This window comes from Phyllobates terribilis, unplaced genomic scaffold (assembly GCF_046119375.1).
Source record: "Phyllobates terribilis strain yellow unplaced genomic scaffold, ASM4611937v1 Scaffold_11__3_contigs__length_659146591, whole genome shotgun sequence".
Lineage (NCBI taxonomy): Eukaryota > Metazoa > Chordata > Amphibia > Anura > Dendrobatidae > Phyllobates > Phyllobates terribilis.
Window position 1 is genome coordinate 597830942 of NW_027362771.1, and position 134217 is coordinate 597965158.

General features: G+C 51.8%; 2 protein-coding genes across 4 annotated transcripts; one reads left to right on the forward strand and one right to left on the reverse strand.

Moving 5' to 3' along the window:
- Nucleotides 1-3493: 3493 nt before the first annotated feature.
- Nucleotides 3494-105373, forward strand: TRAPPC14 (trafficking protein particle complex subunit 14). Of its 2 annotated transcripts, none has more exons than XM_073654437.1 (11): nucleotides 3494-3667; nucleotides 79625-79720; nucleotides 80204-80333; nucleotides 86818-86904; nucleotides 86984-87104; nucleotides 87212-87359; nucleotides 87445-87527; nucleotides 88210-88379; nucleotides 88459-88613; nucleotides 89780-89976; nucleotides 103672-105373. In XM_073654437.1, exons 1-11 carry the CDS (start codon nucleotides 3578-3580, stop codon nucleotides 103823-103825), a joined length of 1431 nt encoding a protein of 476 aa, XP_073510538.1. In that variant the 5' UTR covers nucleotides 3494-3577; the 3' UTR covers nucleotides 103826-105373. The 2 variants fall into 2 exon arrangements, with proteins under 2 accessions (XP_073510538.1, XP_073510537.1); XM_073654436.1 differs by lacking the exon at nucleotides 3494-3667 and adding an exon at nucleotides 78512-78970.
- Nucleotides 105374-125202: 19829 nt separating this feature from the next.
- On the reverse strand, nucleotides 125203-128798 carry LAMTOR4 (late endosomal/lysosomal adaptor, MAPK and MTOR activator 4). Of its 2 annotated transcripts, none has more exons than XM_073650980.1 (4): nucleotides 128650-128798; nucleotides 128372-128452; nucleotides 127540-127654; nucleotides 125203-125438 (listed from the first exon to the last, which is right to left on the reverse strand). In XM_073650980.1, the coding sequence occupies exons 1-4, from the start codon at nucleotides 128650-128652 to the stop codon at nucleotides 125341-125343; spliced, it is 297 nt and encodes a 98-aa protein (XP_073507081.1). In that variant the 5' UTR covers nucleotides 128653-128798; the 3' UTR covers nucleotides 125203-125340. The 2 variants fall into 2 exon arrangements, with proteins under 2 accessions (XP_073507081.1, XP_073507080.1); XM_073650979.1 differs by having other exon boundaries at nucleotides 128632-128750.
- Nucleotides 128799-134217: the final 5419 nt, after the last annotated feature.

The following is a 134217-nucleotide window of genomic DNA, read 5'->3' on the forward strand; positions in this document are numbered from 1 at the left end:
GCCTTTTTGGGGTTATCAGCCGAGTCTTTAAAAAAATTCCAGACTCTGGAAGACCTACCGCTTGTACTGGCAACGTCCCTTGTGTTGGTGTTACGGAGAACTGTTGCCTGCCTTCTGTGTGCGGCCACCACGCTGCTTCTTCCTGCCTGTTGGGGTACTCTGCCTCCCTCACCCTGTGTGCTGCTGGCCTCGCTCTGCATGTCCTCCTGCCACGTTGGGTCAGTTACTAGATCATCCACCACCTCCTCCTCTTCCACTTGCGCACCACGATCCTCCTCACTTCCTGGCAATTGTGTCTCGTCATCGTCCACCTTTTGTGACAAATTGCCACCGTCGACTTCCTGTGGCCGTGGCTGTTCAAATATTTGGGCATCGCTACATGGGATCTCCTCTTCCACCACTTCAAGCGGGGGCACAAATCTGGAAGTAGACCAGTAAACAGCTCTTCAGAGTGTCCAAGTGTGGGATCAGTTGCTGTCTGACGACACTCGGCATGGTGGGAGGAAGGAGCATCAGGGTGAGGAGGAGTATGCGGTCGAGACTCACGGCTACTAAGAGTTGACCGTGTGGAAGACAGACCGGAGGTGGTGGTGCCCAGATAACTGGAAGCATTATCTGCTATCCAATTAATAACCTGTTCACACTGATCAGTTTGCAATACTGGTGTTGTTCTGTGCTTCCCTAGTAATTTGGTCAAGAAGTGGGAGCGAGAAGATGTGGCTGTTGGTTGTGGCACATTTTCACCTTGGCCACGGCCCCGACCTCTGCACGCACCATCACCAGAACGTCCAGTTCCATGTCCCTTGCCACGCGCCTTGCCCATTGTAAAGGAAGTAAAATAGCTTACACTCGCACTATCAATGGAAAAAGGGTAATAAAGAGTAGATTAGAACCGTGGAAGAGGAAAACCACAGTTCTATTTCTCTGGCCTACACCCGACTCTTTTAAACAATCTGAACAATAAGGGAGAAACTATTACTGTTTTTCTTTACGGAAAAAATACCAAAAGCTGAATAATAGAGATTTTTTACCTTAGAATGGCAAAACCACAGTTATTGTTACTGGGGTATACCAGACAATTTGAAATAGATATATTTGCAGCTGAACAGTGAGCGACACACTCAAACTGTTTTTTTGTTAGGTAAAAATGGCCCAAAAGTGGATAATACAGAGGTTTGAACCGTGGAACTGCAAAACCACACTTCTATTTCTCTGGCCTACACCAGACTATTTTCAACAAATATATTTGTGTCTGAACAATCAGGGATACACTATTAAATTATTTTTTTTATGGCAAAAAATGCCAAAAGCAGGATAATAGAGATTTTTTACCGTGGAACGGCAAAACCACAGTTATAACTTACTGGTGTATACCAGACTCTTTTAAACAGATATATTGGTGTCTGAACAATCAGGAGACACTATTACTCTTTTTCTTTACGGAAAAAATACCAAAAGCTGGATAATAGAGATTTTTTTACCGTGGGACGGCAAAATCACAGTTATAATTTACTGGTGTATACCAGACTCTTTTAAACAGATATATTTGTGTCTGAACAATCAGGAGACACTATTACTGTTTTGCTTTACGGCAATAAATGCCAAAAGCAGGATAATACAGAGATTTGACCCGTGGAACTGCAAAACCACAGTTCTATTTCTCGGGCCTACACCAGACTATTTTAAACAGATATATTGGTGTCTGAACAATCAGGAAACACTATTACTGTTTTTCTTTACGGAAAAAATACCAAAAGCTGGATAATAGAGATTTTTTACCATGGAATGGCAAAACCACAGTTATAATTTACTGGTGTATACCAGACTTTTTTAAATAGATATATTTGCCGCTGAACAGTGAGTGACACACTCAAACTGTTTTTTTTAAGGTAAAAATGGCCCAAAAGTGGATAATACAGAGGTTTGAACCGTGAAACTGCAAAACCACACTTCTATTTCTGTGGCCTACACCAGACTCTTTTTAAAAAAGTATATTTGTGTCTGAACTGTCACAGACACACTTTTTTTTTTGGGGGGGGGGGGGGAGGGACACCAAAAGGTTAATAAGACGGGTATTTGTACAGTGTGAAGGAGGAAAAAAAAAAAAAAGAGGATTTAGATGAAAAAAAAAGGATTTTTCCTGGCCCCCAAGACCTGGAGCTAAGTCTAGCAATTTGACCAACAGGAGCACACAGGACTGTAATGCAGCGTTTGCTGGTATAACCACTGCGTCTCCTATACAGCCTGCCTGCCTGCCTGCCTGATATCTGGGATGGATATTAGTCCTGAGAAGGACTGTTTGTTTGATCTGGCAGCCTTTACAGACCCTACACTAACTATTTTGCAGGATATATCTCTCCCTGAATCAGCAGCGCTGTCCCTACACTGTCTGATCCGGAGCGACTGTGTCCAAGATGGCGGCGCCCAGTTTTAAATAGTCGAGGTGACGCTGTGCGGCCAGCCAATCACTGTAATGCCCACAACCAACATGGCTGCCGCATTACAGTGACTGGCTGGCAATCCCTGCATGTTCATTGGCTCTGTAAAGAGTAGTGAGATGCTCGGGTGAGTACGGAGCAGTGTCGAGCATGCTCGCTCAACACTAAAAAAGACACATATGAATGTTTTTCTCAATATCTGACATGAAATCAGAATAAACCTTTTCCGTTTTAGGTCAGTTAGGATTACCATCATTTTTATTATTTGCCAAATGTCAGAATAATGAGAGAGAGAGAATGTTTTAAGGCATTTTTATTACTTACTGCAAAGTTAGAAGTTTCCATACATTTCATTAGTATTTGGTCCCATTGCCCTTAAACTGAAGGACTTGGGTCACACGTTTGGGATCTCCTTCCACAAGCTTCTCACAATAGTTGGTGGAATTTGGGCCGATTCCTCCTGACTGAACTGCTGTAACTGATCCAGGTTTGTAGGTCGCCTTTCTCACAGCCTTTTCAGCTTTTCACCTGAACGTGCGGATTACGTGTATTTTTTATGCGTTTCCGCTGTGGTTTTATGGAATTCCGCACATAAAACGCGGCGTACCGGCAAGAGAAATTGCCATGCTGCGGATATGAAAGGCGCACCGCAGGCACGGGAACGTCGTCTAAAGGCGATAGTTTTCCCAATCGATTAAAGGTTAATGCACTTGATAACGTCTTGGCAATCCAGCTAATCTGCATTTTTTACTTAGCAGTTAACGCTACTTTTCAAATAAGTGCAAAACTTCAATACCACATACGAAGAAGAAAGCCGCCTTTTTTTAGACAACCCCTTTAAGACGGACATCTCTGCTACAAACCAAGAAAAATACTTGTAGCATTGAATATAAAGGTTGAATGATTTCTCCCATGTGGAGACATCAGGGACTGTCAGAGCGAGGCCATAAATGTCGGAGGATTCTTCACAGAGCGCGGCTGGGCCGCTTCCAGCTCTTTTCTCCGCAGAAGCTAAATATAACTTCCAGAAACACTGAGGTAGCGAGTTTGGATCTTTGTTCGCATACTTGAGGTTTGGGGGCAGCTGAGCCGACATTTCTCCACACGCCAATAGTAACGCACAGAGGGACGCTCCTGAAATGATCCGAAATGTCCCCGCTCAGCAGAAAGCGGCACGTCTGAGGTGTTATATAGAAAGAAGGGCGCAACAGGCCCTCGAGAACAAAGCGGTAAGTCCTCGACCTCAGCTATCGGGTCAGAGAGCGCCTCCATACACAGGGACTGACAGAGGAGAGCGCCCCCATACACAGGGACTGACAGAGGAGAGCGCCCCCATACCCAGGGACTGACAGAGAGTGCCACCATACCCAGGGACTGACAGAGCAGAGCGCCCCTATACACAGAAACTGACAGAGAGTCCCCCATACACAGGGACTGACAGAGGAGAGCGCCCCCATACACAGGAACTGACAGAGAGTGCCCCCATACCCAGGGACTGACAGAGCAGAGCGCCCCTATACACAGAAACTGACAGAGAGTCCCCCATACACAGGGACTGACAGAGGAGAGCGCCCCCATACACAGGAACTGACAGAGAGTGCCCCCATACCCAGGGACTGACAGAGCAGAGCGCCCCTATACACAGAAACTGACAGAGAGTCCCCCATACACAGGGACTGACAGAGGAGAGCGCCCCCATACACAGGGACTGACAGAGGAGAGCGCCCCCATACAGAGGGACTGACGGAGAGCGCCCCCATACACAGGGACTGACAGAGAGTGCCCCCATACACAGGGACTGACAGAGCAGAGCGCCCCCATACACAGAAACTGACAGAGAGTCCCCCATACACAGGGACTGACAGAGGAGAGCGCCCCCATACACAGGGACTGACAGAGGAGAGCGCCTCCATACACAGGGACTGACAGAGGAGAGCGCCCCCATACACAGGGACTGACAGAGAGCGCCCCCATACCCAGGGACTGACAGAGCAGAGCACCCCTATACACAGAAACTGACAGAGAGTCCCCCATACACAGGGACTGACAGAGGAGAGCGCCCCCATACACAGGGACTGACAGAGGAGAGCGCCTCCATACACAGGGACTGACAGAGGAGAGCGCCCCCATACACAGGGACTGACAGAGGAGAGCGCCCCCATACACAGGGACTGACAGAGGAGAGCGCCCCCATACACAGGGACTGACAGAGAGTGCCCCCATACCCAGGGACTGACAGAGCAGAGCGCCCCTATACACAGAAACTGACAGAGAGTCCCCCATACACAGGGACTGACAGAGGAGAGCGCCCCCATACACAGGGACTGACAGAGGAGAGCGCCCCCATACACAGGGACTGACGGAGAGCGCCCCCATACACAGGGACTGACAGAGAGTGCCCCCATACACAGGGACTGACAGAGCAGAGCGCCCCCATACACAGAAACTGACAGAGAGTCCCCCATACACAGGGACTGACAGAGGAGAGCGCCCCCATACCCAGGGACTGACAGAGGAGAGCGCCCCCATACACAGGGACTGACAGAGAGTGCCCCCCATACCCAGGGACTGACAGAGGAGAGCGCCCCTATACACAGGGACTGACAGAGAGTGCCCCCATACCCAGGGACTGACAGAGCAGAGCGCCCCTATACACAGAAACTGACAGAGAGTCCCCCATACACAGGGACTGACAGAGGAGAGCGCCCCCATACACAGGGACTGACAGAGGAGAGCGCCCCCATACAGAGGGACTGACGGAGAGCGCCCCCATACACAGGGACTGACAGAGAGTGCCCCCATACACAGGGACTGACAGAGCAGAGCGCCCCCATACACAGAAACTGACAGAGAGTCCCCCATACACAGGGACTGACAGAGGAGAGCGCCCCCATACACAGGGACTGACAGAGGAAAGCACCCCCATACACAGGGACTGACAGAGGAGAGCGCCCCCATACACAGGGACTGACAGAGAGTGCCCCCATACCCAGGGACTGACAGAGCAGAGCGCCCCTATACACAGAAACTGACAGAGGAGAGCGCCCCCATACACAGGGACTGACAGAGGAGAGCGCCCCCATACACAGGGACTGACGGAGAGCGCCCCCATACACAGGGACTGACAGAGAGTGCCCCCATACACAGGGACTGACAGAGAGTGCCCCCATACACAGGGACTGACAGAGGAGAGCGCCCCCATACACAGAAACTGACAGAGAGTCCCCCATACACAGGGACTGACAGAGGAGAGCGCCCCCATACCCAGGGACTGACAGAGGAGAGCGCCCCCATACACAGGGACTGACAGAGAGTGCCCCCCATACCCAGGGACTGACAGAGGAGAGCGCCCCCATACACAGGGACTGACAGAGAGTGCCCCCATACCCAGGGACTGACAGAGGAGAGCGCCCCCATACACAGGGACTGACAGAGAGTGCCCCCATACCCAGGGACTGACAGAGCAGAGTGCCCCTATACACAGAAACTGACAGAGAGTCCCCCATACACAGGGACTGACAGAGGAGAGCGCCCCCATACACAGGGACTGACAGAGGAGAGTGCCCCCATACACAGGAACTGACAGAGAGCGCCCCCATACACAGGGTCAGCCAGAGAGCGCCCCCATACACAGGGACTGACAGAGAGTGCCCCCATACACAGAGACTGACAGTGGAGAGCGCCCCCATACACAGGTACTAAAAGACGAGCGCGCCCCCATACACAGGGACTGACAGAGAGTGCCCCCATACACAGGGACTGACAGAGGAGAGCGCCCCTATACACAGAAACTGACAGAGAGTCCCCCATACACAGGGACTGACAGAGGAGAGCGCCCCCATACACAGGGACTGACAGAGGAGAGCGCCCCCATACCCAGGGACTGACAGAGGAGAGCGCCCCCATACGCAGGGACTGACGGAGAGCGCCCCCATACACAGGGACTGACAGAGAGTGCCCCCATACACAGGGACTGATAGAGGAGAGCGCCCCCATACACAGGTACTAAAAGACGAGCGCGCCCCCATACACAGGGACTGACAGAGAGTGCCCCATACACAGGGACTGACAGAGAGTGCCCCCATACACAGGTACTGACAGAGAGTGCCCCCATACACAGGTACTGACAGAGAGTGCCCCCATACACAGGGACTAACAGAGGAGAGCGCCCCCATACACAGGGACTGACAGAGGAGAGCGCCCCCATACACAGGGACTGACAGAGCAGAGCGCCCCCATACACAGCAACTGACAGAGAGTCCCCCATACACAGGGACTGACAGAGGAGAGCGCCCCCATACCCAGGGACTGACAGAGGAGAGCGCCCCCATACATAGGGACTGACAGAGAGTGCCCCCATACCCAGGGACTGACAGAGGAGAGCGCCCCCATACACAGGGACTGGCAGAGAGTGCCCCCATACCCAGGGACTGACAGAGCAGAGTGCCCCTATACACAGAAACTGACAGAGAGTCCCCCATACACAGGGACTGACAGAGGAGAGCGCCCCCATACACAGGGACTGACAGAGGAGAGTGCCCCCATACACAGGAACTGACAGAGAGCGCCCCCATACACAGGGTCAGCCAGAGAGCGCCCCCATACACAGGGACTGACAGAGAGTCCCCCATACACAGGGACTGACAGAGGAGAGCGCCCCCATACACAGGGACTGACAGAGGAGAGCGCCCCCATACCCAGGGACTGACAGAGGAGAGCGCCCCCATACGCAGGGACTGACGGAGAGCGCCCCCATACACAGGGACTGACAGAGAGTGCCCCCATACACAGGGACTGACAGAGGAGAGCGCCCCCATACACAGGTACTAAAAGACGAGCGCGCCCCCATACACAGGGACTGACAGAGAGTGCCCCATCCATACACAGCAACTGACAGAGAGTCCCCCATACACAGGGACTGACAGAGGAGAGCGCCCCCATACCCAGGGACTGACAGAGGAGAGCGCCCCCATACACAGGGACTGACAGAGAGTGCCCACATACCCAGGGACTGACAGAGGAGAGCGCCCCCATACACAGGGACTGACAGAGAGTGCCCCCATACCCAGGGACTGACAGAGGAGAGCGCCCCCATACACAGGGACTGACAGAGAGTGCCCCCATACCCAGGGACTGACAGAGCAGAGTGCCCCTATACACAGAAACTGACAGAGAGTCCCCCATACACAGGGACTGACAGAGGAGAGCGCCCCCATACACAGGGACTGACAGAGGAGAGTGCCCCCATACACAGGAACTGACAGAGAGCGCCCCCATACACAGGGTCAGCCAGAGAGCGCCCCCATACACAGGGACTGACAGAGAGTGCCCCCATACACAGGGACTGACAGAGGAGAGCGCCCCTATACACAGAAACTGACAGAGAGTCCCCCATACACAGGGACTGACAGAGGAGAGCGCCCCCATACACAGGGACTGACAGAGGAGAGCGCCCCCATACCCAGGGACTGACAGAGGAGAGCGCCCCCATACGCAGGGACTGACGGAGAGCGCCCCCATACACAGGGACTGACAGAGAGTGCCCCCATACACAGGGACTGACAGAGGAGAGCGCCTCCATACACAGGTACTAAAAGACGAGCGCGCCCCCATACACAGGGACTGACAGAGAGTGCCCCATACACAGGGACTGACAGAGAGTGCCACCATACACAGGTACTGACAGAGAGTGCCCCCATACACAGGTACTGACAGAGAGTGCCCCCATACACAGGGACTGACAGAGGAGAGCGCCCCCATACACAGGGACTGACAGAGGAGAGCGCCCCCATACACAGGGACTGACAGAGAGTGCCCCATACACAGGGACTGACAAAGAGTGCCCCCATACACAGGGACTGACAGAGAGTGCCCCCATACACAGGGACTGACAGAGGAGAGCGCCCAAATACACAGGGACTGACAGAGGAGCGCGCCCCCATACCCAGGGACTGACAGAGGAGAACGCCTCCATACACAGGGACTGACAGAGGAGAGCGCCCCCATACACAGGGACTGACAGAGAGTGCCCCATACACAGGGACTGACAGAGAGCGCCCCCATACACAGGGACTGACAGACGAGCGCGCCCCCATACCCAGGGACTGACAGAGGAGAGCGCCCCCATACACAGGGACTGACAGACGAGCGCGCCCCCATACCCAGGGACTGACAGAGGAGAACGCCTCCATACACAGGGACTGACAGAGAGCGCCCCCATACACAGGTACTGACAGAGAGTGCCCCCATACACAGGGAGTGACAGAGGAGAGCGCCCCCATACACAGGGACTGACAGAGGAGAGCGCCCCCATACCCAGGAACTGACAGAGGAGAACGCCTCCATACACAGGGACTGACAGACGAGCGCGCCCCCATACCCAGGGACTGACAGAGGAGAGCGCCCCCATACACAGGGACTGACAGAGGAGAGCGCCCCCATACCCAGGGACTGACAGAGGAGAGCGCCCCCATACACAGGGACTGACAGAGGAGAGCGCCTCCATACACAGGGACTGACAGAGGAGAGTGCCCCTCCCATACACAGGGACTGACAGAGAGTGCCCCCATACCCAGGGACTGACAGAGGAGAGCGCCCCCATACACAGGGACTGACAGAGAGTGCCCCCATACCCAGGGACTGACAGAGCGAGTGCCCCTATACACAGAAACTGACAGAGAGTCCCCCATACACAGGGACTGACAGAGAGTGCCCCCATACACAGGTACTGACAGAGAGTGCCCCCATACACAGGGACTGACAGAGGAGAGCGCCCCTATACACAGAAACTGACAGGGAGTCCCCCATACACAGGGACTGACAGAGGAGAGCGCCCCCATACACAGGGACTGACAGAGGAGAGCGCCCCCATACCCAGGGACTGACAGAGGAGAGCGCCCCCATACGCAGGGACTGACGGAGAGCGCCCCCATACACAGGGACTGACAGAGAGTGCCCCCATACACAGGGACTGATAGAGGAGAGCGCCCCCATACACAGGTACTAAAAGACGAGCGCGCCCCCATACACAGGGACTGACAGAGAGTGCCCCATACACAGGGACTGACAGAGAGTGCCCCCATACACAGGTACTGACAGAGAGTGCCCCCATACACAGGGACTAACAGAGGAGAGCGCCCCCATACACAGGGACTGACAGAGGAGAGCGCCCCCATACACAGGGACTGACAGAGCAGAGCGCCCCCATACACAGCAACTGACAGAGAGTCCCCCATACACAGGGACTGACAGAGGAGAGCGCCCCCATACCCAGGGACTGACAGAGGAGAGCGCCCCCATACATAGGGACTGACAGAGAGTGCCCCCATACCCAGGGACTGACAGAGGAGAGCGCCCCCATACACAGGGACTGACAGAGAGTGCCCCCATACCCAGGGACTGACAGAGCAGAGTGCCCCTATACACAGAAACTGACAGAGAGTCCCCCATACACAGGGACTGACAGAGGAGAGCGCCCCCATACACAGGGACTGACAGAGGAGAGTGCCCCCATACACAGGAACTGACAGAGAGCGCCCCCATACACAGGGTCAGCCAGAGAGCGCCCCCATACCCAGGGACTGACAGAGAGTCCCCCATACACAGGGACTGACAGAGGAGAGCGCCCCCATACACAGGGACTGACAGAGGAGAGCGCCCCCATACCCAGGGACTGACAGAGGAGAGCGCCCCCATACGCAGGGACTGACGGAGAGCGCCCCCATACACAGGGACTGACAGAGAGTGCCCCCATACACAGGGACTGACAGAGGAGAGCGCCCCCATACACAGGTACTAAAAGACGAGCGCGCCCCCATACACAGGGACTGACAGAGAGTGCCCCATACACAGGGACTGACAGAGAGTGCCCCCATACACAGGTACTGACAGAGAGTGCCCCCATACACAGGTACTGACAGAGAGTGCCCCCATACACAGGGAGTGACAGAGGAGAGCGCCCCCATACACAGGGACTGACAGAGAGTGCCCCCATACACAGGGACTGACAGAGCAGAGCGCCCCCATACACAGCAACTGACAGAGAGTCCCCCATACACAGGGACTGACAGAGGAGAGCGCCCCCATACCCAGGGACTGACAGAGGAGAGCGCCCCCATACACAGGGACTGACAGAGAGTGCCCACATACCCAGGGACTGACAGAGGAGAGCGCCCCCATACACAGGGACTGACAGAGAGTGCCCCCATACCCAGGGACTGACAGAGGAGAGCGCCCCCATACACAGGGACTGACAGAGAGTGCCCCCATACCCAGGGACTGACAGAGCAGAGTGCCCCTATACACAGAAACTGACAGAGAGTCCCCCATACACAGGGACTGACAGAGGAGAACGCCTCCATACACAGGGACTGACAGAGGAGAGCGCCCCCATACACAGGGACTGACAGAGAGTGCCCCATACACAGGGACTGACAGAGAGCGCCCCCATACACAGGGACTGACAGACGAGCGCGCCCCCATACCCAGGGACTGACAGAGGAGAGCGCCCCCATACACAGGGACTGACAGACGAGCGCGCCCCCATACCCAGGGACTGACAGAGGAGAACGCCTCCATACACAGGGACTGACAGAGAGCGCCCCCATACACAGGTACTGACAGAGAGTGCCCCCATACACAGGGAGTGACAGAGGAGAGCGCCCCCATACACAGGGACTGACAGAGGAGAGCGCCCCCATACCCAGGAACTGACAGAGGAGAACGCCTCCATACACAGGGACTGACAGACGAGCGCGCCCCCATACCCAGGGACTGACAGAGGAGAGCGCCCCCATACACAGGGACTGACAGAGGAGAGCGCCCCCATACCCAGGGACTGACAGAGGAGAGCGCCCCCATACACAGGGACTGACAGAGGAGAGCGCCTCCATACACAGGGACTGACAGAGGAGAGTGCCCCTCCCATACACAGGGACTGACAGAGAGTGCCCCCATACCCAGGGACTGACAGAGGAGAGCGCCCCCATACACAGGGACTGACAGAGAGTGCCCCCATACCCAGGGACTGACAGAGCGAGTGCCCCTATACACAGAAACTGACAGAGAGTCCCCCATACACAGGGACTGACAGAGAGTGCCCCCATACACAGGTACTGACAGAGAGTGCCCCCATACACAGGGACTGACAGAGGAGAGCGCCCCTATACACAGAAACTGACAGGGAGTCCCCCATACACAGGGACTGACAGAGGAGAGCGCCCCCATACACAGGGACTGACAGAGGAGAGCGCCCCCATACCCAGGGACTGACAGAGGAGAGCGCCCCCATACGCAGGGACTGACGGAGAGCGCCCCCATACACAGGGACTGACAGAGAGTGCCCCCATACACAGGGACTGATAGAGGAGAGCGCCCCCATACACAGGTACTAAAAGACGAGCGCGCCCCCATACACAGGGACTGACAGAGAGTGCCCCATACACAGGGACTGACAGAGAGTGCCCCCATACACAGGTACTGACAGAGAGTGCCCCCATACACAGGGACTAACAGAGGAGAGCGCCCCCATACACAGGGACTGACAGAGGAGAGCGCCCCCATACACAGGGACTGACAGAGCAGAGCGCCCCCATACACAGCAACTGACAGAGAGTCCCCCATACACAGGGACTGACAGAGGAGAGCGCCCCCATACCCAGGGACTGACAGAGGAGAGCGCCCCCATACATAGGGACTGACAGAGAGTGCCCCCATACCCAGGGACTGACAGAGGAGAGCGCCCCCATACACAGGGACTGACAGAGAGTGCCCCCATACCCAGGGACTGACAGAGCAGAGTGCCCCTATACACAGAAACTGACAGAGAGTCCCCCATACACAGGGACTGACAGAGGAGAGCGCCCCCATACACAGGGACTGACAGAGGAGAGTGCCCCCATACACAGGAACTGACAGAGAGCGCCCCCATACACAGGGTCAGCCAGAGAGCGCCCCCATACCCAGGGACTGACAGAGAGTCCCCCATACACAGGGACTGACAGAGGAGAGCGCCCCCATACACAGGGACTGACAGAGGAGAGCGCCCCCATACCCAGGGACTGACAGAGGAGAGCGCCCCCATACGCAGGGACTGACGGAGAGCGCCCCCATACACAGGGACTGACAGAGAGTGCCCCCATACACAGGGACTGACAGAGGAGAGCGCCCCCATACACAGGTACTAAAAGACGAGCGCGCCCCCATACACAGGGACTGACAGAGAGTGCCCCATACACAGGGACTGACAGAGAGTGCCCCCATACACAGGTACTGACAGAGAGTGCCCCCATACACAGGTACTGACAGAGAGTGCCCCCATACACAGGGAGTGACAGAGGAGAGCGCCCCCATACACAGGGACTGACAGAGAGTGCCCCCATACACAGGGACTGACAGAGCAGAGCGCCCCCATACACAGCAACTGACAGAGAGTCCCCCATACACAGGGACTGACAGAGGAGAGCGCCCCCATACCCAGGGACTGACAGAGGAGAGCGCCCCCATACACAGGGACTGACAGAGAGTGCCCACATACCCAGGGACTGACAGAGGAGAGCGCCCCCATACACAGGGACTGACAGAGAGTGCCCCCATACCCAGGGACTGACAGAGGAGAGCGCCCCCATACACAGGGACTGACAGAGAGTGCCCCCATACCCAGGGACTGACAGAGCAGAGTGCCCCTATACACAGAAACTGACAGAGAGTCCCCCATACACAGGGACTGACAGAGGAGAGCGCCCCCATACACAGGGACTGACAGAGGAGAGTGCCCCCATACACAGGAACTGACAGAGAGCGCCCCCATACACAGGGTCAGCCAGAGAGCGCCCCCATACACAGGGACTGACAGAGAGTGCCCCCATACACAGGGACTGACAGAGGAGAGCGCCCCTATACACAGAAACTGACAGAGAGTCCCCCATACACAGGGACTGACAGAGGAGAGCGCCCCCATACACAGGGACTGACAGAGGAGAGCGCCCCCATACCCAGGGACTGACAGAGGAGAGCGCCCCCATACGCAGGGACTGACGGAGAGCGCCCCCATACACAGGGACTGACAGAGAGTGCCCCCATACACAGGGACTGACAGAGGAGAGCGCCTCCATACACAGGTACTAAAAGACGAGCGCGCCCCCATACACAGGGACTGACAGAGAGTGCCCCATACACAGGGACTGACAGAGAGTGCCACCATACACAGGTACTGACAGAGAGTGCCCCCATACACAGGTACTGACAGAGAGTGTCCCCATACACAGGGACTGACAGAGGAGAGCGCCCCCATACACAGGGACTGACAGAGGAGAGACCCCCATACACAGGGACTGACAGAGAGTGCCCCATACACAGGGACTGACAGAGAGTGCCCCCATACACAGGGACTGACAGAGAGTGCCCCCATACACAGGGACTGACAGAGGAGAGCGCCCAAATACACAGGGACTGACAGAGGAGCGCGCCCCCATACCCAGGGACTGACAGAGGAGAACGCCTCCATACACAGGGACTGACAGAGGAGAGCGCCCCCATACACAGGGACTGACAGAGAGTGCCCCATACACAGGGACTGACAGAGAGCGCCCCCATACACAGGGACTGACAGACGAGCGCGCCCCCATACCCAGGGACTGACAGAGGAGAGCGCCCCCATACACAGGGACTGACAGACGAGCGCGCCCCCATACCCAGGGACTGACAGAGGAGAGCGCCCCCATACACAGGGACTGACAGAGGAGAGCGCCCCCATACCCAGGGACTGACAGAGGAGAACGCCTCCATACACAGGGACTGACAGACGAGCGCGCCCCCATACCCAGGGACTGACAGAGGAGAGCGCCCCCATACACAGGGACTGACAGAGGAGAGCGCCCCCATACCCAGGGACTGACAGAGGAGAGCGCCCCCATACACAGGGACTGACAGAGGAGAGCGCCTCCATACACAGGGACTGACAGAGGAGAGCGCCCCCCCCATACACAGGGACTGACAGAGAGTGCCCCCATACCCAGGGACTGACAGAGGAGAGCGCCCCCATACACAGGGACTGACAGAGAGTGCCCCCATACCCAGGGACTGACAGAGCGAGTGCCCCTATACACAGAAACTGACAGAGAGTCCCCCATACACAGGGACTGACAGAGAGTGCCCCCATACACAGGGACTGACAGAGGAGAGCGCCCCCATACACAGGGACTGACAGAGGAGAGCGCCCCCATACACAGGGACTGACAGAGAGTGCCCCATACACAGGGACTGACAGAGAGTGCCCCCATACACAGGGACTGACAGACGAGCGCGCCCCCATACCCAGGGACTGACAGAGGAGAGCGCCCCCATACACAGGGGACGGACAGAGGAGAGCGCTCCCATACACAGGGACTGACAGACGAGCGCGCCCCCATACCCAGGGACTGACAGAGGAGAGCGCCCCCATACACAGGGACTGACAGAGGAGAGCGCCCCCATACACAGGGACTGACAGAGGAGAACGCCTCCATACACAGGGACTGACAGAGGAGAACGCCTCCATACACAGGGACTGACAGACGAGCGCGCCCCCATACCCAGGGACTGACAGAGGAGAGCGCCCCCATACACAGGGACTGACAGAGGAGAGCGCCCCCATACCCAGGGACTGACAGAGGAGAGCGCCCCCATACACAGGGACTGACAGAGGAGAGCGCCTCCATACACAGGGACTGACAGAGGAGAGAACCCCCATACACAGGGACTGACAGACGAGCGCGCCCCCATACCCAGGGACTGACAGAGGAGAGCGCCCACATACACAGGGACTGACAGAGGAGAGCGCCCCCTTACACAGGGACTGACAGAGGAGAGTGCCCCCATACCCAGGGACTGACAGAGGAGAGCGCCCCCATACACAAGGACTGACAGAGAGTGCCCCCATACACAGGGACTGACAGAGGAGAGCGCCCCCATACACAGGGACTGAGAGAGAGTGCCCCCATACACAGGGACTGACAGAGGAGAGCGCCCCCATACACAGGTACTGACAGAGGAGAGCGCCTCCATACACAGAGACTGACAGAGGAGAGCGCCCCCATACACAGGGACTGACAGAGAGTGCCCCCATACACAGGGACTGACAGAGGAGAGTGCCCCCATACACAGGGACTGAGAGAGAGTGCCCCCATACACAGGGACTGACAGAGAGCGCCTCCATACACAGGGACTTACAGAGGAGAGCGCCCCCATACACAGGTACTGACAGAGGAGAGCGCCTCCATACACAGGGACTGACAGAGGAGAGCGCCCCCATACACAGGGACTGACAGAGGAGAACGCCCCCATACACAGGGACTGACAGAGAGCCCCCATACACAGGGACTGACAGAGAGCGCCCCCATACACAGGGACTGACAGAGGAAAGTGCCCCCATACACAGGGACTGACAGAGAGTGCTCCCATACACAGGGACTGACAGAGGAGAGCGCCCCCATACACAGGGACTGACAGAAAGCGCCCCCATACACAGGGACTGACAGAGGAGAGCGCCCCCATACACAGGGACTGAGAGAGAGTGCCCCCATACACAGGGACTGACAGAGGAGAGCGCCCCCATACACAGGTACTGACAGAGGAGAGCGCCTCCATACAGAGACTGACAGAGGAGAGCGCCCCCATACACAGGGACAAAGAGTGCCCCCATACACAGGGACTGACAGAGGAGAGTGCCCCCATACACAGGGACTGAGAGAGAGTGCCCCCATACACAGGGACTGACAGAGAGCGCCTCCATACACAGGGACTTACAGAGGAGAGCGCCCCCATACACAGGTACTGACAGAGGAGAGCGCCTCCATACACAGGGACTGACAGAGGAGAGCGCCCCCATACACAGGGACTGACAGAGGAGAGCGCCCCCATACACAGGGACTGACAGAGGAGAGCGCCCCCATACACAGGGACTGACAGAGAGCCCCCATACACAGGGACTGACAGAGAGCGCCCCCATACACAGGGACTGACAGAGGAAAGTGCCCCCATACACAGGGACTGACAGAGAGTGCTCCCATACACAGGGACTGACAGAGGAGAGCGCCCCCATACACAGGGACTGACAGAAAGCGCCCCCATACACAGGGACTGACAGAGGAGAGCGCCCCCATACACAGGGACTGACAGAGGAGAGCGCCCCCATACACAGGGACTGACAGAGAGTGCCCCCATACACAGGGACTGACAGAGGAGAGCGCCCCCATACACATGGACTGACAGAGATTGACCCCATACAAAGGGAATGACAGAGGAGAGCACCCCCATACACTGGGACTGACAGAAGAGAGCGCCCCCATACACAGAGACTGACAGAGTGCCCCCATACACAGGGACTGACAGAGGAGAGCGCCCCCATACACAGGGAATGACAGAGGAGAGCGCCTCCATACACAGGGACTGACAGAGGAGAGCGCCCCCATACACAGGGACTGACAGAGGAGAGCGTCCCCATAAACAGAGACTGACAGAGGAGAGCACCCCCATACACAGGGACTGACAGAGGAGAGCGCCCCCATACACAGGGACTGACAGAGACCGCCCCCATACACAGGGACTGACAGAGGAAAGCGCCCCCATACACAGGAACTGATAGAGAGTGCCCCATACATAGTGACTGACAGAGGAGAGCGCCCCCATACACAGGGACTGACAGAGGAGAGGGCCTCCATACACAGGGACTGACAGAGGAGAGCGCCCCCTTACACAGGGACCGACAGAAGAGAGCGCCCCCATACACAGGGTCCGACAGAAGAGAGCGCCCCCATACACAGGGACTGACAGAGGAGAGCGCCCCCATACACAGGGACTGACAGAGAGTGCCCCCATTAACAGGGACTGACAGAGGAGAGCGCCTCCATACACAGGGACTGACAGAGGAGAGCGCCCCCATACACAGGGACTAACAGAGAGTGCGCCCATACACAGGGACTGACAGAGGAGAGCGCCTCCATACACAGGGACTGACAGAGAAGAGCTCCCCCATACACAGGGACTAACAGAGAGTGCGCCCATACACAGGGACTGACAGAGGAGAGCGCCTCCATACACAGGGACTGACAGAGAGTGCCCCCATACACAGGGACTGACAGAGCAGAGCGCCCCCATACACAGAAACTGACAGAGAGTCCCCCATACACAGGGACTGACAGAGGAGAGCGCCCCCATACACAGGGACTGACAGAGGAGAGCGCCTCCATACACAGGGACTGACAGAGGAGAGCGCCCCCATACACAGGGACTGACAGAGGAGAGCGCCCCCATACACAGGGACTGACAGAGGAGAGCGCCCCCATACACAGGGACTGACAGAGAGTGCCCCCATACCCAGGGACTGACAGAGCAGAGCGCCCCCATGCACAGAAACTGACAGAGAGTCCCCCATACCCAGGGACTGACAGAGCAGAGCGCCCCCATACACAGAAACTGACAGAGAGTCCCCCATACACAGGGACTGACAGAGGAGAGCGCCCCCATACACAGAGACTGACAGAGGAGAGCGCCCCCATACAGAGGGACTGACGGAGAGCGCCCCCATACACAGGGACTGACAGAGAGTGCCCCCATACACAGGGACTGACAGAGCAGAGCGCCCCCATACACAGAAACTGACAGAGAGTCCCCCATACACAGGGACTGACAGAGGAGAGCGTCCCCATACACAGGGACTGACAGAGGAGAGCGCCTCCATACACAGGGACTGACAGAGGAGAGCGCCCCCATACACAGGGACTGACAGAGAGTGCCCCCATACCCAGGGACTGACAGAGCAGAGCGCCCCTATACACAGAAACTGACAGAGAGTCCCCCATACACAGGGACTGACAGAGGAGAGCGCCCCCATACACAGGGACTGACAGAGGAGAGCGCCTCCATACACAGGGACTGACAGAGGAGAGAGCCCCCATACACAGGGACTGACAGAGGAGAGCGCCCCCATACACAGGGACTGACAGAGGAGAGCGCCCCCATACACAGGGACTGACAGAGAGTGCCCCCATACCCAGGGACTGACAGAGCAGAGCGCCCCTATACACAGAAACTGACAGAGAGTCCCCCATACACAGGGACTGACAGAGGAGAGGGCCCCCATACACAGGGACTGACAGAGGAGAGCGCCCCCATACACAGGGACTGACGGAGAGCGCCCCCATACACAGGGACTGACAGAGAGTGCCCCCATACACAGGGACTGACAGAGCAGAGCGCCCCCATACACAGAAACTGACAGAGAGTCCCCCATACACAGGGACTGACAGAGGAGAGCGCCCTCATACCCAGGGACTGACAGAGGAGAGCGCCCCCATACACAGGGACTGACAGAGAGTGCCCCCCATACCCAGGGACTGACAGAGGAGAGCGCCCCTATACACAGGGACTGACAGAGAGTGCCCCCATACCCAGGGACTGACAGAGCAGAGCGCCCGTATACACAGAAACTGACAGAGAGTCCCCCATACACAGGGACTGACAGAGGAGAGCGCCCCCATACACAGGGACTGACAGAGGAGAGCGCCCCCATACAGAGGGACTGACGGAGAGCGCCCCCATACACAGGGACTGACAGAGAGTGCCCCCATACACAGGGACTGACAGAGCAGAGCGCCCCCATACACAGAAACTGACAGAGAGTCCCCCATACACAGGGACTGACAGAGGAGAGCGCCCCCATACACAGGGACTGACAGAGGAGAGCACCCCCATACACAGGGACTGACAGAGGAGAGAGCCCCCATACACAGGGACTGACAGAGAGTGCCCCCCATACCCAGGGACTGACAGAGGAGAGCGCCCCTATACACAGGGACTGACAGAGAGTGCCCCCATACCCAGGGACTGACAGAGCAGAGCGCCCCTATACACAGAAACTGACAGAGAGTCCCCCATACACAGGGACTGACAGAGGAGAGCGCCCCCATACACAGGGACTGACAGAGGAGAGCGCCCCCATACAGAGGGACTGACGGAGAGCGCCCCCATACACAGGGACTGACAGAGAGTGCCCCCATACACAGGGACTGACAGAGCAGAGCGCCCCCATACACAGAAACTGACAGAGAGTCCCCCATACACAGGGACTGACAGAGGAGAGTGCCCCCATTCACAGGGACTGACAGAGGAGAGCACCCCCATACACAGGGACTGACAGAGGAGAGCGCCCCCATACACAGGGACTGACAGAGAGTGCCCCCATACCCAGGGACTGACAGAGCAGAGCGCCCCTATACACAGAAACTGACAGAGAGTCCCCCATACACAGGGACTGACAGAGGAAAGCGCCCCCATACACAGGGACTGACAGAGGAGAGCGCCCCCATACACAGGGACTGACGGAGAGCGCCCCCATACACAGGGACTGACAGAGAGTGCCCCCATACACAGGGACTGACAGAGGAGAGCGCCCCCATACACAGAAACTGACAGAGAGTCCCCCATACACAGGGACTGACAGAGGAGAGCGCCCCCATACCCAGGGACTGACAGAGGAGAGCGCCCCCATACACAGGGACTGACAGAGAGTGCCCCCCATACCCAGGGACTGACAGAGGAGAGCGCCCCCATACACAGGGACTGACAGAGAGTGCCCCCATACCCAGGGACTGACAGAGGAGAGCGCCCCCATACACAGGGACTGACAGAGAGTGCCCCCATACCCAGGGACTGACAGAGCAGAGTGCCCCTATACACAGAAACTGACAGAGAGTCCCCCATACACAGGGACTGACAGAGGAGAGCGCCCCCATACACAGGGACTGACAGAGGAGAGTGCCCCCATACACAGGAACTGACAGAGAGCGCCCCCATACACAGGGTCAGCCAGAGAGCGCCCCCATACACAGGGACTGACAGAGAGTGCCCCCATACACAGAGACTGACAGTGGAGAGCGCCCCCATACACAGGGACTGACAGAGCAGAGCGCCCCCATACACAGCAACTGACAGAGAGTCGCCCATACACAGGGACTGACAGAGGAGAGCGCCCCCATACACAGGGACTGACAGAGAGTGCCCCCATACCCAGGGACTGACAGAGGAGAGCGCCCCCATACACAGGGACTGACAGAGAGTGCCCCCATACCCAGGGACTGACAGAGGAGAGCGCCCCCATACACAGGGACTGACAGAGAGTGCCCCCATACCCAGGGACTGACAGAGCAGAGTGCCCCTATACACAGAAACTGACAGAGAGTCCCCCATACACAGGGACTGACAGAGGAGAGCGCCCCCATACACAGGGACTGACAGAGAGTGCCCCCATACACAGGGACTGACAGAGGAGAGCGCCCCTATACACAGAAACTGACAGAGAGTCCCCCATACACAGGGACTGACAGAGGAGAGCGCCCCCATACACAGGGACTGACAGAGGAGAGCGCCCCCATACCCAGGGACTGACAGAGGAGAGCGCCCCCATACGCAGGGACTGACGGAGAGCGCCCCCATACACAGGGACTGACAGAGAGTGCCCCCATACACAGGGACTGATAGAGGAGAGCGCCCCCATACACAGGTACTAAAAGACGAGCGCGCCCCCATACACAGGGACTGACAGAGAGTGCCCCATACACAGGGACTGACAGAGAGTGCCCCCATACACAGGTACTGACAGAGAGTGCCCCCATACACAGGTACTGACAGAGAGTGCCCCCATACACAGGGACTAACAGAGGAGAGCGCCCCCATACACAGGGACTGACAGAGGAGAGCGCCCCCATACACAGGGACTGACAGAGCAGAGCGCCCCCATACACAGCAACTGACAGAGAGTCCCCCATACACAGGGACTGACAGAGGAGAGCGCCCCCATACCCAGGGACTGACAGAGGAGAGCGCCCCCATACACAGGGACTGACAGAGAGTGCCCCCATACCCAGGGACTGACAGAGGAGAGCGCCCCCATACACAGGGACTGACAGAGAGTGCCCCCATACCCAGGGACTGACAGAGGAGAGCGCCCCCATACACAGGGACTGACAGAGAGTGCCCCCATACCCAGGGACTGACAGAGCAGAGTGCCCCTATACACAGAAACTGACAGAGAGTCCCCCATACACAGGGACTGACAGAGGAGAGCGCCCCCATACACAGGGACTGACAGAGGAGAGTGCCCCCATACACAGGAACTGACAGAGAGCGCCCCCATACACAGGGTCAGCCAGAGAGCGCCCCCATATACAGGGACTGACAGAGAGTCCCCCATACACAGGGACTGACAGAGGAGAGCGCCCCCATACACAGGGACTGACAGAGGAGAGCGCCCCCATACCCAGGGACTGACAGAGGAGAGCGCCCCCATACGCAGGGACTGACGGAGAGCGCCCCCATACACAGGGACTAACAGAGAGTGCCCCCATACACAGGGACTGACAGAGGAGAGCGCCCCCATACACAGGTACTAAAAGACGAGCGCGCCCCCATACACAGGGACTGACAGAGAGTGCCCCATACACAGGGACTGACAGAGAGTGCCCCCATACACAGGTACTGACAGAGAGTGCCCCCATACACAGGTACTGACAGAGAGTGCCCCCATACACAGGGACTGACAGAGGAGAGCGCCCCCATACACAGGGAGTGACAGAGGAGAGCGCCCCCATACACAGGGACTGACAGAGAGTGCCCCCCTACACAGGGACTGACAGAGCAGAGCGCCCCCATACACAGCAACTGACAGAGAGTCCCCCATACACAGGGACTGACAGAGGAGAGCGCCCCCATACCCAGGGACTGACAGAGGAGAGCGCCCCCATACACAGGGACTGACAGAGAGTGCCCACATACCCAAGGACTGACAGAGGAGAGCGCCCCCATACACAGGGACTGACAGAGAGTGCCCCCATAACCAGGGACTGACAGAGGAGAGCGCCCCCATACACAGGGACTGACAGAGAGTGCCCCCATACCCAGGGACTGACAGAGCAGAGTGCCCCTATACACAGAAACTGACAGAGAGTCCCCCATACACAGGGACTGACAGAGGAGAGCGCCCCCATACACAGGGACTGACAGAGGAGAGTGCCCCCATACACAGGAACTGACAGAGAGCGCCCCCATACACAGGGTCAGCCAGAGAGCGCCCCCATACACAGGGACTGACAGAGAGTGCCCCCATACACAGGGACTGACAGAGGAGAGCGCCCCTATACACAGAAACTGACAGAGAGTCCCCCATACACAGGGACTGACAGAGGAGAGCGCCCCCATACACAGGGACTGACAGAGGAGAGCGCCCCCATACCCAGGGACTGACAGAGGAGAGCGCCCCCATACGCAGGGACTGACGGAGAGCGCCCCCATACACAGGGACTGACAGAGAGTGCCCCCATACACAGGGACTGACAGAGGAGAGCGCCCCCATACACAGGTACTAAAAGACGAGCGCGCCCCCATACACAGGGACTGACAGAGAGTGCCCCATACACAGGGACTGACAGAGAGTGCCCCCATACACAGGTACTGACAGAGAGTGCCCCCATACACAGGTACTGACAGAGAGTGCCCCCATACACAGGGACTGACAGAGGAGAGCGCCCCCATACACAGGGACTGACAGAGGAGAGCGCCCCCATACACAGGGACTGACAGAGAGTGCCCCATACACAGGGACCGACAGAGAGTGCCCCCATACACAGGGACTGACAGAGAGTGCCCCCATACACAGGGACTGACAGAGGAGAGCGCCGAAATACACAGGGACTGACAGAGGAGCGCGCCCCCATACACAGGGACTGACAGACGAGCGCGCCCCCATACACAGGGACTGACAGAGGAGAGCGCCACCATACACAGGGACTGACAGAGAGTGCCCCATACACAGGGACTGACAGAGAGCGCCCCCATACACAGGGACTGACAGACGAGCGCGCCCCCATACCCAGGGACTGACAGAGAGCGCCCCCATACACAGGGACTGACAGACGAGCGCGCCCCCATACCCAGGGACTGACAGAGGAGAGCGCCCCCATACACAGGGACTGACAGAGGAGAGCGCCCCCATACCCAGGGACTGACAGAGGAGAACGCCTCCATACACAGGGACTGACAGACGAGCGCGCCCCCATACCCAGGGACTGACAGAGGAGAGCGCCCCCATACACAGGGACTGACAGAGGAGAGCGCCCCCATACCCAGGGACTGACAGAGGAGAGCGCCCCCATACACAGGGACTGACAGAGGAGAGCGCCTCCATACACAGGGACTGACAGAGGAGAGCGCCCCCCCCATACACAGGGACTGACAGAGAGTGCCCCCATACCCAGGGACTGACAGAGGAGAGCGCCCCCATACACAGGGACTGACAGAGAGTGCCCCCATACCCAGGGACTGACAGAGCGAGTGCCCCTATACACAGAAACTGACATAGAGTCCCCCATACACAGGGACTGACAGAGAGTGCCCCCATACACAGGTACTGACAGAGAGTGCCCCCATACACATGGACTGACAGAGGAGAGCGCCCCCATACACAGGGACTGACAGAGGAGAGCGCCCCCATACACAGGGACCGACAGAGAGTGCCCCATACACAGGGACTGACAAAGAGTGCCCCCATACACAGGGACTGACAGACGAGCGCGCCCCCATACCCAGGGACTGACAGAGGAGAGCGCCCCCATACACAGGGGACGGACAGAGGAGAGCGCTCCCATACACTGGGACTGACAGACGAGCGCGCCCCCATACCCAGGGACTGACAGAGGAGAGCGCCCCCATACACAGGGACTGACAGAGGAGAGCGCCCCCATACCCAGGGACTGACAGAGGAGAGCGCCCCCATACACAGGGACTGACAGAGGAGAGCGCCTCCATACACAGGGACTGACAGAGGAGAGAGCCCCCATACACAGGGACTGACAGACGAGCGCGCCCCCATACCCAGGGACTGACAGAGGAGAGCGCCCACATACACAGGGACTGACAGAGGAGAGCGCCCCCTTACACAGGGACTGACAGAGGAGAGTGCCCCCATACCAGGGACTGACAGAGGAGAGCGCCCCCATACACAAGGACTGACAGAGAGTGCCCCCATACACAGGGACTGACAGAGGAGAGCGCCCCCATACACAGGGACTGAGAGAGAGTGCCCCCATACACAGGGACTGACAGAGGAGAGCGCCCCCATACACAGGTACTGACAGAGGAGAGCGCCTCCATACACAGAGACTGACAGAGGAGAGCGCCCCCATACACAGGGACTGACAGAGAGTGCCCCCATACACAGGGACTGACAGAGGAGAGTGCCCCCATACACAGGGACTGAGAGAGAGTGCCCCCATACACAGGGACTGACAGAGAGCGCCTCCATACACAGGGACTTACAGAGGAGAGCGCCCCCATACACAGGTACTGACAGAGGAGAGCGCCTCCATACACAGGGACTGACAGAGGAGAGCACCCCCATACACAGGGATTGACAGATGAGAGCGCCCCCATACACAGGGACTGACAGAGAGCCCCCATACACAGGGACTGACAGAGAGCGCCCCCATACACAGGGACTGACAGAGGAAAGTGCCCCCATACACAGGGACTGACAGAGAGTGCTCCCATACACAGGGACTGACAGAGGAGAGCGCCCCCATACACAGGGACTGACAGAAAGCGCCCCCATACACAGGGACTGACAGAGGAGAGCGCCCCCATACACAGGGACTGAGAGAGAGTGCCCCCATACACAGGGACTGACAGAGGAGAGCGCCACCATACACAGGTACTGACAGAGGAGAGCGCCTCCATACAGAGACTGACAGAGGAGAGCGCCCCCATACACAGGGACTGACAGAGAGTGCCCCCATACACAGGGACTGACAGAGAGTGCCCCCATACACAGGGACTGACAGAGGAGAGTGCCCCCATACACAGGGACTGAGAGAGAGTGACCCCATACACAGGGACTGACAGAGAGCGCCTCCATACACAGTGACTTACAGAGGAGAGCGCCCCCATACACAGGTACTGACAGAGGAGAGCGCCTCCATACACAGGGACTGACAGAGGAGAGCGCCCCCATACACAGGGACTGACAGAGGAGAGCGCCCCCATACACAGGGACTGACAGAGGAGAGCGCCCCCATACACAGGGACTGACAGAGAGCCCCCATACACAGGGACTGACAGAGAGCGCCCCCATACACAGGGACTGACAGAGGAAAGTGCCCCCATACACAGGGACTGACAGAGAGTGCTCCCATACACAGGGACTGACAGAGGAGAGCGCCCCCATACACAGGGACTGACAGAAAGCGCCCCCATACACAGGGACTGACAGAGGAGAGCGCCCCCATACACAGGGACTGACAGAGGAGAGCGCCCCCATACACAGGGACTGACAGAGAGTGCCCCCATACACAGGGACTGACAGAGGAGAGCGCCCCCATACACATGGACTGACAGAGAGTGCCCCCATACACAGGGACTGACAGAGGAGAGCGCCCCCATACACATGGACTGACAGAGATTGCCCCCATACAAAGGGACTGACAGAGGAGAGCGCCCCCATACACAGGGACTGACAGAAGAGAGCGCCCCCATACACAGGGACTGACAGAGTGCCCCCATACACAGGGACTGACAGAGGAGAGCGCCCCCATACACAGGGAATGACAGAGGAGAGCGCCTCCATACACAGGGACTGACAGAGGAGAGCGCCCCCATACACAGGGACTGACAGAGGAGAGCGCCCCCATAAACAGAGACTGACAGAGGAGAGCACCCCCATACACAGGGACTGACAGAGGAGAGCGCCCCCATACACAGGGACTGACAGAGACCGCCCCCATACACAGGGACTGACAGAGGAAAGCGCCCCCATACACAGGAACTGATAGAGAGTGCCCCCATACATAGTGACTGACAGAGGAGAGCGCCCCCATACACAGGGACTGACAGAGGAGAGGGCCTCCATACACAGGGACTGACAGAGGAGAGCGCCCCCTTACACAGGGACCGACAGAAGAGAGCGCCCCCATACACAGGGACTGACAGAGAGTGTCCCCATTAACAGGGACTGACAGAGGAGAGCGCCTCCATACACAGGGACTGACAGAGGAGAGCGCCCCCATACACAGGGACTAACAGAGAGTGCGCCCATACACAGGGACTGACAGAGGAGAGCGCCTCCATACACAGGGACTGACAGAGAAGAGCTCCCCCATACACAGGGACTAACAGAGAGTGCGCCCCCATACACAGGGACTGACAGAGGAGAGCGCCTCCATACACAGGGACTGACAGAGGAGAGCGCCCCCCCCATACACAGGGACTGACAGAGAGTGCCCCCATACCCAGGGACTGACAGAGGAGAGCGCCCCCATACACAGGGACTGACAGAGAGTGCCCCCATACCCAGGGACTGACAGAGCGAGTGCCCCTATACACAGAAACTGACATAGAGTCCCCCATACACAGGGACTGACAGAGAGTGCCCCCATACACAGGTACTGACAGAGAGTGCCCCCATACACATGGACTGACAGAGGAGAGCGCCCCCATACACAGGGACTGACAGAGGAGAGCGCCCCCATACACAGGGACCGACAGAGAGTGCCCCATACACAGGGACTGACAAAGAGTGCCCCCATACACAGGGACTGACAGACGAGCGCGCCCCCATACCCAGGGACTGACAGAGGAGAGCGCCCCCATACACAGGGGACGGACAGAGGAGAGCGCTCCCATACACTGGGACTGACAGACGAGCGCGCCCCCATACCCAGGGACTGACAGAGGAGAGCGCCCCCACACACAGGGACTGACAGAGGAGAGCGCCCCCATACACAGGGACTGACAGAGGAGAACGCCTCCATACACAGGGACTGACAGAGGAGAACGCCTCCATACACAGGGACTGACAGACGAGCGCGCCCCCATACCCAGGGACTGACAGAGGAGAGCGCCCCCATACACAGGGACTGACAGAGGAGAGCGCCCCCATACCCAGGGACTGACAGAGGAGAGCGCCCCCATACACAGGGACTGACAGAGGAGAGCGCCTCCATACACAGGGACTGACAGAGGAGAGAGCCCCCATACACAGGGACTGACAGACGAGCGCGCCCCCATACCCAGGGACTGACAGAGGAGAGCGCCCACATACACAGGGACTGACAGAGGAGAGCGCCCCCTTACACAGGGACTGACAGAGGAGAGTGCCCCCATACCAGGGACTGACAGAGGAGAGCGCCCCCATACACAAGGACTGACAGAGAGTGCCCCCATACACAGGGACTGACAGAGGAGAGCGCCCCCATACACAGGGACTGAGAGAGAGTGCCCCCATACACAGGGACTGACAGAGGAGAGCGCCCCCATACACAGGTACTGACAGAGGAGAGCGCCTCCATACACAGAGACTGACAGAGGAGAGCGCCCCCATACACAGGGACTGACAGAGAGTGCCCCCATACACAGGGACTGACAGAGGAGAGTGCCCCCATACACAGGGACTGAGAGAGAGTGCCCCCATACACAGGGACTGACAGAGAGCGCCTCCATACACAGGGACTTACAGAGGAGAGCGCCCCCATACACAGGTACTGACAGAGGAGAGCGCCTCCATACACAGGGACTGACAGAGGAGAGCGCCCGCATACACAGGGATTGACAGATGAGAGCGCCCCCATACACAGGGACTGACAGAGAGCCCCCATACACAGGGACTGACAGAGAGCGCCCCCATACACAGGGACTGACAGAGGAAAGTGCCCCCATACACAGGGACTGACAGAGAGTGCTCCCATACACAGGGACTGACAGAGGAGAGCGCCCCCATACACAGGGACTGACAGAAAGCGCCCCCATACACAGGGACTGACAGAGGAGAGCGCCCCCATACACAGGGACTGAGAGAGAGTGCCCCCATACACAGGGACTGACAGAGGAGAGCGCCACCATACACAGGTACTGACAGAGGAGAGCGCCTCCATACAGAGACTGACAGAGGAGAGCGCCCCCATACACAGGGACTGACAGAGAGTGCCCCCATACACAGGGACTGACAGAGAGTGCCCCCATACACAGGGACTGACAGAGGAGAGTGCCCCCATACACAGGGACTGAGAGAGAGTGACCCCATACACAGGGACTGACAGAGAGCGCCTCCATACACAGTGACTTACAGAGGAGAGCGCCCCCATACACAGGTACTGACAGAGGAGAGCGCCTCCATACACAGGGACTGACAGAGGAGAGCGCCCCCATACACAGGGACTGACAGAGGAGAGCGCCCCCATACACAGGGACTGACAGAGGAGAGCGCCCCCATACACAGGGACTGACAGAGAGCCCCCATACACAGGGACTGACAGAGAGCGCCCCCATACACAGGGACTGACAGAGGAAAGTGCCCCCATACACAGGGACTGACAGAGAGTGCTCCCATACACAGGGACTGACAGAGGAGAGCGCCCCCATACACAGGGACTGACAGAAAGCGCCCCCATACACAGGGACTGACAGAGGAGAGCGCCCCCATACACAGGGACTGACAGAGGAGAGCGCCCCCATACACAGGGACTGACAGAGAGTGCCCCCATACACAGGGACTGACAGAGGAGAGCGCCCCCATACACATGGACTGACAGAGAGTGCCCCCATACACAGGGACTGACAGAGGAGAGCGCCCCCATACACATGGACTGACAGAGATTGCCCCCATACAAAGGGACTGACAGAGGAGAGCGCCCCCATACACAGGGACTGACAGAAGAGAGCGCCCCCATACACAGGGACTGACAGAGTGCCCCCATACACAGGGACTGACAGAGGAGAGCGCCCCCATAAACAGGGAATGACAGAGGAGAGCGCCTCCATACACAGGGACTGACAGAGGAGAGCGCCCCCATACACAGGGACTGACAGAGGAGAGCGCCCCCATAAACAGAGACTGACAGAGGAGAGCACCCCCATACACAGGGACTGACAGAGGAGAGCGCCCCCATACACAGGGACTGACAGAGACCGCCCCCATACACAGGGACTGACAGAGGAAAGCGCCCCCATACACAGGAACTGATAGAGAGTGCCCCCATACATAGTGACTGACAGAGGAGAGCGCCCCCATACACAGGGACTGACAGAGGAGAGGGCCTCCATACACAGGGACTGACAGAGGAGAGCGCCCCCTTACACAGGGACCGACAGAAGAGAGCGCCCCCATACACAGGGACTGACAGAGAGTGTCCCCATTAACAGGGACTGACAGAGGAGAGCGCCTCCATACACAGGGACTGACAGAGGAGAGCGCCCCCATACACAGGGACTAACAGAGAGTGCGCCCATACACAGGGACTGACAGAGGAGAGCGCCTCCATACACAGGGACTGACAGAGAAGAGCTCCCCCATACACAGGGACTAACAGAGAGTGCGCCCATACACAGGGACTGACAGAGGAGAGCGCCTCCATACACAGGGACTGACAGAGAAGAGCACCCCCATACACAGGGACTAACAGAGAGTGCCCCCATTAACAGGGACTGACAGAGGAGAGCGCCTCCATACACAGGGACTGACAGAGGAGAGTGCCCTCATACACAGGGACTGACAGAGGAGAGCACCCCCATACACAGAGACTGACAGAGGAGAGCACCTCCATACACAGGGACTGACAGAGGAGAGCGCCCCCATACACATGGACTGACAGAGGAGAGCGCCTCCATACACAGGTACTGACAGAGGAGAGCGCCCCCATACACAGGGACTAACAGAGAGTGTGCCCATACACAGGGACTGACAGAGGAGAGTGCCCTCATACACAGGTACTGACAGAGGAGAGCACCCCCATACACAGAGACTGACAGAGGAGAGCGCCTCCATACACAGGGACTGACAGAGGAGAGCGCCCCCATACACAGGGACTAACAGAGAGTGCGCCCATACACAGGGACTGACAGAGGAGAGTGCCCTCATACACAGGGACTGACAGAGGAGAGCACCCCCATACACAGAGACTGACAGAGGAGAGCGCCTCCATACACAGGGACTGACAGAGGAGAGCACCCCCATACACATTGACTGACAGAGGAGAGCGCCTCCATACACAGGGACTGACAGAGGAGAGCGCCCCCATACACGGGGACTGACAGAGAGTGCCCCCATACACAGTGACTGACAGAGAGTGCCCCCATACACAGTGACTGACAGAGGAGAGCGCCCCCATACACAGGGACTGACAGAGGAGAGCGAATCCATACACAGGGACTGACAGAGGAGAGCGCCCCCATACACAGGGACTCACAGAGAGTGCCCCCATAAAAAGGGACTGACAGAGGAGAGCGAATCCATACACAGGGACTGACAGAGGAGAGCGCCCCCATACACAGGGACTGACAGAGAGTGTCCCCATAAACAGGGACTGACAAAGGAGAGCGCCCCCATACACAGGGATTGACAGAGGAAAGCGCCTCCATACACAGGGACTGACAGAGGAGAGTGCCCCCATACACAGGGACTTACAGAGGAGAGCGCCCCCATACACAGAGACTGACAGAGGAGAGCACCCCCATACACAAGAACTGACAGAGGAGAGAGCCCCCATACACAGGGACTGACAGAGGAGAGCGCGCCCATACACAGTTACTGACAGAGGAGAGCGCCCCCATACACAGGGACTGACAGAGAGTGCCCCCATACACAGGGACTGACAGAGGAGAGTGCCCCCATACACAGGGACTGAGAGAGAGTGCCCCCATACACAGGGACTGACAGAGAGCGCCTCCATACACAGGGACTTACAGAGGAGAGCGCCCCCATACACAGGTACTGACAGAGGAGAGCGCCTCCATACACAGGGACTGACAGAGGAGAGCGCCCCCATACACAGGGATTGACAGATGAGAGCGCCCCCATACACAGGGACTGACAGAGAGCCCCCATACACAGGGACTGACAGAGAGCGCCCCCATACACAGGGACTGACAGAGGAAAGTGCCCCCATACACAGGGACTGACAGAGAGTGCTCCCATACACAGGGACTGACAGAGGAGAGCGCCCCCATACACAGGGACTGACAGAAAGCGCCCCCATACACAGGGACTGACAGAGGAGAGCGCCCCCATACACAGGGACTGAGAGAGAGTGCCCCCATACACAGGGACTGACAGAGGAGAGCGCCACCATACACAGGTACTGACAGAGGAGAGCGCCTCCATACAGAGACTGACAGAGGAGAGCGCCCCCATACACAGGGACTGACAGAGAGTGCCCCCATACACAGGGACTGACAGAGAGTGCCCCCATACACAGGGACTGACAGAGGAGAGTGCCCCCATACACAGGGACTGAGAGAGAGTGACCCCATACACAGGGACTGACAGAGAGCGCCTCCATACACAGTGACTTACAGAGGAGAGCGCCCCCATACACAGGTACTGACAGAGGAGAGCGCCTCCATACACAGGGACTGACAGAGGAGAGCGCCCCCATACACAGGGACTGACAGAGGAGAGCGCCCCCATACACAGGGACTGACAGAGGAGAGCGCCCCCATACACAGGGACTGACAGAGAGCCCCCATACACAGGGACTGACAGAGAGCGCCCCCATACACAGGGACTGACAGAGGAAAGTGCCCCCATACACAGGGACTGACAGAGAGTGCTCCCATACACAGGGACTGACAGAGGAGAGCGCCCCCATACACAGGGACTGACAGAAAGCGCCCCCATACACAGGGACTGACAGAGGAGAGCGCCCCCATACACAGGGACTGACAGAGGAGAGCGCCCCCATACACAGGGACTGACAGAGAGTGCCCCCATACACAGGGACTGACAGAGGAGAGCGCCCCCATACACATGGACTGACAGAGAGTGCCCCCATACACAGGGACTGACAGAGGAGAGCGCCCCCATACACATGGACTGACAGAGATTGCCCCCATACAAAGGGACTGACAGAGGAGAGCGCCCCCATACACAGGGACTGACAGAAGAGAGCGCCCCCATACACAGGGACTGACAGAGTGCCCCCATACACAGGGACTGACAGAGGAGAGCGCCCCCATACACAGGGAATGACAGAGGAGAGCGCCTCCATACACAGGGACTGACAGAGGAGAGCGCCCCCATACACAGGGACTGACAGAGGAGAGCGCCCCCATAAACAGAGACTGACAGAGGAGAGCACCCCCATACACAGGGACTGACAGAGGAGAGCGCCCCCATACACAGGGACTGACAGAGACCGCCCCCATACACAGGGACTGACAGAGGAAAGCGCCCCCATACACAGGAACTGATAGAGAGTGCCCCCATACATAGTGACTGACAGAGGAGAGCGCCCCCATACACAGGGACTGACAGAGGAGAGGGCCTCCATACACAGGGACTGACAGAGGAGAGCGCCCCCTTACACAGGGACCGACAGAAGAGAGCGCCCCCATACACAGGGACTGACAGAGAGTGTCCCCATTAACAGGGACTGACAGAGGAGAGCGCCTCCATACACAGGGACTGACAGAGGAGAGCGCCCCCATACACAGGGACTAACAGAGAGTGCGCCCATACACAGGGACTGACAGAGGAGAGCGCCTCCATACACAGGGACTGACAGAGAAGAGCTCCCCCATACACAGGGACTAACAGAGAGTGCGCCCATACACAGGGACTGACAGAGGAGAGCGCCTCCATACACAGGGACTGACAGAGAAGAGCACCCCCATACACAGGGACTAACAGAGAGTGCCCCCATTAACAGGGACTGACAGAGGAGAGCGCCTCCATACACAGGGACTGACAGAGGAGAGTGCCCTCATACACAGGGACTGACAGAGGAGAGCACCCCCATACACAGAGACTGACAGAGGAGAGCACCTCCATACACAGGGACTGACAGAGGAGAGCGCCCCCATACACATGGACTGACAGAGGAGAGCGCCTCCATACACAGGTACTGACAGAGGAGAGCGCCCCCATACACAGGGACTAACAGAGAGTGTGCCCATACACAGGGACTGACAGAGGAGAGTGCCCTCATACACAGGTACTGACAGAGGAGAGCACCCCCATACACAGAGACTGACAGAGGAGAGCGCCTCCATACACAGGGACTGACAGAGGAGAGCGCCCCCATACACAGGGACTAACAGAGAGTGCGCCCATACACAGGGACTGACAGAGGAGAGTGCCCTCATACACAGGGACTGACAGAGGAGAGCACCCCCATACACAGAGACTGACAGAGGAGAGCGCCTCCATACACAGGGACTGACAGAGGAGAGCACCCCCATACACATTGACTGACAGAGGAGAGCGCCTCCATACACAGGGACTGACAGAGGAGAGCGCCCCCATACACGGGGACTGACAGAGAGTGCCCCCATACACAGTGACTGACAGAGAGTGCCCCCATACACAGTGACTGACAGAGGAGAGCGCCCCCATACACAGGGACTGACAGAGGAGAGCGAATCCATACACAGGGACTGACAGAGGAGAGCGCCCCCATACACAGGGACTCACAGAGAGTGCCCCCATAAACAGGGACTGACAGAGGAGAGCGAATCCATACACAGGGACTGACAGAGGAGAGCGCCCCCATACACAGGGACTGACAGAGAGTGTCCCCATAAACAGGGACTGACAAAGGAGAGCGCCCCCATACACAGGGATTGACAGAGGAAAGCGCCTCCATACACAGGGACTGACAGAGGAGAGTGCCCCCATACACAGGGACTTACAGAGGAGAGCGCCCCCATACACAGAGACTGACAGAGGAGAGCACCCCCATACACAAGAACTGACAGAGGAGAGAGCCCCCATACACAGGGACTGACAGAGGAGAGCGCGCCCATACACAGTTACTGACAGAGGAGAGCGCCCCCATACACAGGGACTGACAGAGATTGCCCCCATACACAGGGACTGACAGAGGAGAGCGCCTCCATACACAGGGACTGACAGAGAAGAGCTCCCCCATACACAGGGACTGACAAAGAGTGCCCCCATACACAGGTACTGACAGAGTATAGCGCCCCCATACACAGGGACTGAGAGAGAGTGCCCCCATACACAGGGACTGACAGAGGAGAGCGCCCCCATACACAGGGGTGACAGAGAGTGCCCCCATACACAGGGACTGACAGAGGAGAGCGCCCCCATACACAGGGACTGAGAGAAGAAAGCGCCCTCATACACAGGGACTGACAGAGGAGAGCGCCCCCATACACAGGGACTGACAGAGGAGAGCGCTACCATACACAGCGACTGACAGAGGAGAGCACCCCCATACACAGGGACTTACAGAGGAGAGCGCCTCCAAACACAGAGACTGACAGTGGAGAGCGCCTCCATACACAGCGACTGACAGAGAATGCCCCCATACACAGGGACTGACAGAGAGTGCCCCCATACACAGGGACTGACAGAGGAGAGAGCCCCCATACACAGGGACTGACAGAGGAGAGCGCCTCCATACACAGGGACTGACAGAGGAGAGCGCCCCCATACACAGGGACTGAGAGAGAGTGCCCCGATACACAGGGACTGACAGAGGAGAGCGCCCCCATTAACAGGGACTGACAGAGGAGAGCGCCTCCATACACAGGGACTGACAGAGAAGAGCTCCCCCATACACAGGGACTGACAAAGAGTGCCCCCATACACAGGTACTGACAGAGTAGAGCGCCTCCATACACAGGGACTGACAGAGGAGAGCGCCCCCATACACAGGGACTGAGAGAGAGTGCCCCGATACACAGGGACTGACAGAGGAGAGCGCCCCCATTAACAGGGACTGACAGAGGAGAGCGCCTCCATACACAGGGACTGACAGAGGAGAGCGCCTCCATACACAGGGACTGACAGAGGAGAGCTCCCCCATACACAGGGGTGACAGAGAGTGCCCCCATACACAGGGACTGACAGAGGAGAGCGCCCCCATACACAGGGACTGAGAGAAGAAAGCGCCCCCATACACAAGGACTGACAGAGGAGAGCGCCCCCATACACAGGGACTGACAGAGGAGAGTGCCCCCATACACAGGGACTGACAGAGGAGAGCGCCCCCATACACAGGGACTGACAGAGGAGAGCGCCTCCATACACAGGGACTGACAGAGGAGAGCGCCTCCATACACAGGGACTGACAGAGGAGAGCGCCCCCATACACAGGGACTGAGAGAGAGTGCCCCGATACACAGGGACTGACAGAGGAGAGCGCCCCCATACACAGGGACTGACAGAGGAGAGCGCCCCCATACACAGGGACTGAGAGAAGAAAGCGCCCCCATACACAGGGACTGACAGAGGAGAGCGTCCCCATACACAGGGACTGACAGAGGAGAGCGCTACCATACACAGCGACTGACAGAGGAGAGCACCCCCATACACAGGGACTGACAGAGGAGAGCGCCTCCATACACAGAGACTGACAGTGGAGAGCGCCTCCATACACAGCGACTGACAGAGAATGCCCCCATACACAGGGACTGACAGAGAGTTCCCCCATACACAGGGACTGACAGAGGAGAGCGCCCCCATACACAGGGACTGACAGAGGAGAGCGCCTCCATACACAGGGACTGACAGAGGAGAGCGCCCCCATACACAGGGACTGAGAGAGAGTGCCCCGATACACAGGGACTGACAGAGGAGAGCGCCCCCATACACAGGGACTGACAGAGGAGAGCACCCCCATTCACAGAGACTGTCAGAGGAAAGCACCTCCATACACAGGGACTGACAGAGGAGAGCACCTCCATACACAGGGACTGACAGAGGAGAGCGCCCCCATACACAGGGACTGACAGAGAGTGCCACCATACACAGGGACTGACAGAGAGTGCCACCATACACAGGGACTGACAAAGGAAAGCGCCCCCATACCCAGGGACTGACAGAGGAGAGCGCCCCCAAACACAGGGACTGACAGAGGAGAGCGCCCCCATACACAGGGACTGACAGAGAGCGCCCCCATACACAGAGACCGACAGAAGAGAGCGCCCCCATACACAGGGACCGACAGAAGAGAGCGCCCCCATACACAGGGACTGACAAGAGAGCGCCCACATATACAGGGTCTGACAGAGGAGAGCGCCCCCATACACAGGGACTGACAGTAGAGCACCCTCATACACAGGGACTGAGAGAGGAGAGCGCCCCCATACACAGGGACTGACAGAGGAGAGCGCCCCCATACACAGGAACTGACAGAGAGCGCCCCCATACACAGGGTCAGCCAGAGAGCGCCCCCATACACAGGGACCGACAGAAGAGAGCGCCCCCATACACAGGGACTGACAGAGAGCGCTCCCATACACAGGGACTGACAGAGAGCGCCCCCATACACACGGACCGACAGAAGAGAGAGCCCCCATACACAGGGAATGACAGAGGAGAGTGCCCCCATATACAGGGACTGACAGAGGAGAGGTCCCCCATACACAGGGACTGACATGAGAGCACCCCCATACTCAGGGACTGACAGAGGAGAGCGCCCCCATACACAGGGAGTGACAGAGGAGAGTGCCCCCATACACAGGGACTGACAGTGGAGAGCGCCCACATACACAGGGACTGACATAGGAGAGTGCCCCCATACAGGGACTGACAGAGGAGAGTTCCCCTGTGACAACACAGCTTCTAATCTTAATCAGCCAGACGTCTAGATTTGTTAACCCAAGAGAAATACCCTATTGTGTTTGTGTTGACTTGTGAATGGATGTCTATTTCTGTGGCTGGTCAAGAAGGACAGACCAGTATTTGTACAACCTTGATTGTAGTCTCCTCTTGGTTGTGAAACAATGATATTTGTTACTATGCTAATTGCATATTATACTAAAGCCAGCTAGATGTTGATTTAAAGAGCCCCCCTGCTATGCCAACTATGAGACCTCAGTAAGCCCTGCACCTTTACCTCTGACCCGTGACTGATGACCTTAGCCACATATGAAATATAAAAAAAAAAGTTTTCTCTCCTGCTGCAAGGAGACTTTACAAGGAGAGTAGCTTGAAAGCATGGCTTTAACCTAAGAGACACAGATTTGGATTCTACATGATTCCAGCCTAAGGGTATATGGCCCGGACTGGAAAGCTACGGCTCTGCTCCATTGACCATCCGAGAGCCCATTGATACATTTGGGGAGACCAGGTTGGGATGATGAAGTCACCTGGCCTCATGTATATGTTTGGGGTTGCCAGGTGGGACCCTCCGGTCGACTGGAACCCATGGAGTCATTCGGAGAAGTTCATCTGGCCCCATGGAAACTGTCAGAGAGGCCAGGGTGGGACCCTCGAGTCGCCTAGCCTTGTACCTCAATGGACTGTCAGCTTCCTAATCTTGCCGCTACCTTCTCCCTGTGGGGGCCCGCCAAAAGCGGAGAGGGGGGCACTGGTTGAGGTAGTTGGCCCTGGAAGTTCCAAATTCACAGCTGTTCTATTCCCAGGTGGGCCAGGGGAAGGGTGAGACTGTGTAATGTTGTACCATCTTGGGTATTTGCTGGAACTGTTCTATGTTTATTGTCCGTTAGTGGTTCAATAAAGTATTGCCACACTGTTTTACCCTGTGTTGTCTGAGTAGTATTGCGCCCACGGAAGACCGTCTGACAGAGAGCGCCCTCATATACAGGGACCGGCAGAGAGCGCCCCCATACACAGGGACCGATAGAGAGCGCCCCCATACACAGGGACCGACAGAGAGTGCCCCCATACACGGACCGACAGAGAGCCCCTCCTACAAAGGGATCGACAGAGAGCGCCCCCATACACAGGGACCGACAGAGAGCGCCCCCATACACAGGGAACTACACAGAGCTCCCCCATACACAGGGACCGACAGAGAGCGCCCCCATACACAGGGACCGACAGAGAGCGCCCCGATACACAGCATCAGACAGAGAGTGCTGTCATACACAGGGACTGACAGACTGCCTCCATACACAGGGACTGACAGAGAGCACCTCCATACACAGGATCTGACAGAGAGTGCTCTCATACACAGGGACTGACAGGGAGTGTTCTCATACACAGGGTCAGACAAAGAGCGCCTCCATACAGAGGGTCAGACAGAGAGCGCCTCCATACAAAGGGTCAGACAGAGAGCGCCCCGATACACAGGGACTGACAGAGGAGAGCGCCCCGATACACAGGGACTGACAGAGGAGAGCGCCCACATACACAGGGACTGACAGAGGAGAGCGCCCCCATACAGGGACTGACAGAGGAGAGCGCCCCTGTGACAGCACAGCTTCTAATCTTAATCAGCCAGACGTCTAGATTTGTTAACCCAAGAGAAATACCCTATTGTGTTTGTGTTGACTTGTGAATGTATGTGTATTTCTGTGGCTGGTCAAGAAGGACAGACCAGTATTTGTATAACCCTGAATGTTGTATCCTCTTGGTTCTGAAACAATGATATTTGTTACTATGCTAATTGCATACTATAAAGCCAGCTAGATGTTGATTTAAAGAGCCCCCCTGCTATGCCAACTATGAGACCTGAGTAAGCCCTGCACCTTTACCTCTGACCCGTGACTGATGACCTTAGCCACATATGTAAATATAAAAAAAAGGTTTTCTCTCCTGCTGCAAAGAGACTTTACAAGGAGAGTAGTTTGGAAGCATGGCTTTAACCTAAGAGACACAGATTTGGATTCTACATGATTCCAGCCTAAGGGTATATGGCCCGGACTGGAAAGCTACGGCTCTGCTCCATTGACCCTCAATGGAGTGTCAACCTCCTAATCTTGCCGCTACCTTCTCCCTGTGGGAGCCCGCCAAAAGAGGAGAGGGGGGGGGGCACTGGTTGAGGTAGTTGGCCTTGGAAGTCCCAAATTCGCAGCTGTTCTATTCCCAGGTGGGCCAAGGGAAGGGTGAGACTGTGCAATTTTGCACCATCTTGGGTATTTGCTGGGACTGTTCTATGTTTATTGTCCGCTTTGTGGTTCAATAAAGTATTGCCATGCTGTATTACCCTCACCCAGTGTTGTCTGAGTAGTATTGCGCCCACGGAAGACCATCTGACAGGGAGCGCCCCCATACACAGGGACCGACAGAGAGCGCCCCCATACACAGGGACCGATAGAGAGCGCCCCCATACACAGGGACGAAAAGAGAGTGCCCCAAAACACGGACCGACAGAGAGCGCCCCCATACACAGGGACAGACAGAGAGCGCCCCCACTCGCAGGGACCGACAGAGAACACCCCATACACAGGGACCGACAGAGAGCGCCCCCATACACAGGATCTGACAGAGAGAGCTCTCATACACAGGGTCAGACAGAGAGTGCTCTCATACACAGGGTCAGACAGAGAGTGCTCTCATACACAGGGACTGACAGAGAGTGCTCTCATATACAGGGACTCACAGAGAGTGCTCTCATACACAGGGTCAGACAGAGAGTGCTCTCATACACAGGGTCAGATAGAGAGTGCTCTCATACACAGGGTCAGACAGAGAGCGCCTCCATACAAAGGGTCAGACAGAGCGCTTCCATACAAAGGGACAGACAGAGAGCGCCCAGATACACAGGGACTGACAGAGAGCGCCGGGATACACAGGGACTGACAGAGAGCGCCCCGATACACAGGGACTGACAGAGAGCGCCCCGATGCACAGGGTCAGACAGAGAGTGCTCTCATACACAGGGTCAGACAGAGAGCGCCCCGATACACAGGGACTGACAGAGAGCACCCCGATGCACAGGGTCTGACAGAGAGTGCCCCGATGCACAGGGTCTGACAGAGAGCACTCTCATGCACAGTGTCTGACAAAGAGCGCTCTCATGCACAGGGTCTGACAGAGAGCGCTCTCATGCACAGGGTCTGACAGAGAGTGCCCCGATCCACAGGGTCTGACAGAGAGTGCCCCGATCCACAGGGTCTGACAGAGAGCACTCTCATGCACAGTGTCTGACAGAGAGCGCTCTCATGCACAGGGTCTGACAGAGAGCGCTCTCATGCACAGGGTCTGACAGAGAGCGCTCTCATGCACAGGGTCTGACAGAGAGCGCTCTCATGCACAGGGTCTGACAGAGAGCGCTCTCATGCACAGGGTCTGACAGAGAGCGCTCTCATGCACAGGGTCTGACAGAGAGCGCTCTCATGTACAGGGTCTGACAGAGAGCGCTCTTATGCACAGGGTCTGACAGAGAGCGCTCTTATGCACAGGGTCTGACAGAGCGCTCTCATGCATATGGTCTGACAGAGAGTGCTCTCATGCACAGGGTCTGACATAGAGTGCTCTCATGCACAGGGTCTGACAGAGAGCGCCCCCCATACACAGGGTCAGGAAGACATACGTAGCTTCAGGCCCCGTCACGAGCACATTAGCTGCTGTATGGAAACATAAATTAAAAACCTGTGGGTTGTACATTTTCCAGAAGCAGAGAAGCCTGCGTGCCAGACGGGTGACGGGTCAGGATGGGCGCGGCATTGGCATGTGATATAAAGCATGCAGAAACATTGCAGTGAAGCACAAGGCCTGCCAGCTCCGCATGTCAGCATGATATGTAACCAGGGTCGGAGTAGGGCACCGTCACCAACCAGAGGGAATCATTATAATGGCCTATCCTACTGATACACACAGAGCGGCACCAGGTACAGGGACTGACAGGAAGTACCCACATATACAATGCCCACAGATAATAGGGCCCCAGTGTTGTGCGCTTCAAAAATGGGCCCAAAAAGACCGGAACCAAACCAGCAAAAGCGCAGCCACAGACTCACTTGGCACAAGCTGCCCAGCAAGGCGAGACCTTGAGGGGGACTTTGGCAGAGCCTTTCCCAGGCCCACTGTCTCTGGACAGCTGGCAGCACGTGATGCGGCTGGTGCCCAGTCTAGGACCAGGTGAGTACCTCTGCAGGAACCCCAGAGAGCAGAACCAAAAGAGAAAATGAGAAAACCCTGCTGTAATAGCAAAACCTAATGCTAACACCAAAAACCACCAAGCACATGGGAAACTGCAATAAACAGCAAAAGACTGAGCAGGGAGCAGGATTATATAGTTCGCCTAATGATCAGGTGCTGACTACCTCCCAATCATCCCCAGACATCCACTCCCTGCTAGCTTCAACAGCAGGCTGGACAAAATTTCACCATTGCTTATTGTCAAACAAAACAGCATCCTGCGTTGCTTGGTAATCAGGAAAGACAGCGTCCCATCTTCCCTGGGCAGAGAAATCACTGAGGAACACTGCGTCATGTTCCTCACACATCTCACAACACCAGAACGCGACGCTCCACAAGATTGGGACAATTTCCCTACACATGGGGTAACTCCATCTCCAGGTCAGGACAATAAAGCGCTTGTGACCGGAGTAGCGCCGTACCGGACCAGCTCCATTACCAGGTGGGAGCACAACACCACGATTCGTAACAGTACCCCTCTCCCTAGGAGAGACCTCCGGCTCTCACCACTCACCATGTCGAGAAACCTCTTATGGAACTCAGCGATGAGACGATTGGCATGAATATTACCTTTCGAGACCCAAGACCTCTCCTCAGGACCATACACCTTCCAATGAATCAAATACTGAATAGAATTCCGAACTCTATGAGAGTCCACAATACTTTCTATCTCATATTCTTCAGTATTATCAACCAGTATAGGAGGAGGAGGAGCCTGGGTCACAAGCGGAGTAACCACCTTCTTTAAAAATGTCTTGTGAAAAACATTGGGGACCCGCATAGAGGAAGACAGACCTACCCAAAAAGCCACTTTATTGACAACCTCGATAATGGGAAAAGGTCCTATAAACCTTGGTGTGAGATTGGAAGATGGTACCTTAATCTTGAGATTACGGACACCCAAACTCTGTCCCCCACTCTGAGATTGCAACCTTGTTGACAATGCTTATCCGCAAGCCTCTTCATACTCTCCCCTGCTTTCTTGAGATGGATACGGCCTCCCCCCCGCAAACCTTCAGGAGTCGGTGGATAGTAGCAGAGACCGCCAAAAGGACATCATCCTCTCCCTCAAAACAAGGGGACCTAGGATGCAATCCTAGATTACAAAAGAAGGGAGACATCTCCAAACCCTTGTGGTGTCTGTTGTTTAGGGCGAACTCTGCCAAGGCTAAATATGATCCCCAATCATGAGTATGGGCGCAAAAACATCTTAGATAGTACTCAAGACACTGGTTACATAGTTACATAGTTTATAAGGCCGAAAAAAGACAAGCGTCCATCGAGTTCAGCCTATTTCTTGTGCACTGCAGCTATTCCGCAGCGTTGATCCAGGGGAAGGCAACAAAAAACCATGCGGTATAGGCCAATTTACATCATTGAGGAAAAATTCACTTCCCGACACCAATCTGGCAGTCAGATTAAATCCCTGGATTAATTAACTATCACTAAGCATAAGATGTAATTTTATTGTTCTCAAGAAAGGCGTCCAGGCCTCTCTTGAACTCATTAAGTGAGTTGGTTGGTTCGCTCCGTTTGCCCAATAGTTTGAGGCTGGTAAGCAGATGAAAAATAGAGTTCCGACCCAAGGCATTTACAGAAAGGCCTCCTGGAAACAAACTGGGACCCATGATCGGAGACAATATTCATGGGAACCCCATGCAATCTTACCACCTGAACAATAAATAAATCTACCAAGTCCTGCACACTGAAAATCGGTCCACAAAAACCCACACAGTAGTAATAACATTGGAGTCAGAGAGATTCTTAATGAAGCCCATTGAAATGTGAAACCAATGACGTACAGGAATGGGCAAAGGGAGAAGTTTCCCTGCCAGGGCGAACCAAGGGACCTTGTTCCTGGCACAGATCTTGCATGCCTTAACATAAGTTTAAACATCCTTACCCAAGGACGGCCACCAATACTTTCTGCTCATCAGGTGACATGTCCCCTTAATGCCTCTCTGAGTAAGCCCAACCGTAACTGCACCGGAACAAATAACTTATCATGAGGTGTGCTCTTGGATGGAGCCATCCCCTGAGCCTTAACTACCTTCCAAGCTAAATTGACAGAAGAGACTACAATGCTCTTTGGAAGAATGAAATCAGGCTCCATAATCTCAGACGCACTAGGACAAAGACTCCGAGAGAGGGCATCTGCTCGAACATTCTTGGTCCCAGGGAGGTAAGAGATCAAAAAATTAAATCTGGCAAAAACAAGGCCCATCGGGCTTGTCTCAAGTCCAGCCTATTAGCATTCTCTAAGAAAACCAGATTGTTATGGTCTGTAAGCACTGTGAATGGGTGCTTAGCTCCTACAAGGAGATGCCTCCACTCCTCCAGATCTAACTTTACGACAAGAAGTTTACGATTGTTGAAGTCACAATTGAGCTCTGGAGGAGAGAATTTCCGAGAAAAAAATGCACAATGTGTTATGATCTGCAAAATGTACTAAGGAAAGATAGGGGAAAGCTGTCCCTACAGTAAGACTAAGCTGAATCCCTACGATGTAGCGGGCTGCCTGTTCCTAGCGAACAGACCCGCCTTAGTCCTCGGCTAGTCTGAACGAAGACCTATAGCATAAGGGAAGGGGTCCCTAAAGAACTAAGGACTAGAACAAAAATGGGACACCTCTTAAACAGAGAAGTTGTTGCAGAACACAAACAGACAAAAAGGTACTAGAGGTCCCAGAAGGACCAAGCGAACTGACAGAGATAGGCACCGAAGCACCTGGCTAGAAAAACAGTCAACAACACTGAAGTCCATCACAGCCAGAAGGGCGAAGCTGGAATATAAAGGCAGGTGGTCACGTGACTGCAAAACACAAGATGGAAAAAACAAACAGGAGGGTTCTAACACAATGCCTCAAATGCGTTAGAGTAGTGGAACCCTGGGAGAGCACCGCTCCCACCCCTACCTCAGAGGCATCTACTTCCACCACAAAAGGCCTACTGACATCAGATTGGACCAAAACTGGAGCGGAGGAAAAGGCTTTTTTAAGTGTATTAAAGGCCTCAATGCCTGTCACGTAGGTTGTGGGAAAGACTTAGTGCAACACAGAGGGAAGAGGGAAAGGAAGCCCAGACACTAGGGTAAGGGGGGGAGAGGAAACCTCATAGTCTGGTCTAGTGTCACCCTGTCTCAACTAACATCCCTATATTGGCTCTTCACCAATCGCCACACGCGTGCCTTGCCCTGCCTTTCACTGGCGAATGGCTAAGGCTAGGGAAGGGAGGAGATGAGCACTAGTCCATCTCCACTAAACTCTATAGACAACAAGGGTAGACAAACAGGGGGGATTGCTTAGCTTTAGACGACTCCAGACAAACACGCACACGGCCTCAAGCTCCAGAGAGGACAAAGTACTGCTCTTGTTAAAGCCTCACAAGTAGTAATGAATATCGCTGGCACCTCCCTCTCAGACACACCAGGTATTTAATCACTCAGGCCAGGGAGCTAATTAGCCAGAGGGATGTAGCCGCTGGGTCCTAGAGACAGCCAGCCTCTAAGAAGATATCTGTAATGTCAAACGTAGAGATTTCCTGCAACCAACTGCAGGGCGACCTTCTATCACCTCTGACACACCCATGACAATGGCCTCCAGTCCCCAATTAAACACATCTGCCCCCTTATGGGTAAGATCGGTGAGGGGTTTCATCACCTTCGAAAAACCCTTAATAAACCTCCGGTAATAGTTGGCAAAACCATAAAAAAACGCTGCAATCCCTTGAGATTAAAGGGCTGTGCCCACTCAAACACCAGCCTCTCCTTCTGTGGGTTCACCCGAAACCCTGTGGGGGACAGAATGAGTCCCAGGTACCCCAACTCCTGCACTTCGAAAGCAAATTTTTCTTTTTTGTCATAAAGAAAATGGTCCTCCAACCTTTTCAGGATGGTGCGCACATGGTCCCTATGTGCAGTCAGGTCCCTGAAGAAGACGAGGATATCATCAATGTAAACAATACCACAAATACCCAATAAATCACGGACAATATTATTTACAAGCGTTTGAAACACCGCTGGAGCATTTCAAAGTCCAAAGAGAATGACACAATACTCATAATGACCCTCGGGGGTATTGAAGGCCATTTTCCACTCATCCCCCTCCTTAATGCGAACAAGATTATAAGCCCCCGAAGATCCAGCTTAGTAAACCAGTTGCCCCCACCAGTTAGTTAAAGAGATCAGGGATGAATGGAGGAGGGTACTGATTAGGTATAGTTCTGCGATTGAGCTCACAATGGTCAGTACACGGTCTCAACCCGAAATCCTTTTTGGCCACAAAAAAAAAAAACCTGCTCCAACCGGGAATTTAGAAGGGCGGATGAACCCATTTTTCAAACTTTCCTGAATATTTTCCCTCATGATTTGCTTCTCGGGTTCAGACAGGTTAAAAGTTCTGCCCTTAGGTAATTTTGCCCTCTCAATGAGCTGGCTGGAACAGTCATACGTTCTATGTGGAGGTAATTTCTGGGAGGCCTCTTAGGAGAACACCTGTGGAAACTCTGCCACATACCACGGGACCTGGGAGGTGGAACCTATTACCTCTAGGAGGCTTGATAATACAAAGAGATTGGCAGTTGGAGGACCACTTAACAATATCCCCCCTTTGCCAGTCAATAATAGGGTTATGAGTGCAAAGCTAAGGGAGACCCAACACCACAGCAGTAGGAAGATCCTGTAAAATAAAAAAACATGATTCTTCCTTATGCAGACAACCTGTGGTGATGGATACTGGTTCAGTGGTGCGATACCCAATGCTCTGGGCAAGGAGAGAATTATCAAGAGAAGATAATGTTATAGAAGCATCCAGGGAGATAAGTGGAATCTCCAACTCCTTGGCCACGGCAGCATTTAAAAAAATTATCTCAGCTCCGCAATCAACAAAGCATAACCCTTCACACTCTTACCGCTAAACTTGATAACAATGGGTAAAAGCAATTTCTTTGCTAGGGGTACCTGAGCGCCTAACTGGGGATCCCCAAACCCAGCCGTGAACATTCACAAACCAGATGGCACGAGGAACCGCATAAAAGACACTGACGCCATCTTTGCTGCCATGACTCTCGAGAGGTACCTACTCCATCAAGCTACATGAGTTCTCCCTCAGCCTTAGGATCGGCAGAGGGTTTGGATGAACTCCGCCTGAGGGACAATTTTTCCTGACATCTCTTCCGTTTTCTCTGATCAAGTGGCACAGCTAAAGTCATTGCGGCCTTCAATGACCAGGGAGGAGAGTGGGGCACTAGCATATCTTTAATATGTTCATTAAGCCCAGACAGTAAAGTACTATAAAGAGCGGTATCGTTCCACCCAGTCTCTATTGCCCACTTACGAACCTGGGAGCAGTAGTCATTCTATGGGAATGACCCCCGCTGTGGAACTGGGGTTAGAACTTGCCTGTGTCGGGGGAACCCTCTGAGCCAAGGTCTGACTATGCTGGTTCACAGTGCCCGCCAAATCCTGGGACATTCCCGCAAGACCCTGTATCTGGTCAGTTAGCTGCTTGACTGGATCCATTTTATATATATATATATATATATATATATATATATATATATATATATATATATATACACAGTACAGACCAAAAGTTTGGACACACCTTCTCATTTAACGATTTTTCTGTATTTTCATGACTTTGAAAATTGTACATTCACACTGAAGACATCAAAACTATGAATTAACACATTTAGCTTGGCATTATCATCCCTCCCGAATTTAACCCCTAGGATCTTAATATGGGTGGAGGCTTTAGCAAACTGTGGCAGATCAAAGCCGGGATCAGTGTCTAACGTCCACAGAGCTTGACTCTTCTCAAGGTTGACCAGAAACCCGGAGGCCTCTGAGTATCTTCTGATGGCCGCAGATAACATCCGCACCTCTTGAGGATTGGAGATCACCAACATCACATCATCGACATAGGCAACAACATTCAGAGGCAGACAGTGAGGGACCGGCACCCCCTGAAAATCACACTCCTGCAGTGACCTCAGAAACGGGTCTATGGCGAAAACATACCGGAGCAGACTCAGTGAGAAGCCCTTTCTCACCCCCGCACCAACTCCAAAAGTGTCACCCTGCCAACCATTAATCAGAGGAAAGCTCACCGCCTCACTGTACCATGTCTTTAGCCAATCCACAAATTGTCCCGGAATACCGTACTTTGACAAAGTGGCCCACAGATAGTCATGATCAACCCTGTTAAAGGCTTTAGCCTGGTCCAGACTGACAACATATCTCCCACACCGCAGAGCTTTACATCTCTCAAACATCTCCCGTATCGAGATGACTGCTCCAGAAAAGTTCCGCCCTATTACTGTGCCCAACTGAGAGCCTGCCAACAGTGCCAGGGACAAACAAACTAACCTAGAAAAGAGGATCTTTGCCAGAATCTTCCTGTCTACATTCAAGAGGGCAATCGGCCTCCAGTTCTTGATGTTGCTCGGCTCTTAACTCTTAGACAGCAGAATTAACGAGGACACTCTCATGGATGGAGGCATCAGGTGATTTTCTAGACAATTCCTATACACATCCACGAGGATTGGAGCCAGGAGGTCTCTGAATTCCTTATAAAATTCTGCTGTTATACCATCTGGACCTGGTGCCTTCTTCAGATATAATTTATCAATAGCCGCCTTAACTTCCTCCACCGTTAATTCTGCTGTCAAATGAGAAAAGTCCAGATCATTAGTATCAGGCACTGGAGTTGCCTCCAAGAATTGAGCCATCTTATCTTTATCCAAAACTTTCCTCTGAAACAAGTCAGCATAGTAAGATCTCACCACCCCCAGGATACCCTCCCGTGAATCCTGCAATACACCCTGGGAGTCAGTGAGACCTGGGACCATTTATTTTGTCACCCTCTCCCTGCAATTCTCAAAGGGATCAGGTGCCCCTAAGGACCCATAATCCCGTTCAAGAACCAGGGAGGTATACCTGCTGTACTGATACTGCCTTATCTCAGATTTCAGCCGGTCGATCTTCACTTTGTCATCCCCGCCTGCCGAATACAGTGACTCCAATTCTTTACGCAGCTTTAGGTACCGGCTGTACTTATTCTTCCCTTTATTAACTGACAGTCACTTTAAGAGGGATTTGATATCCTCCTTGACGTCCTCCCACCAGTCGGCCATGTTGTCATAAAAATCAACCCTGTCTAGATGGACCTGAATAAGGGAGTGGACACGACTCTGGACATAGGCATCATCTACGAGACTGGAATTAAGCTTCCACAACCCTCTACCAATGTCTGGGCGGTTAGAGGTCCCCAGACAGAAGCACAAGGCGAGGTGATCAGAGTAAGGGACGACCTTCTCATTCAGGGCGCTGACAGCCTCAGTAGGACTCACAAAAAACAAAATCTATCCTACTGCTCCTGTTGGAACAAGAATACGTGAATTTTGGCTGACGACCTCCCTGTGTGAAAACGTCAGTCAGTCCTGCCTGCATTATTATGTTATGTAGGACCTTGCCGTCCCAGGTCACTGTCCTACCTGAGGAGCTGTCACCTGAGGTCAGTATGGCATTAAAGTCTCCCGCCATCACCACCGGAAGAGAAGTGAAGAGGAAAGGCTTGACGTCATTAAACATCTGGATCCTGTCAGTCACCGTCTGTGGCCCATAGATGTTAATAAGCCGGAGTCGCCTACCATGGATAGTGACTTCCAGGACCAGACACCTTCCCATGACCACTTCTGTCATCCTATGTACAGTCACATCATGGGTGTTAAACAGGACTGCAACCCCGGCGTAAGGCTCCACAGCCAGTGACCAGAAAGATGGACCGGACCGCCATTCCCTCTCAGCCTCTCTCATAAGCCCCAGAGATGTCAGTCGTGTCTCCTGCAGGAAGATGACATCTGTGTCCAGGTATCTGAGATGTTCATACACTGCGTGTCTCGTCCTCCTCACCTTAATACTATTCACGCTACTTAATGTCAGTGTTAATGAGAACCCCGCCATCACAACACAATATAGAAGGAGCAGAGTAACAGCCATCATCATGAATCAGAGATGTTCTGTCCACCACCGGTGTCCATGTCAGACTCTACCTGAGGGCCCACAGATAAGGGCTTCCGCTTTGGCGGGGGATGGTCCTCTGTATCCCTGTCACACTCAGCATCAACTTTCCTCAACTCTTTCTCATAGTCATCATCATTATACTCAGATAAAACTCCATATTTGTTGGATACGACCATCACATCTGCAGAACTCTGGACCTTCTTACTACCACTCTGACCAGAGTCATATTCTGCCTCAGGTTTACGGAAGGACGTGTTCTTTTTCTTCCTTTTATTATGATTAACACTCCAGTCATCAGATACAGACATTGATGCTGAAGGGGGGGCTACCTGAGGCACGACCTCCATGTTCCCCTCTGCACCCTCTGACCCCCGCTGCTCTGGTGTTACATGGTTGGACTCCTGGCGGGCACCTGAGCTGTTCAGTATCTCTGCTGAAGTTAAATCCTCCTCCTTCTGCACCCCTGCCGCCACCTCCTGAGCTTCTGCCCCTGCCACCACCTCCTCATCAGGGAAGCCTTTGCAGATATTGTGCCAGGCATCTAGACAGTCCCTGTGAGGGTGGCCCATCTTACCACAGAGGTTGCACCTAACGTCCCGGCAGTCTGCAGCGACATGGCCGATTACCCCACACAGGCTGCACTTTACTACAGTACAGGCATTAGCCAGATGACCTGTTTTACCACATTTAAAACACTTTCTGGGCTGCCCGGGATAGTAACATGCCCCCTTCTCCCTCCCAATGAAGAAGGAGTTGGGTAGGTGGCCGTGATGTTATTATACTGCCGCAGCTTCACCAGGACTTTCCACCCCGTTGTCCAGATACCATCCTCATCTCTGATCTTGGTGCCACACCTGGATGTCCTGTAGGGGAACGGCCTCATTCCAGAAGGTGATATTCACAGTGACGGTATCTGGCCTGGAAATGGGAACCAACATAAACTTATTCCAGCCCTCAGTGTCTCTGAACTTGGGGTAATTTGCCCAGAATCTATCCAGGTCAGGCATGAGCTTAAAGCTGACATCATAGCCCTGCCTGTCCTGCAGATTAGATACCGCCAGGATTTCATTCAGCACAAACCCCATCTGGCGGCATAGTAGCTCTCTCACATACCTGCATTGTGGTAGATCCTCCTTGGCTCCTAAGTACTTAAAACGCACTACATTTATGCGCCTACCTGTCTGGCCCGTATGCCCTGCTCCGGAGGTGAAGGACGGAGCGCAGCGGCTCCAGGCATTCCTGGGGGGCACCTGCCGGGTCACATTGAGCTGGCTGACAGGGATAGGGTCTGCAGCAGGGGGGGCTGTCACACCTTGTGCACTAGATGGTAAAGGGGGACAATCACCCTTATCATGAACAACATTATTATCATCAGACAGCACAACGTCCATCATAGACTGTGAATCCCCTCCAGCCCCCGACCCCATGGGCACAGCATCATTATCGCCAGTCTGTGCCTCAGCCTCATCAGCACAGTCTCACATTCAATGTCCTGCTCCTGTGTGGGGCACTCTGGGACTTGTGGTGCCTCCGCTGGAATCTGAGGTGTACACTCCCGTTCACACTTAGCTGCATGCTGTTCCTGCTGCTGCAGTGTATTTCCGACCTGGAAACAGAAGCGGGGAGCCTGTAACGCCGGTCGTGCCTGCAGCTGGGGGGGCTCGTCCTGTGCAGTCTCTGACTTCACATCAGGGGTTCTGGACTGAGCAGCACAGTCCTGCTTATAGGAGGCGAACCGTTCCCGGTTTGCGTAGGTCTCCTTCAGGGGCCCCATGCTTTCCAGCACACTGTCCATGTCCTGCACCACACTCGCCAGCTCTACACCAAGTGAGTTCAGTTTCATGTCACAAACAGCGTTACTCTCAGGGTTAGTTGCTTTTAGGTTATAGATAAAGTCTATCTGCATCTGCAGCAGTTGTTTCTGCTGCTGCAACTCACCCATCTTTCTGACCAGTCCAGGTATCTCATCCGCCAGCTGCAGCTCGGGTGCACGCAGCGTCTCCACAGGGCCAGGGACTCTGAATACTGACTTGACACTTGCCTCCACCACAGATGTTTTTGTGGCTACCTTGCTGGATTCAGGCACTGCGGCAAGTTTACCGCTGACACCAGACTGCGACCTCGTGCAACCTGAATTCGCCATGCGGGACACCACATGCTGCTGTTGGAGATTTTCCTGGAGGGTTTGTTTCTCCAGAGACGTCCGTCTCTGTCTGCGGACTGGAGAGCTGAGGTGCACACCTGATGGTGATGGCGGCTGAGCTGCCGGCTGGGGCTGTGCACTGACTGGAGAGCTGAGCTGCACACCTGATGGTGATGGAGGCTGAGCTGCCGGTTGGGGCTGTGCACTGACTGGAGAGCTGAGCTGCACACCTGATGGTGATGCAGGCTCAGCTGCCGGCTGGGGCTGTGCACTGACTGGAGAGCTGAGCTGCACACCTTATGGTGATGGAGGCTGAGCTGCCGGCTGGGGCTGTGCACTGACTGGAGAGCTGAGCTGTACACCTGATGGTGATGGCGGCTGAGCTGCCGGCTGGGGCTGTGAACTGACTGGACTTCCACTGGGTGAATTACAAAGCTTCACAGTTTGCTGCGTTTCTTTACTCACTTCTGGCTTCTTTGCTGCACTTGGAGCTGGTTTTCCTCCCAAAACTTTACACAAAGATTTTTTTTCTTCTTCTTTCTTGTTGGAGCTGTGTGCTGCAGTCACAGGTCTCACAGTGACTCTGGGTGTATTATTCCCATTGGAAGTAACCTTGTCCCAGTGTAGGCTGAGAAGCCTGGGCCTTGCCTGGGGAGCTTCCACGCCCATGGGGGCCCCACCCTGGGCTTCCTCCAGACAAGAGGAGAACTACAAAACACAACCTCACAGCTTGGGGGCAGTATTATAGTAGTTATATTCTTGCACATAGGGGGCAGTATTATAGTAGTTATATTCTTGTACATAGGGGGCTGTATTATAGCAGTTATATGCTTGTACATAGGGGCAGTATTATAGTAGTTATATTCTTGTACATAGGGGGCTGTATTATAATAGTTATATTCTTGGACATAGGAGTAGTATGATAGTAGTTATATTCTTGTATATAGGAGCAGTATTATAGTAGTTATATTCTTGTACATAGGAGCAGTATTATAGTAGTTATATTCTTGTACATAGGGGCAGTATTATAGTAGTTATATTCTTGTACATAGGGGGCAGTATTATAGTAGTTATATTCTTGTACATAGGAGCAGTATTATAGTAGTTATATTCTTGTACATAGGGGTAGTATTATAGTAGTTATATTCTTGTACATAGGGAGCAGTATTATAGTAGTTATATTCTTGTACACAGGAGCAGTATTATAGTAGTTCTATTCTTGTACATAGGGGGCAGTATTATAGTAGTTATATTCTTGTATATAGGAGCAGTATTATAGTAGTTATATTCTTGTACATAGGGGTAGTATTATAGTAGTTATATTCTTGTACATAGGGGCAGTATTATAGTAGTTATATTCTTGTATATAGGAGCAGTATTATAGTAGTTATATTCTTGTACATAGGGGTAGTATTATAGTAGTTATATTCTTGTACATAGGGGCAGTATTATAGCAGTTATATGCTTGTACATAGGGGCAGTATTATAGTAGTTATATTATTGCACATAGGAGCAGTATTATAGTAGTTATATTCTTGTACATAGGAGCAGTATTATAGTAGTATATTCTTGAACATAGGAGCAGTATTATAGTAGTTATATTCTTGCACATAGGGGGCAGTATTATAGTAGTTATATTCTTGTACATAGGGGCAGTATTATAGTAGTTATATTCTTGTACATAGGGAGCCGTATTATAGTAGTTATATTCTTGCACATAGGAGCAACATTATAGTAGTTATATTCTTGTATATAGGGGGCAGTATTATAGTAGTTATATTCTTGTACATAGGAGCAGTATTATAGTAGTTATATTCTTGTACATAGGAGCAGTATTATAGTAGTTATATTATTGTACATAGGAGCAGTATTATAGTAGTTATAATCTAGTACATAGGGGCAGTATTATAGTAGTTATATTCTTGTACATAGGAGCAGTATTATAGTAGTTATATTCTTGTACATAGGAGCAGTATTATAGTAGTTATATTCTTGTACATAGGGGGCTGTATTATAGCAGTTATATGCTTGTACATAGGAGCAGTATTATAGTAGTTATATTCTTGTACATAGGAGCAGTATTATAGTAGTTATATTCTTGTACATAGGGGGCTGTATTATAATAGTTATATTCTTGGACATAGGAGTAGTATGATAGTAGTTATATTCTTGTATATAGGAGCAGTATTATAGTAGTTATATTCTTGTACATAGGGAGCAGTATTATAGTAGATATATTTTTGTACATAGGGGCAGTATTATAGTAGTTATATTCTTGTTGTAGCATCGGCGTCTCTGCCTCCTGCCAGGCAGAGACGCTGTCCCTCTCACCTCCCCGCTCCGAGCGCGGCGTCCTCCTGCGCTCCTCTTCCTGCAGCGGCCGGCGCGCGTTCTTCCCCGGGCACTGTGCTTAGGGAGCTCACTTAAAGGGGCCGATAGCCGGAGGACCTCCCATATTTAAGGCACCTCCTCCAAAATGGAGGGGCCCGAGCAAAGTTGTTGCACAGTTACTTATCTCTGCTTCAGCCCTCAGATTCCGCTGCTAGCCTGACTCCTCGTCCTGCCTGCCAGCCTGTTATCTGCCCGTTACCTGCCGAGCCTGCCAGCCCGCTCACCTGGAGAGCTCACCTGTTACCTGCCTGGCCTGTCAGCCCGCTCACCTGGGAGCACCCGCCTGTTACCTGCTGTGTCCGTCAGCCCGCTCACCTGGGAGCACTCGTCTGTTACCTGCTAGCCTACCTGGAGGCTCTGCCGTCACTTGCTGTGACCACCTGCCTGGTAAACCTAGAGACTACTACTTGCTCTGCTGTCACGTACCGTGACCACCTGTCAGCTAACCAGAGACTTCTGCCAGCTTGCTGTGTCCATCCGTCATACCGGTCAGTCCCAGCCATCTGACCCGTGGGAGCCACCTGCTCTCTTACAAGGTCGTCCCCAGAGTAGCACCTGGTCCCTCTGCCCGGATCCTCCCTGGTCACGGAGTCGTTAGCCGCCGTCCGACCAGGGTCGGTTCAGGTTGATACTTAGCCACGCCCCTCTGGGTCCCTCCTTGCACCGCGGCACAGAGGTTCCACCACCCGGACCCGTAACAGTTTGCTCGGGCCATGGAAGCCGGTGGCACCCAACCTCCCTCGCTCTCTGACCTATACCACGAAGTCTCCCGTCAGAGATCCCAACAGGAATCCATCCTGAACCACCTGCGGAATGTCAACTCCCGCCTGGACACACTGACTGCTCCACCAGGACCCGCTTCTAGTTGCACGACTCGCACCCCGGCAGCTCCGCTGCCCACCAATCCCATGGTATCTGGCCCCGGTCCCCGGCTTTCTGCACCGCCTCGTTTTGGCGGAGACCCCGCCTGGGCTCGAGGTTTCATAAACCAGTGCACCCTGCACTTTGAACTCTTGGCACATCAGTTTATCTCCGACCGGGCCAAAGTGGCATTCATCATGTCCCATCTCACTGGGGAGGCACTGGCTTGGCTAAATCCCCTGTGGGAGAGAGGGGATCCCCTGGTGTCCGACCTGTCGTCTTTCCTCACTGCTTTCCGGAAAGTCTTCGATGAACCGGGGCGTAAGACGTCATCAGCCTCCTCTCTGCTACGTCTCCGCCAAGGGAGTCTCACCGTGGGCCAATATGCCATACGGTTCCGCACCCTCGCTTCTGAGCTATTCTGGGATAACGAGGCCCTGGTGTCCGTCTTCTGGGAGGGCCTTTCCGGTTGGATTAAAGACGAGCTCACCGGTCGGGACATTCCTACCACCCTGGATGACCTGGTGTCGCTGGCTACCCGGATTTACATCCGGTTTCAAGAGCGCACCAAGGAGACCACCCGTGAGAGAAGGTTTCCCCGCCTTGCTCCTACTTTCCAGAGACCTGTCTCCTCATCTGTCTCTCCCCGGGCGCACTCACCCGAGCCCATGCAGATCGACCAGACCAAGATGGTCAAATCTCGCCAAGAGTCACGCCGAGCCGAGGGGAGCTGTTTCTATTGTGGCAGTAAGGAGCACCTGATCCGTTCCAGCCCGGAGAGGCCGGGAAACTCCAGTGTCTAGGACCGCTCGGAGAGGTCGCCCTAGACAAAAGTGAGCCCTCTCCATCCTTGACTTTGTCTGTCTCTATCTCCTGGGGAGAGAACCGTCATTTTGAACTCACCCACCTGGATTCTGGAGCTGCTGGAAACCTCATTTCCCAGTCCCTGGTTGAGAAATACCGTATTCCCACCAAGTCTCAGGCTGAACCATTGTCAGTTGCCTCCGTGGATGGAAGACTCCTTCCGGTGACCATCCTGCTCATCACGGAACCCATAACCCTGCAGGTGGGAATGCTGCACTCTGAGAAAATCTCCTTCCATGTGCTATCCGGACTCTCTCACTCCCTATTGCTAGGCCAACCTTGGCTCCAGACACATGAACCCGTGCTGAACTGGCAATCCGGTGAAGTACTCCGGTGGGGGCCGGACTGCCACAAGACCAACCTGGTTCCGGTTCGTCCGGTTCGTCCACCACCTACCCCAGCTAATTTACCCGGTCTTCCGGCTCCATATTGGCCCTATGCTGACGTCTTCGGTAAAAAGGAAGCAGAGACATTGCCACCTCATAGGCCATATGATTGCCCGATCGACCTGGTACCTGGCGCCACTCCACCCCGTGGCCGTATTTACCCGTTGTCTGCGGCCGAAACCCGGGCCATGTCTGATTACATTGAAGAGAATCTGGCTAGGGGATTCATCCGGAAGTCTACCTCCCTGGCTGGAGCCGGATTCTTCTTTGTCAAAAAAAAGGATGGCTTGCTACACCCCTGTATTGACTATAGAGGACTCAATCAGATCACGGTAAAGAATAAATACCCCCTGCCACTCATCTCCGAGTTGTTTGACCGCCTTAAAGGCGCCAGGATCTTTTCCAAGCTGGATCTACGTGGAGCATATAACCTGGTTCGTATCCGGCAAGGAGACGAGTGGAAGACGGCATTCAATACCCGGGACGGTCACTATGAGTACTGTGTGATGCCCTTCGGTCTCTGCAATGCTCCCGCCGTCTTCCAAGAACTGGTCAACGACATCTTCCGTGATCTTCTTTACTCCTGCGTGGTGGTATACCTGGACGACATCTTGGTCTTCTCTCCGGATCTTCCCACACACCGGAGGGATGTTCGTCAGGTCCTGCTTAGGCTCAGGCAGAACCACCTCTGTGCTAAATACAAGAAGTGCCTCTTCGAACAGACCTCTCTTCCATTCCTGGGCTATGTTATCTCCCAGACAGGCTTGCGAATGGATCCCGAGAAACTCTCTGCTGTCCTAAAGTGGCCCCGTCCGGAAAGGTTGAAGGCGATTCAGCAATTCCTGGCTTCGCCAATTATTATCGTCTCTTCATTCCACACTTCTCGTCCCGGACGGCTCCCATATCTGCGCTCACCCGTAAGGGGGCAAATCCCAAGGTATGGTTGCCCGAAGCCGAGGAGGCCTTCCTTTCCTTAAAACAAGCCTTCTCCTCTGCCCCAGTACTGCACCGTCAGGACTGCAATAAACAATTCTACCTGGAGGTTGATGCTTCCTCCTCCGGAGCCGGAGCGGTGCTCACCCAAAAATCTTCTTCCGGGAGAATGGTAACCTGCGGCTTCTTCTCCAAAATTTTCTCCTCATCTGAGTGCAACTACTCCATAGGAGACCGAGAATTGCTAGCCGTCAAATTGGCGCTGGAGGAGTGGCGCTACCTGCTTGAGGGGGCTCTATACCCGGTGATCATCTATACAGATCACAAAAATCTGGCATATCTCCAGAATGCCCAAAGACTCAATCCGCGTCAGGCCTGGTGGTCTTTGTTCTTTGCCCGCTTCGACTTCATCCTACATTTCCGCCCGGCGGACAAGAGTGTCAAAGCCGATGCCTTGTCTCGATCCTTCCTGTCCTCCAATCTAGAGGAGGAGCCTGTACACATCATCGATCCCTCCAAGGTGATGAATGTGACCCCCTTGGATGTAACTCGTCTTCCACCCGGTAAGATGTTTGTAGCGGTGCCAGACCGTGAGAAGGTTCTTCGCTGGGGCCATTCTTCTAAACTAGCTGGCCATGCTGGCCAAAAGAAGACCTTTCAGCTCATTACCCGGCATTACTGGTGGACTACCCTGTGTAAGGATGTGGTAGACTTCATCTCAGCCTGTTCATCTTGTGCCCGCAACAAAGTTCCCAGACATTTACCAGCCGGTCATCTCCTGCCTCTTCCCGTACCTGCTGCCCCGTGGCAACACATTGCTATGGACTTTATTACCGATCTCCCTGTTTCTGCCGGCTGTACAGTCATTTGGGTGGTCGCGGACCGCTTTTCTAACATGGCCCACTTCATTCCTCTGCCTGGCCTCCCGTCTGCATCTGAGCTAGCTAAGGACTTCTTTCACCATATCTTTCGTCTCCATGGCCTACCCCTCCACATCGTGTCGGATCGAGGGGTTCAGTTCACCTCACGCTTTTGGAGAGCTACCTGTAAGCTGCTGGATGTCACCCTGGATTTCTCCTCTGCTTACCACCCTTAGTCCAATGGTCAAGTAGAGCGGATCAACCAGATACTTACCAGCTACCTACGGCACTTTGTCAATGCCCACCATACTGATTGGGTGGACCTCCTACCATGGGCCGAATTCTCTTATAACAATCATGAGAGCGAATCCACTTCCAAGTCCCCGTTCTTTATTGTCTATGGCCAACACCCCCGGATTAAGTTTCCCGTCTCCGCTTCGGTGGACAACCCTGCTGCGGAGTCCCTGGTCAGTGATTTTTCCACTATTTGGGAGAATACTAGGTCCGCACTTCTTCAGTCTTCCGAGCGGATGAAGATATTTGCTGACAAATGACGTTTGGATCCGCCTCAATTCCATCCGGGAGACAAGGTTTGGCTCTCCTCCAAATATGTGCGGCTCAAAATACCCTCCTACAAGCTGGGCCCTCGGTTCATCGGCCCATTTGAGGTCCTTAAACAGATCAATCCAGTAGCCTACAAGTTGAAGCTTCCACCCACCCTGCGCATTCCCAACTCCTTCCACGTATCTCTCCTCAAAACTGCTGTCTTTAACTCTTTCTCCAATAATTCAGGTACTCCTCCTGCTCCGGTTGCTGCTGAGGATGTTTTTGAGGTAGAGAATATTCTGGCCACCAAGAGGGTAAGAGGGAAAACCGTTTTTCTGGTGGATCTGAAGGGGTTTGGCCCAGAGGAGAGAACTTGGGAACCCAGGGAGAACATCCACGCCCCGCTTCTCCTTGAAAAATTTCTTGCCAGCCTAAAAAAGAGGGGGCGTAAAGGGGGGGGTACTGTAGCATCGGCGTCTCTGCCTCCTGCCAGGCAGAGACGCCGTCCCTCTCACCTCCCCGCTCCCCGCACGGCGTCCTCCTGCGCTCCTCTTCCTGCAGCGGCTGGGCACTGTGCTTAGGGTGCGCGCGCGCTCCCTCTCTCTTAAAGGGGCCGCGTGCGCCGCCCTAAGGAGTCCCCGGCCAATAGCCGGAGGACCTCCCATATTTAAGGCACCTCCTCCAAAATGGAGGTGCCCGAGCAAAGTTGTTGCACAGTTACTTATCTCTGCTTCAGCCCTCAGGTCCCGCTGCTAGCCTGACTCCTCGTCCTGCCTGCCAGCCTGTTATCTGCCCGTTACTTGCCAAGCCGGCCAGCCCGCTCACCTGGAGCGCTCACCTGTTACCTGCCTGTTACCTGCCTGGCCTGTCAGCCCGCTCACCTGGGAGCACCCGCCTGTTACCTGCTGTGTCCGTCAGCCCGCTCACCTGAGAGCACCCGTCTGTTACCTGCTAGCCTATCTGGAGGCTCTGCCGTCACTTGCTGTGACCACCTGCCTGGTAAACCTAGAGACTACTACTTGCTCTGCTGTCACGTACCGTGACCACCTGTCAGCTAACCAGAGACTTCTGCCTGCTTGCTGTGTCCATCCGTCATACCGGTCAGTCCCAGCCATCTGACCCGTGGGAGCCACCTGCTCTCTTACAAGGTCGTCCCCAGAGTAGCACCTGGTCCCTCTGCCCGGATCCTCCCTGGTCACGGAGTCGTTAGCCGCCGTACGACCAGGGTCGGTTCAGGTTGATACTTAGTCACGCCCCTCTGGGTCCCACCTTGCACCGCGGCACAGAGGTTCCACCACCCGGACCCGTAACACTTGTACATAGGGGCAGTATTATAGTAGTTATATTCTTGTACATGGGGGCAGTATTATAGTAGTTATATTCTTGTACATAGGAGCAGTATTATAGTAGTTATATTCTTGTACATAGGGGGCAGTATTATAGTAGTTATATTCTAGTACATAGGAGCAGTATTATAGTAGTTATATTCTTCTACATAGGAGCAGTATTATAGTAGTTATATTCTTCTACATAGGGGCAGTATTATAGTAGTTATATTCTTGTACATAGGGGGCAGTATTATAGTAGTTATATTCTTGTACATAGGGGGCAGTATTATAGTAGTTATATTCTTGTACATAGTGGGCAGTATTATAGTAGTTATATTCTTGTACATAGGGAGCAGTATTATAGTAGTTATATTCTTGTACATAGGGAGCAGTATTATAGTAGTTATATTCTTGTACATAGGGAGCAGTATTATAGTAGTTATATTCTTGTACATAGGGAGCAGTATTATAGTAGTTATATTCTTGTACATAGGGGCAGTATTATAGTAGTTATATTCTTGTACATAGGGGCAGTATTATAGTAGTTATATTCTTGTACATAGGGGGCAGTATTATAGCAGTTATATTCTTGTACATAGGGGCAGTATTATAGTAGTTATATTCTTGTACATAGGGGCAGTATTATAGTAGTTATATTCTTGTACATAGGGGGCAGTATTATAGCAGTTAAATTCTTGTACATAGGGGCAGTATTATAGTAATTATATTCTTGTACATAGGGGCAGTATTATAGTAGTTATATTCTTGTACATAGGGGGCAGTATTATAGTAGTTATATTCTTGTACATAGGGGCAGTATTATAGTAGTTATATTCTTGTACATAGGGGGCAGTATTATAGCAGTTATATTCTTGTACATAGGGGGCAGTATTATAGTAGTTATATTCTTGTACATAGGGGCAGTATTATAGTAGTTATATTCTTGTACATAGGGGGCAGTATTATAGCAGTTAAATTCTTGTACATAGGGGCAGTATTATAGTAATTATATTCTTGTACATAGGGGCAGTATTATAGTAGTTATATTCTTGTACATAGGGGGCAGTATTATAGTAGTTATATTCTTGTACATAGGGGCAGTATTATAGTAGTTATATTCTTGTACATAGGGGGCAGTATTATAGCAGTTATATTCTTGTACATAGGGGGCAGTATTATAGTAGTTATATTCTTGTACATAGGGAGCAGTATTATAGTAGTTATATTCTTGTACATAGGAGCAGTATTATAGTAGTTATATTCTTGTACACAGGGGGCAGTATTATAGTAGTTATATTCTTGTACATAGGGAGCAGTATTATAGTAGTTATATTCTTGTACATAGGGAGCAGTATTATAGTAGTTATATTCTTGTACATAGGAGCAGTATTATAGTAGTTATATTCTTGTACATAGGGGCAGTATTATAGTAGTTATATTCTTGTACATAGGGGGCAGTATTATTGTAGTTATATTCTTGTACATAGGGGCAGTATTATAGTAGTTATATTCTTGTACATAGGGGGCAGTATTATAGTAGTTATATTCTTGTACATAGGAGCAGTATTATAGTAGTTATATTCTTGTACATAGGGGCAGTATTATAGTAGTTATATTCTTGTACATAGGGGGCAGTATTATTGTAGTTATATTCTTGTACATAGGGGCAGTATTATAGTAGTTATATTCTTGTACATAGGGGGCAGTATTATAGTAGTTATATTCTTGTACATAGGAGCAGTATTATAGTAGTTATAATCTTGTACATAGGGGCAGTATTATAGTAGTTATATTCTTGTACATATGAGCAGTATTATACTAGTTATATTATTGTACATAGGGGGCAGTATTATAGTAGTTATATTCTTGTACATATGAGCAGTATTATACTAGTTATATTATTGTACATAGGGGGCAGTATTATAGTAGTTATATTCTTGTACATAGGGGGCAGTATTATAGTAGCTATATTCTTGTACATTGTAGCAGTATTATAGTAGTTATAATCTTGTACATAGGGGCAGTATTATAGTAGTTATATTCTTGTACATATGAGCAGTATTATACTAGTTATATTCTTGTACATAAGGGTAGTATTATAGTAGTTATATTCTTGTACGTAGGAGCAGTATTATAGTAGTTATATTATTGTACATAGGGGTAGTATTATAGCAGTTATATTCTTGTACACAGGAGCAGTATTATAGTAGTTATATTCTTGCACATAGGAGCAGTATTATAGTAGTTATATTCTTGTACATAGGGGGCAGTATTATAGTAGTTATATTCTTGTACATAGGAGCAGTATTATACTAGTTATATTATTGTACATAGGGGGCAGTATTATAGTAGTTATATTATTGTACGTAGGAGCAGTATTATAGTAGTTATATTCTTGTACATAGGAGCAGTATTATAGTAGTTATATTCTTGTACATAGGAGCAGTATTATAGTAGTTATATTCTTGTACATAGGGGGTAGTATTATAGTAGTTATATTCTTGTACATAGGGGGCAGTATTATAGTAGTTATATTCTTGTACATAGTGGGCAGTATTATAGTAGTTATATTCTTGTACATAGGAGCAGTATTATAGCAGTTATATTATTGTACATAGGGGGCAGTATTATAGTAGTTATATTATTGTACGTAGGAGCAGTATTATAGCAGCATTAGCCTATTACATAATATTACAATCTGTAGTAAACTGATAGAGATTCTATTCTACAGAATGTATTGATCACTTGCTTTGTGAACAAGACTTTGGACAGAAGTTGTCCTCCCGAATTAGAGCAGCCAAAAGTGAAGTTTGTTTTTGCGGTAAACACATGTTTGCAGAACTCCCTGAGGACGGAGGGTTTATCTCACACATGGGGGATGAGGAGAACTCTTTGGAACAAGTTGAGACGTATTGAGACAAAACTGTGCAAATTGCTTGAGAGCAGAGAGGAGCCCGCCCAGCGCCTTTGTAACCAGCCACATCCTCTGGGCCACAGAGACAAGTGAAAGGATACTTTTATCATATTAATTGCATTTCAATATGTCTGCTTGCTGTCAATCAGAGACTGACAACCTGTCACGAGCTAGTCATGCTCATTTAATGGGGTTGTTACAATGTCCTATCTTAGGTCATCCTCTGTGAGTTACCGGCCTCGGATAGGGAAAGGGTGGAGTGCATGCAGCTGCTCAGCATGATCCGGCTGTGATAGGGGGGAGAGAGCTGCTTCATTCACAGTCTGGGCACAGACTGCTGCCCATACACTTTATATTTGATAGTTTTCTGTTTGCAACCAGTGGAGCTCCATGTCCTCTCTACCTTTATTATGTCAAAGTACTTGGTCGGGGAGAGTAGTTCTAATGCAGCACGGACAGGTCAGCAGAGCGATCCAGGAGGAACAACAGAGGCTGAAGAGGCAGAATGGCAACAGGTGGAGCAAACAGGAATCACAGAGTGCGATGAAGCAGATAGTAAGACGCGACAACTCACTAAAATCGGCAATGATAGGCGGGTGAAACAGAGGTCCTGTGGTATAGCTAAAGTATGTAGGAGAACTGAGTTTGTAACCACCTCCAAATAGAGCTGGCACAGCGGTAAGGCAGAGTTATACAGCACAAAAGCAGAGTCGGGTTTGTCACAGAGTCCATGGCAGAGGTTGCACAGCGATAAGGCAGTATGACCCAGTGATAAAGGAGAGCTGGGTTTGTCACAGTGACTGAGATAAAGCTAACAGAGCAGTAAGGAAAGGTTCCCAGTGATATAGCAAAGCTTGTTTTGTCACAGAGCCCAAGGCAGAGGCTGTCAGTGATAAGGCAGTGTGGCCCAGCGATAAAGGAGAGCTGGGTTTGTCACAGTGACTGAGATAAAGCTAACAGAGCAGTAAGGAAAGGTTCCCAGTGATATAGCAAAGCTTGTTTTGTCACAGAGCCCAAGGCAGAGGCTGTCAGTGATAAGGCAGTGTGGCCCAGCGATAAAGGAGAGCTGGATTTGTCACAGTGACTGCAATAAAGCTGGTGGAGCAATAAGGCAAGGTTCCCAGCGATATAGTAAAGCTGGGTTTGTCATAAAGTGCAAGGCAGAGGTTGCACAGTGATAAGGTAGCAATATAGGAGAGCTAGGTTTGTCACAGAGACTTGGTTAAAGCTGGCAGAGCAATAAGGCAAGGTTCCCAGCGATATAGTAAAGCTGGGTTTGTCACAGAGTCCAAGGCAGAGCTTGCACAGTAGTTAGGCAGTCGTAAGAGAGCTGAGTTTTTCACAGAGACTGAGACAAAGGTAGCAGAGCAATAAGGCGGCTTGTTTTGTCACTAAGTTCAATGTAGAGATAGCAGAGCAATAAGACAAACTTCCCAGTGATATAACAAACTTGGTTTATCACAGAGTCCAATACAAAGATGGACAGCAGGGCAGGAGAGCTAAATAGTATAAGAGGTCCAAGGACTAGGAAGGACTCCATGGTAGTGGCATGGATGACAACTACCTGGTCTGAGCAAGTGACATCACAGGAGTGCTTCAGGCTGTAATGGCAACCTGACCCACATAAAGGAAGAGAGGGCTGGCCAGGGAAGGAGAGGTGCACAATGCCCGGCTCTGGAGCCAGGACATATAAGTAACAATTCTACACTTTCTGTTTGAGGATTCAGCATGTGTTATGGATGTGAGTTTAAGGAACCTTATGAGGGTTACCGGTCATCTCTAGCTAGGGATTGGCTGCAGCAGTCACACGTCCATGTCGAAACAGAGCAAGAAGATCAGTGATCAGTGGAGAATGGAGGAAGCGTTGGAATAGGAATCTGGGGGGAGCCTTCATCTATGTATTAGGTTATAGAGAGTGATAGTGCATATTTTAGGGGCAGTGCCCTTTAAGACGCAGCGGTTCAGTCTGTTGGGAGCACAATACGTTACAAATTCGGCTTTGCGGTGACATAAATAAAGTATTTCTGGCAAATGTTTGGTGAACACTCCCCAATCTGGCAGGTGTTCAGCTACTCGCTCTCACTTCTGTGTGGTTTACTGCTCTGCAAAATGGAAAAAAAACGATTGCTACAGTCTGTCTAATGCGATATTCCCAAAAAATCAAGGCGCTGATCACTGGGGGTCTGACCACTGGCACCTCCAGCGATCCCAAAATCGGGGCTCTGACACCCCCAGAACAGAGAGCTCAGCCTCCACTGACTGACTCAGAGCCCTGATCCTGGGGGTCCGCAGAGGTCAGACCCCCGGGTTATCAACTATGGAAAAGTAGATTATTTTGGAATAGCCTTTTAGTGTTTAGGGGTGCGCTCAGCAGCTCGGGAGCCCGTGCAGGAGCAGTACACAGCTTGGCTCTATGCCGGCACCACAGCGCTCCTCCAGGCTATAGCTGGTACTGCACCCTACATATCAAATCCCTTTTCAAAACAGAGACAGTGGCTCTGACCCAACTCTCTGCAGCTGTTGCAAAACTACAACTCCCATCGTGTTCTGACAGCCTGCAGGTCCGTTATTGTCTCGGGTTGGTAATCCCAGAGCTTTCATGATGCCTCTCCAGCATTTCTACATCACTTGATAAAGCTGCCATTCAGGAATCTAGGAAAGTAGTGTGACGAGCAGCGTGTGAGGGGGACACGGTAGTTTTGCTATAGCAGGAGACCCCCTCGTCCCTGTATTCCTGTACTCCCCCCTCCCCGGCGGTGACCTCCACATCTGCTCTGTGTGTAATATAAGCCGTGCAGGGGAGCAGAAATGTGACCAGAGCGCAGCTCCGGGGATCCATGGGCTGTACTTCTGCTCTCTTGTGCATCGCAGTAATGCAGAGAATTTATAGGGAATAGTAAAGGACGCAGTTACACAAGTACCGGGGGGCGCCACGGCTATCTCACGTGGTCTCAGGGCATTGCCTGACATATGTGACACGGTCCTGGGTTACAGTAATGCGGCTGGATTAATTGTAGACATGTGTAAAACCCCAGCAAGGATGTAACGTGACAAACTCAGCTCTGGTCTCCATTCACTAAACTCAGCTCTGCCCCATCCGCTAAACTCAGCTCTGCCCCATCCGCTAAACTCAGCTCTGCCCCATCCGCTAAACTCAGCTCTGCCCCATCCGCTAAACTCAGCTCTGCTTCATCCGCTAAACTCAGCTCTGCCCCATCCGCTAAACTCAGCTCTGCTTCATCCGCTAAACTCAGCTCTGCTTCATCCGCTAAACTCAGCTCTGCCCCATCCGCTAAACTCAGCTCTGCCCCATCCGCTAAACTCAGCTCTGCCCCATCCGCTAAACTCAGCTCTGCCCCATCCGCTAAACTCAGCTCTGCCCCATCCGCTAAACTCAGCTCTGCCCCATCCGCTAAACTCAGCTCTGCCTCATCCGCTAAACTCAGCTCTGCCTCATCCGCTAAACTCAGCTCTGCCCCATCCGCTAAACTCAGCTCTGCCCCATCCGCTAAACTCAGCTCTGCTTCATCCGCTAAACTCAGCTCTGCCCCATCCGCTAAACTCAGCTCTGCCCCATGCGCTAAACTCAGCTCTGCCCCATCCGCTAAACTCAGCTCTGCCCCATCCGCTAAACTCAGCTCTGCCCCATCCGCTAAACTCAGCTCTGCCTCATCCGCTAAACTCAGCTCTGCCTCATCCGCTAAACTCAGCTCTGCTTCATCCGCTAAACTCAGCTCTGCCCCATCCGCTAAACTCAGCTCTGCCCCATCCGCTAAACTCAGCTCTGCCCCATCCGCTAAACTCAGCTCTGCCCCATCCGCTAAACTCAGCTCTGCCCCATCCGCTAAACTAAGCTCTGCCCCATCCGCTAAACTCAGCTCTGCCCCATCCGCTAAACTCAGCTCCGCCCCATCCGCTAAACTCAGCTCCGCCTCATCCGCTAAACTCAGCTCCGCTTCATCCGCTAAACTCAGCTCTGCCCCATCTTCTACCCTCAGCTCTGCCCCATCTTCTACCCTCAGCTCTGCCCCATCTTCTACCCTCAGCTCTGCCCCATCTTCTACCCTCAGCTCTGCCCCATCTTCTACCCTCAGCTCTGCCCCATCTTCTACCCTCAGCTCTGCCCCATCTTCTACCCTCAGCTCTGCCCCATCTTCTACCCTCAGCTCTGCCCCATCTTCTACCCTCAGCTCTGCCCCATCTTCTACCCTCAGCTCTGCCCCATCTTCTACCCTCAGCTCTGCCCCATCTTCTACACTCAGCTCTGCCCCATCTTCTACCCTCAGCTCTGCCCCATCTTCTACCCTCAGCTCTGCCCCATCTTCTACCCTCAGCTCTGCCCCATCTTCTACCCTCAGCTCTGCCCCATCTTCTACCCTCAGCTCTGCCCCATCTTCTACCCTCAGCTCTGCCCCATCTTCTACCCTCAGCTCTGCCCCATCTTCTACCCTCAGCTCTGCCCCATCTTCTACCCTCAGCTCTGCCCCATCTTCTACCCTCAGCTCTGCCCCATCTTCTACACTCAGCTCTGCCCCATCTTCTACCCTCAGCTCTGCCCCATCTTCTACCCTCAGCTCTGCCCCATCTTCTACCCTCAGCTCTGCCCCATCTTCTACCCTCAGCTCTGCCCCATCTTCTACCCTCAGCTCTGCCCCATCTTCTACCCTCAGCTCTGCCCCATCTTCTACCCTCAGCTCTGCCCCATCTTCTACACTCAGCTCTGCCCCATCTTCTACACTCAGCTCTGCCCCATCTTCTACACTCAGCTCTGCCCCATCTTCTACACTCAGCTCTGCCCCATCTTCTACACTCAGCTCTGCCCCATCTTCTACACTCAGCTCTGCCCCATCTTCTACACTCGCTCTGCCCCATCTTCTACACTCGCTCTGCCCCATCTTCTACACTCGCTCTGCCCCATCTTCTACACTCAGCTCTGCCCCATCTTCTACACTCGCTCTGCCCCATCTTCTACACTCAGCTCTGCGGTATCAGACACCTCTGTGATGTGATATCTGGAGTATTAGTGAGAAAGCTGCTCTGGACGATATCAGTGCGGACAATGTTGTAGCTTTCTTCTTCTCCTCTAGGTGGCAGCACAGAGAATAAACCAGCCACGATGAGCATCATGTGCTGCACACAGACTTCCTATTAGGACATGCTGGGGGTAGTAGTGGGGGGACGGACAATATGTTCTTTCTCACAATATTGACTGTGCCTAATTAGAGGGGCCCCTAATAGGGTGCAGGGATTGGTCCTCAACAGAGAGGGGCCGACTGACCGTTATCCGGGGATCAGTGCACTTATGGCGAGTGGTCATGTGAATGGCCGTGCTGTAGTCTGCATCAGTCCCACATTTGCTGGAAGTGATTTTCATTTTTAAGGTTAACACCTGTATATTTGTGTCCCGAATGGGATTGTTTGGGTGCAGACCACTAGGGGATATAGGGCCGACCACTAGAGGACATGGGGCCGACCACTAAAGGATATGGGGCCGACCACTAGAGGATATAGGGCCGACCACTAGAGGATATAGGGCCGACCACTAGAGGACATGGGGCCGACCACCAGAGGATATAGGGCTGACCACTAGAGGATATGGGGCCGACCACTAGAGGATATGGGGCCGACCACTAGAGGATATAGGGCCGACCACTAGAGGATATAGGGCCGACCACTAGAGGATATAGGGCCGACCACTAGAGGATATAGGGCCGACCACTAGAGGATATAGGGCTGACCACTAGAGGATATAGGGCTGACCACTAGAGGATATGGGGCCGACCACTAGAGGATATGGGGCCGACCACTAGAGGATATAGGGCCGACCACTAGAGGATATAGGGCCGACCACTAGAGGATATGGGGCCGACCACTAGAGGATATGGGGCCGACCACTAGAGGATATGGGGCCGACCACTAGAGAATACGGGGCCGACCACTAGAGAATACGGGGCCGACCACTAGAGAATACGGGGCCAACCACTAGAGAATACGGGGCCAACCACTAGAGAATACGGGGCCAACCACTAGAGGATACGGGGCCAACCACTAGAGAATACGGGGCCGACCACTAGAGGATATGGGGCCGACCACTAGAGGATATAGGGCCGACCACTAGAGAATACGGGGCCAACCATTAGAGGATATGGGGCCGACCACTAGAGGATATAGGGCCGACCACTAGAGGATATAGGGCCGACCACTAGAGAATACGGGGCCAACCACTAGAGGATACGGGGCCAACCACTAGAGGATACGGGGCCAACCACTAGAGGATACGGGGCCAACTACTAGAGGATACGGGGCCAACCACTAGAGGATACGGGGCCAACCACTAGAGAATACGGGGCCAACCACTAGAGGATACGGGGCCAACTACTAGAGAATACGGGGCCAACCACTAGAGGATACGGGGCCAACCACTAGAGGATATGGTGTTGATAACTAGAGGATATGGGGCCGATCACTAGAGGATATAGTGCCGACCACTAGAGGATATGGGGCCGACCACTAGAGGATATGGGACCGACCACTAGAGGATATGGGGTAGACCACTAGAGAATACGGGGCCAACAACTAGAGGACATGGGGCCGACCACTAGAGGATATGGGGCCGACCACTAGAGGATATAGGGCCGACCACTAGAGGACATGGGGCCGACCACTAGAGGATATAGGGCCGACCACTAGAGGACATGGGGCCGACCACTAGAGGACATGGGGCCGACCACTAGAGGACATGGGGCCGACCACTAGAGGACATGGGGCCGACCACTAGAGGACATGGGGCCGACCACTAGAGGATATAGGGCGGACCACTAGAGGACATGGGGCCGACCACTAGAGGATATAGGGCCGACCACTAGAGGACATGGGGCCGACCACTAGAGGATATAGGGCCGACCACTAGAGGACATGGGGCCAACCACTAGAGGACATGGGGCCGACCACTAGAGGATATAGGGCCGACCACTAGAGGACATGGGGCCGACCACTAGAGGATATGGGGCCGACCACTAGAGGATATGGGGCCGACCACTAGAGGATATGGGGCCGACCACTAGAGGATATAGGGCCGACCACTAGAGGATATGGGGCCGACCACTAGAGGATATGAGGTTAACCGCTAGAGAATATGGAGTTGACCACTAGAGGGATAGGATTAGATACACGGCTCAGCAGACAGTATCACACAGGATAGGGTTAGATACACGGCTCAGCAGTCAGTATCACACAGGATAGGATTAGATACACAGCTCAGCAGTCAGTATCACACAGGATAGGATTAGATACACGGCTCAGCAGACAGTATCACACAGGATAGGATTAGATACACGGCTCAGCAGACAGTATCACACAGGATAGGATTAGATACACAGCTCAGCAGACAGTATCACACAGGATAGGATTAGATACACAGCTCAGCAGTCAGTATCACACAGGATAGGATTAGATACACATCTCAGCAGACAGTATCACACAGGATAGGATTAGATACACGGCTCAGCAGACAGTATCACACAGGATAGGATTAGATACACAGCTCAGCAGACAGAATCACACAGGATAGGATTAGATACACAGCTCAGCAGACAGTATCACACAGGATAGGATTAGATACACAGCTCAGCAGTCAGTATCACACAGGATAGGATTAGATACACGGCTCAGCAGACAGTATCACACAGGATAGGATTAGATACACGGCTCAGCAGACAGTATCACACAGGATAGGATTAGATACACGGCTCAGCAGACAGTATCACACAAGATAGGATTAGATACACAGCTCAGCAGACAGTATCACACAGGATAGGATTAGATACACAGCTCAGCAGACAGTATCACACAGGATAGGATTAGATACACGGCTCAGCAGACAGTATCACACAGGATAGGATTAGATACACGGCTCAGCAGACAGTATCACACAAGATAGGATTAGATACACAGCTCAGCAGACAGTATCACGCAGGATAGGATTAGATACACAGCTCAGCAGACAGTATCACACAGGATAGGATTAGATACACAGCTCAGCAGACAGTATCACACAAGATAGGATTAGATACACGGCTCAGCAGACAGTATCACACAGGATAGGATTAGATACACAGCTCAGCAGTCAGTATCACACAAGATAGGATTAGATACACGGCTCAGCAGACAGTATCACAGAGGATAGGATTAGATACACAGCTCAGCAGACAGTATCACACAAGATAGGATTAGATACACGGCTCAGCAGTCAGTATCACAGAGGATAGGATTAGATACACAGCTCAGCAGACAGTATCACACAAGATAGGATTAGATACACAGCTCAGCAGTCAGTATCACACAAGATAGGATTAGATACACGGCTCAGCAGACAGTATCACACAGGATAGGATTAGATACACAGCTCAGCAGTCAGTATCACACAAGATAGGATTAGATACACGGCTCAGCAGACAGTATCACAGAGGATAGGATTAGATACACAGCTCAGCAGACAGTATCACACAAGATAGGATTAGATACACGGCTCAGCAGTCAGTATCACAGAGGAGAGGATTAGATACACAGCTCAGCAGACAGTATCACACAAGATAGGATTAGACACACGGCTCAGCAGACAGTATCACACAGGATAGGATTAGATACACAGCTCAGCAGACAGTATCACACAGGATAGGATTAGATACACAGCTCAGCAGACAGTATCACACAGGATAGGATTAGATACACAGCTCAGCAGACAGTATCACACAGGATAGGATTAGATACACGGCTCAGCAGTCAGTATCACACAGGATAGGATTAGATACACAGCTCAGCAGACAGTATCACACAGGATAGGATTAGATACACGGCTCAGCAGTCAGTATCACACAGGATAGGATTAGATACACGGCTCAGCAGACAGTATCACACAAGATAGGATTAGATACACGGCTCAGCAGACAGTATCACACAGGATAGGATTAGATACACGGCTCAGCAGACAGTATCACACAGGATAGGATTAGATACACAGTTCAGCAGTCAGTATCACACAGGATAGGATTAGATACACAGCTCAGCAGTCAGTATCACACAATATAGGATTAGATACACGGCTCAGCAGTCAGTATCACACAAGATAGGATTAGATACACGGCTCAGCAGTCAGTATCACACAGGATAGGATTAGATACACGGCTCAGCAGACAGTATCACAGAGGATAGGATTAGATACACAGCTCAGCAGACAGTATCACACAGGATAGGATTAGATACACGGCTCAGCAGACAGTATCACACAGGATAGGATTAGATACACAGCTCAGCAGTCAGTATCACACAGGATAGGATTAGATACACAGCTCAGCAGTCAGTATCACACAGGATAGGATTAGATACACGGCTCAGCAGACAGTATCACACAGGATAGGATTAGATACACAGCTCAGCAGTCAGTATCACACAGGATAGGATTAGATACACAGCTCAGCAGTCAGTATCACACAGGATAGGATTAGATACACAGCTCAGCAGTCAGTATCACACAGGATAGGATTAGATACACAGCTCAGCAGTCAGTATCACACAGGATAGGATTAGATACACGGCTCAGCAGACAGTATCACACAGGAGAGGATTAGATACACGGCTCAGCAGACAGTATCACACAGGATAGGATTAGATACACGGCTCAGCAGACAGTATCACACAGGAGAGGATTAGATACACGGCTCAGCAGACAGTATCACACAGGATAGGATTAGATACACGGCTCAGCAGTCAGTATCACACAGGATAGGATTAGATACACGGCTCAGCAGACAGTATCACACAGGAGAGGATTAGATACACGGCTCAGCAGACAGTATCACACAGGATAGGATTAGATACACGGCTCAGCAGACAGTATCGCACATGATAGGATTAGATACACGGCTCAGCAGTCAGTATCACACATGGTAGGATTAGATACACAGCTCAGCAGTCAGTATCACACAGGATAGGATTAGATACACAGCTCAGCAGACAGTAACACACAGGATAGGATTAGATAAACTGCTCAGCAGTCAGTATCACACAGGATAGGATTAGATACACGGCTCAGCACACAGTATCACAGGATAGGATTAGATACACGGCTCAGCAGACAGTATCACACAGGATAGGATTAGATACACGGCTCAGCAGTCAGTATCACACAGGATAGGATTAGATACACAGCTCAGCAGACAGTATCACACAGGATAGGATTAGATACACGGCTCAGCAGACGGTATCACACAGGATAGGATTAGATACACGGCTCAGCAGACAGTATCACACAGGATAGGATTAGATAAACAGCTCAGCAGACAGTATCACACAGGATAGGATTAGATACACGGCTCAGCAGTCAGTATCACACAGGATAGGATTAGATACACAGCTCAGCAGTATCACACAGGATAGGATTAGATACACGGCTCAGCAGACAGTATCACACAGGATAGGATTAGATACACTGCTCAGCAGACAGCATCACACAGGATAGGATTAGATACACAGCTCAGCAGTATCACACAGGATAGGATTAGATACACAGCTCAGCAGACAGTATCACACAGGATAGGATTAGATACACGGCTCAGCAGACAGTATCACACAGGATAGGATTAGATACACAGCTCAGCAGTATCACACAGGATAGGATTAGATACACAGCTCAGCAGACAGTATCACACAGGATAGGATTAGATACACAGCTCAGCAGACAGTATCACACAGGATAGGATTAGATACACGGCTCAGCAGACAGTAACACACAGGATAGGATTAGATAAACTGCTCAGCAGTCAGTATCACACAGGATAGGATTAGATACACGGCTCAGCACACAGTATCACAGGATAGGATTAGATACACGGCTCAGCAGACAGTATCACACAGGATAGGATTAGATACACGGCTCAGCAGTCAGTATCACACAGGATAGGATTAGATACACAGCTCAGCAGACAGTATCACACAGGATAGGATTAGATACACGGCTCAGCAGACGGTATCACACAGGATAGGATTAGATACACGGCTCAGCAGACAGTATCACACAGGATAGGATTAGATAAACAGCTCAGCAGACAGTATCACACAGGATAGGATTAGATACACGGCTCAGCAGTCAGTATCACACAGGATATGATTAGATACACAGCTCAGCAGTATCACACAGGATAGGATTAGATACACGGCTCAGCAGACAGTATCACACAGGATAGGATTAGATACACTGCTCAGCAGACAGCATCACACAGGATAGGATTAGATACACAGCTCAGCAGTATCACACAGGATAGGATTAGATACACAGCTCAGCAGACAGTATCACACAGGATAGGATTAGATACACGGCTCAGCAGACAGTATCACACAGGATAGGATTAGATACACAGCTCAGCAGTATCACACAGGATAGGATTAGATACACAGCTCAGCAGACAGTATCACACAGGATAGGATTAGATACACAGCTCAGCAGTATCACACAGGATAGGATTAGATACACGGCTCAGCAGACAGTATCACACAGGATAGGATTAGATACACAGCTCAGCAGTATCACACAGGATAGGATTAGATACACAGCTCAGCAGACAGTATCACACAGGATAGGATTAGATACACAGCTCAGCAGTATCACACAGGATAGGATTAGATACACAGCTCAGCAGACAGTATCACACAGGATAGGATTAGATACACGGCTCAGCAGACAGTATCACACAGGATAGGATTAGATACACAGCTCAGCAGACAGTATCACACAGGAGAGGATTAGATACACGGCTCAGCAGTCAGTATCACACAGGATAGGATTAGATACACAGCTCAGCAGTATCACACAGGATAGCATTAGATACACAGCTCAGCAGACAGTATCACACAGGAGAGGATTAGATACACGGCTCAGCAGACAGTATCACACAGGATAGGATTAGATACACGGCTCAGCAGTCAGTATCACACAGGATAGGATTAGATACACGGCTCAGCAGACAGTATCACACAGGATAGGATTAGATACACGGCTCAGCAGACAGTATCACACAGGAGAGGATTAGATACACGGCTCAGCAGACAGTATCACACAGGATAGGATTAGATACACGGCTCAGCAGACAGTATCACACAGGATAGGATTAGATACACGGCTCAGCAGACAGTATCACACAGGAGAGGATTAGATACACGGCTCAGCAGACAGTATCACACAGGATAGGATTAGATACACGGCTCAGCAGTCAGTATCACACAGGATAGGATTAGATACACGGCTCAGCAGACAGTATCACACAGGATAGGATTAGATACACAGCTCAGCAGACAGTATCACACAGGATAGGATTAGATACACGGCTCAGCAGACAGTATCACACAGGATAGGATTAGATACACGGCTCAGCAGACAGTATCACACAGGAGAGGATTAGATACACGGCTCAGCAGACAGTATCACACAGGATAGGATTAGATACACGGCTCAGCAGTCAGTATCACACAGGATAGGATTAGATACACGGCTCAGCAGACAGTATCACACAGGAGAGGATTAGATACACGGCTCAGCAGACAGTATCACACAGGATAGGATTAGATACACGGCTCAGCAGACAGTATCGCACATGATAGGATTAGATACACGGCTCAGCAGTCAGTATCACACATGGTAGGATTAGATACACAGCTCAGCAGTCAGTATCACACAGGATAGGATTAGATACACAGCTCAGCAGACAGTATCACACAGGATAGGATTAGATACACGGCTCAGCAGTCAGTATCACACATGGTAGGATTAGATACACAGCTCAGCAGTCAGTATCACACAGGAAAGGATTAGATACACGGCTCAGCAGACAGTATCACACAGGATAGGATTAGATACACAGCTCAGCAGACAGTATCACACAGGATAGGATTAGATACACGGCTCAGCAGTCAGTATCACACATGATAGGATTAGATACACGGCTCAGCAGACAGTATCACACAGGATAGGATTAGATACACGGCTCAGCACACAGTATCACAGGATAGGATTAGATACACGGCTCAGCAGACAGTATCACACAGGATAGGATTAGATACACGGCTCAGCAGTCAGTATCACACAGGATAGGATTAGATACACAGCTCAGCAGACAGTATCACACAGGATAGGATTAGATACACGGCTCAGCAGTATCACACAGGATAGGATTAGATACACGGCTCAGCAGACAGTATCACACAGGATAGGATTAGATACACAGCTCAGCAGACAGTATCACACAGGATAGGATTAGATACACGGCTCAGCAGTCAGTATCACACAGGATAGGATTAGATACACAGCTCAGCAGTATCACACAGGATAGGATTAGATACACGGCTCAGCAGACAGTATCACACAGGATAGGATTAGATACACAGCTCAGCAGACAGTATCACACAGGATAGGATTAGATACACAGCTCAGCAGTATCACACAGGATAGGATTAGATACACAGCTCAGCAGACAGTATCACACAGGATAGGATTAGATACACGGCTCAGCAGACAGTATCACACAGGATAGGATTAGATACACAGCTCAGCAGTATCACACAGGATAGGATTAGATACACAGCTCAGCAGACAGTATCACACAGGATAGGATTAGATACACAGCTCAGCAGTATCACACAGGATAGGATTAGATACACGGCTCAGCAGACAGTATCACACAGGATAGGATTAGATACACAGCTCAGCAGTATCACACAGGATAGGATTAGATACACAGTTCAGCAGACAGTATCACACAGGATAGGATTAGATACACAGCTCAGCAGTATCACACAGGATAGGATTAGATACACAGCTCAGCAGACAGTATCACACAGGATAGGATTAGATACACGGCTCAGCAGACAGTATCACACAGGATAGGATTAGATACACAGCTCAGCAGACAGTATCACACAGGAGAGGATTAGATACACGGCTCAGCAGTCAGTATCACACAGGATAGGATTAGATACACAGCTCAGCAGTATCACACAGGATAGCATTAGATACACAGCTCAGCAGACAGTATCACACAGGATAGGATTAGATACACGGCTCAGCAGACAGTATCACACAGGATAGGATTAGATACACAGCTCAGCAGCCAGTATCACACAGGATAGGATTAGATACACAGCTCAGCAGACAGTATCACACAGGATAGGATTAGATACACGGCTCAGCAGACAGTATCACACAGGATAGGATTAGATACACAGCTCAGCAGACAGTATCACACAGGATAGGATTAGATACACGGCTCAGCAGACAGTATCACACAGGATAGGATTAGATACACAGCTCAGCAGACAGTATCACACAGGATAGGATTAGATACACAGCTCAGCAGTCAGTATCACACAGGATAGGATTAGATTCACAGCTCAGCAGTCAGTATCACACAGGATAGGATTAGATACACAGCTCAGCAGACAGTATCACACAGGATAGGATTAGATACACAGCTCAGCAGTCAGTATCACACAGGAAAGGATTAGATACACAGCTCAGCAGTCAGTATCAGACAGGATAGGATTAGATACTCGGCTCAGCAGTCAGTATCACACAGGATAGGATTAGATACACAGCTCAGCAGACTATCACACAGGATAGGATTAGATACACGGCTCAGCAGACAGTATCACACAGGATAGGATTAGATACACAGCTCAGCAGACAGTATCACACAGGATAGGATTAGATACACGGCTCAGCAGACAGTATCACACAGGATAGGATTAGATACACAGCTCAGCAGACAGTATCACACAGGATAGGATTAGATACACAGCTCAGCAGTCAGTATCACACAGGATAGGATTAGATACACAGCTCAGCAGACAGTATCACACAGGATAGGATTAGATACACAGCTCAGCAGACAGTATCACACAGGATAGGATTAGATACACTGCTCAGCAGTCAGTATCACACAGGATAGGATTAGATACACAGCTCAGCAGTCAGTATCACACAGGATAGGATTAGATACACAGCTCAGCAGTATCACACAGGATAGGATTAGATACACAGCTCAGCAGTATCACACAGGATAGGATTAGATACACAGCTCAGCAGACAGTATCACACAGGATAGGATTAGATACATGGCTCAGCAGACAGTATCACACAGGATAGGATTAGATACACAGCTCAGCAGTCAGTATCACACAGGATAGGATTAGATACACGGCTCAGCAGTCAGTATCACACAGGATAGGATTAGATACACAGCTCAGCAGACAGTATCACACAGGATAGGATTAGATACACAGCTCAGCAGTATCACACAGGATAGGATTAGATACACAGCTCAGCAGACAGTATCACACAGGATAGGATTAGATACACAGCTCAGCAGACAGTATCACACAGGATAGGATTAGATACACGGCTCAGCAGTCAGTATCACACAGGATAGGATTAGATACACAGCTCAGCAGTCAGTATCACACAGGATAGGATTAGATACACAGCTCAGCAGTATCACACAGGATAGGATTAGATACACGGCTCAGCAGACAGTATCACACAGGATAGGATTAGATACACGGCTCAGCAGACAGTATCACACAGGATAGGATTAGATACACGGCTCAGCAGACAGTATCACACAGGATAGGATTAGATACACGGCTCAGCAGACAGTATCACACAGGATAGGATTAGATACACGGCTCAGCAGACAGTATCACACAGGATAGGATTAGATACACGGCTCAGCAGACTGTTCCTACATTGGTGTCCTCTTATTCTGCCAGTTGCTATGATCCTGTCACTCTGAGCTCGGTTGCTAGGTTACCAACCTCCCCGGTACCCGTCACTAGGCCGGTTCTGTGTGTTGTTAGGGCCCACGCCTCGGTTGGCGGCTGATCCTGCCTGTTGCTAGGTAACGCTCCTCTCGCGCCTGCGCACTGTTGGGTTGGGCGACCTCTGTCGGAGCTCGCTTGCTCTCCCCTGCCGGGATCTCATCATGGAGTCGCAGTGCGATTACTCGATGATTTTCCCGGCATGCCCCGTGTTACCCGGGGACCTCCCGGGCCGGTACCGCTCCCTGCCCCGCCGCAACCACCTGTACCTGGGGGAGACGCTGCGCTTCCTGCTCGTCCTGCGGCTCCGGAGTGCCGGGGAGGCCGGACAGGAGAGGGCGGGGTCGGAGGCCTGCTGCCGCGGGGACGGCGCTCAGGAGAGCCCGGGGTCTGAGCGCTGCTCCTGGGCCCCGCTGGCCGCTGCTCTGTCCGCCCTGGCCAGTGTGTGTCCGGGGGAGGAGGAGCCGGAGGAGGAGAGCGGAGAGGACGGCGGAACCTACCGGGACTGCAGGGCCATCCTCAACCGGCAGCGGGCGGCCGGGAGCGGCGCGGGGGTGAGCACCGCCCGGAGGGGCCGACAGTCAGCAGCCTGACCCCTGACAGCCGGATCCCCAACAGCAGCCGACATCCCAACCCCCAACAGACCCTGACAGCCGGCAGCCTGACCCCATCACCCCACAGACCGACAGCCTGACCCCCTCACCCCACAGCCGGATCCCCAACAGCCCCTGGCAGCCTGACCCCATCACCCAACAGACCCTGACAGCCGGCAGCCCGACCCTTAACAGCACCCGACAGCCTGACCCTCAACAGCACTCAACGGCCCAACCCCTGACAGCCGACGGCCTGACCCCAACAGCTCCTGACAGCCGACGGCCCGACCCCCGACAGCGTCCGATACCCCAAAAACGCCCGACTTCTGACAGCCTGCCCGACCCTTTCCTGACCACATCACCTGTTGCCCTCCAGCCTACCTGCTTGTCTCCTGCCTCTGTCCGTCACCCTTGTTGTCCTACCCCATCACATCTCCCCTGATACAGTCATCTGTCACCCGCCGTCATCCAGCTCAGTCACCCTGCCCCTTCCCATGTCTCCCTGCTGAACCCGCTGATGTCTCTCTGATTGTCATCGTCACCAGTCATCCTGCCAGTCTCACCCATGTCACCCGCCCGTTCTGCATCGTCACCTGCTCTCCTTATTTCCCTCAGACGCCGGTCACTGACCCCGTGGTGTCCTGTGACGAAGTAATTTTCCCCCTCTCCGTGTCTCTAGATCGCCTGCCGCCCACCACAGTCAAAGCCAAGGTGAGTGACAGATGACAGCGGCCGCTCCTCCTGTGCTTGTTTTAAGTTCTCCTGCTGATTTGTCCCCCATGGGCGTCCGTCCTGGGGGGTCGGGCTGCGGGCGTCCGTCCTGGGCTGCGGGCTGCTGGCGTCCGTCCTGGGCTGCTGGCGTCCGTCCTGGGCTGCTGGCGTCCGTCCTGGGCTGCTGGCGTCCGTCCTGGGCTGCTGGCGTCCGTCCTGGGCTGCTGGCGTCCGTCCTGGGCGGCGGGCTGCTGGCGTCCGTCCTGGGCGGCGGGCAGCTGGCGTCCGTCCTGGGCGGCGGCGGCCTGTCAGAATGTAAATAATGAATGTTTGCACTCACTGACAGCAAGAAGAGATATCCCGTTACATGAGTAGATCTCCCTCTTTGCAGCCCCTCCAGGGCGCTCTCTCCACCTGCTGTCAGTGAATAGTGCTGCTGGATGTACAGACGCGCTCATGTCTCCTTTTCTTTGCTCTTCTTAGATCGTAGTCACGGTGTGGAGGAGGGACTCCGACCAGTCTCAGGTGAGGACCCTCGGATATCGCTCTCTGCTGCTGAATTCCACCCCAGGTCAAATCTTTAAGGAGGAGCAGGCGACATTCAAAGCTCAAGGTAAGTGCCCCATCTTCTCTACCTTTCTCCTTTTCCTCCTCCTCTTCTCCTGTCCTGTTCCACCTCCTCCTCCTCTGTAGTATTGTCAGCCCCCGCCTTCCTCCTCCTGTCCGGTTCCCTCGTAGTAGTATTGTCAGCCCCCGCCTTCCTCCTCCTGTCCGGTTCCTCCTCCTCCTCTGTAGTATTGTCAGCCCCCGCCTTCCTCCTCCTCCTCTGTAGTATTGTCAGCCCCCGCCTTCCTCCTCCTGTCCGGTTCCTCCTCCTCTGTAGTATTGTCAGCCCCCGCCTTCCTCCTCCTGTCCGGTTCCTCCTCCTCTGTAGTATTGTCAGCCCCCGCCTTCCTCCTCCTGTCCGGTTCCTCCTCCTCTGTAGTATTGTCAGCCCCCGCCTTCCTCCTCCTCCTCCTCTGTAGTATTGTCAGCCCCCGCCTTCCTCCTCCTTTCCGGTTCCTCCTCCTCTGTAGTATTGTCAGCCCCCGCCTTCCTCCTCCTGTCCGGTTCCTCCTCCTCCTCTGTAGTATTGTCAGCCCCCGCCTTCTTCCTCCTGTCCGGTTCCTCCTCCTCCTCTGTAGTATTGTCAGCCCCCGCCTTCCTCCTCCTGTCCGGTTCCTCCTCCTCCTCTGTAGTATTGTCAGCCCCCGCCTTCCTCCTCCTGTCCGGTTCCTCCTCCTCCTCTGTAGTATTGTCAGCCCCGGCCTTCCTCCTCCTGTCCGGTTCCTCCTCCTCCTCTGTAGTATTGTCAGCCCCCGCCTTCCTCCTCCTGTCCGGTTCCTCCTCCTCTGTAGTATTGTCAGCCCCCGCCTTCCTCCTCCTGTCCGGTTCCTCCTCCTCTAGTATTGTCAGCCCCCGCCTTCCTCCTCCTCCTCTGTAGTATTGTCAGCCCCCGCCTTCCTCCTCCTGTCCGGTTCCTCCTCCTCTGTAGTATTGTCAGCCCCCGCCTTCCTCCTCCTGTCCGGTTCCTCCTCCTCTGTAGTATTGTCAGCCCCCGCCTTCCTCCTCCTGTCCGGTTCCTCCTCCTCCTCCTCTGTAGTATTGTCAGCCCCCGCCTTCCTCCTCCTGTCCGGTTCCTCCTCCTCCTCTGTAGTATTGTCAGCCCCCGCCTTCCTCCTCCTGTCCGGTTCCTCCTCCTCCTCTGTAGTATTTTCAGCCCCCGCCTTCCTCCTCCTGTCCGGTTCCTCCTCCTCCTCCTCTGTAGTATTGTCAGCCCCCGCCTTCCTCCTCCTGTCCGGTTCCTCCTCCTCTGTAGTATTGTCAGCCCCCGCCTTCCTCCTCCTGTCCGGTTCCTCCTCCTCTGTAGTATTGTCAGCCCCCGCCTTCCTCCTCCTCCTCTGTAGTATTGTCAGCCCCCGCCTTCCTCCTCCTGTCCGGTTCCTCCTCCTCTGTAGTATTGTCAGCCCCCGCCTTCCTCCTCCTGTCCGGTTCCTCCTCCTCATCTGTAGTATTGTCAGCCCCCGCCTTCCTCCTCCTGTCCGGTTCCTCCTCCTCCTCTGCAGTATTGTCAGCCCCCGCCTTCCTCCTCCTGTCCGGTTCCTCCTCCTCCTCTGTAGTATTGTCAGCCCCCGCCTTCCTCCTCCTGTCCGGTTCCTCCTCCTCCTCTGTAGTATTGTCAGCCCCCGCCTTCCTCCTCCTGTCCGGTTCCTCCTCCTCCTCCTCTGTAGTATTGTCAGCCCCCGCCTTCCTCCTCCTGTCCGGTTCCTCCTCCTCCTCCTCTGTAGTATTGTCAGCCCCCGCCTTCCTCCTCCTGTCCGGTTCCTCCTCCTCCTCCTCTGTAGTATTGTCAGCCCCCGCCTTCCTCCTCCTGTCCGGTTCCTCCTCCTCCTCCTCTGTAGTATTGTCAGCCCCCGCCTTCCTCCTCCTGTCCGGTTCCTCCTCCTCCTCTGTAGTATTGTCAGCCCCCGCCTTCCTCCTCCTGTCCGGTTCCTCCTCCTCCTCTGTAGTATTGTCAGCCCCCGCCTTCCTCCTCCTGTCCGGTTCCTCCTCCTCCTCTGTAGTATTGTCAGCCCCCGCCTTCCTCCTCCTGTCCGGTTCCTCCTCCTCCTCTGTAGTATTGTCAGCCCCCGCCTTCCTCCTCCTGTCCGGTTCCTCCTCCTCCTCTGTAGTATTGTCAGCCCCCGCCTTCCTCCTCCTGTCCGGTTCCTCCTCCTCCTCTGTAGTATTGTCAGCCCCCGCCTTCCTCCTCCTGTCCGGTTCCTCCTCCTCCTCCTCTGTAGTATTGTCAGCCCCCGCCTTCCTCCTCCTGTCCGGTTCCTCCTCCTCCTCCTCTGTAGTATTGTCAGCCCCCGCCTTCCTCCTCCTGTCCGGTTCCTCCTCCTCCTCCTCTGTAGTATTGTCAGCCCCCGCCTTCCTCCTCCTGTCCGGTTCCTCCTCCTCCTCCTCTGTAGTATTGTCAGCCCCCGCCTTCCTCCTCCTGTCCGGTTCCTCCTCCTCCTCCTCTGTAGTATTGTCAGCCCCCGCCTTCCTCCTCCTGTCCGGTTCCTCCTCCTCCTCCTCTGTAGTATTGTCAGCCCCCGCCTTCCTCCTCCTGTCCGGTTCCTCCTCCTCCTCCTCTGTAGTATTGTCAGCCCCCGCCTTCCTCCTCCTGTCCGGTTCCTCCTCCTCCTCCTCTGTAGTATTGTCAGCCCCCGCCTTCCTCCTCCTGTCCGGTTCCTCCTCCTCCTCCTCTGTAGTATTGTCAGCCCCCGCCTTCCTCCTCCTGTCCGGTTCCTCCTCCTCCTCCTCTGTAGTATTGTCAGCCCCCGCCTTCCTCCTCCTGTCCGGTTCCTCCTCCTCCTCCTCTGTAGTATTGTCAGCCCCCGCCTTCCTCCTCCTGTCCGGTTCCTCCTCCTCCTCCTCTGTAGTATTGTCAGCCCCCGCCTTCCTCCTCCTGTCCGGTTCCTCCTCCTCCTCCTCTGTAGTATTGTCAGCCCCCGCCTTCCTCCTCCTGTCCGGTTCCTCCTCCTCCTCCTCTGTAGTATTGTCAGCCCCCGCCTTCCTCCTCCTGTCCGGTTCCTCCTCCTCCTCCTCTGTAGTATTGTCAGCCCCCGCCTTCCTCCTCCTGTCCGGTTCCTCCTCCTCCTCCTCTGTAGTATTGTCAGCCCCCGCCTTCCTCCTCCTGTCCGGTTCCTCCTCCTCCTCCTCTGTAGTATTGTCAGCCCCCGCCTTCCTCCTCCTGTCCGGTTCCTCCTCCTCCTCCTCTGTAGTATTGTCAGCCCCCGCCTTCCTCCTCCTGTCCGGTTCCTCCTCCTCCTCCTCTGTAGTATTGTCAGCCCCCGCCTTCCTCCTCCTGTCCGGTTCCTCCTCCTCCTCCTCTGTAGTATTGTCAGCCCCCGCCTTCCTCCTCCTGTCCGGTTCCTCCTCCTCCTCCTCCTCTGTAGTATTGTCAGCCCCCGCCTTCCTCCTCCTGTCCGGTTCCTCCTCCTCCTCCTCTGTAGTATTGTCAGCCCCCGCCTTCCTCCTCCTGTCCGGTTCCTCCTCCTCCTCCTCCTCTGTAGTATTGTCAGCCCCCGCCTTCCTCCTCCTGTCCGGTTCCTCCTCCTCCTCCTCTGTAGTATTGTCAGCCCCCGCCTTCCTCCTCCTGTCCGGTTCCTCCTCCTCCTCCTCTGTAGTATTGTCAGCCCCCGCCTTCCTCCTCCTGTCCGGTTCCTCCTCCTCCTCCTCTGTAGTATTGTCAGCCCCCGCCTTCCTCCTCCTGTCCGGTTCCTCCTCCTCCTCCTCTGTAGTATTGTCAGCCCCCGCCTTCCTCCTCCTGTCCGGTTCCTCCTCCTCCTCCTCTGTAGTATTGTCAGCCCCCGCCTTCCTCCTCCTGTCCGGTTCCTCCTCCTCCTCCTCTGTAGTATTGTCAGCCCCCGCCTTCCTCCTCCTGTCCGGTTCCTCCTCCTCCTCCTCTGTAGTATTGTCAGCCCCCGCCTTCCTCCTCCTGTCCGGTTCCTCCTCCTCCTCCTCTGTAGTATTGTCAGCCCCCGCCTTCCTCCTCCTGTCCGGTTCCTCCTCCTCCTCCTCTGTAGTATTGTCAGCCCCCGCCTTCCTCCTCCTGTCCGGTTCCTCCTCTGTAGTATTGTCAGCCCCCGCCTTCCTCCTCCTGTCCGGTTCCTCCTCTGTAGTATTGTCAGCCCCCGCCTTCCTCCTCCTGTCCGGTTCCTCCTCTGTAGTATTGTCAGCCCCCGCCTTCCTCCTCCTGTCCGGTTCCTCCTCTGTAGTATTGTCAGCCCCCGCCTTCCTCCTCCTGTCCGGTTCCTCCTCTGTAGTATTGTCAGCCCCCGCCTTCCTCCTCCTGTCCGGTTCCTCCTCTGTAGTATTGTCAGCCCCCGCCTTCCTCCTCCTGTCCGGTTCCTCCTCTGTAGTATTGTCAGCCCCCGCCTTCCTCCTCCTGTCCGGTTCCTCCTCTGTAGTATTGTCAGCCCCCGCCTTCCTCCTCCTGTCCGGTTCCTCCTCTGTAGTATTGTCAGCCCCCGCCTTCCTCCTCCTGTCCGGTTCCTCCTCCTCCTCCTCTGTAGTATTGTCAGCCCCCGCCTTCCTCCTCCTGTCCGGTTCCTCCTCTGTAGTATTGTCAGCCCCCGCCTTCCTCCTCCTGTCCGGTTCCTCCTCCTCCTCCTCTGTAGTATTGTCAGCCCCCGCCTTCCTCCTCCTGTCCGGTTCCTCCTCCTCCTCCTCTGTAGTATTGTCAGCCCCCGCCTTCCTCCTCCTGTCCGGTTCCTCCTCCTCCTCCTCTGTAGTATTGTCAGCCCCCGCCTTCCTCCTCCTGTCCGGTTCCTCCTCCTCCTCCTCTGTAGTATTGTCAGCCCCCGCCTTCCTCCTCCTGTCCGGTTCCTCCTCCTCCTCCTCTGTAGTATTGTCAGCCCCCGCCTTCCTCCTCCTGTCCGGTTCCTCCTCCTCCTCCTCTGTAGTATTGTCAGCCCCCGCCTTCCTCCTCCTGTCCGGTTCCTCCTCCTCCTCCTCTGTAGTATTGTCAGCCCCCGCCTTCCTCCTCCTGTCCGGTTCCTCCTCCTCCTCCTCCTCTGTAGTATTGTCAGCCCCCGCCTTCCTCCTCCTGTCCGGTTCCTCCTCCTCCTCCTCCTCTGTAGTATTGTCAGCCCCCGCCTTCCTCCTCCTGTCCGGTTCCTCCTCCTCCTCCTCCTCTGTAGTATTGTCAGCCCCCGCCTTCCTCCTCCTGTCCGGTTCCTCCTCCTCCTCCTCCTCTGTAGTATTGTCAGCCCCCGCCTTCCTCCTCCTGTCCGGTTCCTCCTCCTCCTCCTCCTCTGTAGTATTGTCAGCCCCCGCCTTCCTCCTCCTGTCCGGTTCCTCCTCCTCCTCCTCCTCTGTAGTATTGTCAGCCCCCGCCTTCCTCCTCCTGTCCGGTTCCTCCTCCTCCTCCTCCTCTGTAGTATTGTCAGCCCCCGCCTTCCTCCTCCTGTCCGGTTCCTCCTCCTCCTCCTCCTCTGTAGTATTGTCAGCCCCCGCCTTCCTCCTCCTGTCCGGTTCCTCCTCCTCCTCCTCCTCTGTAGTATTGTCAGCCCCCGCCTTCCTCCTCCTGTCCGGTTCCTCCTCCTCCTCCTCTGTAGTATTGTCAGCCCCCGCCTTCCTCCTCCTGTCCGGTTCCTCCTCCTCCTCCTCTGTAGTATTGTCAGCCCCCGCCTTCCTCCTCCTGTCCGGTTCCTCCTCCTCCTCCTCTGTAGTATTGTCAGCCCCCGCCTTCCTCCTCCTGTCCGGTTCCTCCTCCTCCTCCTCCTCTGTAGTATTGTCAGCCCCCGCCTTCCTCCTCCTGTCCGGTTCCTCCTCCTCCTCCTCCTCTGTAGTATTGTCAGCCCCCGCCTTCCTCCTCCTGTCCGGTTCCTCCTCCTCCTCCTCCTCTGTAGTATTGTCAGCCCCCGCCTTCCTCCTCCTGTCCGGTTCCTCCTCCTCCTCCTCCTCTGTAGTATTGTCAGCCCCCGCCTTCCTCCTCCTGTCCGGTTCCTCCTCCTCCTCCTCTGTAGTATTGTCAGCCCCCGCCTTCCTCCTCCTGTCCGGTTCCTCCTCCTCCTCCTCTGTAGTATTGTCAGCCCCCGCCTTCCTCCTCCTGTCCGGTTCCTCCTCCTCCTCCTCTGTAGTATTGTCAGCCCCCGCCTTCCTCCTCCTGTCCGGTTCCTCCTCCTCCTCCTCTGTAGTATTGTCAGCCCCCGCCTTCCTCCTCCTGTCCGGTTCCTCCTCCTCCTCCTCTGTAGTATTGTCAGCCCCCGCCTTCCTCCTCCTGTCCGGTTCCTCCTCCTCCTCCTCTGTAGTATTGTCAGCCCCCGCCTTCCTCCTCCTGTCCGGTTCCTCCTCCTCCTCCTCTGTAGTATTGTCAGCCCCCGCCTTCCTCCTCCTGTCCGGTTCCTCCTCCTCCTCCTCTGTAGTATTGTCAGCCCCCGCCTTCCTCCTCCTGTCCGGTTCCTCCTCCTCCTCCTCTGTAGTATTGTCAGCCCCCGCCTTCCTCCTCCTGTCCGGTTCCTCCTCCTCCTCTGTAGTATTGTCAGCCCCCCTTCCTCCGCACTGACCGCTCTTCTCTCTCACAGTGAGTACCCTCCTCACCGTGCTCCCACCTCCCACCCTCAGGTGCCGTCAGATCAATGTGTCTGGGAAACACCTCACCGCTCTGAAAGGTGAGTGGACGAGGATACGGGGGGCTGCGGAGGTGAGTGCCTGGCCGTACACCCGCCTCACCCGTCTCTCTCCCTCCAGTGCTGAACATCTCCTCTCAGGACGAGCTCTGTATTCGGGACGTGCGGATCCTCCCCAACTTCAATGCCAGTTACCTGCCCGTGATGCCGGACGGCTCCGTGCTGCTGGTGGACAATGTGTGGTAAGAGGCCGAGGCGCAGTGTCCCCCTCACCCCCCAGCCCAGAGGCACAACCCCCCCTCTCACAGGTGCAGCCCCCGCCTATAATGTGCCCTCTTCTCTCGGCCAGTCACCAGTCCGGAGACGTCAGCATGGCCTCCTTCCTGCGCCTGCACAGCTGCTCCTCACAGTTACCCAGCATGCTATGCTCCCTGGAGGAGCACAACTTCCTATTCCAGCTGCAGACAGGAGAGCGCCCCCCGGAGGATGCTAAGGAGGTGAGCGCCCCTCCCATGTTGCGTCCTTCCATGCCTCGCCGTCTCCTCGGTGCCCCCCGGCCTCACCCTCTTCTCTGCTCCACAGGGTCTGGAGGTTCCTCTAGTTGCCATCATTCACTGGTCCACCCCCAAGCTGCCGTTCACCTCCGGCATCTACACCCACTACAGGTGAGTCCGTGCCACCCCCTCCTGTGGATGGCGCTGTACTCCGTCCTCACTGCCGCCTCCTCCTGTGGATGGCGCTGTTCTCCGTCCTCACTGCCGCCGCCTCCTGTGGATGGCGCTGTGCTCCGTCCTCACTGCCGCCGCCTCCTGTGGATGGCGCTGTGCTCCGTCCTCACTGCCGCCGCCTCCTGTGGATGGCGCTGTTCTCCGTCCTCACTGCCGCCGCCTCCTGTGGATGGCGCTGTTCTCCGTCCTCACTGCCGCCGCCTCCTGTGGATGGCGCTGTGCTCCGTCCTCACTGCCGCCGCCTCCTGTGGATGGCGCTGTGCTCCGTCCTCACTGCCGCCGCCTCCTGTGGATGGCGCTGTTCTCCGTCCTCACTGCCGCCGCCTCCTGTGGATGGCGCTGTTCTCCGTCCTCACTGCCGCCGCCTCCTGTGGATGGCGCTGTTCTCCGTCCTCACTGCCGCCGCCTCCTGTGGATGGCGCTGTTCTCCGTCCTCACTGCCGCCGCCTCCTGTGGATGGCGCTGTTCTCCGTCCTCACTGCCGCCGCCTCCTGTGGATGGCGCTGTTCTCCGTCCTCACTGCCGCCGCTTCCTGTGGATGGCGCTGTTCTCCGTCCTCACTGCCGCCGCTTCCTGTGGATGGCGCTGTTCTCCGTCCTGACTGCCCCATCCCTTGCAGACTCCCCAGTATTCGCCTGGAGAGGCCGCGGTTTGTGATGTCGGCGCGCTGTGACTCCCCCGTACAGACGCACACCCCTTTTCGGGTCACATACACACTGCTGAATGACCTACAGGATTTTCTGGCCGTCCGACTGGTCTGGACCCCGGATACCAACATGGCAGCGATGGGTGAGTTATAGAGGGTCCGGTGTGCGGGGGTCCTGAGGGGGGGCAGTGTGATGTAACGCCACCGGATTTCCCCGCACAGGTCGCTGTCTGTCAGAGGAGGAGCGACGGGTCACACAGGCCGCGCAGGACGCCGTCGTCTGTTACACCCCCATAAATAGCCTGGGGTTCTGCCGGAAAGGAAGCTCCGTCACCATCGGGGTCACCTTCATGGCACTGAAGGCCGGGCTGTTTGAGGTGAGGACCAACGCATATGCTGACGCTGGGGGTGTGTGCCTGGTACTGACGCTGGGGGTGTGTGCCTGGTACTGACGCTGGGGGTGTGTGCCTGGTACTGACGCTGGAGGGGTGTGCCGGGTACTGACGCTGGGGGGGTGTGCCGGGTACTGACGCTGGGGGGGTGTGCCGGGTACTGACGCTGGGGGGGTGTGCCGGGTACTGACGCTGGGGGGGTGTGCCGGGTACTGACGCTGGGGGGGTGTGCCGGGTACTGACGCTGGGGGTGTGTGGTGGGTACTGACGCTGGGGGTGTGTGGTGGGTACTGACGCTGGGGATGTGTGGTGGGTACTGACGCTGGGGATGTGTGTGCGGGGCGTACTGACGCTGGGGGTGTGTGTGTGCGGGGCGTACTGACGCTGGGGGTGTGTGTGTGCGGGGCGTACTGACGCTGGGGGTGTGTGTGTGCGGGGCGTACTGACGCTGGGGGTGTGTGTGTGCGGGGCGTACTGACGCTGGGGGTGTGTGTGTGCGGGGCGTACTGACGCTGGGGGTGTGTGTGTGCGGGGCGTACTGACGCTGGGGGTGTGTGTGTGCGGGGCGTACTGACGCTGGGGGTGTGTGTGTGCGGGGCGTACTGACGCTGGGGGTGTGTGTGTGCGGGGCGTACTGACGCTGGGGGTGTGTGTGTGCGGGGCGTACTGACGCTGGGGGTGTGTGTGTGTGCGGGGCGTACTGACGCTGGGGGTGTGTGTGTGCGGGGCGTACTGACGCTGGGGGTGTGTGTGTGCGGGGCGTACTGACGCTGGGGGTGTGTGTGTGCGGGGCGTACTGACGCTGGGGGTGTGTGTGTGCGGGGCGTACTGACGCTGGGGGTGTGTGTGTGCGGGGCGTACTGACGCTGGGGGTGTGTGTGTGCGGGGCGTACTGACGCTGGGGGTGTGTGTGTGCGGGGCGTACTGACGCTGGGGGTGTGTGTGTGCGGGGCGTACTGACGCTGGGGGTGTGTGTGTGCGGGGCGTACTGACGCTGGGGGTGTGTGTGTGCGGGGCGTACTGACGCTGGGGGCTACTGACACTGGTGGTACAGGGTACTGATGCAGGGGAGTACATGGAACTGATGCTGGGGGCACAGGACAGTTGCACTCTGGCGCTCTCTGCTGTCACTCATCACTTCCTGCTCTCAGCTCTCCCAGCACATGAAGCTGAAGCTGCAGTTCACGGCCAGCGTGGCTCAGGCCCCTCCAGACGCTCGTCCCGTGTCACGGAGAAGTAGTCCCAGCAGCCCGGCCCTGAGGGACCTGGAGAGGCAGCAGCAAGGGGGCGCTCTGGGGCGGTCCCAGTCCTTTTCGCACCAGCAGCCTCCTCGTGGGCAGCTCATCAGGTAAGGAGACTATACGTGTATATAGTGTGACCCTCATCATCTTATTAACCCCTTCCTGCCTGTGTATTTACAGTAAGTACGGAAAGTATTCAGACCCCTTTACATTTTTCACTCTTTGTTTCATTGCAGCCATTTGGTAAATTCTAAAAAGTTCATTATTTTTCTCATTAAAGTGCACTCTGCCCCCATCTTCACTGAAAAAAAACAGAAATGTAGAAATTTTTGCAAATTTATTAAAAAAGAAAAACTGAAATATCACACGGGCATAAGTATTCAGCCCCTTTGCTCAGTATTGAGTAGAAGCCCCCTTTTGGGCTAGTACAGCCACGAGTCTTCTTGGAAATGATGCAACAAGTTTTTCACACCTGGATTTGGGGATCCTCTGCCATTCTTCCTTGCAGATCCTCTCCAGTTCCGTCAGGTTGGATGGTGAACGTTGGTGGACAGCCATTTTCAGGTCTCTCCAGAGATGCTCAATTGAGTTTAGGTCAGGGCTCTGGCTGGGCCAGTCAAGAATGGTCACAGAGTTGTTCTGAAGCCACTCCTTTGTTATTTTAGCTGTGTGCTTAGGGTGATTGTCTTGTTGGAAGGTGAACCTTCGGCCAAGTCTGAGGTCCAGAGCACTCTGGAAGAGGTTTTCATCCAGGATATCTCTGTACTTGGCCTCATTCATGTTTCCTTCAATTGCAACCAGTCGTCCTGTCTCTGCAGCTGAAAAACACCCCCATAGCATGATGCTGCCACCACCATGTTTCACTGTTGGGATTGTATTGGGCAGGTGATGAGCAGTGCCTGGTTTTCTCCACACATACTGCTTAGAATTATCACCAAAAAGTTCTATCTTTGTCTCATCGGACCAGAGAATCTTATTTCTCATAGTCTGGGAGTCCTTCATGTGTTTATGAGCAAACTCTATGGGGGCTTTCATGTGTCTTGCACTGAGGAGAGGCTTCTATCGGGCCACTCTACCATAAAGGCCCGACTGGTGGAGGGCTGCAGTGATAGTTGACTTCGTGGAACTTTCTCCCATCTCCCTACTGCATCTCTGGAGCTCAGCCACAGTGATGTTGGGGTTCTTCTTTACCTCTCTCACCAAGGCTCTTCTCCCACAATTGCTCAGTTTGGCTGGACAGCCAGGTCTAGGAAGACTTCTGGTGGTCCCAAACATCTACCATTTAAGGATTATGGAGGCCACTGTGCTCTTAGGAACCTTGAGTAATGCAGAAATTCTTTTGTAACCTTGGCCAGATCTGTGCCTTGCCACAATCCTGTCTCTGAGCTCCTTGGGCAGTTCCTTTGAGCTCATGATTCTCATTTGGTCTGACATGCACTGTGAGCGGTGAGGTCTTATATAGACAGGTGTGTGCCTTTCCAAATCAAGTCCTATCAGTTTAATTAACACAGCTGGACTCCAATGAAGGAGTAGAACCATCTCAAGGAGGATCACAAGGAAATGGACAGCATGTGACTTATATATGAGTGTCTGAGCAAAGGGTCTGAATACTTATGACCATGTGATATTTCAGTTTTTCTTTTTTAATAAATTTACAAAGAGTGAAAAATGTAAAGGGGTCTGAATACTTTCCGTACCCACTGTATGTCCTGTTAGGGGTGAGGGTGTGTGGAGTCTGCATAGGAGCCGTGTTACACAGCCGGGAGAGATATCTAGAGACATGTATGTAAGCGGGGAGAAACCGGAGGAAACGTTCCCTATAAAATCTCTATGGGAACAGAGGAGAATTAGACTAAATCCCAGAGAGGAAACTGCAGGAAAGTGAAATAAAAATATATTAAAAAAATTCAAACTTAATGGGATAAAATATATACACTGCTCAAAAAAATAAAGGGAACACTCAAATACCCCATCCTAGATCTGAATGAATGAAATCTTCTCATTGAATACTTTGTTCTGTATAAAGCTGAATGTGCTGACAACAAAATCACACAAAAATCATCAATGGAAATCACATTTATTAACCAATGGAGGCCTGGATTTGGAGTCACCCCCAAAATTAAAGTGGAAAAACACACTACAGGCTGATCCAACTGTGATGTAATGTCCTTAAAACAAGTCACAATGAGGCTCAGTATTGTGTGTGGCCTCCACGTGTCTGTATGACCTCCCTACAACGCCTGGGCATGCTCCTGATGAGGCTGAGTATTGTGTGTGGCCTCCACGTGTCTGTATGACCTCCCTACAACGCCTGGGCATGCGCCTGATGAGGCTGAGTATTGTGTGTGGCCTCCACGTGTCTGTATGACCTCCCTACAACGCCTGGGCATGCTCCTGATGAGGCTGAGTATTGTGTGTGGCCTCCACGTGCCTGTATGACATCCCTACAACGCCTGGGCATGCTCCTGATGAGGTTGAGTATTGTGTGTGGCCTCCACGTGCCTGTATGACCTCCCTACAACGCCTGGGCATGCTCCTGATGAGGCTGAGTATTGTGTGTGGCCTCCACGTGCCTGTATGACCTCCCTACAACGCCTGGGCATGCTCCTGATGAGGCTGAGTATTGTGTGTGGCCTCCACGTGTCTGTATGACATCCCTACAACGCCTGGGCATGCTCCTGATGAGGCTCAGTATTGTGTGTGGCCTCCACGTGCCTGTATGACCTCCCTACAACGCCTGGGCATGCTCCTGATGAGGCTCAGTATTGTGTGTGGCCTCCACGTGCCTGTATGACCTCCCTACAACGCCTGGGCATGCTCCTGATGAGGTTGAGTATTGTGTGTGGCCTCCACGTGCCTGTATGACCTCCCTACAACGCCTGGGCATGCTCCTGATGAGGCTGAGTATTGTGTGTGGCCTCCACCTGCCTGTATGACCTCCCTACAACGCCTGGGCATGCGCCTGATGAGGCTCAGTATTGTGTGTGGCCTCCACGTGCCTGTATGACCTCCCTACAACGCCTGGGCATGCTCCTGATGAGGCTGAGTATTGTGTGTGGCCTCCACCTGCCTGTATGACCTCCCTACAACGCCTGGGCATGCGCCTGATGAGGCTGAGTATTGTGTGTGGCCTCCACCTGCCTGTATGACCTCCCTACAACGCCTGGGCATGCGCCTGATGAGGCTGAGTATTGTGTGTGGCCTCCACGTGTCTGTATGACATCCCTACAACGCCTGGGCATGCTCCTGATGAGGTTGAGTATTGTGTGTGGCCTCCACGTGCCTGTATGACCTCCCTACAACGCCTGGGCATGCTCCTGATGAGGCTCAGTATTGTGTGTGGCTTCCACGTGCCTGTATGACCTCCCTACAACGCCTGGGCATGCTCCTGATGAGGCTGAGTATTGTGTGTGGCCTCCACGTGTCTGTATGACCTCCCTACAACGCCTGGGCATGCTCCTGATGAGGCTGAGTATTGTGTGTGGCTTCCACCTGCCTGTATGACCTCCCTACAACGCCTGGGCATGCTCCTGATGAGGCTGAGTATTGTGTGTGGCCTCCACGTGCCTGTATGACCTCCCTACAATGCCTGGGCATGCTCCTGATGAGGCTGAGTATTGTGTCTGGCCTCCACCTGCCTGTATGACCTCCCTACAACGCCTGGGCATGCTCCTGATGAGGCTGAGTATTGTGTGTGGCCTCCACGTGCCTGTATGACCTCCCTACAACGCCTGGGCATGCTCCTGATGAGGCTCAGTATTGTGTGTGGCTTCCACGTGCCTGTATGACCTCCCTACAACGCCTGGGCATGCTCCTGATGAGGCTGAGTATTGTGTGTGGCCTCCACGTGTCTGTATGACCTCCCTACAACGCCTGGGCATGCTCCTGATGAGGCTGAGTATTGTGTGTGGCTTCCACCTGCCTGTATGACCTCCCTACAACGCCTGGGCATGCTCCTGATGAGGCTGAGTATTGTGTGTGGCCTCCACGTGCCTGTATGACCTCCCTACAATGCCTGGGCATGCTCCTGATGAGGCTGAGTATTGTGTCTGGCCTCCACCTGCCTGTATGACCTCCCTACAACGCCTGGGCATGCTCCTGATGAGGCTGAGTATTGTGTGTGGCCTCCACGTGCCTGTATGACCTCCCTACAACGCCTGGGCATGCTCCTGATGAGGCTGAGTATTGTGTGTGGCCTCCACGTGCCTGTATGACCTCCCTACAACGCCTGGGCATGCTCCTGATGAGGCTCAGTATTGTGTGTGGCCTCCACGTGCCTGTATGACCTCCCTACAACGCCTGGGCATGCTCCTGATGAGGCTGAGTATTGTGTGTGACCTCCATGTGCCTGTATGACCTCCCTACAACGCCTGGGCATGCTCCTGATGAGGCTGAGTATTGTGTGTGGCCTCCACCTGCCTGTATGACCTCCCTACAACGCCTGGGCATGCTCCTGATGAGGCTGAGTATTGTGTGTGGCCTCCACGTGCCTGTATGACCTCCCTACAACGCCTGGGCATGCTCCTGATGAGGCTGAGTATTGTGTGTGGCCTCCACGTGCCTGTATGACCTCCCTACAACGCCTGGGCATGCTCCTGATGAGGCTGAGTATTGTGTGTGGCCTCCACGTGCCTGTATGACCTCCCTACAACGCCTGGGCATGCTCCTGATGAGGCTGAGTATTGTGTGTGGCCTCGACGTGCCTGTATGACCTCCCTACAACGCCTGGGCATGCTCCTGATGAGGCTCAGTATTGTGTGTGGCCTCCACGTGCCTGTATGACCTCCCTACAACGCCTGGGCATGCTCCTGATGAGGCTCAGTATTGTGTGTGGCCTCCACGTGCCTGTATGACCTCCCTACAACGCCTGGGCATGCTCCTTATGAGGCTGAGTATTGTGTGTGGCCTCCACGTGCCTGTATGACCTCCCTACAACGCCTGGGCATGCTCTTGATGAGGCTGAGTATTGTGTGTGGCCTCCACGTGTCTGTATGACCTCCCTACAACGCCTGGACATGCTCCTGATGAGGCTGAGTATTGTGTGTGGCCTCCACGTGCCTCTATGACCTCCCTACAACGCCTGGGCATGCTCCTGATGAGGCTGAGTATTGTGTGTGGCCTCCACGTGCCTGTATGACCTCCCTACAACGCCTGGGCATGCTCCTGATGAGGCTAAGTATTGTGTGTGGCCTCCACGTGCCTGTATGACCTCCCTACAACGCCTGGGCATGCTCCTGATGAGGCTGAGTATTGTGTGTGGCCTCCACGTGCCTGTATGACCTCCCTACAACGCCTGGGCATGCTCCTGATGAGGCTAAGTATTGTGTGTGGCCTCCACGTGCCTGTATGACCTCCCTACAACGCCTGGGCATGCTCTTGATGAGGCTGAGTATTGTGTGTGGCCTCCACGTGCCTGTATGACCTCCCTACAACGCCTGGGCATGCTCTTGATGAGGCTGAGTATTGTGTGTGGCCTCCACGTGCCTGTATGACCTCCCTACAACGCCTGGGCATGCTCCTGATGAGGCTGAGTATTGTGTGTGGCCTCCACGTGTCTGTATGACCTCCCTACAACGCCTGGGCATGCTCCTGATGAGGCTGATTATTGTGTGTGGCCTCCACGTGTCTGTATGACCTCCCTACAACGCCTGGGCATGCTCCTGATGAGGCTCAGTATTGTTTGTGGCCTCCACGTGCCTGTATGACCTCCCTACAACGCCTGGGCATGCTCCTGATGAGGCTGAGTATTGTGTGTGGCCTCCACGTGCCTGTATGACCTCCCTACAACGCCTGGGCATGCTCCTGATGAGGCTCAGTATTGTGTGTGGCCTCCACGTGCCTGTATGACCTCCCTACAACGCCTGGGCATGCTCCTGATGAGGCTGAGTATTGTGTGTGGCCTCCACGTGTCTGTATGACCTCCCTACAATGCCTGGGCATGCTCCTGATGAGGCTGAGTATTGTGTGTGGCTTCCACCTGCCTGTATGACCTCCCTACAACGCCTGGGCATGCTCCTGATGAGGCTGAGTATTGTGTGTGGCCTCCACCTGCCTGTATGACCTCCCTACAACGCCTGGGCATGCTCCTGATGAGGCTGAGTATTGTGTGGCCTCCACGTGCCTGTATGACCTCCCTACAACGCCTGGGCATGCTCCTGATGAGGCTGAGTATTGTGTGTGGCCTCCACCTGCCTGTATGACCTCCCTACAACGCCTGGGCATGCTCCTGATGAGGCTGAGTATTGTGTGTGGCCTCCATGTGCCTGTATGACCTCCCTACAACGCCTGGGCATGCTCCTGATGAGGCTGAGTATTTTGTGTGGCCTCCACGTGCCTGTATGACCTCCCTACAATGCCTGGGCATGCTCCTGATGAGGCTGAGTATTGTGTCTGGCCTCCACCTGCCTGTATGACCTCCCTACAACGCCTGGGCATGCTCCTGATGAGGCTGAGTATTGTGTGTGGCCTCCACGTGCCTGTATGACCTCCCTACAACGCCTGGGCATGCTCCTGATGAGGCTGAGTATTGTGTGTGGCCTCCACGTGCCTGTATGACCTCCCTACAACGCCTGGGCATGCTCCTGATGAGGCTCAGTATTGTGTGTGGCCTCCACGTGCCTGTATGACCTCCCTACAACGCCTGGGCATGCTCCTTATGAGGCTGAGTATTGTGTGTGGCCTCCACGTGCCTGTATGACCTCCCTACAACGCCTGGGCATGCTCCTGATGAGGCTCAGTATTGTGTGTGGCCTCCATGTGCCTCTATGACCTCCCTACAACGCCTGGGCATGCTCCTGATGAGGCTGAGTATTGTGTGTGGCCTCCACGTGCCTGTATGACCTCCCTACAACGCCTGGGCATGCTCCTGATGAGGCTCAGTATTGTGTGTGGCCTCCACGTGCCTCTATGACCTCCCTACAACGCCTGGGCATGCTCCTGATGAGGCTGAGTATTGTGTGTGGCCTCCACGTGCCTGTATGACCTCCCTACAACGCCTGGGCATGCTCTTGATGAGGCTGAGTATTGTGTGTGGCCTCCACGTGCCTGTATGACCTCCCTACAACGCCTGGGCATGCTCTTGATGAGGCTCAGTATTGTGTGTGGCCTCCACGTGTCTGTATGACCTCCCTACAACGCCTGGGCATGCTCCTGATGAGGCTGATTATTGTGTGTGGCCTCCACGTGTCTGTATGACCTCCCTACAACGCCTGGGCATGCTCCTGATGAGGCTCAGTATTGTTTGTGGCCTCCACGTGCCTGTATGACCTCCCTACAACGCCTGGGCATGCTCCTGATGAGGCTGAGTATTGTGTGTGGCCTCCACGTGCCTGTATGACCTCCCTACAACGCCTGGGCATGCTCCTGATGAGGCTCAGTATTGTGTGTGGCCTCCACGTGCCTGTATGACCTCCCTACAACGCCTGGGCATGCTCCTGATGAGGCTGAGTATTGTGTGTGGCCTCCACGTGTCTGTATGACCTCCCTACAATGCCTGGGCATGCTCCTGATGAGGCTGAGTATTGTGTGTGGCCTCCACGTGTCTGTATGACCTCCCTACAATGCCTGGGCATGCTCCTGATGAGGCTGAGTATTGTGTGTGGCTTCCACGTGCCTGTATGACCTCCCTACAACGCCTGGGCATGCTCCTGATGAGGCTGAGTATTGTGTGTGGCCTCCACCTGCCTGTATGACCTCCCTACAACGCCTGGGCATGCTCCTGATGAGGCTGAGTATTGTGTGGCCTCCACGTGCCTGTATGACCTCCCTACAACGCCTGGGCATGCTCCTGATGAGGCTGAGTATTGTGTGTGGCCTCCACCTGCCTGTATGACCTCCCTACAACGCCTGGGCATGCTCCTGATGAGGCTGAGTATTGTGTGTGGCCTCCATGTGCCTGTATGACCTCCCTACAACGCCTGGGCATGCTCCTGATGAGGCTGAGTATTGTGTGTGGCCTCCACGTGCCTGTATGACCTCCCTACAATGCCTGGGCATGCTCCTGATGAGGCTGAGTATTGTGTCTGGCCTCCACCTGCCTGTATGACCTCCCTACAACGCCTGGGCATGCTCCTGATGAGGCTGAGTATTGTGTGTGGCCTCCACGTGCCTGTATGACCTCCCTACAACGCCTGGGCATGCTCCTGATGAGGCTGAGTATTGTGTGTGGCCTCCACGTGCCTGTATGACCTCCCTACAACGCCTGGGCATGCTCCTGATGAGGCTCAGTATTGTGTGTGGCCTCCACGTGCCTGTATGACCTCCCTACAACGCCTGGGCATGCTCCTTATGAGGCTGAGTATTGTGTGTGGCCTCCACGTGCCTGTATGACCTCCCTACAACGCCTGGGCATGCTCCTGATGAGGCTCAGTATTGTGTGTGGCCTCCACGTGCCTGTATGACCTCCCTACAACGCCTGGGCATGCTCCTTATGAGGCTGAGTATTGTGTGTGGCCTCCACGTGCCTGTATGACCTCCCTACAACGCCTGGGCATGCTCCTGATGAGGCTGAGTATTGTGTGTGGCCTCCACGTGCCTGTATGACCTCCCTACAACGCCTGGGCATGCTCCTGATGAGGCTGAGTATTGTGTGTGGTCTCCACGTGCCTGTATGACCTCCCTACAACGCCTGGGCATGCTCCTGATGAGGCTGAGTATTGTGTGTGGCTTCCACGTGCCTGTATGACCTCCCTACAACGCCTGCGCATGCTCCTGATGAGGCTGAGTATTGTGTGTGGCCTCCACGTGCCTGTATGACCTCCCTACAACGCCTGGGCATGCTCCTGATGAGGCTGAGTATTGTGTGTGGCCTCCCCGTGCCTGTATGACCTCCCTACAACGCCTGGGCATGCTCCTGATGAGGCTAAGTATTGTGTGTGGCCTCCACGTGCCTGTATGACCTCCCTACAACGCCTGGGCATGCTCCTGATGAGGCTGAGTATTGTGTGTGGCCTCCACGTGCCTGTATGACCTCCCTACAACGCCTGGGCATGCTCCTGATGAGGCTGAGTATTGTGTGTGGCCTCCACGTGTCTGTATGACCTCCCTACAACGCCTGGACATGCTCCTGATGAGGCTGAGTATTGTGTGTGGTCTCCACGTGCCTGTATGACCTCCCTACAACGCCTGGGCATGCTCCTGATGAGGCTCAGTATTGTGTGTGGCCTCCACGTGCCTCTATGACCTCCCTACAACGCCTGGGCATGCTCCTGATGAGGCTGAGTATTGTGTGTGGCCTCCACGTGCCTGTATGACCTCCCTACAACGCCTGGGCATGCTCCTGATGAGGCTCAGTATTGTGTGTGGCCTCCACGTGCCTCTATGACCTCCCTACAACGCCTGGGCATGCTCCTGATGAGGCTGAGTATTGTGTGTGGCCTCCACGTGTCTGTATGACCTCCCTACAACGCCTGGGCATGCTCCTGATGAGGCTAAGTATTGTGTGTGGCCTCCACGTGCCTGTATGACCTCTCTACAACGCCTGGGCATGCTCCTGATGAGGCTGATTATTGTGTGTGGCCTCCACGTGTCTGTATGACCTCCCTACAACGCCTGGGCATGCTCCTGATGAGGTTGAGTATTGTGTGTGGCCTCCACCTGCCTGTATGACCTCCCTACAACGCCTGGGCATGCTCCTGATGAGGCTGATTTTTGTGTGTGGCCTCCACGTGTCTGTATGACCTCCCTACAACGCCTGGGCATGCTCCTGATGAGGCTCAGTATTGTTTGTGGCCTCCACGTGCCTGTATGACCTCCCTACAACGCCTGGGCATGCTCCTGATGAGGCTGAGTATTGTGTGTGGCCTCCACGTGCCTGTATGACCTCCCTACAACGCCTGGGCATGCTCCTGATGAGGCTCAGTATTGTGTGTGGCCTCCACGTGCCTGTATGACCTCCCTACAACGCCTGGGCATGCTCCTGATGAGGCTGAGTATTGTGTGTGGCCTCCACGTGCCTGTATGACCTCCTTACAACGCCTGGGCATGCTCCTGATGAGGCTGAGTATTGTGTGTGGCCTCCACGTGCCTGTATGACCCCCTTACAATGCCTGGGCATGCTCCTGATGAGGCTGAGTATTGTGTGTGTGGCCTCCACGTGCCTGTATGACCTCCCTACAACGCCTGGGCATGCTCCTGATGAGGCTGAGTATTGTGTGTGGCCTCCACGTGCCTGTATGACCTCCCTACAACGCCTGGGCATGCTCCTGATGAGGCTGAGTATTGTGTGTGGTCTCCACATGCCTGTATGACCTCCCTACAACGCCTGGGCATGCTCCTGATGAGGCTCAGTATTGTGTGTGGCCTCCACGTGCCTGTATGACCTCCCTACAACGCCTGGGCATGCTCCTGATGAGGCTGAGTATTGTGTGTGGCCTCCACGTGCCTGTATGACCTCCCTACAACGCCTGGGCATGCTCCTGATGAGGCTCAGTATTGTGTGTGGCCTCCACGTGCCTGTATGACATCCCTACAATGCCTGGGCATGCTCCTGATGAGGCTCAGTATTGTGTGTGGCCTCCACGTGCCTGTATGACCTCCCTACAACGCCTGGGCATGCTCCTGATGAGGCTCAGTATTGTGTGTGGCCTCCACGTGCCTGTATGACCTCCCTACAACGCCTGGGCATGCTCCTGATGAGGCTCAGTATTGTGTGTGGCTTCCACGTGCCTGTATGACCTCCCTACAACGCCTGGGCATGCTCCTGATGAGGCTCAGTATTGTGTGTGGCCTCCACGTGCCTGTATGACCTCCCTACAACGCCTGGGCATGCTCCTGATGAGGCTCAGTATTGTGTGTGGCCTCCACGTGCCTGTATGACCTCCCTACAATGCCTGGGCATGCTCCTGATGAGGCTGAGTATTGTGTGTGGCCTCCACGTGCCTGTATGACCCCCCTACAATGCCTGGGCATGCTCCTGATGAGGCTGAGTGTTGTGTGTGACCTCCACGTGCCTGTATGACCTCCCTACAACGCCTGGGCATGCTCCTGATGAGGCTGAGTGTTGTGTGTGACCTCCATGTGCCTGTATGACCTCCCTACAACGCCTGGGCATGCTCCTGATGAGGCTGAGTATTGTGTGTGGCCTCCACGTGCCTGTATGACCTCCCTACAACGCCTGGGCATGCTCCTGATGAGGCTGAGTATTGTGTGTGGCCTCCACGTGCCTGTATGACCTCCCTACAGCGCCTGGGCATGCACCTGATGAGGCTGAGTATTGTGTGTGGCCTCCACGTGCCTGTATGACCTCCCTACAACGCCTGGGCATGCTCCTGATGAGGCTGAGTATTGTGTGTGGCCTCCACGTGCCTGTATGACCTCCCTACAACGCCTGGGCATGCTCCTGATGAGGCTCAGTATTGTGTGTGGCCTCCACGTGCCTGTATGACATCCCTACAATGCCTGGGCATGCTCCTGATGAGGCTCAGTATTGTGTGTGGCCTCCACGTGCCTGTATGACCTCCCTACAACGCCTGGGCATGCTCCTGATGAGGCTCAGTATTGTGTGTGGCCTCCACGTGCCTGTATGACCTCCCTACAACGCCTGGGCATGCTCCTGATGAGGCTCAGTATTGTGTGTGGCTTCCACGTGCCTGTATGACCTCCCTACAACGCCTGGGCATGCTCCTGATGAGGCTGAGTGTTGTGTGTGACCTCCATGTGCCTGTATGACCTCCCTACAACGCCTGGGCATGCTCCTGATGAGGCTGAATATTGTGTGTGGCCTCCACGTGCCTGTATGACCTCCCTACAACGCCTGGGCATGCTCCTGATGAGGCTGAGTATTGTGTGTGGCCTCCACGTGCCTGTATGACCTCCCTACAGCGCCTGGGCATGCACCTGATGAGGCTGAGTATTGTGTGTGGCCTCCACGTGCCTGTATGACCTCCCTACAACGCCTGGGCATGCCCCTGATGAGGCTGAGTATTGTGTGTGACCTCCATGTGCCTGTATGACCTCCCTACAACGCCTGGGCATGCTCCTGATGAGGCTGAGTATTGTGTGTGGCCTCCACGTGCCTGTATGACCTCCCTACAACGCCTGGGCATGCTCCTGATGAGGCTCAGTATTGTGTGTGGCCTCCACGTGCCTGTATGACCTCCCTACAACGCCTGGGCATGCTCCTGATGAGGCTGAGTATTGTGTGTGGCCTCCATGTGCCTGTATGACCTCTCTACAACGCCTGGGCATGCTCCTGATGAGGCTGAGTATTGTGTGTGGCCTCCACGTGCCTGTATGACCTCCCTACAACACCTGGGCATGCTCCTGATGAGGCTGAGTATTGTGTGTGGCCTCCACAAGCCTGTATGACCTCCCTACAACGCCTGGACATGCTCCTGATGAGGTTGCGGATGGTCTCCTGTGGGATCTCCTCCCAGACCTGGACTAAAGCATCCGCCAACTCCTGGACAGTCTGTGGTGCAACGTGACGTTGGTGGATGGAGCGAGACATGATGTCCCAGATGTGTTCAATCGGATTCAGGTCTTGGGAACGGGCGGCCAGTCCATAGGTTCAATGTCTTCATCTTGCAGGAACTGCTGACACACTCCAGCCACATGAGGTCTGGCATTGTCCTGCATTAGGAGGAACCCAGGGCCAACCGCACCAGCATATGGTCTCACAAGGGGTCTGAGGATCTCATCTCGGTGCCTAATGGCAGTCAGGCTACCTCTGGCGAGCACATGGAGGGCTGTGCAGCCCTCCAAAGAAATGCCACCCCACACCACCACTGACCCACTGCCAAACCGGTCATGCTGAAGGATGTTGCAGGCAGCAGATCGCTCTCCACGGCGTCTCCAGACTCTGTCACGTCTGTCACATGTGCTCAGTGTGAACCTGCTTTCATCTGTGAAGAGCACAGGGCGCCAGTGGGGACTTTGCCAATCCTGGTGTTCTGTGGCAAATGCTAAGCGTCCTGCACGGTGTTGGGCTGTGAGCACAACCCCCATCTGTGGACGTCGGGCCCTCATACCACCCTCATGGAGTCGATTTCTAACCGTTTGTGCTGATACATGCACATTTGTGGCCTGGTGGAGGTCATTTTGCAGGGTTCTGGCAGTGCTCCTCCTGTTCCTCCTTGCACAAAGGCGGAGGTAGCGGTCCTGCTGCTGGGTTGTTGCCCTTCTACGGCCCCCTCCACCTCTCCTGGTGTACTTGCCTGTCTCCTAGTAGCGCCTCCAGCCTCTGGACACTACGCTGACAGACACAGCAAACCTTCCTGCTACAGCTCGCATTGATGTGCTATCCTGGATGAGCTGCACTACCTGAGCAACTTCTGTGGGTTGTAGAGTCCGTCTCATGCTACCACGAGTGTGAAAGCACAACCAACATTCAAAAGTGACCAAAACATCAGCCAGAAAGCACTGGTACTGAAATGTGGTCTGTGGTCCCCACCTGCAGAACCACTCCTTTATTGAGGGTGTCTTGATAATTACCAATAATTTCCATCTATTGTCTATTCCATTGGCACAACAGCATGTGAAATTTATTGTCAATCAGCGTTGCTTCCTAAGTGGACAGTTTGATTTCACAGAAGTTTGATTTACTTGGATTTATTTTCTGTTGTTTGTGTTCCCTTTGATTTTTTTGAGCAGTGTATATTTTTTTGTAATATGGCCGCACTTTTTCCATTACATTACATGGTAAAGTGAATGGCGTCCGATTCAAAACTGCAACTCGTCTCAAAAAAAAAAACAAGACCTGCTGGGTACCGCCAGGGGCACGGACAAATGAAAAAGTTCTGGCTCTTAGAATAAAGTGAGGAGAGTTAGTGACTGCTTTTTTCCTTCTCGTCTCTTTCCCCCAGGACCGGCAGCGTGATGGAGCGGCGCGCCATCACTCCTCCTGTGGGATCCCCCTTGGGTCGCCCGCTCTATTTGCCCCCCGAGCGAGCTGCGCTGTCTTTGGATAAGATCGCCAAGCGTCAGTGCAAAGTCCTGGTGGTGAATCCGGTCCAGTGACCACCACAGTCCCCCGACGTCGTCAAGAAGGCTTGCCCCCATCTGTGGAGAAGAGGGGACCCTAACCCAAGTTAGGGATGGACCAAGCAGAGCCAAATCCTATATATAGGGGGATAAAGGGGCAACACGAACCACAATCCAAATAGTGTCTGCTAGGCAGGGGCTCAACCAATAGACTCCAGAACGCAGCCCGATGTGGGCAACGGGGCCAAATGCGGCTCGTGCGGGCGGGAACAGGAGGCAACGGGAGGGATTGAGGGACAAGAAGGCTATGTGGGCGGGGACTGGGCTTAAGCCCTGCCCACGCGGACTGGAATTGGGCTTAATCCCTGCCCATGTGGGTGGGTCAAGGAGCCAAAAGATCAGGGGTGGGATTACGGTACTACAGTGGTACTATTCCCTCCTGGCCTCACCAGTATACGGGGGCAGGACGCACTGTTCCCGCTCCGGGATATTTTTATGTTTACATTTTTTTTTATTATTTCTTTTAATTCTTATTTATACATTTCACACTCTGGCCTTCTGCACTTGCCCAGGACCACCCTGTGATTATACGGGACCCCCTATGGAGGAAGGTCCGGCGGTAGCTGCGGGGGTCGCTGAGCGAGTTTACACGTTACTGTCAGTATATACACTGGAGACCGGTGCCGGTCAGGAAACGCGGAGGTGTCCTCTACAGTGAGGGGGGGGGGGCACTTACTTATGGCAGAAACACGCCTCTTAGTTTTATTATTAGAATTACAAGTCAGGTTTTAATTTAATAGGGAAAAAAAGTTGAATTATATGTTTATAATGTGAAGGGCCAGAAATAGGAGCCGAGGGTCATGTCTGTGTATCACATGCCAAAATGGTGGAGACGTTACCGGGTGATCGTGGCCGACCAGGAAAAGATAGTCAGCGAGCTCGTTACTGCTCCACCTGCTGGAGGCTGCGGCATAGTGCATCTCACTGCTCCACCTGCTGGAGGCTACTTCGTGCTGCACCTCAGTGGTTCCACCTGCTGGATAATGAACTGGATAGCTTGGGTGGAGAGGACTGACGCTCCCTACTCTGGATACTGTGGGCATTAGGAGCAATGTCCCCTCGGCTGGGGGATCGCCTTTCCCCTTGCTGTGTCCTGTGTGCGGGGGATCGCCGCTCCCCTCTTACACAATGATAGGCACATGTCCTCAGTAATTGGGATGTGACTTTGCAGAACGGTTGCTGTCACTGTTCTGCATATTGCGGGGCCGTCCACCTCGCGCTGTTCTGCAGTCTGTGGTGCGGAGCCCTCTAGGATCCCGGTAACATGTCAACTGAGATGTGTGATTTCCGTGTCAGTACCGGGGGTCTCTTCGCACAGCCGCACGTGTTATGTTATTTACTCGCCAATATGTGGGGCGGTGTCCCCCCAAACTGCACTTATCACCCCAACATTCCTGCCAATACTTGAGCGCTTCCTGTGGCCCTCAGACGCTCCGCACTGGAGGTCGGGATTTGTCGCACTTTACGTTTTATGTGTTTTATTATTTATTTTGAGCAAACAGAATACAAAACTCACCCACCTCTGCTGAGCCTCCGCTGTCATTATTACAGAGCTCCGCAGAGCCTCCGCTGTCATTATTACAGAGCTCTGCAGAGCCTCCGCTGTCATTATTACAGAGCTCCGCAGAGCCTCCACTGTCATTATTACAGAGCTCCGCAGAGCCTCCGCTGTCATTATTACAGAGCTCCGCAGAGCCTCCGCTGTCATTATTACAGAGCCTCCGCTGGCATTATTACAGGGCTCCGCAGAGCCTCCGCTGTCATTATTGCAGAGCTCCGCAGAGCCTCCGCTGTCATTATTATTGAGCTCCGCAGAGCCTCTGCTGTCATTATTACAGAGCTCCGCAGAGCCTCCGCTGTCATTATTACAGAACTCCTCAGAGCCTCCGCTGTCATTATTACAGAGCTCGGCAGAGCCTCCGCTGTCATTATTACAGAACTCCTCAGAGCCTCCGCTGTCATTATTATTGAGCTCCGCAGAGCCTCTGTTGTCATTATTACAGAGCTCCGCAGAGCCTCCGCTGTCATTATTACAGAGCTCCGCAGAGCCTCCGCTGTCATTATTACAGAGCTCCGCAGAGCCTCCGCTGTCATTATTACAGAGCTCCGCAGAGCCTCCGCTGTCATTATTACAGAGCTCCGCAGAGCCTCCGCTGTCATTATTACAGAGCTCCGCAGAGCCTCCGCTGTCATTATTATTCAGCTCCGCAGAGCCCCCGTTGTCATTATTACAGAGCTCCGCAGAGCCTCCGCTGTCATTATTACAGAGCTCCGCAGAGCCTCCGCTGTCATATAATGCTCTGCAGAGCCTCCGCTGTCATTATTATACAGCTCCGCTGGCATTATAGAGCTCCGCGCAAAGCCTCACACTCCCCTTCAGAATGTGCTCACTGATAGATTCTCAGTTTACTCATTCTGCAGTGAATCAATGAGCCTGAATCTGTGTTTGTGCCTTTCTGATGCAGTTTTGTTGCCTGTTTTTCATTTGCGGTTCTTAAATTTATTATTTTTGGTTTTTGTTTGCCATTTTGGGTGAGTTTCGGGTTTTTGGCTGACTTTTCCGCAATGTGCTCCACTTTTTCCCCCTGAAGAGATTTTATCTGTCTGAAATTTTTGCACAAATTTTGCATAGTTTTAGCTAAAAAGTCGCAAAAAAAAAAAAGTTAGACAAAAGTAAAAAGCAGAATCCACGAGACGAGCGGCGAAGAGAAACGACGAGACGCAGAAGATAAAAGAAAAAATGAATGGAGAATCGAGGCCTCAGACGATAAAAAAACAAAAATATATACAGGTGCATCTCACTAAATTAGAATATCATCAAAAAGGTAATTTATTTCAGTTCTTCAATACAAAGAGTGAAACTCCTATATTATATAGAGTCATTACACACAGAGGGATCTATTATATAGAGTCATTACACACAGAGGGATCTATTATATAGAGTCATTACACACAGAGGGATCTATTATATAGAGTCATTACACACAGTGGGATCTATTATATAGAGTCATTACACACAGAGGGATCTATTAGATAGAGTCATTACACACAGAGGGATCTATTAGATAGAGTCATTACACACAGTGGGATCTATTAGATAGAGTCATTACACGCAGAGGGATCTATTAGATAGAGTCATTACACGCAGAGGGATCTATTATATAGAGTCATTACACACGGAGTGATCTATTATATAGAGTCATTACACACGGAGTGATCTATTATATAGAGTCATTACACGCAGAGGGATCTATTATATAGAGTCATTACACAGAGGGATCTATTATATAGAGTCATTACACGCAGAGGGATCTATTATATAGAGTCATTACACGCAGAGGGATCTATTATATAGAGTCATTACACGCAGAGGGATCTATTATATAGAGTCATTACACGCAGAGGGATCTATTATATAGAGTCATTACACGCAGAGGGATCTATTATATAGTCATTACACGCAGAGGGATCTATTTTAGAGTCATTACATGCAGAGGGATCTATTATATAGAGTCATTACACGCAGAGGGATCTATTATATAGAGTCATTACACGCAGAGGGATCTATTATATAGAGTCATTACACACAGGGATCTATTATATAGAGTCATTACACACAGAGGGATCTATTATATAGAGTCATTACACACAGGGATCTATTATATAGAGTCATTACACACAGAGGGATCTATTATATAGAGTCATTACACACAGAGGGATCTATTATATAGATTCATTACACACAGGGATCTATTATATAGAGTCATTACACACAGTGGGATCTATTATATAGTCATTACACAGTGATCTATTATATAGAGTCATTACACACAGAGGGATCTATTATATAGAGTCATTACACACAGGGATCTATTATATAGAGTCATTACACGCAGAGGGATCTATTATATAGAGTCATTACACGCAGAGGGATCTATTATATAAAGTCATTACACGCAGAGGGATCTATTATATAGAGTCATTACACGCAGAGGGATCTATTATATAGAGTCATTACACGCAGAGGGATCTATTATATAGAGTCATTACACGCAGAGGGATCTATTTAGAGTCATTACACGCAGAGGGATCTATTATATAGTCATTACACGCAGAGGGATCTACTATATAGAGTCATTACACGCAGAGGGATCTATTATATAGTCATTACACGCAGAGGGATCTATTATATAGAGTCATTACACGCAGAGGGATCTATTATATAGAGTCATTACACACAGAGGGATCTATTATATAGAGTCATTACACACAGTGGGATCTATTATATAGAGTCATTACACACAGTGATCTATTATATAGAGTCATTACACACAGAGGGATCTATTATATAGAGTCATTACACACAGTGGGATCTATTATATAGAGTCATTACACACAGGGATCTATTATATAGAGTCATTACACACAGAGGGATCTATTATATAGAGTCATTACACACAGAGGGATCTATTATATAGAGTCATTACACACGGATCTATTATATAGAGTCATTACACACAGAGGGATCTATTATATAGAGTCATTACACGCAGAGGGATCTATTAGATAAAGTCATTACACGCAGAGGGATCTATTATATAGAGTCATTACACACGGAGTGATCTATTATATAGAGTCATTACACGCGGAGGGATCTATTATATAGAGTCATTACACAGAGGGATCTATTATATAGAGTCATTACACGCAGAGGGATCTATTATATAGAGTCATTACACGCAGAGTGATCTATTATATAGAGTCATAACACGCAGAGGGATCTATTATATAGAGTCATTACACACAGTTGGATCTATTATATAGAGTCATTACACGCAGAGGGATCTATTTAGAGTCATTACACGCAGAGGGATCTATTATATAGTCATTACACGCAGAGGGATCTACTATATAGAGTCATTACACGCAGAGGGATCTATTGTATAGTCATTACACGCAGAGGGATCTATTATATATAGTCATTACACACAGAGGGATCTATTATATAGAGTCATTACACACAGAGGGATCTATTATATAGAGTCATTACACACAGTGGGATCTATTATATAGAGTCATTACACACAGTGATCTATTATATAGAGTCATTACACACAGAGGGATCTATTATATAGAGTCATTACACACAGTGGGATCTATTATATAGAGTCATTACACACAGGGATCTATTATATAGAGTCATTACACACAGAGGGATCTATTATATAGAGTCATTACACACAGAGGGATCTATTATATAGAGTCATTACACACAGGGATCTATTATATAGAGTCATTACACACAGAGGGATCTATTATATAGAGTCATTACACGCAGAGGGATCTATTAGATAAAGTCATTACACGCAGAGGGATCTATTATATAGAGTCATTACACACGGAGTGATCTATTATATAGAGTCATTACACGCGGAGGGATCTATTATATAGAGTCATTACACAGAGGGATCTATTATATAGAGTCATTACACGCAGAGGGATCTATTATATAGAGTCATTACACGCAGAGTGATCTATTATATAGAGTCATAACACGCAGAGGGATCTATTATATAGAGTCATTACACGCAGAGGGATCTATTATATAGAGTCATTACACGCAGAGGGATCTATTTTAGAGTCATTACACGCAGAGGGATCTATTATATAGAGTCATTACACACAGAGGGATCTATTATATAGAGTCATTACACACAGGGATCTATTATATAGAGTCATTACACACAGAGGGATCTATTATATAGAGTCATTACACACAGAGGGATCTATTATATAGAGTCATTACACACAGGGATCTATTATATAGAGTCATTACACACAGAGGGATCTATTATATAGAGTCATTACACACAGAGGGATCTATTATATAGATTCATTACACACAGAGGGATCTATTATATAGAGTCATTACACACAGTGGGATCTATTATATAGAGTCATTACACACAGTGATCTATTATATAGAGTCATTACACACAGAGGGATCTATTATATAGAGTCATTACACGCAGAGGGATCTATTATATAGAGTCATTACACGCAGAGGGATCTATTATATAGAGTCATTATACGCAGAGGGATCTATTATATAGAGTCATTACACGCAGAGGGATCTATTATATAAAGTCATTACACGCAGAGGGATCTATTATATAAAGTCATTACACGCAGAGGGATCTATTATATAGAGTCATTACATGCAGAGGGATCTATTATATAGAGTCATTACACGCAGAGGGATCTATTATATAGAGTCATTACACGCAGAGGGATCTATTTAGAGTCATTACACGCAGAGGGATCTATTATATAGAGTCATTACACGCAGAGGGATCTATTATATAGAGTCATTACACGCAGAGGGATCTATTATATAGTCATTACACGCAGAGGATTCTATTATATAGAGTCATTACACGCAGAGGGATCTATTATATAGAGTCATTACACACAGTGATCTATTATATAGAGTCATTACACACAGGGATCTATTATATAGAGTCATTACACACAGAGTGATCTATTATATAGAGTCATTACACACAGAGGGATCTATTATATAGTCACTACACACAGAGGGATCTATTATATAGAGTCATTACACACCGAGAGATCTATTATATAGTCATTACACACAGGATCTATTATATAGAGTCATTACACACAGAGGGATCTAATATATAGAGTCATTACACACAGAGGGATCTATTATATAGAGTCATTACACACAGGGGGATCTATTATATAGAGTCATTACACACAGAGTGATCTATTATATAGAGTCATTACACACAGAGGGATCTATTATATAGAGTCATTACACACAGTGGGATCTATTATATAGAGTCATTACACACAGTGATCTATTATATAGAGTCATTACACACAGAGGGATCTATTATATAGAGTCATTACACACAGTGGGATCTATTATATAGAGTCATTACACACAGGGATCTATTATATAGAGTCATTACACACAGAGGGATCTATTATATAGAGTCATTACACACAGAGGGATCTATTATATAGAGTCATTACACACAGGGATCTATTATATAGAGTCATTACACACAGAGGGATCTATTATATAGAGTCATTACACGCAGAGGGATCTATTAGATAAAGTCATTACACGCAGAGGGATCTATTATATAGAGTCATTACACACGGAGTGATCTATTATATAGAGTCATTACACGCGGAGTGATCTATTATATAGAGTCATTACACAGAGGGATCTATTATATAGAGTCATTACACGCAGAGGGATCTATTATATAGAGTCATTACACACAGAGTGATCTATTACATAGAGTCATAACACGCAGAGGGATCTATTATATAGAGTCATTACACGCAGAGGGATCTATTATATAGAGTCATTACACGCAGAGGGATCTATTTTAGAGTCATTACACGCAGAGGGATCTATTATATAGAGTCATTACACACAGAGGGATCTATTATATAGAGTCATTACACACAGGGATCTATTATATAGAGTCATTACACACAGAGGGATCTATTATATAGAGTCATTACACACAGAGGGATCTATTATATAGAGTCATTACACACAGGGATCTATTATATAGAGTCATTACACACAGAGGGATCTATTATATAGAGTCATTACACACAGAGGGATCTATTATATAGATTCATTACACACAGAGGGATCTATTATATAGAGTCATTACACACAGTGGGATCTATTATATAGAGTCATTACACACAGTGATCTATTATATAGAGTCATTACACACAGAGGGATCTATTATATAGAGTCATTACACGCAGAGGGATCTATTATATAGAGTCATTACACGCAGAGGGATCTATTATATAGAGTCATTATACGCAGAGGGATCTATTATATAGAGTCATTACACGCAGAGGGATCTATTATATAAAGTCATTACACGCAGAGGGATCTATTATATAAAGTCATTACACGCAGAGGGATCTATTATATAGAGTCATTACATGCAGAGGGATCTATTATATAGAGTCATTACACGCAGAGGGATCTATTATATAGAGTCATTACACGCAGAGGGATCTATTTAGAGTCATTACACGCAGAGGGATCTATTATATAGAGTCATTACACGCAGAGGGATCTATTATATAGAGTCATTACACGCAGAGGGATCTATTATATAGTCATTACACGCAGAGGGATCTATTATATAGAGTCATTACACGCAGAGGGATCTATTATATAGAGTCATTACACACAGTGATCTATTATATAGAGTCATTACACACAGGGATCTATTATATAGAGTCATTACACACAGAGTGATCTATTATATAGAGTCATTACACACAGAGGGATCTATTATATAGTCACTACACACAGAGGGATCTATTATATAGAGTCATTACACACAGAGAGATCTATTATATAGTCATTACACACAGGATCTATTATATAGAGTCATTACACACAGAGGGATCTAATATATAGAGTCATTACACACAGAGGGATCTATTATATAGAGTCATTACACACAGGGGGATCTATTATATAGAGTCATTACACACAGAGTGATCTATTATATAGAGTCATTACACACAGGGATCTATTATATAGAGTCATTACACACAGAGCGATCTATTATATAGAGTCATTACACACAGAGCGATCTATTATATAGAGTCATTACACACAGAGGGATCTATTATATAGAGTCATTACACACAGGGATCTATTATATAGAGTCATTACACACAGGGATCTATTATATAGAGTCATTACACACATAGGGATCTATTATATAGAGTCATTACACGCAGAGCGATTTATTATATAGAATCATTACACACAGAGGGATCTATTATATAGAGTCATTACACACAGAGGGATCTATTATATAGAGTCATTACACACACAGGGATCTATTATATAGAGTCATTACACGCAGAGTGATCTATTATATAGAGTCATTACACGCAGAGGGATCTATTATATAGAGTCATTACACGCAGAGGGATCTATTATATAGCCATTACACACAGAGGGATCTATTATATAGAGTCATTACACACAGAGGGATCTATTATATAGAGTCATTACACGCAGAGGGATCTATTATATAGAGTCATTACACGCAGAGGGATCTATTATATAGAGTCATTACACACAGAGGGATCTATTATATAGAGTAATTACACACAGGGGGATCTATTATATAGAGTCATTACACACAGTGATCTATTATATAGAGTCATTACACACAGTGATCTATTATATAGAGTCATTACACACAGGGATCTATTATATAGAGTCATTACACACAGCGATCTATTATATAGAGTCATTACACGCAGAGGGATCTATTATATAGAGTCATTACACGCAGAGGGATCTATTATATAGAGTCATTACACGCAGAGGGATCTATTATATAGAGTCATTACACGCAGGGGGATCTATTATATAGAGTCATTACATGCAGAGGGATCTATTATATAGAGTCATTACACACAGAGCGATCTATTATATAGAGTCATTACACACAGAGCGATCTATTATATAGAGTCATTACACACAGAGGGATCTATTATATAGAGTCATTACACACAGAGGGATCTATTATATAGAGTCATTACACACAGAGGGATCTATTATATAGAGTCATTACACGCAGTGATCTATTATATAGAGTCATTACACACAGAGGGATCTATTATATAGAGTCATTACACACAGAGGGATCTATTATATAGAGTCATTACACACAGAGGGATCTATTATATAGAGTCATTACACACATAGGGATCTATTATATAGAGTCATTACGCACAGAGGGATCTATTTCAAGTGTTTATTTCTGTTAATGTTGATGATTATGGTTTACAGCCAATGAAAACCCAAAAGTCATTATCTCAGTAAATTAGAGTAATTAACAAAAAACACCTGCAAAGGATTCCTACACTTTTAGAAAGGTTCCTTAGTCTGTTTCAGTAGACTCCACAATCATGGGGAAGACTGCTGACTTGACAGATGTCCAGAAGGCAGTCAATGACACACTCCACAAGGTCCCAGAGTCAGGAGGAGGAGTGGAGAGGCCACAATCCAAGCTGCTGGAGGTCTAGTGTGAAGTTTCCACAATCAGTGATGGTTTGGGGGGCCATGACATCTGCTGGTGTAGGTCCACTGGGTTTTATCAAGACCAAAGTCAGCGCAGCCGTCTACCAGGACATTAGAGCACTTCATGCTTCCCTCTGACGACAAGCTATTTGGAGATGGAAATGTCATTCTCCAGCAGGACTTGGCCCCTGTCCACACTGCCAAAAGTACCAATACCTGGTTTACACACAACAGTATCACTGCGCTTGATTGGCCACAAACTCGCCTGACCTTAACCCCATAGAGAATCTATTATAGAGAATCTATGGGGTATTGTCAAGAAGAAGATGAGACACCAGACCCAACAATGCAGACGAGCTGAAGGCTGCTATCAAAGCCACCTGGGCTTCCATAACACCTCAGCAGGGCCACAGGCTGATCGCCTCCATGCCACATTGCCGCATTGATGCAGTAATTGATGCAAAGGAGCCCCGACCAAGTATTGAGGCATTTACTGAGCAGACATTTCAGTAGGACATTTCGGATTTTAAAAACATTTTTCTAGCTGCTGTTATAAAGTATTCTAATTTACTGAGATAATGACTTTTGTGTTGTCATTGGCTGCAAGCCATAATCATCAACATTAACCGAAAAAAACACTTGACATAGATCCCTCTGTGTGTAATGACTCTATATAATAGATCCCTCTTTGTGTAATGACTCTATATAATAGATCCCTCTGTGTGTAATGACTCTATATAATAGATCCCTCTGTGTGTAATGACTCTATAATAGATCCCTCTGTGCGTAATGACTCTATATAATAGATCACTCTGTCTGTAATGACTATATAATAGATCCCTCTGTGTGTAATGACTCTATATAATAGATCCCTCTGTGTGTAATGACTCTATATAATAGATCCCACTGTGTGTAATGACTCTATATAATAGATCCCTCTGTGTGTAATGACTCTATATAATAGATCACTCTGCGTGTAATGACTCTATTTAATAGATCCCTCTGTGTGTAATGACTCTATATAATAGATCCCTCTGTGTGTAATGACTATATAATAGATCCCTCTGCGTGTAATGACTCTATATAATAGATCCCTCTGCGTGTAATGACTCTATATAATAGATCCCTCTGTGTGTAATGACTCTATATAATAGATCCCTCTGTGTGTAATGACTATATAATAGATCCCTCTGTGTGTAATGACTCTATATAATAGATCCCTCTGTGTGTAATGACTCTATATAATAGATCCCTCTGTGTGTAATGACTATGTAATAGATCCCTCTGTGTGTAATGACTCTATATAATAGATCCCTCTGTGTGTAATGACTATATATAATAGATCCCTCTGTGTGTAATGACTCTATATAATAGATCCCTCTGTGCGTAATGACTCTATATAATAGATCACTCTGTCTGTAATGACTATATAATAGATCCCTCTGTGTGTAATGACTCTATATAATAGATCCCTCTGTGTGTAATGACTCTATATAATAGATCCCTCTGTGTGTAATGACTCTATATAATAGATCACTCTGCGTGTAATGACTCTATATAATAGATCCCTCTGTGTGTAATGACTCTATATAATAGATCCCTCTGTGTGTAATGACTATATAATAGATCCCTCTGCGTGTAATGACTCTATATAATAGATCCCTCTGCGTGTAATGACTCTATATAATAGATCCCTCTGTGTGTAATGACTCTATATAATAGATCCCTCTGTGTGTAATGACTATATAATAGATCCCTCTGTGTGTAATGACTCTATATAATAGATCCCTCTGTGTGTAATGACTCTATATAATAGATCCCTCTGTGTGTAATGACTATGTAATAGATCCCTCTGTGTGTAATGACTCTATATAATAGATCCCTCTGTGTGTAATGACTATATATAATAGATCCCTCTGTGTGTAATGACTATATATAATAGATCCCTCTGTGTGTAATGACTATATATAATAGATCCCTGTGTGTAATGACTATATATAATAGATCACTCTGTGTGTAATGACTCTATATAATAGATCCCTCTGTGTGTAATGACTATATATAATAGATCACTCTGTGTGTAATGACTCTATATAATAGATCCCTCTGTGTGTAATGACTATATATAATAGATCCCTCTGTGTGTAATGACTCTATATATAAGATCCCTCTGTGTGTAATAACTCTATATAATAGATCCCTCTGCGTGTAATGACTCTATATAATAGATCCCTCTGCGTGTAATGACTCTATATAATAGATCCCTCTGTGTGTAATGACTATATAATAGATCACTCTGTGTGTAATGACTCTATATAATAGATCACTCTGTGTGTAATGACTCTATATAATAGATCCCTCTGTGTGTAATGACTCTATATAATAGATCCCTCTGTGTGTAATGACTATATAATAGATCCCTCTGTGTGTAATGACTCTATATAATAGATCCCTCTGTGTGTAATGACTCTATAATAGATCCCTCTGTGTGTAATGACTCTATATAATAGATCCCTCTGTGTGTAATGACTCTATATAATAGATCCCTCTGCGTGTAATGACTCTATATAATAGATCCCTCTGCGTGTAATGACTATATAATAGATCGCTCTGTGTGTAATGACTCTATATAATAGATCCCTCTGTGTGTAATGACTCTATATAATAGATCCCTCTGCGTGTAATGACTCTATATAATAGATCCCTCTGCGTGTAATGACTATATAATAGATCGCTCTGTGTGTAATGACTCTATATAATAGATCCCTCTGTGTGTAATGACTCTATATAATAGATCCCTCTGTGTGTAATGACTATGTAATAGATCCCTCTGTGTGTATTGACTCTATATAATAGATCCCTCTGTGTGTAATGACTCTATATAATAGATCCCTTTGTGTGTAATGACTCTATATAATAGATCCCTCTGTGTGTAATGACTCTATAATAGATCCCTCTGTGTGTAATGACTCTATATAATAGATCCCCCTGTGTGTAATGACTCTATATAATAGATCCCTCTGTGTGTAATGACTTTATATAATAGATCACTCTGCGTGTAATGACTCTATATAATAGATCCCTCTGTGTGTAATGACTCTATATAATAGATCCCTCTGCGTGTAATGACTCTATATAATAGATCCCTCTGCGTGTAATGACTCTATATAATAGATCCCTCTGCGTGTAATGACTCTATATAATAGATCCCTGTGTGTAATGACTCTATATAATAGATCCCTCTGTGTGTAATGACTCTATATAATAGATCCCTCTGCGTGTAATGACTCTATATAATAGATCCCTCTGCGTGTAATGACTCTATATAATAGATCCCTGTGTGTAATGACTCTATATAATAGATCCCTCTGTGTGTAATGACTCTATATAATAGATCCCTCTGCGTGTAATGACTCTATATAATAGATCCCTCTGCGTGTAATGACTCTATATAATAGATCCCTCTGTGTGTAATGACTCTATATAATAGATCCCTCTGTGTGTAATGACTCTATATAATAGATCCCTCTGTGTGTAATGACTCTATAATAGATCCCTCTGTGTGTAATGACTCTATATAATAGATCCCTCTGTGTGTAATGACTCTATATAATAGATCCCTCTGCGTGTAATGACTATGTAATAGATCCCTCTGTGTGTAATGACTCTATATAATAGATCCCTCTGTGTGTAATGACTCTATATAATAGATCCCTCTGCATGTAATGACTCTATATAATAGATCCCTCTGCGTGTAATGACTCTATATAATAGATCCCTGTGTGTAATGACTCTATATAATAGATCCCTCTGTGTGTAATGACTCTATATAATAGATCCCTCTGCGTGTAATGACTATGTAATAGATCCCTCTGTGTGTAATGACTCTATATAATAGATCCCTCTGTGTGTAATGACTCTATATAATAGATCCCTCTGTGTGTAATGACTCTATATAATAGATCCCTCTGTGTGTAATGACTCTATATAATATAGGAGTTTCACTTTTTGTATGGAAGAACTGAAATAAATTAACTTTTTGATATTCTAATTTTGTGAGAAGCACTTGTATATACAGTGGGTATGGAAAGTATTCAGACCCCTTTAAATTTTTCACTCTTTGTTTCATTGTAGCCATTTGGTAAATTCTAAAAAGTTCATTTTTTTTTCTTATTAAAGTGCACTCTGCCCCCATCTGGACTGAAAAAAAAACAAATGTAGAAATTTTTGCAAATTTATTAAAAAAGAAAAAACTGAAATATCACATGGTCATAAGTATTCAGATCCTTTGCTCAGACACTCATATTTAAGTCACATGGTGTCCATTTCCTTGTGATCCTCCTTGAGATGCTTCTACTCCTTCATTGGAGTCCAGCTGTGTTTAATTAAACTGATAGGACTTGATTTGGAAAGGCACACTCCTGTCTATATAAGACCTCACCGCTCACAGTGCATGTCAGACCAAATGAGAATCATGAGCTCAAAGGAACTGCCCAAGGAGCTCAGAGATAGAATTGTGGCAAGGCACAGATCTGGCCAAGGTTACAAAAGAATTTCTGCATTACTCAAGGATCCTAAGAGCACAGTGGCCTCCATAATCCTTAAATGGAAGAAGTTTGGGACCAGCAGAAGTCTTCCTAGACCTGGCCGTCCAGCCAAAGTGAGCAATCGTGGGAGAAGAGCCTTGGTGAGAGAGGTAAAGAAGAACCCCAAGATCACTGTGGCTGAACTCCAGAGATGCAGTAGGGAGATGGGAGAAAGATCCACAAAGTCAACTATCACTGCAGCCCACCACTAGTCGGGCCTTTATGGCAGAATGACCCAACGGAAGACTCTCCTCAGTGCAAGACATATGAAAGCCAGCATAGAGTTTGCTCAAAAACACAAGAAGGCCTCCCAGACTATGAGAAATAAGATTCTCTGGTCCGATGAGACAAAGATAGAACTTTTTGGTGATAATTCTAAGCAGTATGTGTGGAGAAAACCAGGCACTGCTCATCACCTGCCCAATACAATCCCAACAGTGAAACATGGTGGTGGCAGCATCATGCTATGGGGGTATTTTTCAGCTGAAGGGACAGGACGACTGGTTGCAATTGAAGGAAACATGAATGCGGCCAAGTACAGAGATATCCTGGATGAAAACCTCTTCCAGAGCGCTCTGGACCTCAGACTTGGCCGAAGGTTCACCTTGCAAGACAATGACCCTAAGCACACAGCTAAAATAACAAAGGAGTGGCTTCAGAACAACTCTGTAACCTTTCTTGACTGGCCCAGCCAGAGCCCTGACCTAAACCCAATTGAGCATCTCTGGAGAGACCTGAAAATGGCTGTCCAGCAACATTCACCATCCAACCTGACAGAACTGGAGAGGATCTGCAAGGAAGAATGGCAGAGGATACCCAAATCCAGGGGTGAAAAACTTGTTGCATCATTCCCAAGAAGACTCGTGGCTGTACTAGCCCAAAAGGGGGCTTCTACTCAATACTGAGCAAAGGGGCTGAATACTTATGACCATGTGATATTTCAGTTTTTCTTTTTCAGTAAATTTGCAAAAATTTCTACATTTGTTTTTTTCAGTCCAGATGGGGTGCAGAGTGGACTTTAACCCCTTAACAACATCTGACGTACTAATACGCGTCTGTGCCCTGGGACTTAAGAGCCAGACCCGTATTAGTACGTCATCGCGATCGCGCGCACACAGGCTGTGCGGGCGCGATCGCCGCCGGGTGTCAGCTGATTGTCACAGCTGACACCCGGTACTATGTGCAGGGAGCGGTCCTGCACCGCTCCCAGCACATTAACCCCGCGATGCTGCGATCGAAGTCGATCGCGGCATTGCGGGGGCAAGGGGAGGTGATCGCCGATACTCACCTCCTCTTCCGGCTTCCAGCGCTGTCTGCAAAGGCTTCCCGGGTGTTGCCATGACGACCTGATGTCGTCATGACAACATCCGGGTCATCAGACAGCAGGAAGATTGTTTGGACATGCGCAGTGCATCTCCAAACAATCTTCACACTGTGCACCGCTGATAGCCTGCATGGCATAGGGATGGTGCTGCATTCCTGTGCCATGCAGGCGATCAGAGAAAAAAAAGTGAAAGTCCCAGAGTGGGACAAAGTAATAAAGTGTATAAACTATCTGAAAGTGGAAAAAAAAAAAAATTGCAAAAATATATAAAAAAAAAAAAAATAATCCACCAAAAATAAAAATATTATGTACCCATCAATAAATATTATTATAAAAAAAAAAAAAAAAAAAAAAACAATAAAAGTACACATATTTGGTATCGCCGCGTCCGGAATAACCTGACCTATAAAACTGTCCCACTAGTTAACCCCTAGTTAAAAAAAAAACACTTTTTCATTTTTATGAATCAATTTGTGAAGCACCTGGGGTTCCAAGTGCTCACTATGAATCTAGATAGGTGCCTTGGGGGGTCTAGTTTCCAAAATGGGGTCACTTGTGGGGGAGCTCCAATGTTTGGGCACACAGGGACTCTCCAAATGCAACATGATATCCGCTAACAAATTGTCGGCTCAAATTGTTAGCGGACACCATGTTGCGTTTGGAGAGCCCCTGTGTGCCTAAACATTGGAGCTCCCCCACAAGTGACCCCATTTTGGAAACTAGACCCCCCAAGGCACCTATCTAGATTCATAGTGAGCACTTGGAACCCCAGGTGCTTCACAAATTGATTCATAAAAATGAAAAAGTGTTTTTTTTTTCACTTTTTCATTTTTACGAATCAATTTGTGAAGCACCTGGGGGTTCCAAGTGCTCACTATGCATCTAGATAGGTGCCTTGGGGGGTCTAGTTTCCAAAATGGGGTCACTTGTGGGGGAGCTCTAAAGTTTGGGCACACAGGGGCTCTCCAAACGCAACGTGGTGTCCGCTAACAATTTGAGCCGATTTTCCATTCAATTTGTTAGCGGATACCATGTTGCATTTGGAGAGTCCCTGTGTGCCCAAACATTGGAGCTCCCCCACAAGTGACCCCATTTTGGAAACTAGACCCCCCAAGGCACCTATCTAGATTCATAGTGAGCACTTGGAACCCCAGGTGCTTCACAAATTGATTCATAAAAATGAAAAAGTGTTTTTTTTTTCACTTTTACGAATCAATTTGTGAAGCACCTGGGGGTTCCAAGTGCTCACTATGCATCTAGAAAGGTGCTTTGGGGGGTCTAGTTTCCAAAATGGGGTCACTTGTGGGGGAGCTCCAAAGTTTGGGCACACAGGGGCTCTCCAAACGCAACGTGGTGTCCGCTAACAATTTGAGCCGATTTTCCATTCAATTTGTTAGCGGATACCATGTTGCATTTGGAGAGTCCCTGTGTACCCAAACATTGGAGCTCCCCCACAAGTGACCCCATTTTGGAAACTAGACCCCCCAAGGCACCTATCTAGATGCATAGTGAGCACTTGGAACCCCCAGGTGCTTCACAAATTGATTCGTAAAAATGAAAAAGTGTTTTTTTTTCTCTTTTTCAATTTTACGAATCAATTTGTGAAGCACCTGGGGGTTCCAAGTGCTCACTATGCATCTAGAAAGGTGCCTTGGGGGGTCTAGTTTCCAAAATGGGGTCACTTGTGGGGGAGCTCCAAAGTTTGGGCACACAGGGGCTCTCCAAACACAACATGGCGTCCGCTAATTATTCAAGCAAATTTTACAATCAAAAAGTCAAATGGCGCTCCTTCTCTTCCGAGCCCTGCCGTGCGCCCAAACAGTGTTTTTTCCCCAAATATTGGGTATCTGCGTGCCAAGGGGAAATTGCACAACAAATTTTGGGGTCCATTTTTTCTTGTTACCCCTGTGAAAATAAAAAAATTGGGTCTAAAGTAACATTTTTGTGAAAAAAGTTAAATGTTCATTTTTTTCTTCCACATTCAAAAAATTCCTGTGAAGCACCTGAAGGGTTAATAAAGTTCTTGAATGTGGTTTTGAGCACCTTGAGGGGTGCAGTTTTTAGAATGGTGTCACTTTTGGGTATTTTCTGTCATAAAGACCTCTCCAAGTGACTTCAAATGTGATGTGGTCCCTAGAAAAATGGTTTTGTAAATTTTGTTGGAAAAATGAGAAATCGCTGGTCAACTTTTAACCCTTATAGCTCCATAACAAAAAAAAAATTTGGTTCCAAAATTGTGCTGATGTAAAGTAGACATGTGGGAAATGTTATTTATTAACTATTTTGTGTGATATATCTCTCTGATTTCAGGGCTTAAAAATTCAAATTTTGAAAATTGCAAAATTTTCTAAATTTTCGCCAAATTTCCGTTTTTTTCACAAATAAACGCAAGTGATATCGAAGAAATTTTACCACTATCATGAAGTAGAATATGTCACGAAAAAACAATCTCAGAATCAGGGGGATCCATTGAAGTGTTCCAGAGTAATTACCTCATTATGTCACAGTGGTCAGAATTGTAAAAATTGGCCTGGTCATTAACGTGCAAACCACCCTCGGGGCTTAAGGGGTTAATGAGAAAAAAAAATGAACTTTTTAGAATTTACCAAATGGCTGCAATGAAACAAAGAGTGAAAAATGTAAAGGGGTCTGAATACTTTCCATACCCACTGTATATATCATCTCCCAGCGGAGCTGCCACTCCCTACAATGTGATGTGTGACCCGTCCTGCCCAGAAATCATCACACTGGCAGCAGGCCAGGATTAGAAAAACATGACAACAGTGCCCCTTTTGTCCACAGGTTGTGTCCGGTATTGCAGCCTAATTTCATTTATTTTTGAAAAGCGGAACTGCAATACCGAACACGACCTGTGGGGAGGAGAGGCGCTGCCACCTTTCTGTAATCAGTCACACGTGTGCGGTGTCCACTCCATTATTACGAGGATCAGAAGAAGGTGACGGCTCCAGGAGATGAAGATGGATCCTCTATGCTGCACATTAAGCTACTGTTCTCTGTGATCAGCCCAAGGAAAAATGTGACCAAATAGATTAGTGCTGAGAATGTGGCGGGATTCACACTGGACTGGTAAAAGTTCTGCTACACGCAGCTCAATTATTGACTTAAGGTTTCTCATTAAACCTCCCCCCGGATGTATAACCTCCACCCACCCCCTGATCCCGGTATATAACATCTGTGGAGACACGGGGGTCAGTGCTGCTCTCGTCCGCTGGCCCGGCTGTCTTTAGAAAGACCGCATGGACCAGGGCTCATCCCACTGAACGCCCGCTCTCCTTTCCCGTGGGCGTAATACTACTCAGACAACAGGGTGAGGGTAACACAGTGTGGCAATACTTTATTGACCCACAAAGTGGACAATAAACAGCACAGTCCCAGCAAACACCCAAGATGGGGGAAAATTAGTCTCACCCTTCCGCTGGGTTGCCGGGAGTAGAGCAGCTGCGACCTCGAAGCTTCCAGGGCCGACTACACCCACAAGTAGCACCCTGCTTTTGGCGGGCACCCACAGAGAAGAGATATCGGCAAGCTTAGGAAGCTGACAGTCCATTGAGGTACGTGACCGGAAGGTCCCAACCTGGCTTCTAACATCTCCATGGGTTCAGTGATGGGCAGTGGAGCAGATCTGTGTCCCTTCGGCTGGCGTCCTGTAGAGCAGGGTTCCCCAACTCCAGTCCTCAAGGCCCACCAACAGGTCATGTTTTCAGGATTTCCTTAGTATTGCACAGGTGATAATTCCATCATCAGCACAGGCAATAGTTACATCACCTGTGCAATACTAAGGAAATCCTGAAAACATGACCTGTTGGTGGGCCTTGAGGACTGGAGTTGGGGAACCCTGCTGTAGAGTGTCAACTCTGTATTCCTCCGGTTGGAGCCATGGTGTCCAGGCTGTTGTTCTGTAGAGTCTCCTTACAGAAGGATAGAGGCCCTTTTTATACCCACATCTGTCATCCAGACCATTATCCAGTGGTCAGAGGGAAGGTGGGATGAGGTCAACTCTCATTCTGAGTATTCAATCAATCTGCATAGTTTGTCCTTCACTGTTTCCAGATCAACAAGCTGCATGGACTGATACAATGGGCAATCAACATATTAGCAAACATCAATTGTTCAATTACCCTGTGCCCCTGTCCTCCAAAGATAGCAGCACAATAAGCTACAACAAACATCAACTCAAGAGTCAATGTTTAGGCTCCTATAAACAATGGCCTATGTCTCATGGCCTACTGGAAAATCCATCTGGCTTCATTAAGATTAAATGCTGTGTCGTCACAACATCCATCTCCCCACTCTGCATAAAATCCGTCTCCCTCTGGTGTTTAACTTCCACCCCCTTGCCACCCAGTGTATAACATCTTTCTACCCCCACTCCCAGCGTATAACATCCAGACCCGTTGCCCCCGGAATATAATCTCCAATCTTGTGGCCCCTCACTGATTCCATTGCAGACCTGTAATAGGAGCCACCGGGGTAACATCAGCATAGACACTGCGCCGCCGCCGGGAGCTTCATGGCTGAGCAGCTGCATGCAGCCTTACATCACCAAGCACAATGCCGCGCATCGGGTGGAGTGGTGTAAAGCCACCACCACCGGCCTGTGGAGGAGACGTGTTCTGTGCAGTGATGGATCGCACTTTTCTATCTGGGTTTGGTGATTCCAGAAGGATGTTACCCTGACTGCATTGTGCCTGCTGTACAGATGGGGAAGGAGGAGGATATCTGGCTGTTATCAGGGGTCGGCATTGGGCCCTTAGTTCCAGTAATGGGAAATCTCAATGCTTCAGCACAAGATGTTGTGGACAATTGTAGCTTCCATCATTGTGGGAACAGTTTGAGGAAGACCCTTTTCTGCTCCCCATGACTGTTGCCCAGTGCACAAGCTCCATACACACATGGTTGTTGGTTAGCAGCTCTTTCAATTTAAAGCAATGATTAGAGGCTGAAAGTGTGTGTGTGTGGGGGGGGGGGGGGGGACAGCAGGGAGAGAAAAAGGGGTCCTAAACTTCTCACTGTATAATAGCCACCATTAATATAGTCAGCAATAGTTTCCAGTTTTATAGATGGAGCCTGCAGTGTAAAGAATGGAGGATTTTTTTTTTTTATTCCACAACCTGTAAACTTTTACACATTTCACCTTACTTGGCCTGGACAACTGTAACAAAGCCTCAGCTGTGAGAAATATTAGCTCCGTGCAGGGATAAAACCCAGAAGCTACACATCTAGTCATACACAATTCTATTAATCCAGAATTGTCACTAATCCAGCACGGAAGAGGAGTCGCTGCAATGGGAGTCAGCCGGAAGAATAAATCCATAAACTTTTAATAACCTTTATACATAAAGCGAAACAACACTGGGAGGGGTCCGGATCCCGGCAGAGCCCCCCGCATTTACTTTCTTCTATACAAATGCGATGCAGCAGAGGACGGCGGCGCGGGTCAGACGCTGATCGGCTCCCGCACCACGTTCTGACGCTTCACCACGTAGATCTTCTGTCCGGAGATGGTGACGAGGTAGGAGTGCTCCCCGAACACAACTGCAGGGGGCAGAAGAGAGATGGGGTCAGTCATACACGGAGGGGAGAGAGCCTGTGTGTTATAGAGCCAGGGATCGGCGGCACGGCCACGATCAGAGCCCCCGTAATCACATAAACCATACCATCATGGAAGCAAGTCTCCTAGAAAGACTAAAAAAAAAGACATTTCTTTTAAAATCATTTTTTGCCTTTTTAAATAATTTTTTTCTCAAATCTTTTTCTTTATTTCCTCTGATTTAATAAAAGAATAAAAATAAATAATTATCTGAAACACACACAGGAAATAAGTATTTGATACTCTGCCGATTTCACAAGTTTTCCCACCTACAAAGAATGGAGAGGTCTGTGATTTTTATCGTATGTACGCTTCACCTGTGAGAGACAGAATCTAAAAATATAAAACAGAAAATCACATTGTATGATTTTTACATAATAAAATTGCATGAAATAAGTATTTGATCTCCTACCAACCAGCAAGAATTCTGGCTCTCACAGACCTGTTAGTTTTTCTTTAAGAAGCCTCCTACTCTGCACTCATTACCTGTATTAATTGCACCTGTTTGAACTCGTTACCTGAATAAAATACACCTGTCCACACATTCCAACCTCTCCACCATGGCCAAGACCAAAGAGCTCTTTAAACGACACCAGTGAAAAAAATTATAGACCTGCACAAGGCTGAGATGGGCTACAGGACAATAGGCAAGCAGCTTGGTGAGAAGGCAACAACTGTTGGCACAATTATTAGAAAATGGAAGAAACACAAGATGACTGTCAATCTTCCTCGGTCTGGGGCTCCATGCAGGATCTCGCCTCGTGGGGTAAGGATGATTCTGAGAAAGGTCAGGAATCAGCCCAGAACTACATGGGAGGACCTGGTCAATGACCTGAAGAGAGCTGGGGCCACAGTCTCAAATATTACTATTAGTAACACACTACATCATCATCATGGATTAAAATTCAGCAGGGAATGCAAAGGTCCTCCAGCTTCCCTCAGCACATGTCCAGGCCAGTATGAAGTTTACCAATATCCCTTATACACACACCCTACTCCACATCCCTGCTGTGAGTGGAGTAGATGATGGCTCTTATTCTAGAACCATCATGTAACTATGTCCCCTGAGGAAGAAGAAACGCGTCGGGACGCACGAGAGGCATTTAAAGGGCAAGCCCAGTGGTAGTTGTGGACAGCCCTTGTCAGGGCGGGGTCCCGTTTAGGGCTGAATAGCGGCAGAACCAGATGCCAGTTCTCATTTGCTGCTGAATGTCCTTTCCTGAGATTTGCACCTTTCCACTGGAAAATCCTATGAGAATCCACTGCTGACAAATTCAACAATGGGTGAGGACGTTCCCATTTATTTTTAATAATCCACCATTGGGGTGACTCATACTGTGCATTTATATACACGGTTTCCTACAATCAGATATGCACATGGTTGATGTCTATGTAGTATTAGGTGCCGTACAGTACAGACTATATGTAACCGTTGTAAAGCACATCTGATTGTTGAGGGTCCGGCCGTCCTTTGTGCCATTTATTGTCTGTACTGGACTCTATACTGTTGTGTGGAGCCTTATTCTTGTCCGGCACATGTGCATTAATACGTCCCTTTGTGGCATCATACACGTCCTCGATGTTGTTGCACCTAGTCACTGGCCTTACAGCACCTTTTCTTTGCTTTTATCAAGTGTTGCATATTAACTAATTAAATTAAAAGTTATGTTTTAAATATACCCCGCCGCGAAAACTAGTAAAGTCAGCAGAGTATCAAATACTTATTTTCCCCACTGTCACTAACGACAAAAGGAAAAAACAACCCAGTACACAAGTCTGTAAGGTAAGTCCTCATCCTGAGTCCAGGGCACCGTTACTGGACAGTGGACCCTGTGGAAACTAAACCCAGAAAACAAGGGTGGAGTTAATATGGATCAGACCTGGTGACACCAGAGACGCCGCCTCGCTGCACCGCTCAGGATACACATCATGGTGAAAGAAAAGGAGGGAAAGAAAAAGCACATAGGGAAAAAAAATAATCACAAACAGTAAGGGGTTAAAAAAACATGTCTGGCCTCTGTCAGGGGTCAGTGAGTGAGGACTCACCGCTCATCCGCTTGAACGGGACCTGCTCCCCCAGGACGCGGAAGCCGCAGGCGGTGGTCACCATCTCCCGGATCACTCCGGCCAAACGCTCGTCGTTCTCCAGGTCACCGGCGCTCTGCAGACAGGAAGGAGGAGTCACAGCCAGGGGGCAGCAGAGAACGGGGGGATCCTAGGGCACCGACCGCCGCCACCCTGCAGTCACCACCGACACCCAGCGCCCACCGCCGCCACCCCTGCGCCCACACCCACCGCCACCCCTGCCGTCACCCTGGGCCCACCGCCGCCACCCCTGCGCCCACACCCACCGCCACCCCCTTCCGTCACCCTGGGCCCACCGCCGCCACCCCTGCACCCACACCCACCCCTGCCGTCACCCTGGGCCCACCGCCGCCACCCCTGCGCCCACACCCACCGCCACCCCTGCCGTCACCCTGGGCCCACCGCCGCCACCCCTGCGCCCACACCCACCGCCACCCCCTTCCGTCACCCTGGGCCCACCGCCGCCACCCCTGCACCCACACCCACCGCCACCCCTGCCGTCACCCTGGGCCCACCGCCGCCACCCCTGCGCCCACACCCACCGCCACCCCCTTCCGTCACCCTGGGCCCACCGCCGCCACCCCTGCACCCACACCCACCGCCACCCCTGCCGTCACCCTGGGCCCACCGCCGCCACCCCTGCCGTCACCCTGGGCCCACCGCCGACACCCTGGGCCCACCGCCGCCACCCCTGCGCCCACACCCACCGCCACCCCCTTCCGTCACCCTGGGCCCACCGCCACCCCTGCGGTCACCGCCGACACCCCTGCGGTCACCGCTCCCCCGCACTCACCGCCAGCACGCCGTCCTCGCTCATCACCAGGTAGCCCTGCTGCTCCGGGATCCGCTCCAGCCCCTGCGTCAGGGTGGAGGTCTGAGGAAAGAGGACACAGTCAGTGACCCACTGCTCAGCCAGAGCTCCCTGCTGCAGGAACTTAAAGGGTAAGTCAGCAGTGAGCAGCGCAATAGCCCCGGGCAGAGGCTCAGAGAGTAAAGCCAGAGCCCCCGGTATTACACCGAGCACCAATATACAAGAGATAGAACCACTATTACCGCACCGCCGCCACGCACCATCTCTGCTGCGACTACTCCCGACTGCTGCCTGCGATTCTCTCCGCCCCTCTTGCATCTTATTGGCTGGTCCCACAGCAACTAAAACGCGATTAACTGGATTTACTGTCAATCATCACTAAGCCCCGCCTCACTGTTGCACTCGGCAGCGCTTCACGTGATCTTTTCTGTTTTCATTCTGATTCGTCCAAATCGTTGTCAATCATTACAGACGTTGCAGAGGCGGGAGCTCTGATTGATCCGCGCATTGCGCTCCGCCGCATATAAGAGGCTGAGGTGAACGCTGCTAGTGTGAGGAGCGTGCAGCTTAACGGTATGTATGGGTGGTCGCCATGTTGGTGTAGTCAGAGAGTGGTGGAGAGGAAGTAATTGGCTCACACATCATGGCGCCTACTGTGCGGACATTAGTGTATAGTGGTAGTATAATAATGGACTGAAACTTTTCATGTAAGTCTGAAGTTAGATATCATTGTAACCAAGAAGCAACTACAGTGCACTTGTCTGACTTATTCATGTGCCGGGGCACTGTGGATATCACTGTTATTATGGGAGCACTGTGGATATCGCTGTTATTATGGGGGCACTGTGGATATCACTGTTATTATGGGAGCACTGTGGATATCACTGTTATTATGGGAGCACTGTGGATATCACTGTTATTATGGGAGCACTGTGGATATCACTGTTATTATGGGAGCACTGTGGATATCGCTGTTATTATGGGAGCACTGTGGATATCGCTGTTATTATGGGGGCACTGTGGATATCGCTGTTATTATGGGGGCACTGTGGATATCACTGTTATTATGGGGGCACTGTGGATGTCACTGTTATTATGGGGGCACTGTGGATGTCACTGTTATTATGGGAGCACTGTGGATGTCACTGTTATTATGGGAGCACTGTGGATGTCACTGTTATTATGGGAGCACTGTGGATGTCACTGTTATTATGGGAGCACTGTGGATATCACTGTTATTATGGGGGCACTGTGGGTATCACTGTTATTATGGGGGCACTGTGGATATCGCTGTTATTATGGGGGCACTGTGGATATCACTGTTATTATGGGAGCACTGTGGATATCACTGTTATTATGGGAGCACTGTGGATATCGCTGTTATTATGGGGGCACTGTGGATATCGCTGTTATTATGGGGGCACTGTGGATATCGCTGTTATTATGGGGGCACTGTGGATATCACTGTTATTATGGGGGCACTGTGGATATCACTGTTATTATGGGGGCACTGTGGATATCACTGTTATTATGGGAGCACTGTGGATATCACTGTTATTATGGGAGCACTGTGGATGTCACTGTTATTATGGGGGCACTGTGGATGTCACTGTTATTATGGGAGCACTGTGGATGTCACTGTTATTATGGGGGCACTGTGGGTGTCGCTGTTATTATGGGGGGGCGCCGTGCGTGTCGCTGTTATTATGGGGGGGCGCCGTGCGTGTCGCTGTTATTCACACTGCCTACATAATAACAGCTGTATATACATGGTTGTACACTGCACAGTCTGCCCAGTGTAACATACAAGTGTACCGCTATGAATTATACCAGAATTGAAAGGGAACTGGATACTCAGTCACAGTAAACAATGTTTCTGTTTGTTTTCACTCTCTCCCCATAGTCCTTCACTTTCTACTAACCCCCTAATCCCTTCACTTAGTAAGGAACTCTTCATCTCACCTCCTCCTCAGAACTAATTCTCAACATTCAATCCTGTGTCTCCAAACACAGACAGCCACCTCATGCCCTCTCCTGCTCCCACCTACTAACACTTTCTTTGCTCCTCTTCACTGACGGAGATATCTCTCCGAATAGTCACCCGCCTCCTATCCACGATCTGTCACAAACTCTCACAACCTTTTTAATCTCATACCCTTACGCCCAGTCCCACTAACAGGAGCTTTATGGAACGCTCTCTCCGTCTGCAACAAACTTTCCTACATCCATGATCTTTTCATTACTAACAAGCTCTCCTTCCTTGGCATCACTGAAACCTGGCTCACCCCCTCTGACGCTGCCTCTCCCGCGGCACTTTCATACGGTGGATTCCATCTTTCTCACACACCCCGCCCCAGCAGCAAGCATGGCGGAGGAGTAGGTTTTCTCCTGTCAGATAACTGCTCCTTCACCCAATTCCACTGCCGCCCTCCATTACCCTCCCCTCTGTTACTCTCCCCTCTTTTGAGGTGCACTGTGTGTGCATCTACTCCCCCTCCAACTGGCCGTCGTTTACCGCCCTCCAGGACCAGCCACCACCTACTTAGACCACTTCACCACCTGTCTGCTTCACTTCCTTTCTGCTGACATCCCCACTATCATCATAGGTGACCTCAACATCCCCATTGACATTTCCTACTCATCTGTCTCTAAGCTTCTATCCCTCACTTCCTCCTTCGGCTTCTCTATGGTCTTCTGCAGCCACTCACAAAGATGGCCACACACTGGACCTCCTCTTCACCCGCCTCTGTTCCCTATCTAACCTCTCTAACTCTCCTCTCTCCCTGGCTGACCACAACCTACTCACATTCTCTACCCTCTCCTCTCCAGGTGCACAATCTCCACTCCACAAATTTGCACACCCTCGCAGAAATCTCAAACACCTTGACCTACACTCACTCTCTGAATCCCTTCTCCCTCTTACAGACATAAGGTCCTTACACAATGCAGACGTTGCTGCTGCTTTTTATAGAACGACTGCAGCTCTCGAAACAGCCGCCCCCCTCATACATACCACAGCTCGCCCACTCAAAATGCAACCTTGGCACACCAGCTTGACGAAAGAACGGATTTCCAGGGTTGCTGAGCAGAGATGGAAAATGTCCCACTCCAACGAGCACTTCATCGCATTCAAACAGTCCCTCACTACTTTCAAGTCCACACTCACTGCAGCAAAACAAACATACTTCCCATCTCTCATATCCTCCCTGTCTCACAACCCTAAACAGCTATTCAGTACTTTCAATTCTCTCCTCCATCCCCCAGCGCCTCCTCCCTCTTCTCTCATCTCAGCCGAAGACTTTGCCTCATTCTTGAAGCAGAAGATTGCTAACATCAGACAAAGCTTTTGCCTAAAGTCCCCACCGCCCCTCCTCATATCTACTCAACTCTCCCCCTCCAAAAGCAACTATGTCATCATGGAAGATCAACTTTCCTCTTTACTCTCCAAATCACATCTCACCACCTGTGAACTTGACCCAACCTGGTCCCATCTCATTCCAAACCTCACCACAGTCTTCATCCCAACCCTAGCCCACCTCTTCAACCTGTCATTAAAGGGGTTGTCCACTACTTTAGATTACCCCCCCCAATGTATCCCCCCGGGACCCCAAAGACTTTTTGTAAATACCTTCCGTTGCAGATAATGCCTGTGAGCGGCGCTACACTGGCTGCTCACAGGCATCACGTGACCCCCGGCTTCAGCCGGCGCTGACATCTGCTGATGTCACGACAAGTGCTGGCAGCAGCCGGGGGTCTTTTTCTTACTGGTTCCACGGTGGATGCCAGGCTGTGGGTGGGGTTACCCTCGTCACACCCAGCACCCACCGTGCGCTCTGCCTCTCCCCATTCATTGGGAAAGCGCACGGTGGATGCTAGGTGTGAAGTGTGGGGTAACCCCACCCACAACCCAGCTGCCACCGCGGGGACCCCAGTGCTGAGTCACGCCTCACTTGTCGTGACGTCAGCGCTGGGTCACGTGATGCCTGTGAGCGTCCACACTTAATTAATCCACCTGACCCACTCAGCTGATCCCCCGTCCATACTTAACTGATCCTGCGCCGATATCTAATCGATACACTTGCACATCCCTAATTGATCCCCGTCCATACACCTATATATAAATAATTGTGTTTTGTACTTGTACATATATACTGACTGTATCCCCATATTTAGAATGACGTCCATGTTGGCCGGAGCCGTGCAGTGTACATCTTGCGCAATGTATGCATTCCCTGAGCTACCGCTCAGGGATCCATACTGCTGCGAGAGATGTGAGCATATCGTGCACTTGGAAGCCCAAATCCTGGATCTAAGTGCTCAGATAGCGGTACTGAGGAGCATCGACAACATGGAACGGAGTTTGCTGCTCACCGAGCAGACACTCAATGGGTCAACACTGGGGGTGGAGCTTAGTGGGGAAGCGCAGGCTGAACAGGCAGGGAGCTGGGTAACGGTTAGAAGGGATAGAGGGAAGAAGTATAGGAAGGCTGGTTCAGAACCGGCATTATTGGAGCACGACAGATCCTCTGACCGCCGGGGGAGTGTATGCTCCAGTAATGAGGGGGAGGGGGGGAAGTGTAGGGCAGGCTAGACAGGTCCTGGTAGTGGGTGACTCTATTATTAGGGGGACAGACAGGGCAATCTGTCACAAAGACCGGGATCGCCGAACGGTGTGCTGCCTCCCTGGCGCTCGAGTCCGGCACATCGCGGATCGGGTTGACAGGTTACTGGGTGGGGCTGGCGAAGACCCAGCGGTCATGGTCCACATTGGCACCAATGACAAAGTGAGTGGTAGATGGAGGGTCCTTAAAAATGATTTCAGGGATCTAGGTAGGAAGCTTAGGGCAAGGACCTCCAAGGTAGTTTTCTCAGAAATACTACCAATCCCGCGAGCCACACAGGAGCGCCAACGGGAGGTTAGGGAGGTGAATAAGTGGCTAAAGAGTTGGTGCAAGGCAGAAGGGTTTGGGTTCATGGAGAACTGGGCCGACTTCGCTGTCGGCTACAGGCTCTACCGTAGGGACGGGCTGCACCTCAATGGGGAGGGTGCAGCGGTGCTGGGGAAGAAGATGGCTAATAGGTTGGAGGAGTTTTTAAACTAGAGACGGGGGGGGGAAACCAAGGAAATAGGTGGGATGTGAGGCAAGCAAGGGGGAAGGGGAGAAGTGAATATAATGAGGGTGGAGAGGGGGGTGGGGATAGTACAGTTAGATCGTTAGAGAAGAATAGGATGCTAAATAACCCCAAAGTTTTATCTTGCATGCTGACCAATGCAAGAAGCCTGACCAATAAGGCAGATGAGCTGCGGGCGCTTATATCGGAGGAGAGGTATGACATCGTAGGTATAACAGAGACTTGGCTAGACGATAGCTACGACTGGGCGGTAAATTTAACAGATTATAGTTTATTTAGAAGGGACCGGAAACAGGGGAAGGGCGGAGGAGTCTGCTTATATGTAAAGTCACGTCTAAAGCCCAGACTAAGGGAAGATATAGGAGAGGGAGAAGAGGGGGTCGAGTCCATGTGGGTAGAGATAGAGGGGGCAAAAAATAATAATAAAATATTACTGGGGGTCTGCTATAAGCCACCCAATATAACAGAGGAGAATGAGAAACTGCTATTAGGACAAATAGACAAAGTAGCAAAACATAATGAGGTGATTGTAATGGGGGACTTCAACTACCCGGATATTGACTGGGAAACAGAAACCTGTAGATCGCAGAAAGGAAAAAGGTTCTTGACAATTATCAAGGATAATTATCTCTCCCAACTAGTGCAGGAACCAACGAGAGGGAAGGCAGTGTTGGACTTAATATTGACTAATAGGC

Coding starts and splice junctions, on each gene's coding strand:
- TRAPPC14 (XM_073654436.1), top strand. CDS start 78,581: ATGGAGTCGCAGTGCGATTACTCGATGATTTTCCCGGCATGCCCCGTG. Junction 79,721..80,203: donor CCACCACAGTCAAAGCCAAG/GTGAGTGACAGA, acceptor TGCTCTTCTTAG/ATCGTAGTCACGGTGTGGAG. Junction 88,380..88,458: donor TACCAACATGGCAGCGATGG/GTGAGTTATAGA, acceptor TTCCCCGCACAG/GTCGCTGTCTGTCAGAGGAG.
- LAMTOR4 (XM_073650979.1), bottom strand. CDS start 128,652: ATGGTGCGTGGCGGCGGTGCG. Junction 128,453..128,631: donor TGGTGCGTGGCGGCGGTGCG/GTAATAGTGGTT, acceptor CTCTTTCCTCAG/ACCTCCACCCTGACGCAGGG. Junction 127,655..128,371: donor GCGAGGACGGCGTGCTGGCG/GTGAGTGCGGGG, acceptor TCCTGTCTGCAG/AGCGCCGGTGACCTGGAGAA.